At 40.7% G+C, this 144,179-nt stretch overlaps 2 protein-coding genes across 6 annotated transcripts; one reads left to right on the forward strand and one right to left on the reverse strand.

The window, feature by feature from the left end:
- Positions 1-437: 437 nt before the first annotated feature.
- Positions 438-99,662, reverse strand: LOC140477041 (probable C-mannosyltransferase DPY19L4). 5 transcript variants are annotated; one of them, XM_072570204.1, is made up of 19 exons: positions 99,616-99,662; positions 93,352-93,599; positions 87,978-88,099; positions 64,655-64,745; positions 64,001-64,122; positions 62,603-62,748; positions 59,475-59,598; positions 50,426-50,560; positions 49,211-49,342; positions 47,433-47,534; positions 40,932-41,005; positions 37,939-38,097; positions 31,013-31,132; positions 29,885-30,005; positions 29,735-29,791; positions 27,700-27,782; positions 21,509-21,641; positions 16,950-17,108; positions 438-2,256 (listed from the first exon to the last, which is right to left on the reverse strand). In XM_072570204.1, exons 1-19 carry the CDS (start codon positions 99,645-99,647, stop codon positions 2,083-2,085), a joined length of 2,334 nt encoding a protein of 777 aa, XP_072426305.1. In that variant the 5' UTR covers positions 99,648-99,662; the 3' UTR covers positions 438-2,082. The 5 variants fall into 5 exon arrangements, with proteins under 5 accessions (XP_072426305.1, XP_072426309.1, XP_072426306.1 ...); XM_072570208.1 differs by having other exon boundaries at positions 93,352-93,585; positions 99,616-99,643; XM_072570205.1 differs by lacking the exon at positions 99,616-99,662 and adding an exon at positions 99,384-99,412 and having other exon boundaries at positions 93,352-93,585.
- A 10,048-nt stretch (positions 99,663-109,710) lies between these two features.
- On the forward strand, positions 109,711-111,379 carry gbp (glycogen synthase kinase binding protein). The gene has a single exon (XM_072570210.1). It carries the CDS (start codon positions 109,934-109,936, stop codon positions 110,510-110,512), a length of 579 nt encoding a protein of 192 aa, XP_072426311.1. The 5' UTR covers positions 109,711-109,933; the 3' UTR covers positions 110,513-111,379.
- Positions 111,380-144,179: the final 32,800 nt, after the last annotated feature.

Raw genomic sequence — 144,179 nt, forward strand, 5'->3', positions numbered from 1 at the left:
TACAATCAGATGTTGTAAAATAGTGGAATAGGATCGAGAGGTGGAAAGGCCTTCATCTGCTCCTTACTTATATTTTTAAACTAGTTTTGAACAGTGCGCTTCAGAAATGATACACTGGTCTTGCAGAGAGTACACATAGAAAGCCACCAAAATTATACTAGGGCTTAGGGATTAAACTGTGAAATCAGGTTGCACAGACATGGCTTGTATTTAAGGTATTTGAATGGTAAACAGATAGAAAGGCACAAAGACATAGTATTTCCACTGACTTGGGAATCCAGAAAAAGAGAACAATTTTAAAAGTAATGAAATCATGAAGCATCTCTTCCCCACATCAAGGATTGTGGAAACCTTTGAACTCTATCTTCCATACAATACCGACGTTGTGACAACTGAAATTTTCAAGATATTTTATTAAATAAAGGAGTCACAACAGGTGCACCAAAAATGGATACCTTTAATTGGGTTACAAAAGAACCAAGATCTATTTGAACTGTAGAACATGGTGGAGAGGATGAATCATTTATTCCCACCCCAGATATTGTTGCATACACCTTGCTATTTCTTTAATGCATTATGTTTAACCTACTCACCATTATCAGCCAAATCCCCTTTCTAACTTCTTACCATCACATAAATTAACTATAAAACTACTGTATACAATAGTGCTCTTTGCTAAGTTCTTTGGCAGTTGAAATAAAAGCATGTTTGTTACAATCGAACAAATGGTTAACAAAGATTTATTTTCCTAACCCTTCTAATCTCAGCCCTAAATGTGTTCCAACACTAAAGTATCCTGCAAATTTCTGAGTAAGGCTGCTGATCTAACTGGTTTTATGTTGCACACCATGCCCATGTGGAACTGGTTTGAAACTGTTCAAACACATTTACCTGTTCAACCTGGACTAGATTTCAGCACATATCCTCGAGATTAATGTCTAACCTACAGCAATACCGCTTTTCACTTACAAATTATTATATTTTTTAAAAGTGAGTTTTTGACACATCCCATTTTATATCACTGGAATGGCTTAGGCAAGTCACTTCTTTCCCAATTTTGTAACTTCAATGGTAATCTTCCCAAAATGGGTCTAATAAATTGAGTCATATGTTAGACCATAAATAAGAATATGAACAGCAGCAAAATATATCACGAGCAGTATTTGAGTAATCTTGAAGTGCAGATGCCTTCTTTCAATTCTTCTCGGTTTCTTTCCTCAACTGATGTCCTGGAGCATGGCTCATGACACCAGGCATGTGGGCTCAAAACATACTTTTCCAAAATAAAGGGAATAGAGGATCAATCTTCAACTCTGTTTATCACTATTTAGAAATCAAGGTTTACTTACAACTTAAAACTAAAGGTTTAACTGTGCACCTGCTAACAATTCAATGACATGAAAACCATTCATATTTTACAAAGAAAAAAGTTAGTTTACTGTACATGTGCACTGCACGAATGTTAAACCAGATTCTACTGAAGGATGTTCCCTTTTCCACTTACCAAGCAAGTAATTTAAGAAAAACTAACATAACTTCTACCAATTTTCAGTAAGGCCTCAAAGACTTAACATTAAGGTCCTGTTTCTTTGTGTGCCTGTAACCAAAAATAGTAAAGTACCAACAGTAATACTTTCACAGAAATGTTTAAACTGGCATCTGAACAAAGCATGTATAATAAATGTACACTATGTCTGAGTGTGCTTAAGCTCCATCTAGAGTGCAGAGCTTTATAAGACAACGTGAACCTCAGGGTGGTCAGTTCCTTTTACTAACAAGTAAATACAATAACTTTCTGCAGCAAATTAACTGATATGGATGAATTTATTTCATCCTGCTGCAAGTTTTTGCTTTAGACCTCCATTCTGAACAACACCCATGGCTGAATACAAAACAAAAGCTTCGCCCTCTTGTCATTACAGAATAATTTGTAAAAATAAGTTAAAAAAAAAACCAAATGTATTTATATGCTTTTAAAAGTTCCATTTAAAAGGCTGTCTGTAAAATGGGACATTACTTAACATAAGCATTAAATATACACAACATTAACAAAGACAGTAATTGGAAAGGCGTTGAACCTCACTAGTATTGAAATGATATCAATGTGTTGACTCTGTATACACGATATGATCTATTCCAATAAACACGAGTGAAATAGTTGATATATGGGGAATAGTCCAGCTTAATTTCATGGCAAAATCGCCCGTACAGAGAAAATGCATAGTTTGTGTCAGTCTCTCCTTCATTATAAAGTATCTGGAAAAGAAAAAGAAACAAACTGAAGTTGCAATTGCTAACATTAAACTGTCATTTTAATAAACAAAGTATCTGCATTCTATTCCCATACTCCACTCAAAATTTTACAAAGTGAAATGTATCTATAACCTAGCTACAAATCCTGTGTATTATGGAATCTTTCTAACTTTAAATCTTACCAAATCATTGTCATCAGAAAAGGTTGACGCTGAGCATGCAATTCTTAAGTCTGAATGTTTGTGTATGTTGAGGGTAAGAGTGTTCCCATCAAAGACTACTGTGGAATATCACACATCACATTTTTCAATTCAAGAAACTTCCCATAACCTTTGTTTTCTGTTGTCCAAACAATTGCCCAAAACAAATAGAGCATCTTATAGCAAAATTCTTCATTTATGCAACATGTTCATGTCCTCAGAACATTGGCCTGAGCCTTTGGATTGCTGTCCAATGCTAATACCATTGCGCCACCCCCTTCCCCTGCTAAATGCTAGTGCTAAAAAAGCTTTAGAGGCATAATTGTCACGAGTATTTGGGCGACTGGGAGTTATCTACAGGCCCCCAAACAGTATTCTGGATGTCGGATGTAAGTTAAATCAGGAGCTGAAATTGGCCTGTCGCAAAGATGTTACTACAGTTGTTATGGGGGATTTCAACATGCAGGTAGACTGGGAGAATCAGGACGGTATTGGACCTCAAGAAAGAGACTTTGTGGAGTGCCTCAGAGATGGATTCTTGGAACAGCTGGTGCTGGAGCCGACCAGGGAGAAGGCAATTCTGGATCTGGTATTGTGCAACGAACCAGAATTGGTCAGGGACCTCGAAGTGAAGGAGCCATTGGGAAGTAGTGACCATAATACAATAAGCTTCAATCTGCAATTTGAGAGGGAGAGGGTACAATCGGAAGTGACAATATTTCAGTTGAATAAAGGGAACTATGGAGCTATGAGGGAGGAGCTGGCCAAAGTTCAAATGGTGCAATATCTTAGCAGGGATGACAGTGGAGGAACAATGGTGGATATTGCTGTGTATAATGCGGAAGTCGCAGGATCAGTTCATTCCAAAAAGGAAGAAAGATCCTAGGAGGAGGCATGGGTGGCCGTGGCTGACGAGGGAAGTTAAGAAACATATAAAGTTAAAAGAGAAAAAGTATAACATAGCAAAGATAAGTGGGAAAATGGAGGACTGGGAAGCTTTTCAAGAACAACAGAGGATTACTAAGAAGGAAATACGCAGAGAAAAAATGAGATACGAAGGTAAACTGGCCAATAATATAAAGGAGGATAGTAAAAGTTTTTTTAGGTATGTGAAAGGCAAAAAAATGGTTAAGACTAAAATTGAAGACAGAAACAGGGGAATATATTACAGGGAACAAAGAAATGGCAGAAGAATTAAATTGGTACTTCAGATCTGTGTTAACTGGGAAACACATAAGCAATCTCCCGGAGGTAAGTGGCTGAAGGACCTGAACTTAAGGGAATTTATATTTGCCAGGAATTGATGTTGGAGAGATTGTTAGGTCTGAAGGTTGATAAGTCCCCGGGGCCTGATGGTCTACATCCCAGGGTACTGAAGGAGGTGGCTCAAGAAATCATGGATGCGTTGGTGATTATTTTCCAGAGATCGATAGATTCGGGATCAGTTCCTGCGGATTGGAGGGTGGCTAATGTTGTACCACTTTTTGAGAAAGGTGGGAGAGAGAAAGCAGCAAATTATAGACCAGTTAGTCTGACCTCAGTGGTGGGAAAGATGCTGGAGTCTATTATAAAGGATGAAATTATGACACATCTGGATAATAGTAACAGGATAGGTCAGAGTCAGCATGGATTAATGAAGGGAAAATCATGCTGGACTAATCTTCTGGAAATTTTTTGAGGATGTAACTCTGAAGATGGACGAGGGAGATCCAGTAGATGTAGTGTACCTGGACTTTCAGAAAACTTTTGATAAAGTCCCACATAGGAGGTTAGTGAGCAAATTAGGGCGCATGGAATTGGGGGCAAAGTACTAACTTGGATTGAAAGTTGGTTGGCTGATAGGAAACAAAGAGTAGTGATAAACGGCTCCATTTCGGAATGGCAGGCAGTGACCAGTGGGGTATTGCAGGGATCAGTGCTGGGACCGCAGCTTTTTACAATATATGTTAATGATATAGAAGATGGTATTCGTAATAACATTAGCAAATTTTCTGATGATACTAAGCTGGGTGGCAGGGTGAAATGTGATGAGGATGTTAGGAGATTACAGGGTGACCTGGACAGGTTAGGCGAATGGTCAGATGCACGGCAGATGCAGTTTAATGTGGATAAATGTATGGTTATCCACTTTGGTGGCAAGAACAGGAAGGCAGATTACTACCTAAATGGAATCAATTTAGGTAAAGGGGCAGTACAGAGAGATCTGGGTGTTCTTGTACACCACTCAATGAAGGTAAGATTAGATTAGATTAGATTACTTACAGTGTGGAAACAGGCCCTTCGGCCCAACAAGTCCACACCGCCCCGCCGAAGCGCAACCCACCCATACCCCTACCTTTACCCCTTACCTAACACTACGGGCAATTTAGCATGGCCAATTCACCTGACCTGCACATCTTTGGACTGTGGGAGGAAACCGGAGCACCCGGAGGAAACCCACGCAGACACGGGGAGAACGTGCAAACTCCACACAGTTAGTCGCCTGAGGTGGGAATTGAACCCAGATCTCTGGCGCTGTGAGGCAGCAGTGCTAACCACTGTGCCACCGTGCCGCCCCATGCAGGTAAGCATGCAGGTATAGCAGGTAGTGAAGAAGGCTAATAGCATGCTGGCCTTCATAACAAGAGGGATTGAGTATAGAAGCAAAGAGGTTCTTCTGCAGCTGTACAGGGCCCTGATGAGACCACACCTGGAGTACTATGTGCAGTTCTGGTCTCCAAATTTGAGGAAAGACATTCTGGCTATTGAGGGAGTGCAGCGTAGGCTCACAAGGTCAATTCCAGGAATAGCGGGATTACCTTACACTGAAAGATTGGAGCGACTGGGCTTGTATGCCCTTGAGTTTAGGAGACTGAGAGGGGATCTGATTGAGACATGTAAGATTATTAAAGCATTGGACATTCTGGAGGCAGGAAACATGTTTCTGCTGACAGGTGAGTGCCGAACCAGAGGACACAGCTTAAAAATACGGGGTAGACCATTTAGGACAGAGATGAGGAGGAACTTCTTCACCCAGAGAGTGGTGGCTGTGTGGAATGCTCTGCCCCAGAGGGCAGTGGAGGCCCAGTTTCTGGGTTCATTTAAGAAAGAGTTGGATAGAGCTCTCAAGGATAGTGGAATCAAGGGTTATGGAGAGAAGGCAGGAACAGGATACTGATTAAGGATGATCAGCCATGATCATATTGAATGGTGGTGCAGGCTTGAAGGGCAGAATGGCCTACTCCTGCACCGATTGTCTATTATAGTATTTAAAGTTTTGTATTTAAAACAATAATTAATTAAAAATGCTAATAAAGCATTAGCATTTATTGCTAGCAACATAGAATTACAAAACAGACAAATTATGTTAAACTTGTACAGGACTCCAGTATGGCTTTGACTGGTATGCAGTCTATTATCAAAAAGACAGAGAAATGTTGGCACGAGGTCAGGAAGAATTTATGCTAATGGTATCAGATGATAACTACCAAAAATATTCAATAGCTTAGGGCTCTTTTCTTTACAATAAAGAGGATTCAGCAATGTAGAGAATGGGTGAAATTTCCTGGCCCACCTATAGCCTTCTGAAAAGTAGATAGGGTAAATTAATTGAGCAGGAGACAAAAAAAATCACTTTCCCAACATCAGGTTAAACATTTTCTGTTAAGTTCCAAGAACTTTTCAGGTGAGTTGGGTTATGACCTATTTTGCATTTATTAGCCAGTCATGAATATTCACCAACACCCCAGGCCACTGCCATTACATTCACAAGCACGATTTTGTTAGCCAAAAATTCGAAGTGTTTCTGTTACAAATCTAATTATATTTATGAGGTGTGAATCTCTATTGAGTAGAAACCTTTTTGGTTATTTGGATGCTTCATAAATCAAACCTATTCATTGTGCAAATACTTCTTGTTAGGAGTGAAATCTCTGCATGGTGCTTAGGTCATGAGAAGTCTCAGTCATACAGTCTGGCCTATTATCACTAAGTACTCACAGTATAATGGATGAAGTCTGACTGAGTCAGCAAGCCTGCTCAAGCAAGGCAGCCACATTAACAGATACCAGCAAACCTGACCAGGGCTGGCAAGTGAAGCTAAATGCTAAAGGGAGCTCAACTCAATTTGTCACTTTATGTGGTTGCTTCCTGTACTGCGCAAGGCTTTAGTGAAAACTGCACATTCTCTTAGTTGTAATGGAAATCAGTGAGCCGATTGTACAAGAGCTGCTGAGTGATATTGTTCTTTTTTAAGTGTAAATCCTGGCAAGTTTAAAGGGTCAGTACCATTGTGATGCCAGTAATGTGACATTGGTAGCTGCAAATGCAAAATGGACATTGATTGCATATGAGGCATCTGATGGACATACTGTCCTAAATGGTTTCGACTTTATGATGCTAATTCACAGGAGCATGAAGCATCGATAGTGGTACATACCAGGCAGAGTACAACAGGTCATTTCATCCTCTTGCAGCTCGGTGTCATAGAATCCCAACAGCGTGGAAAAAGGCCATTTGGGCTTGGCCAAACAAGTCCACACTGACCCTCCAAAGAGTAATCCCAACTAGACCCATTCCCCTACTCTATTACTTTACATTTACCCCTGACTAAAGCATCTAATCTACATATCCCTGAACAATACGGACAATTTAGCTTGGCCAATTCACCTAACCTGCATATCTTTGGACTGTGGAAAGAAACCAGAGTACCTAGAGGAAACCCACGCAGACACGGGGAAAATGTGCAAACTCCACACAGTCGCCCAAAACTGGAATTGAACCTGGGTCCCTGGAGCCAGTGCTAACCACCGAGCCACTGTGCTGTCAGGTTTTCTTGAATTGCCCACAGGCACTGACCTTCTTCCAGGCTTCCCTTGTCAGTCAGGATGACCTCTTGTGCCATTCAAAGGGGAAAAAGAAAAAAATCCTTTTCTTGCCTGAAGAGCCTTCATATAGGTAGGCATTACTAAAGTGAAGCATTGCTATTTGCCTGGTCTCGGACATCTCTGGAGTGGGTGAAAATTATGAGCAGAGATTGAGTGATGTTCCAAGATTGCAGAGTCTGGATGCCTTTTACATATGTCATAGAGTCATAGCGATGCACAGCATGGAAACAGACCCTTCGGTCCAACCCGTCCATGCCGACCAGATATCCTAACCCAATCTAGTCCAACCTGCCAGCACCCGACCCATATCCCTCCAAACCCTTCCTATTCATATACCCATCCAAATGCCTCTTAAATGTTGCAATTGTACCAGCCTCCACCACTTCCTCTGGCAGCTCATTCCATACACATACTACCCTCTGCGTCAAAATGTGCCCCTTAGGTCTCTTTTATATCTTTCCCCTCTCACCCTAAACCTATGCCCTCTAGTTCTGGACTCCCTGACCCCAGGGAAAAGACTTTGTCTATTTATTCTATCCATGCCCCTCAATTTTATAAACCTCTAAAAGGTCACCCTCAGCCTCCGATGCTCCAGGGAAAACAGCCCCAGCCTGTTCAGTCTCTCCCTATAGCTCAAATCCTCCAACCCTGGCAACATCCTTGTAAATCTTTTCTGAATCCTTTCAAGTTTCACAACATCTTTCCGATTGGAAAGAGACCAGAATTGCACGCAATATTCCAACACTGGCCTAACCAATGTCCTGTACAGCCGCAACATGACCTCCCAACTCCTGTACTCAATGTTCTGACATATAAAGGAAAGCATAGCAAATGCCTTCTTCACTATCCAATCTACCTGTGACTCCACTCTCAAGGAGCTATGAACCTGCACTCCAAGGTCTCTTTGTTCAGCAACACTCCCTGGGACCTTACCATTAAGTGTATAAGTCCTGCTAAGATTTGCTTTACCAAAATGCAGCAACTCGCATTTAATCTGAATTAAACTCCATCTGTCACTTCTCAGCCCATTGGCCCATCTAGTCCAGATCCTGTTGTAGACCCCCTAAAAGTCAGAGGGAAATTGAGAAACAAACTTGTAAGGAGATCTCAGCTATCTGTAAGAATAATAGGGTACTTATGGTCGGGGATTTTAACTTTCCAAACATAGACTGGGACTGCCATAGTATTAAAGGTTTATATGGAGAGGAATTTCTTAAGTGTGTAGAAGACAATTTTTTGATTCAGTATGTGGGTGTACCTACTAGAGAAGGTGCAAAGATTGACCTACTCTTGGGAAATAAGGCAGGGCAGGTGTCTGAGATGTCAGTGGGGGAGCCCTTTGGGGCCAGCGACCATAATTCTATTCGTATTAAAAGAGTGATGGAAAAGGATAGACCAGATGTAAAAGTTGAAGTTCTAAATTGGAGAAAGGCTAATTTTGACGGTATTAGGCAAGAATTTCGAAAGCTGATTGGAGGCAGATGTTCGCAGGTAAAGGGATGGCTGGAAAATGGGAAGCCTTCAGAAATGAGATAACGAGAATCCAGAGAAAGTATATTCCTGTCAGGGTGAAAGGGAAGGCTGGTAGGTATAGGGAATGCTGGATAACTTAAGAAATTGAGGGTTTGGTTCAGAAAAAGAAGGAAGCATATGTAAGGTATAGACAGGATAGATCGAGTGAATCCTAAGAAGAGTATAAAGGAAGTAGGAGTATGCTTAAGAGGGAAATCAGGAGGGCAAAAAGGGGACATGAGATAGCTTTGGCAAATAAAATTAAGGATAATCTAAAGGGTTTTTACAAATATGTTAAGGACAAAAGGATAACTGGGGAGAGAATAGGGCCCCTCAAAGATCAGCAAGGCGGCCTTTGTGTGGAGCCACAGAAAACGGGGGAGATACTAAATGAATATTTTGCATCAGTATTTACTGTTGCAGTTGTACTGACCTAACAGAGACGAAGTCATAGTGTGCAGATAACGATAATGCTTCAACAAGAGTTATGTGCTTGTATGGATATAGCTGGGATATAAAGAATATTTGAATCCTTTCTGATGTCCGTACTGAAATATCTTTCCAACAGTTTGAATTTGCTTAGTGTAATGTCAGTCGTTATTTTTCCTTTTAACAATTTTTTTTGTGCATTAAATGTGGATGGCCATCTCTTGTGACAAGTTTAGTAACTCCATGAAAATGTTAGGATCCAAGAAGCCAGATTTCCCTCTGGAATTGGATTTATCCACTATTAATATCGACTGGTATTGAAACAATGCCACACGGTGGCTCAGTCGTTAACACTGCTGCCTCACAACACCAGGGTCCCAGGTTCAATTCCAGCCTCGGGCGACTGTGTGGAGTTTGCACATTCTCCCTGTGTCTATGTCAGTTTCCTCCCACAGTTCAAAGATGTGCAGATCAGGTGAACTGGCCATGCTAAATTGCCCATAGTACCAGGTGCATTAGTCAGAGGGGGAATGGGTATGGATGGGTTGCTCTTCGGAAGGTCAATGTGGACTGGTTGGGCCAAAGGGCCTGTTTCCACACTGTAGGGAATCTAATCTAATGCATGTGTAATGTGTTGAGAAGAATGTAATTAGACAGGATTACCTGTCAAGCCCCTAAACAAAGGTCTCTCCTGGCATTGGACTCTTGGTCTCATAAGAGAAAATTCCACATGATGTTTCCACTTGTGAGGGGTATCCTAAACTTTGAGCCATAAATTGAAGGATAAATTACTAAGAAACCAAGAAGGATACAAAGAGAAATGTTTTTACTCACAGAGTGGTTAGAATGTGAAATGTGTTAACTGAAAATGTCTTGAGGCAAATTGTTCCAATGCTTTCAGCAGGAAACTAGAAGAAGGACTAGAAAGATCAGCTGAAATATGGTGGATAGTGCAGGAGGAAACTCATGTGGAGTATTAACAGCACAGTACAGGCTTGTTTGGTCAAATGGCCTTTTTTTTGTATTCACTTGTGAGATGTGGACATCGCTCGCTGGGCTAGCACTTATTTCCTGTGTTATGAATTTTACGCATGTATTAATAATGCAGATACATAAAAGACATAAGATTGAAGTGCCTCAAGGCAACATGGAAAAGCTTTTAATATCCATTACATAAATGTTAGCATTGTATTTACTTAATCTACAAAAGCTTTGATGTGATCTGATCTCATCTGCCCATGAACTGAAGACCGAAGAATGCCCAGTCACGAGATATTCTACCACCATATTGTCACAAAAACCAGAATGGTTCACTCACATCCTTTACAGGAGGAAAATTACTAAGGAAAATTACTGAGCTTACCCAGTCTCTAAAAGACCTGATTGACAGCAAAATGACTGACTCTTAACTTCCCTCTAGAATGTTTTGTGATCCACTGAGCTAAGGGTAATTAGTGACAGACAATTAATTCTAGTCGTTCCAATGATGCCCAGATCCCATAACTGCATAAATTTAAAAGAGTTAATATCAACAAACAATCTAAATTCAGTATGATACAATTAAAAAAAAATTGTACCCATCTGATTACATTCTTAGGCAATTGAAGTTGAAAGCACAATAAAGTTATTTTTACCACTTAACATCAGAACAATGGAAGTTCACCTGAAAGGTAAGCTGAGATATTATCTTGGTTTTTCTCCGTAGACGCTGCCTCATCTGTTGAGTATTCTTAGTATTTTTGGCTTTTATTTCCAGCATCTGCAGTATTTTGTTCTGTACTACTATTTTCCGCTATCCATACATTATAACATCTTGGCCTACTTACATTTTAAAAATATCTCCTGTATCATTAATGAGTGATGGTGATGACAATTCTCCAATCCAACAAGAATGATTTTAACTCAGTCATAAGCACCAGTACTTTGCAATATATAGTGGCTTACTATAATTTGGATTGGTTTGCTCACTTGGCTGTATGGCTGGTTTGTGATTCAGAGTGATGCTTGGACTCAATTCTCTCACCAGCTGAGATTACTATGACGGACTCTCCTTCTCAACTTCTCCCTTTACTTGAGGAATGGTGACCCTAAAGTTAAGCCACCACCAGTCTTCTCTCTCTAATGAGACAGCAGCCACATGGTTTGATCAGACTACAGCAACTTCACTTCAGGTTTACCAACCAGAGCTGAAAAATGTGTTGCTGGAAAAGTGCAGGTCAGGCAGCATCCAAGGAGCAGGAGAAGCGACGTTTCGGGCATAAACCCTTCTTCAGGAAGAAGGGTTTATGCCCGAAATGTCGATTCTCCTGCTCCTTGGATGCTGCCTGACCTGCTGCGCTTTTCCAGCAACACATGTTTCAGCTCTGATCTCCAGCATCTGCAGTCCTCACTTTCTCCAGAGTTACCAACCAGCCTAATTTTTTGGAATGTTGAGTTAATTATCTAACTCAAATGAGCGTTGAAATAAGGCCATGATGCTCACAGAATTTGTCAACTTCAGCCATATCTAAAAGTAATGGGCTCGGCTCACCCATCATCTATACACATCATTAAACAGTTTAACGAGTATTAAACTTTTCAAATCTGTACAAATGAAGAGAAAACATAAATTAGCCTGGCTGTTCAAGATTTATTATCTATTATGTCTCAAGCCAGTTGGGGAAGGAGAGGGCCAAATCTCCCTCCCAATCACTCCAACAAACTGGAACGTTTGTTTTAGATGATTAATCCTACACTATATCCACAGTATCGAGCTGTAGCAGAAGGAAATTGAGCAGCCAATAGCAAATGTGTTGACACATATTTTTGCATTTTGCAGAGGACACAAAACAAGGTGGAAATGAGATTTGTGAGGAAGGTGCAATGCAGTTTCAAGCAGATTTGGACAGGCAGTTAGTTTTTTAAAAAAATCACATGTGGGCATTGCTGGCTCGACCAGCATTTATTGCCCAACCCTAATTGTCCAGAGGGCAGTTAAGAATCAACTACATCGTTGTGGATCTGGAGTCACATTGAGGCCAGATCAGGTAAGGATGGTAGTTTCCTTTCCTAAAAGTGCACATTAGTGAACAGATGGGTTCTTCTTACAATCAACAGTGAGACTCTTAATTTCAGACCATTACTGAATTCAAATTCCACCATCTACCATGGATTCAAATTTGGGTCCCCAGTACCTGGGTTTCTGGATTAATTGTCTAGCGATAATATCACAAGGCCATTGGCTCCCCTGTCAGTCGGCAAGACCATAACAGGTGAAATATAATGTAGACACATGATAGAAGGAACAGAGGTATCTCTTAAATTGTGAGCAATTGGGACATGATGATGTACAAAGAGACATAGATGTTCAAACAGTCATAGAGATCAAATCTCTTTCGGGGTAGCAGTGACCTGTACAAGAAGGATGGATTGCACCTAAATCGGAAGGGGACTAATATACTGGCAGGGAAATTTGCTGGAGCTGCTCGGGAGGATTTAAACTAGTAAGGTGGTTGGGGGGGGGCAGGGAGATCGTGAGAAAAGAGATCAATCGGAGACTGATATAGTTGAGAACAGAAGCGAGTCAAACAAACAGTCAGGGCAGGCAGGGACAAGGTAGGACTAATAAATCAAACTGCTTTTATTTCAAAACAAAGGGCCTAACAGGGAAGGCAGATGAGCTCAGGGCATCGTTCGGAACATGGGACTGGGATATCATAGCAATTACAGAAACATTGCTCAGGGATGGGCAGGACTGGCAGCTTATTGTTCCAGGACACAAATGCTACAGAAAGGATAGAAAGGGAGGCAAGAGAGGATGGGGAATGGCGTTTTTTATAAGGGATAGCATTACAGCTGTGCTGAGGGAGGATATTCTTGGAAATACATCCAGGGAAGTTATTTCGGTGGAACTGAGAAATAAGAAAGGGATGATCACCTTATTGAGATTGTATTACAGACCTCCTAATAGTCAGAGGAAAATTGAGAAACAAATTTGTAAGGAGATCTCAGCTATCTTTAAGAATAATATGGTGATTATGGTAGGGGATTTTAAACTTTCCAAACATGGACTGGGGCTCCCATAGTGTTAAAGGTTTAGATGGAGAGGAATTTGTTAAGTGTGTACAAGAAAACTTTCTGATTCAGTATGTGGATGTACCTACTAGAGAAGGTGCAAACCTTGACCTACTCTTGGGAAATAAGGTAGGGCAGGTGACTGAGGTGTCAGTGGGAGAGCACTTTGGGGCCAGCGACCATAATTCTATTAGATTTAAAATAATGATGGAAAGGGATGGACCAGATGTAAAAGTTGAAGTTCTAAATTGGAGAAAGGCCAATTTTGACGGTATTAGGCAAGAACGTTCGAAAGTTGTTGATGTTCACAGGTAAAGTTACGGCTGGAAAATGGGAAGCCTTCAGAAATGAGATAACGAGAATTCAGAGAAAGTATATTCCTGTCAGGGTGAAAGGAAAGGCTGGTAGGTACAGGGAATGCTTGAAGACTGAAGAAATTGAGAGATTGGTTAAGATAAAGAAGGAAGTATATGTAAGGTATAGACAGGATAGATCGAGTGAATAGGAAGTAGGAGTATACTTAAGAGGGAAATCAGGAGGGCAAAAAGGGGACATGAGATAGCTTTGACAAATAGAATTAAGGAGAATCCAAAGGGTTTTTACAAATATGTTAAGGATAAAAGGGTAACTAGGGAGAAAATAGGGCCCCTCAAAGATCAGCAAGGCGGCCTTTGTGTGGAGCCGCAGAAAATGGGGGAGATACTAAACGTGTATTTTGCTTCAGTATTTACTGTGGAAAAGGATATGGAAGATATAGAATGTGGGGAAATAGATGGTGACATCTTACAAAATGTCTAAATTACAGAGGAGGAAGTGCTGGATGTCTTGAAATGTATAAAGGTGGATATATCCCCAGGACCTGATCAGGTGTACCTAGAACTCTGTGGGAATCTAGAGAAGTGATTGCTGCGCCTCTTGCTGAGATATTTGTATCATCAATAGTCACAGGTGAGGTGGCGGAAGACTGGAGGTTGGCTAATCTAGTGGCACTGTTTAAGAAGGGTGGTAAGGACAAGCCAGGGAACTACAGACCAGTGAGCCTGACATCGGTGGTGGGCAAGTTGTTGGAGGGAATCCTGAGGGACAGGATGCACATGTATTTGAAAAGGCAAGGACTGATTTGGGATAGTCAACATGGCTTTGTGTGTGAGAAATCATGTCTCACAAACTTGATTGAGTTTTTTGAGGAAGTAACAAAGAGGATTGATGAGGGCAAAGCAGTAGATGTGATCTATATGGATTTCAGTAAGGCGTTCGACAAGGTTCCCCACGGGATATTGATTAGCAAGGTTAGATCTCATGGAATACAGGGAGAATGAGCCATTTGGATGTAGAACTGGCTCAAAGGTAGAAGACAGAGGGTGGTAGTGGAGGGTAGATTTTCAGACTGGAGGCCTGTGACCAGTGGAGTGCCACAAGGATCGGTGCTGGGTCTTCTACTTTTTGTCATTTACGTAAATGATTTGGATGCGAGCATAAGAGGTGCAGGTAGTAAGTTTGCAGATGACACCAAAATTGGAGGTGTAGTGGACAGTGAAGAGGGTTACCTCAGATTACAACAGGATCTGGACCAGATTGGGCCAATGGGCTGAGAAGTGGCAGATGGAGTTTAATTCAGATAAATGTGAGGTGCTGCATTTTGGGAAAGCAAATCTTAGCAGGACTTATACATTTAATGGTAAGGTCCTCGGGAGTGTTGCTGAACAAAGAGACCTTGGAATGCAGGCTCATAGCTCCTTGAAAGTGGAGTCGCAGGTAGATAGGATAGTGAAGAAGGCGTTTAGTATGCTTTCCTTTATTGGTCAGAGTACTGAGTACAGGAGTTGGGAGGTCATGTTGCGGCTGTACAGGACATTGGTTAGGCCACTGTTGGAATATTGCGTGCAATTCTGGTCTCTTTCCAATCGGAAAGATGTTGTGAAACTTGAAAAGGGTTCAGAAAAGATTTACAAGGATGTTGCCAGGGTTGGAGGATCTGAGCTATAGGGAGAGGCTGAACAGGCTGGGGCTGTTTTCCCTGGAGCATCGGAGGCTGAGGGGTGACCTTATAGAGGTTTACAAAATTATGAGGGGCATGGATTGGATAAATAGACAAAGTCTTTTCCCTGGGGTCTGGGAGTCCAGAACTAGAGGGCATAGGTTTAGTGTGAGAGGGGAAAGATATAAAAGAGACGTAAGGGGCAACTTTTTCACGCAGAGGGCGGTACGTGTATGGAATGGGCTGCCAGACGATGTGGTGGAGGCTGGTACAATTGCAACATTTAAGAGGCATTTGGATGGGTATATGAATAGGAAGGGTTTGGAGGGATATGGGCCGGGTGCTGGCAGGTTAGACTAGATTGGGTTGGGATATCTGATCGGCATGGACGTGTTGGACCAAAGGTTCTGTTTCCATACTGTACATCTCTATGACTCCATGTACAGCATGGAAACAGACCCTTTGGTCCAACTCGTTCATGCCAACCAGATATCTTAACCTCATCTAAATCCCATCTGAAGCCATCCAGATGCCTTTTAAAATGTTCTAATTCTACCAGCTCCACCACTTCCTCTGGCAGCTCATTCCATACATGCACCATCATCTGCATGATGAAGTTGCCCCTGAAGTCCCTTTTATATCTTTCCCCTCTCATCCTAAACCTATGCCCTCTAGTTCTAGACTCCCCCACCCTAGGGAACAGACCTTCTCTATTTATCCTACCCATGCCCCTCATGATTTCATAAACCTCTATAAAAGGTCACCCATCAGCCTCTAATGCTCCAATGAAAACAGCCCCAGCCTATTCAGTCTCTACCTATTGCTCAGATCCTCCAATCCAGACAACATCATTGTAAATCTTTTTTGATCTCTTTCAACGTTTTACAACACCCTCCTTGTTCAGAGGTCACTAAAAGCTAATGTGCAGGTGCTGCAAGTAATTCAGAAGGTAAACAGTACTCTGGTCCTGATTACAAAAAGACTGGAGTACAAGACTCCAGATCTCTCGCTGATACTGCACCTGGAATGTTGCATGCAGTTTTGATCCTTTACCCAAGGAAGGATATATTTGCTATAGACTGAGTGCAGTGAAGGTTCACCAAACTGATTTGTAGAATGGCAGGATTGTCCTAGGAGGAGAGATTGTGGGCCTGTATTCCCTAGAGTTTAAGAGGGATGTGGAGGGATATCATTGAAACTTTAAAAATTCTAAAAGGGCTAGACAGGATAGTTGCAGGTAGGAGGTTTCCCTCTCATTGGGAAAGGTGTACAACCAGAGGACAGAGTCTCAGAATAAGGGGCAAACCATTTAGGGCTGAGATAAACAGGAATCCCAGTGTGTAATGCAACTTTGGAATTCTTTATCCCAGAAGGCTATGGAAATTCAGCCAACTGATAGATTTCTAGATATTAATTAGTTCAAAGGATATAGAGAGAGAGGATGGGAAAGTGACATTGAGGTGAATGATCATCTGTGATCTAGAGCAGCAGACTAAGCTCAATTAGCTAAATTGGCTGCTCCTGCTCCAATGTTCCTAAGAACAGGAACAATTACTGGCCTATACTTAGCATCTAGTCTTTCAGCCGAACCAATAACATGTCAGACCTCTTTCCAAACCAATACATGAATAATGTACAAGAGTTCCTAAATAAACTTACATGGCCATTTGCAACATCCAGCAAGTCCTTTACTCGGCAGCCTTTCACAGGTCCCATGTCGTTACAAATTCCCTCTTCAATTATGAAATAATCAGCTTTATACGACATCAGAATCATATAAATATCTTCTGCAGATCTTCTGGAATAGACTTGGTAGATCTGGTAACAAAACAACTGATTTCAGAAATTCAAGCTGTAATCTGGCATCTAAAGCCCTAAACCATGGATTTATAAAAATCTGTGCAATGAAACGAACATGCTTGCTTTTTAAAAAATTTCTTCATTTATGCGGAGCCATTCATCGCCCATCTCTAATTACCCTGAAGAAAGTGGTGACAAACTGCCTATTGGACTGCAGAAATCTGCGAGGGGTAAGAATTCCCACAGCGCTGAAGGAAATGAGTTCCACGATTTCAATCCAACGACTGAAAGAACAGCAGTACAGTTCCAAATCAAGGTGGCATGTGACTTGGAGAGAAGCTTGCAGGTGCTGGTTTTCCTTTGCATCTTCTGCCCTTATCCCTCACCCCCCCCCCCCACCCCCTGTCAAACGAGATTTGATTAGTTACTACATTTATCTTGCAGATGGTACTTGCTGCTGCCACTGTGCATCAGTGATGAAGGAAGTGAATATTCAAAGTGTGGGTGGGGTGCTAATCAACTGGGCTTTTAAAAAATTCCTTCATTTGTCCTGGAGGGAGTCATTGAAATCACACTCTTCCAGGTGACGGAGCATATTCCATCACATTTCTGGACAGGCTTTGAGGCTGCAGGTGGTGAGTTATTTGCCATAGAATTCTTAGCCTCTGACCTGCTCTTGTATCCAGCTTTTTTATCCGGCTGCTCCAGTTTAGTTTCTGGTCAATTGTAATCCGCCAACAGGATGTTGATAGCGGGGAATTCAGCAATGATTATGCCATTGAACATCAAAAGGTGGCAGTTAGATTCTCACTCGCTGAAGATGGTCATTGCCTGTAATTTGTGCGATGCTGAATGCTACACGCCATTTCTCAGACCAAGCTTTGGTGTTATTCCAATTTTACTGTATATGGACAAGGACAGCTTCAGTATGTAAGAAGTCTCAGATAGTGCAATATTCAGCAATCATCCCCATTTCTGATCTTAAGACGGAAGGTCATTGATCAAACAACTGAAGATGGATGGGCCAACACACTATCCTGAGGGAATGCTGGCAGAGATGATGGCCTTCTAATAACCACAAACATCTTCCTTTGTGTCAAAACAGCAACTTCAAACAGTGGAGAAATTTCCCCTATTCCAACTGATTCAGTTTTGCTAGGACTCCTCAATGCTACACTTAGTCAAATGTGGCCTTGCTGAAGTCATGGATTCGTTCATCAAGCTGGCGTGTTTTTCTGCAAATACACTGTCACCTCAGTAGGTGATGTCATCAGACCGTCTTTGATAAGGTGTTGGTGCTTTGTCCTTGTGTGTCTGTTTGTGGTAATTCTCCACTGCTTGCAGTTGCTGCTTTGGTTTGTATACAAAGTCCAGTTCAATTTGTCTATTGATTGACTTCCAATTGGAGTGCCAGACTTCAAGGAATCGCCTGGTGTGTCTCAGTTTTGCCTGTGCTAGGATGGTTACATCGTCCCAGTTGAATCTGTGTTCTCGTTGTTTGTGTGGTTGGAAATGAGAGAGTACTAGTCATGTCTGGTAGTGGTGAGCTCGTATGGTCAGTTTTCTTCCTGTTTATCCCATGTAATGTGTTTTTCACAGTCTTTGCAGGGTATCTTCTAGATGTAGGTATTGGGTCTTTAACCTTTGTGAGGAGCTGGTGGAAGGTGTTGACTGGTTTGTGGAGCCACTAAGATTCCCAGGGGTCCAAGTCATTAGGTAGTTATTACTGTTATGTCTTTGATGTATGGTATGGTCGTTATTGTGTCTGGTCATGTAGCGTTTTCTTCTTTGGGTTTGTCCTGTAAATACTAGAGGATAGTACTCTTGGGGTATCTGTTTCGTTTAAATCTTTTGAATAGGTGTTCCTGTTCTGCCTTGTGGAGTTCTGGATTGCTGCAGTGTGTCTTTGCATGTTTAAATGATGTCCTAAGGCAGCTCTGTTTGTGGGTGCTAGGGTGATTGCTGTTATCGTTCAGTATCTGGTCAGTATGAGTGTTCTTCCTGTACACACTGGTCTGGAGTTCTCCATTAGGTGAGCATTCCACTAATATGACCAGGAAGGGCTATCACTCTCATCTTATTTCAGGTGTTCAATTCTTTTGTCTATGTTTTGACTAAGACTGTAATGAAAACTGGAGCTGAATGCCTCTGGTGGACCCTAAACTGAGCAATTTAATCCATGCAATGGCTGTTTAATAACTAATGTTGTCAAACCTTTTCATTAATTTGCTAATGATCAGAAGTAGACTGATGGGGTAGTAATTGGTTGGATTTGATTCATTTAGTTTGCTGTAGACAGACATAGCTTAACAGTTTTGCATACTGCCAGATTAATACCAGTGTTTGCAACTGTATTGGAACAGCTTGGCTCACAGAATGGCTACTTCTAGAGCATAAGTGTCGTGTTAGCAAAGTCGTCAGTGTTGCTGCATTCAGTGCTTTCAGGCACTTCTTGATACCATGGGAAGTGACTCAAATGGTTGAAGACAGGCATGCCATGACATTAGGGCCCTCTGAAGGTGCAGGGATGAAGTATCCACTTGTGGTTGAAAATGGAAACAAATAATTCAAACTTGTCTTTTGTGCAAATTTCCTGGACACCCCCCTCAAATATCATTGGTGATAAGGATATTTTTGGCACTTCCTCCTCCTGTTTGTTACTTAATTGTCTGCCACCTTTCACAATTCAGTGCCAGGACCGCAGAGTTTGATCCATTGGTTGTTGAATCACATATCCCTGTCCGGTGCAAGCAGCAAACAATCTGTGTTGTAGCTTCAGCAGGTTGTCAACCAATTTTTAGGTATGCCAAGTACTGATCCTGGCATGCCCAACAACCCCCTTCACTAAACCTGGGTTGACCTCCCAGCTTAGTAAAGGTGGAGAGGGAGATACGCCAGTCCATAAAGTTACAGATTACGGTTGAATGTTTTCTTCCGCAAATGGCTCACATTGCCTGATTGATGAACAGTTTTCAGTTGCTAGATACAGTCATAAAGATGCATGGCACAGAAACAGACCCTTCGATCTATTTGAAGTCTGTCCTATTTAGCACAGTACTGATGCTACACTGCAGGATGGAGGAAATCCTTCATATGAAGTCAGGACTTTGTCCCCATAAGAATTTTAGATTAGATTAGATTACTTACAGTGTGGAAACAGGCCCTTCGGCCCAACAAGTCCACACCGCCCCGCCGAAGCGTACTCACCCATACCCCTACATCTAAATCAACCCCTTACCTAACACTACGGGCAATTTAGCATGGCCAATTCACCTGACCTGCACATCTTTGGACTGTGGGAGGAAACCGGAGCACCCGGAGGAAACCCACGCAGACACAGGGAGAACGTGCAAACTCCACACAGTCAGTCAATCGCCTGAGGCGGGAATTGAACCCGGGTCTCCGGCGCTGTGAGGCAGCAGTGCTAACCACTGTGTCACCGTGCCGCCCACAATGCTTACTGTTATCAATATTGTCATGGACAGAGACATCCACAACAATAGTCTGGAGAGGAAGAGATTCAGTAAGATTTTTCCTTATGCTGGTTCCCTCATCACCTGCTGCAGACCTAATCCATCAGGATCTGACAACACGGACAGTAGTAGTGCTGCTGAGCCACTCTTGGTAATAGACATTGAATCCCCTCACCAGAGTACATTCTGTGTCCTTACCACCCTCCATGTGCTATACAGCATTGAACAGTAATGATTCATCAGGCAAGGCAATAAGTGGAAATTAGGAGGTTCCTATGCCCATATTTCATTGGATGCCACCCAATAGGGTTCAAGTCAACTTTGAGGACTCCCAGTGCAACTCCCCTACACCGATAATTTCTTGTGGATATATCTAACTGGTGGGACAGAACATACCCAGGGATGGCAATAGTGGCATCTGGGACATTTTCTGCAATGTGCGATTCAGTGACTATGACTGTCAGGCTGTTGACACCATTGTTTGAAATTTGGCCGATGCCCCCAAATGCCAGTAAGGAGGACCTTGTAGGGTTGATCAGGTTGGGTTTACAGTTGTTGTTTCCAGTTCCTTTGTTCATACTGGATGTTAGAGCCAATTTCATTGATTTCTTTATGTTTTGTGTGACTGTATTCTTCTCTTCCACTAATGATGTACTTTCTAATTGTACCACTAGTCCTGTCTATATAGAGGCAAACACCTAAAACATGCTGATTCAAGTCAGTGGTTCAATATCAATATCAATAATGTCATTTCAGTATATCCAGCATATGACATTGTGTATGTCTTATTAAAGTCTATAAGAAGTATTCACCTCTTCTCAATAAAAAAACAACAAAGAACTGCAAATGTTGGAAATCAGAAACAAAAACAGAAATTACTGGAAAAACTCAGATCTGGCAGCATTAGACCTGCTCGGTTTTTTCAGCAATTCCTTTGATACTCACCTCTTCTGTCCGTTTTCGTAGGTCCCTATCTGAGTAGAGTGGGTGAGTGGTCACTGTTCGACCAGTACAGAGTTTCACAGTACCCATAAGCTGCATACTTCCTGCGAACACAGCAGCTGTTGGTGTTTGTCGTCTAGACAATAAAAGCAACAAAAAAAAATTGAAGTTAAAACAAAATGTTAAAAGTACATAAGTGATAGATGTGTCTAATACTAGAAGCGAAGGCACCAATAACCTGGATAACTGGTATAAAAAGATTTATACAAACTGTAAGGATCCAAACAATGAGTAAGCAAGCTTGCACTTAGAAGGCTCATCACTTCAGTCAGAATGTTCTAACGTGCTTCACATACAGTGTAGCGCAATATTGTAAAGCAGTCAATGCCTTGCACACTCTTTGAAGCTGCAAACTAATACATGATTCTAGTAAAAGTTGGAAAGAGGGCAACAGCATCCATTTAGAAGCATATCTTTTGAATGGTAGTTTCTCTCTTTGGTTGGAATCAGCACATAAATGATGGAAATTAACAACATTTTTGTTCAGAAACCAAAGCTTGCTGATGGATCCCAATTATTCAATATGATAACTTGGAAAGTATTAACAGGATTGGTCAAAGTCAGCATGGGTTTAAGAAAGGCAGACCATGCTTAATAAATTTATTATAAAACAGATAATGTTGAACCAGTGAATGTGGTGTATTTGGATCTTCAGGTATGGGGATGTGATAACCAATGGTATTATCACTGGACTTAATCCAGAGGCCCAGATAATGTTCTGGAGACCCAGATTCAAATCTGACAGTGGCAGAAGGTGGAATTTGAATTCAATAAAAATCTAGAATTAAGTATCTAACAATGACTGTGAAACCATTGCCGATTGTCAAAAAAAAACATTTAGTTAACTAATATCTTATAGTGAAGGAAATTGCTATCCTTAAGGGTCTGGCTAAATGTGACTCCAGACCCACATCAATGTGGTTGACTCTTAACTGCCCTCTGGGTAATTAGGGATGGGCAATAAATACCGGAGTAAACAGTGACACCCACATCCCGTAAATTAATACATTTTTAAAAATGGCTTTTGTTAAGGTCCTACTAAAGGAGCTAGTGGCCAAAATTAAAGCACGTGGGATTAGCAGTAATACATTGGCATTGATTGAATTAGTTATCAGACAGAGTAGGAATAATGGGTCTTTTTCCAGGTGGCAGCTATTAATTAGTGCAAGGACAGTGTTTGTGCCCCAGTTATACATAATATATTATCAATGATCTAGATGAAGGAACCAAATGAAACATTTCCAAGTTTGCTGTTGAAGCAAAACTGAGGGGGACTGAAAGTTGTGAAAAGAATGTAAGGAAGCTTCAAGGTGATTGAGACAAAGTTGAGTAAGTGGGCAAACACGTGGCAGATGCAGTACAATACGAATATATGTGAAGTTATACATTTTAGTGTGAAGAAACAGAAAGGCAGGCATTAATTAAATAGTGATAAATTGGGAAGTGTGGATGTACATAGGTAACTGGGTGTCTTGTACTTGAATAAATAAAAATAATTAGGCAGGTACAGCAAGCAATCAGGAAAGTAAAGGATCTATTGGCTTTCATTGCAAGAGGATCCGAGGTCAGATGCCTTACTGCAGTTATACAGGGTTTTGGTGAGATTACACCTGAGTATTGTGTGCAGTTTGGGTATCCCTACCTAAGAAAGGTTATACTTGTCATAGAGAGAGTGCAGAAGAATGTCACCAACTTAGAACATAGAAAAGTACAGCACAAAACAAGCCCTTTGGCCCACGATGTTGTGCCGAGGTTTAACCCTAATGTAAAATAAAGTAACTTAACCTATGCACCCCTCAACTCACTGCTACCCATGTCCAGCTGTCGCTTAAATGTCCCCAATGACTCTGCTTCCACCATCACACCTAGCAACGTATTCCATGCATTCACAACTCTTTGCGTAAAGAACCTACCTCTGACATCTCCTTTATACCTTCCTCCTAATGTCTTCAAACTATGACTCCTCATACCAGTCAATCCTGCCCTGGGGAAAAGTCTCTGGCTATTGACTATCTATTCCTATCATTATCTTGTAAACCTCGATCAGGTCTTCTCTCTTCCTCCTCTCCAGAGAGAAGAGTCAAAGCTTATTCAACCACTCTTCATAAGGCAAGCCCTCCAGTCTCGGCAGCATCCTGGTAAAGCTTCTTTGCACCCTCTCCAAAGCCTCTGAATCTTTCCTATAGTAGGGCAACCACAACTGGACACAATATTCCAAGTGTGATCTCACCAGGTACTTGCAGAGCTGCAGCAAAACCTCGCAGCTCTTAAATTCGATCTCCCTGTCAATGAAAGCCAAAACACCATATGCTTTCTTAACAACCCTCTCCACTTGGGTGGCAACTTTCAGGGATCTATGTACTTGAACAACCAGATCCCTCTGTTCCTCCACACTGCCAAGAATCCTGTCTTTAATCCTATATTCAGCATTCGAATTTGACCTTCCAAAATGCATCACTTCACATTTATCCAGGGTGAACTCCATCTATCATTTCTCAGACCAGCTCTGCATCCTGTCTATGTCGCACTGCAGCCTGCAGTAGCCCTCTATACGATTGACGATACCTCCCACCTTTGTGTCATCTGCAAATTTACTAACCCATCCCTCAACCTCGTCATCCAAGTCATTTATAAAAACTACAAAGAGCTGAGGCCCAAGAACATAGCCCTGAGGGACCCCACTCAACATTGACCTCTATGCAGAATATTTTCCATCGACAACCACTCTGTTTTCTGTCAGCCAGCCAATTCTGAATCCAGATAGCCAAATCTCCATGTATCCCATACTTCCCGACTTTATGAATGAGCCTACAATGGGGAACCTTATCAAATGCCTTGCTGAAGTCCATATACACCACATCCACTGCTGGACCATCGTCAACCAGTCTTAACACCTCCTCAAAGAACTCAATAACATTTGTGAGGCATGACCTGCCCCTCACAAAGCCACGCTGACTGCCTTTAATCACACTATGCTTTGCCAAATAGTCATAAATCCTATCCCTCAGAATTCCTTCCAAAGCTTTGCTGACCACAGACGTAAGACTGACTGGTCTGTAATTGCCAGGGATTTCCCTATCATCCTTCTTGAAAAGAGGAACAACATTTGCCTCCTTCCAATCCTCCGATACAACTCCTGTGGAGAGTGAGGAGGCAAATATGCTCGCCAGCGGCTTAGCAACCTCCTTTCTCGCTTCCTGGAGAAGCCTAGGATAAATCTGGTCTGGCCCTGGAGACTTATCAATCTTAATGTTTTCCAAAGTTTCTAGCACATCAACTTCATCAATCTTGATCTGGTCAAGACTTTGTCCCAGCTCCTCAAAGTTTTCATTTACAACAAGGTCCCTTTCCTTGGTGAAACCCAAAGCAAAAAACTCATTTAGGGTTTCCCCTATCTGCTCAGACTCCACACACAATTTCCCTCCGCTATCCCCGATCGGCCCTACCCTCTCCCTGATCATTCTCTGTTCAACCTAAGAGGAGAGACTAGAATTTAGAAGGATGAGAGGGGATCTGATTGAACCATATAAAATTCTGACAGGGTTGGATAGACTAGATTCCCTAGCTGGGGAGTCTAGAACCAGGGGACTCAGTCTCAAGGGACAGATTAGACCATTTAGAACTGAGATAACAAAATAATTCTTCACTAAAAAGGAGAGAGTGAACGTGTGCAATTCTCTACCAGAAAACAATGGAGGCCAAGTCATTGAATATATCCTAGAAAAAGACAGATTCATTTTTATAGATTAAAGGTATCAAGGGATATGGCACTGACAGAGGATCAGCCATGAGCATAACGAATGGACTGAAATGCCTTCTCCTGCCACAAGTTTTGTTGTTTTAAAGAAATTATGGCAAATGGCACAAACCAATTAAAAAAATCAAATTCAACATCAAAAATCCATTTTATTGCATGTGGAAAATGGGTCAGAGTAACAAAGACGATTGATGAGGGCAGAGCAGTAGATGTGATCTATATGGACTTCAGTTAGGCGTTCGACAAAGTTCCCCATGGGAGACTGATTAGCAAGGTTAGATCTCACGGAATACAGGGAGAACTAGCCATTTGGTTACAGAACTGGCTCAAAAGGTAGAAGACAGAGGGTGGTGGTGGAGGGTTGTTTTTCAGATTGGAGGCCCGTGACCAGTGGAGTGCCACAAGGATTGGTGCTGGGCCCTCTATTTTTTGTCATTTACATAAATGATTTGGATGCGAGCATAAGAGGTACAGTTAGTAAGTTTGCAGATTACACCAAAATTGGAGGTGTAGTGGACAGCGAAGAGGGTTACCTCAGATTACAACAGGATCTGGACCAGATGGGCCAATGGGCTGAGAAGTGGCAGATGGAGTTTAATTCAGATAAATGTGAGGTGCTGCATTTTGGGAAAGCAAATCTTAGCAGGACTTATACACTTAATGGTAAGGTCCTCGGGAGTGTTGCTGAACAAAGAGACCTTAGAATGCAGGCTCATAGCTCCTTGAAAGTAGAGTCGCAGGTAGATAGGATAGTGAAGCAGGCGTTTAGTATGCTTTCCTTTATTGGTCAGAGTACTGAGTACAGGAGTTGGGAGGTCATGTTGCGGCTGTACAGGACATTGGTTAGGCCACTGTTGGAATATTGTGTGCAATTCTAGTCTCTTTCCAATCGGAAAGATGTTGTGAAACTTGAAAGGGTTCAGAAAAGATTTACAAGGATGTTGCCAGGGTTGGAGGATCTAAGCAATAGGAGAGGCTGAACAGGCTGGGGCTGTTTTCCCTGGAGCATCGGAGGCTGAGGGGTGACCTTATAGAGGTTTATAAAATTATGAGGGGCATGGATTGGATAAATAGACAAAGTCTTTTCCCTGGGGTCTGGGAGTCCAGAACTAGAGGGCATAGGTTTAGGGTGAGAGGGGAAAGATATAAAAGAGATGTAAGGGCAACTTTTTCACGCAGAGGGCGGTACGTGTATGGAATGGGCTGCCAGAGGATGTGGTGGAGGCTAGTACAATTGCAACATTTAAGATGCATTTGGATGGGTATATGAATAGGAAGAGTTTGGAGGGATATGGGCCGGGTGCTGACAGGTGGGACTAGATTGGGTTGGGATATCTGGTCGGCGTGGATGGGTTGGACTGAAGGGTCTGTTTCCATGCTGTACATCTCTATGACTCTAATAGCTCTATATGATACCACCACCAATTGTACAGAACAAAGTATTTGAAACTAAATCAGAAACAGGAGGATAGAAGAGAATTTTGGGGATTGAAAATATTTTGAAATGAATGGCTTTCAATTTCCTCAGCAAATTACTTTAGCTATCTTCATTACCAGACAAGAGAAAAAAATATGCTGCAAACATTAAGAGAAACGACAGTGATTGGAGTTGAATACGTTTTCACTGCTGCTTCTGACCTATTAAGTTGTTACTAGGTTCACAGTATAAAATGTAAATTCTTTTGCTTCTAAGATATAGTTCTATGCAAGGTAATGTGTTTTGAAGGCTCACTGATGCATAATTTCTGTAACAAAATGCAATGTCAGGCATCAAATGAAAATGCGATTATGCATGAAGTTGGGAGTATTCAACTAAAGTTGTCTGGCTCAGCTGTATGCTGAGTAGGGTCTGTTGAAAAGGTTCAGTTGTGCAGACTGGTGATACTGCTTCCAGTAGGACACGTGCCACTCTGAACTAACAAATAATCTGGTTTCTGTCTCAACAAACTGCCGTTGCTTTACCCATACATGTTCAGCTTACCATCTAAATTTGATAACAAATGGAAGATTACATTCTGCCCTGAGAGAATTGGGCTAAAACCGAGAATCCTCAATTAAATTCAAGAGCTGGCAATTAAATATACATTAGCAGCAAAAGCTAGATCAATCAGCACTTTGACTGTGCCGAATTGACTGCATTTGGTTCACATATGTACCATGCAGAAAGTACCCCCATGTCAACGTTAGCTGAATTATTTAGGTCATCAACTGATGCACTGGATCAGGACACAGTGTGGTATCTGTAGACTGCCAGTGGTACGATGTGGATGAAATGCAAGGTCTTTGTTGTCAGGCCAGTTTTCATTTATTTCTAGCTACTGATTTTACTAAAGAATACATTCACACCTACAGACACATACACAAAATTTATACTTACTTAATCCAGCTCATCAGCTCTACAGTATCAGAATCATAAAATTCCTGAAGTTCAGAGAGTTCGGCCATTACATCTGGAAAGAACTGATGTGCAAAGTACTTTAAGTTAAATGCATGATGATCAGCAGAATTAACGCCAAGTAATATGCACTGTTATGACACAATTTGCTTTAGACATAATACATAGGATCAAAAGTAGACCATTCAGGGTAGTGAGTCTCTCTGTCATTCAGTATCGTTGTGGCTGATTTGATAATCCTCACTCAACTGTTCACCCTTTTCCCCATAACTTTGATTCCCTCACTGATTAAAAATCTGACCTTGCCCCTTTTCCTGAAGCTATAACATCCTACTGTACAGTTCCACAGTCGCCATCCATCCTTCAGAACCTCAACAAAAAATGACCATTTCTTTAGCACCACCCAAGATAGTTTGCTGCTAAATCCACCATGCAAGACATTATAGATAAGCAGCTTGGACTTTGAGACTGGTCTACAGAAGCATTACAAAGGCAGATTAGTCTGGGGGCTCCCTCAACTTGACTGCAGCTGACTCGAGATGAAACAATGCCAGAAATAGTAAGGTTTTATTCACTTAATACCCTGCATTTTTCTGTGGTTTCCCAGCCTCTCTTTTAAAGTTTCAGCCAACTTCAATATGATTCAGCTTGCTCCAGTCAAAGCCTCTGATAGAAATGGAAAACAAGAGAGATGCTTGGAACATAAAAGTTAGCCAATCACACTGAGCTGAAAAACACTCTACTAATTCCTATCCTTTGCTTTCAGCCCTAGCAGGTCGCTTCATCCATGTGGCTTTGATATTCGTGTTCGTTCATTTCTTGGCAATTTCCTATGCAGCATCTGATCAAGTACTTCTAAGTATCCAGATACAAAGAACATTCACTGCATTCTCTTTAGACAGATCTCCTGTGACTTCCTTAAAAGAAATAAATTAAGTTTGTCAACCATGACCTGTCCTTTATAAATCCATGACTAGGCTTTGCTTTACTATGTGTGGACTCATTTCCAGAAATTACCTCTGAACCAAGATTATTTAGTGACCTATGTTTCCTGGGAATCTAATTTCACATTTTTGAACAGTTGACCATATCAGGTTTTTCTTCATTTAATATAAATTTGTTTGAAAATGATGATGAGTGCCACTGCTTTCTTTTCTCAGTCTCCTTCAAAATTCTGGGTGCTTATTATCTGAATCTCATGGTTTTTTTAGATTCATTACCACTTTTAAAAACACTTCTGGAGCGCTGTGGTATATCTTTAGGTTGACCCCTAAAGAATTGACTAAACTTTAAAGATTCTTGAACTATGTAAGGGAACTCGAGGGGCAGGAAGATAAAGTATAGAACCGAGTTTGTAGGATTTGGCATTATAAAACTAGAATGTAATGGTAATACTGCTTGTTTTGCCTAATTTTTTTCTTAACAGTACAGTCTGTTTTTGTATAAAAGTAGAAAATGTTTTGGTGTAGTTCTGTAAGTTAACCACAGTGCAACCAAATTTCTCTTTGAACATTTATGGACGCTAACAGAATCATAACAAACATAAGGCAAATATTTAAACATTTTCACTCTCTTCATTTCCAAGCAAAGGATGCTTCCTTCCACTTTTAGTCCCACCCATTCTTTAACTATTATTTTACCCATTATATCCTTATAAGCACTTTTGCTTTTTTCTGCATTTTAACCACAATCTTTTAAACTTCCCCAGACCTTTCTTATCTCATTTTTACTTCTTTCTACATTTCTTATTCCTCAACCACAGGGCAATGTATTAACCAGTTCTCAATTATCTAACTTTAAAGCAAACGAAAATGAGTCCTATTTAAAGTGAATTAAGCAAACTATACCATTAGCTTAGCCAAGAACTAAAAACGGTCATCACGTGCCCAGAAATTGCCTTCCACCATCTTTGTATTACCTGAATTACTGTGCATTTTCATAAAGGATTTCAAGACATATCAGATATGACGTGTTAACATATCTCAGTAGTGAAACAGAAATGTGCACATGTACTCACATCCTTCCACATGCTGAACCCTATTATTGTTGGGACTGCAGTGCTTAACATAACTGCCTAAATTAAAAAAAGAATAAAAAATTACTTCTGTAAAAAAGAATTCTAAAAACTTTTGATCTTCAATTCTCTAAAGGAGTGTTCTAAATTCACCAGCAGCACTGGAGGCACTGTTCTTAGTCGCAACCACTTAAATACAGTCATCCACATCTCAGGAGAGCAAACACCAAAGGCAGTGAACATACAGGCATAAGGAGTCCATAAATACTTTAAGCTGTGAAAACACAATGCACAGCAACAGTTATTACAGGCAACCCTTCAAGCTTTTGCAATAAACACCATAAGCAAAAATTAGCCAGGTCAACCAGTCAGAATTGTGAGCGCTATTACATATAAGAAGCTCAACAGCACCACCTGCTGGTACTAACTAAGCTGACTATCTTAACACAAGAAGGATAAACAGTAGCAAGATCTAATGTACACCCTAACAGTAGAAAAGTGTATTTGATTTCCAGATACTAGCTACATCTTACTGGTACTTTTTTTCTGGTCCATCCCTTTTAAAAGTTAATTTAAAACTTGTGTGAAATAAGAGTTGCCACCCTACCACAAAAAGCAATACTTAATCTTTTGAACAGTAGTAATTTTATGTTCACTGGAAAAATCACTGGCTGTACAGACAATGAAGGACGTAGCTTCATACTGTGGTGACTCTAAGCTACTGGACAATGGATCTTAAAAAAAACAGGGTAGAAATGGGAATGCTAAACTCATCATCAGTAGATTGAACAAAGATAGAAAGTTATACATGGTTCCTGTACAGAGTATTATGCATTGGAAGGTGCCTATGTGAATGTCAGGTGATGATAGGATCAAATTGGTTGCATCTTTCTTTCTCACACACACAAAGTTTACTGTTATCTTTTACAAAAGTCACAAAATTAAGGCATCACAATTCTGAAATTAATCTGCATGGAAGCAAAGTTAATATTTTTATTCTTTTTAAAATCTATTGACAGATTTAGCATAATAGCAAATTAACTCCCTCACCCAACTTGACACTAATGATTTTTGAACTGAAACACAAATACGTGACTGAATCTTAATCAGCAATCAATTATCATTAGCAATTTTAAAACAAACTTCTGCAATGAGATTTGTGATGGATTACTAACATTCTTTCATTTACTGCATAATCCCGTGCAAGTTCCAAGAACTAGAGTTCTTATTTCTAGGTATCACTTTAAAAACAACCAATAGGATTTCCACCAGCACACTTACCCTTGGAACATCAGAGCCAATGAACCAAAAAGCACCATATGGAACATGTGGTAAACCACCTCTGGCCTCTCACCAATCACCATATTCTCTAGTGAACCATCACTTTTTTGAGGTATATCACTGAAGGAAAACAGAGAAGGCAAATAACTACACCAAACTCGACATGATTTCAGTGAAATGAGCTAAAAACAAAACACTGTGCACAATGAGGGTTCCAGTGTATCAAATCCGTAATGTTGATCCTGTCGAACCCACACTTTCTGGAATTTTGACAAGGACACCCTACTAATTGATATGGATACAAGTTCCTTGTCTACCTAAAGGCAGCAGGCAGCTCTTGAAGCTGGAGGGCCAGTCAGATATGGAGGAGTAATCAGTTCCACTTAAGGATAAAAAAAACTGGTCTCTCACCAATCTTTTTTAAATCTAAATAAACAGAAAAGAAATTGCCAGTCTACAACTGTGGGAGAGTAAAATCCCTTTACAGTGTGGCTGCATCCACTCTTAGGTGGGCCTTCAGATCTGTCTGGAGCTTTGGTATTTCCCTACACCCCCCCACCCACCCACATTCCTACCCCCAATAGTCTGCTGCTGGGTGCAAGCCTCCTGGAAGTGAAACTGCATCCCACCCACTGGGAAACTGAAACCTCCAGCTTCTCTTTCATAGGCTCATTAAGAAGTTTGATCGCCAAACTGGCTAACTGACTCATGGGGTGGTGGGTTATTCTGCCAGCCCGAAGATGTTTGACAAAAATGGCTGGTACAGGAAATGAGATATGAAAATGAAAATTGCAAGTTGGCCAGCGCAGATATTCCTGACCTGAACAAGGTCTGAGAATTCAGCACTGTGAAGCTACTAGATGGTTGGGAAATCCTGACTGTCACTGAGAATTCAGACATGTCATTTTTTAATACGTGTAAGCCTCTGACTCCAATCCAACACTGATCTGCTGAGCTCTTAAACACCCACTGAAATGGCTGAGGAAGCCATTCAATTACATTAAGTCACTACAAAGAATAAAATGAATAACATTGTGACAGCCCAATTAGCAGCTTTCTCATATCAGAGTCAGAAAGCTCTCTCTCTCCTGGACAGCACTGAGCCACTGGAGGTGCTGTCTTACAGGTGAGGTACTAAACTAAACCCCTGGTTTCCCTCTCAAATGAATATAATGATCCCATGGCTCTAATTTGAAGACAACTATGGGATCTATCAATATCATTTTAAAAAATAGATTATATGGTCATTACCATATTTCTACTTGAGGGAGCTTGCTATGTGCAAGACAATGGCTGCAGACACTGAATGGAATGAGCCCAGGTTCCTTTGAAGCATTAGCACTGAAGATCTGTGCTCCATAGTACACCTGTCTTCCAGCCAATTACAACACTAGCATCGATCTGACAAAGTGGAAAATTGCCCTGGCATGTCCTAATAAAGTCAGACCAATCTGATCTAGCCAATTACTAATTCATTAGGCTACTCAATACTGTCAGCAAAGTGAGGGACACATCATTGATATTCAGTAATAACTTGCTCACTGATCTCAGTTTTGGTTTCAACAGAGCCATCCTGATCTCATCTTGGTCCAAACAGGAACAAGAAAAGCCGAATTCCAAATATGAAAGTGATTGCCCTTGACATCAAAGCAGAATTTAATTGAATATGCCACCATGGAAGTTCAGCAAAAAAGTGAAGTCAACAGGAATCAGGTGGAAAATTCTCCATTCATCGCAGTCATACCCAGTACAAAAGGAAGAAGCTTGAGTTGTTGGAGGTCAATCATCTCAGACTCTGGTCATTGCTGCAAATATTCTTTGAAAGAGAGTCCTAGGCCTAAGCATCTTCAAATGCTTCATAAGTGACATGCCCCCTCAATACAAAGTCACAGTTATATATGTTCAATAATGATTGGATAGTGCATAACGCACTTCACAACTCGACAGGAACTGATGCAAGCAGTGTCCATATGCAACAAGATTTAAACAACTTCTCGGCATTGGCTGATAAGTAGCAAGTAAAATTCATGACACTGGCAACAACCAACAAGGGAGAATCACCACCTTTGATATTCAATGCTAATACTATCACTGAAGCCCATATCATCCATGTCCTGCAGGTTACCACTGATCCAGAAACAGAACTGAACTAGCCATCTAAATATTGTGGCTACAAGAACAAGCCAGAGGCTGGGCATTCACTGGTATGTAACTCACCTCCCAACTCCCTAAAGTCTGTCCACCATCTACAAGGGCATCCAATCAGGAACGTGTTGAAATCTTTCCCGCTTACCTGGATGCTCGTGGATCCAACAAAGATATTGGACAATATCCAGGATAAAGGAATCCGTTTACTCAGCACCACATTAAACATTCACTTCCACACCACTGAAGCACAACTCCAGCAATGTGCATCACATACACTGTGGCAATGTGGTGACATGAGGGGAAACTTTTTTAGGCAGTATATGAATAAGGTCTGGAATGCAACATTTCAGAGTATGGTAGAAACAGAATCAAAGCATTAAAGATGGAATTGGATTATTATCTCCACTACATTAGACTGTGCTCTGTGTTTGTTTCTCGATCACAGTGTCAATACAATTAGGGATGTGCAATACACACGGCCTGATCAGTAATGCCAAGGCCTGAGAATGAATTTAAAAATACAATATTGCATGTAGAATACTCTTCAGCTTACATTAGAAAAATTTGATCTTCTTCTAAAAAAATGAACGATTTAGCCCTCAAAGTTAGGAATAATAAGGCACATTTATGGGTAATGAAATTTGTGACTACCTATGTTAGTCATCAACAGGCTGTTACCATGTAGCTGATAAGACTATAAGACATGGGAACAGAATTAGGCCAATTGGCGCATCAAATCTATTCCACCATTCATTCATAGCTAACTCGATTCTCAACCCCATTTCCTGCCATCTCCCTGTAACCTTTGATTCCCTTACTAATCAAGAACCTATCTATCTATCTCTGTCTTAAATACACTCAATGACTTGGCCTCCACATCGTTCCGTGGCAAACAATTCCACAGATTCATCACTTCCTGGCTGGGTAAATTCCTCAAGTCAGCTCTAAAAGGGCCCCTTCAATCTGAGGCTGTGCCCTCAGTCTTAGTCTTGTGAAAATATCATCTTCACATCAACACTATCTAAGCTTATCAGTATTCTGCAAATATCAATCAAATCCATCCCTCATTCTTCTAAACTCCACTGAGTACAGACCCAGAGTCCTCAACTGCTCCTCATCTGATAAGCCCTTCAGCCCCATGATTATTTTTGTAAACCTCCTCTAACACCAGCACAATATCCCTCAGATGTGCACCCCAAAACTGCTCACAATATTCCAAATGTGGTCTGACCAGAGCTTCAGCAGTATGCCCCTGCTCTTGTAACCTATCTTTCTCAAAATGAATACCATCATTGCATTTGCCTTCCTAACTGTCAACCAAACCTGCATGAGAATCCTGATCTTGGACTCCCAGGTCTCTTTATGCTTGAGATTTCCAAAGCCTTTCCTAATTTAGAAAGTCTATACCTCTATTCTTGCTGCCAAGTGCATAATCTCACACACATTCCCACACCACCACCATCACAGACTTTATCAGCAAGTGTGTGGAGGACTGCACACCGAATGAGTCAATCCACGTGTTCCCCAACAGGAAACCCTGGACATACAGAACCTGCTAAAAACCAGGCGTGAGGCCTTCAGATCAGGCGACCCACTCAAATAAGGAATCCAAGTATGCCCTTCGCAAAGCCATTAAGAGAGCCAAGGACCAATACTGATCCAAACTAGCGACCCAGACAGACACCCGGCAACTATGGCAAGGACTAAATGACATCACAGGATCTAAGAAGAGACAGTGCAAGATAGCAGACAATAACATATATCTCTCCCAGATTGTCTTAATGCCTTCTGTGCTCACTTTGAGCAGAATTTTGGCGGAGAGGTAACACCTTTCCAACAAGTCCTGACAAACCCATCCCAACAGTCACTGCATCACAGGTCAGATCAGTTTTCCTTTGTGTGAATCCAAGGAAAGTGATGGGACCAGTCGGAGTACCAGGCCGTGAACTCAGAGCATGCACAGATCAACTGGCAGAGGTCTTCTCGGTCATCTTCAACCTTTCCCTGCAGCAGGCCACTGTCCCTGCCGGTTTCAAGAAGGCCAACATCATCCCTGTGCCTAAGAAGGCTCATACAGCATATCTCAATGACTACCGCCCAGGGCCCTAACTTTGGTGGTCATGAAGTGCTTTGAAAGGCTGGTTATGGCATTAATCAACTTCAGCCTCCCCGCGACTCTTGATTCACTCTAATTTGCCTATCGGACCAACCAATCCATGTCAGATACCATATCACTTGCCCTTCACTCCTCCCTCAAATATCTTGACACCAAGAATAGCTACGTAAGAATCCTATTCATTGAAGGCTGAACTGTAGTCAACACTATTATCCCGAAGAGACTGATTACTAAACTTAGTGATCTCGAACTAAGCCGCACTCTCTGCAATTGGAACCTCAGTTTCTTGACCCAGAGGCCGCAATCAGTGAAGATTAGGGACAATATTTCATCCTCACTAACACTCAACACTGCAGCCCCTAGGGATGCATACTCAGCCCCCTACTGTACTCACTGTATACCCATGACTGCATCACCAAATACCAGACTAGTGCCATTTACAAGTTCGCTGATGACACAACCATAGTCGGTCGAATCTCAGATGCTGACGAAACGACTACAGCCGGGAGATGGAAGACCTGAAAAAATGGTGCACTGAGAACAACCTAGCTCTCAATGCAGGCAAAACTAAGGAACACATTATTGACTTTTGGCGGGATGTTAGTCATACCCCCTCTACACATTAACAGCACAGGGGTGGAACGAGTGGAGAGTGTCAAGCTCCTGGGAGTGGTCATCCACAACAAGCTTTCTTGGCCTCTTCATGTGGACACACTGGTTACAAAGGTCCAACATCTCTTCTTCTTCAGGCAGCTGAGGAAATTTGGCACGATTGCAAATACCCTTGCCAACTTTCATAGGTGCGCCATCAAGAACACTCTGTCTGGATGTATCACTACCGGGTATGGTAACTACCATTTAAGATCGGAGACTGTTACAGAGTGGTGAATTCGGCCTGGATAATCACAAAGGCCAACCTCCCATCGATGGAATCCATCTACCAGGCCTGCTGTCAAGGAAAGGCTGCCAGCATTCTCAAAGATCCATCCCACCCTGGCAATGTTTTTCCACAACCTCTATCATCAGGTAAAAAAGGTACAGAAGTCTGAACACACGCACCAGCCGGTTTCGAAACAGTTTCTACCCTACTGTTGTTAGAAAACTGAAAGGACTCACAAACTCTTCACATTTGCCTGTACCTGTGATTTCGTTTTTGTTGCTGTTTACCTATTATTTACTTATCTATGCTACTTAACTCTGATCTGCCTGTATTGCTCAAAAGACGAAGCTTTTCACTGTGCCTCAGTACACGTGACGATAAATTCAATTCAATTCAGTTCCCTTCAATTCGCTGTATTCCATTTGCCTTTTCTTTGCCCACTTTCCCAATCTGTCCAAGTCTTTTTATGGTCTCCCTGCATCCTCGACACTACCTGTCCCACCACCTATTTTTGAGTCATTTATAAATATAAAGAACATAATATAAAGATAATTGTGAAGTATTTGTACAAGGATGATTTTATCTCATTTCAAAGGGATTTATTCCCTCTGGCTCAGCTTTCTAAATTCAAAAGTTATCTTCTTGCAGAATAGATGCTCTATTTTTATATCAGATTACAATTATAGATTAAATTAAATTTAGTTAGATCTAAAGATCAATACATTGCTATAATGAGTCATTCTGAGGTGATGAAATTTAACCTCATTCTTCCCTGCCTCAAATGGCTTGCTGTGTTGTCACAGTGACTGAATGCACCATTTAGAATATCTGGGTGCAATCATCTGAAATGGAATACTAATTCAGCACAGTTCTCGCAAATGGAAAGATCTCAAAGTTAGTGAACATATTGAAGCTTCTACACATCAACGGCTAAGGGCACAGTTTCATCCCAAAGATTAGTTAGTGACACAGTGACTCAGTGGTTAGCACTGCTGCCTCACAGGGCCAAGGACCCAGGTCGATTCCAGCCTCAGGCGACTGTATGTGTGGAGTTTGCACATTCTCCCCATCTCTGCGTCGTCCTTCGGGTGCTCCTGTTTCCTCCCACAATCTAAAGATGTGCAGGTTAGGTGAACTGGCCATGCTCAATTGCCCATAGTGTTCAGGGATGTGTAGGTTAGGGGTAAATGTAGGGTGGGTTACTCTTCAGAGTGTCTTGTTGGGCTGGACGGCCTATTTCCATGCTGCAAGGATTCTATAGTCTATGAAATAAAACTTGACTGGGCTTTGAGTTGTATTAAAAATTGCACACAGCTAAGGTTCTTTGGCTGTCTTGTACACTCTTGTTAGAACTTCCTACATGTTAGAACTTCCTACATGTTAAACAATTGCAAAAATAGATCTGGAATGAAATACCTGGGAATGTTTGACACAAACAAAATGACTGGAATACTAAATTCTCTTGCTCAGCCCCAGCAGCTCTCAAATTAATAAGCATAACATTCATCAAACAAATTATGAGGCATGTTGTCTTAGAATTAGTTGAATGCATCCAATATCGCTCACTCGTTCCTATCCACTGCACATTCAATTTAATAAATTAATCCTTCAGCCCCGTGATAAACATTTTAACATGATTTTATACATGTAAATCTTAATCGCAAGGTACTGGGAGACTATGATAATTATTCATTGTGGAATATTTCTTTGGCTACTGAGCTAAATCTTTTAGATACACACAAGCAATACTCCTAGATGATAATGTTTTACTTCCTTCCTTACCGAAACTTCCTGGAAACTACTTCCAATGTTGAGAAAAAGCAGATAAGCAACACAGACATACAAAATGGGAGTAGGCAGGTCTGGGTCAGTCGGATAAAGAATTCCTGTGATGGGGTCTGGAAGGTTTCCTGACAGAGCAGCAAGTTTGTATTGAAGTCTCTAAGTTAAAAGAGAGAGAAAAATACACATGACACACAGTAACAAGAGTGGGACATAGAGCCAATATTTCTACTCATCTTAATGATCTAAACATTCGCAACTTCAGAAAGTGAACTAATCACATGTTCCAATAAAATCGAATTTAAACATCAAAATGCAAAAATATTTGCTCAAGAAATAAGTTAACATTTATACAAGGAAAAAAGTTTTAAAACAAAAAATCCAAAGCACTCCGTGCAAAGCAATTAATACAACCTCAACATGATATATCTGTTAAGTTATACAAGAGTCCAATATTCTGCTGAAATGGATAAAGATGATTGTAGTTATTATTACATATGAAATACACATACACAAACTCAAATTATCCTGAATATTTTAGCTAAGGTTGTAATTCTTTCCTTGTTTCTGTTCAGATGCACTTAGAAAGAAAATGGGAATTTTGGGAGATAATTTCTGCTCTGTTCGCTTCTTGTGCTATCAAATATACTTAATTCTTATGTGAAGCATCACAAACTTTACAATGGAGAGTTTTCTTACATACCCAATGACAGCTCAGAAATTAATTCAAAAGCACCAATATTGGTATTACTTTCCTGAACTATAACATATCGGAGCAGAAGTAGGTCAATGAGCCCATTAAGACTGCTCTGCCATTCAATTAAATCATGAATAATCTGATAATGCTCAACCCCACTTTCCTGGCTTGTCCCCAAAATCTTTCATTCCCTAACTGATTAAAAATCTATTTCAGCCTTGAATACACTTATTACCCAACCCTGACAGCCTTCTGTGGTAAAGATTTCAATAGACTGACGAACCTCAAAAGAAAATCTTCTTCATCTCGGTTTTAAATGTGTGACCCTTTTTTCTGAGATTATGCCCTTGGTCCTAGACTCTCCCACAAGGAGAAACAGTCTTGCATTCTGTCAGGTTCCCCCAACAAGGTCTCCTCTTAGACTTCTAAACTCCAATGAGTACAAGCCCAAGTTCTTCAATCTCTCCTCATAAGACAGTCCCTCCATACATGAACTTTCTCTGGATTGCAACCTTCTCTGTACTTTCCAATGCCAGTATATCATTCCTTAGATAAGGGACCAAAGCTGCTCACAGTTGTGGTCTGAGCAGTGCCTTGTATAGATTTAGCATGACTTCTGTATTTTATACTCTATTTTCTTTGAAATAATAAAAAAAGTAGTTGTCTTCCTTATTCCCTATTGATCTTCGATGTTAGCTTTTTGTAATTCATGCACAAGGATACCCAAATCCTTCTGTATTGCAGCTTTCTACAGTCTTTGCCCATTTAAGCACATTCAGCTCTGCTATTTTCTCTACCAATGTACATAACCTCACATTTTATTCTATCTGCCAAGGCTTTTGCCCATTAACCTTTCTATATATCTGTGCAGACTCTATGTCATCGTCTGCCAAGCATTATCAACTGGGACGGCATACTGCCTGTTAAATACTAGGCAAATCAAAACCAAAATATAAAATACCCAAAAGGGAGAAACAACACTTATAGAAAGTATAACATCACATTGAGTGGGATTGGGAAAAGATGTTGGAGTGGAATCAGGCAAATCTTTTTGTCCTTTACCCACATAAATAACCTGGACACAAACACTCAAATTTGGTGATTTCACAAAATAAAATAGAAGAGGCACAGCCAGCAATCAAAGATTTTCAAAAGGCTCAGATTAGGTAGACATACAACAATTTAAATCTTAGCAATGTTAAATGTAAAATGTTATACATTGCTTGACACAAGATGAGGAGTATGCAAGCAATAAAGTAAATGAATTAGTGCAGGGGAAAAAGGAAAGTGATCAAAGATGAAAAATGTATGTTAAAGTCATAACCTGCTAACTTGCTTTGCAGTGTATCTAGTCAGGAAGGTAGACTACAAGCCCACAAAAGTTATGTTAATGCTTTACAGTGTACAGCAGAACCTACATGGAACACTGTGTTTAGCTTTAGGTTCAGTATGAATAGTCAATCCACAAAAATACTTGCTTGCATGAGAAAGAACACCAACAAGGACAAATAGACCTGATGAGTACAGCAGAAATGAGGAATGATCAGCCAAGACTAAGATTTACAGTCTAAACAGATGGTGGTTATGGGCAAAGCTTCATTGAAGCATATAAAATATTAAGAAATTCATCAAATTTGTTTTGATTGTTACTTCAGCATATCCAAAAATGTAAACCAAAGAGAATATAAAATGAAAATTAATGTTTTTTGAATTTAGAAAAGATATCATGAAAAATTCTTTATTAGTAAATCCTCAGAATAATTTCTTAAGCAAATTATGAGCGATAAAATATTAGGCATATTGGAAACAAAATTAAATAATGGTGAGACAGTTCATGCGTCAGAGGTACAAACATTAGTGATCCCTAAATTTACTAAAATTCAGTTCAAAACTGCTTTCTTTACCACATGCTGTTATCTCAATTGTGCAACAGACTTTAGCATTGTCAAAATTCACAATGAACATTAGCAGGCTGTTAGGGATAACAGAGCCATGCAGATACAAAGATACATATACATTTCCACATTTTCACAGCAGGATTCTGGTCAGTAGTGGGAGCTCTAAGCAACTTCACCCTTCATCCAGAACACAACAGTGAAGCCGATTGTGGCACCTTTACTAGCACATTAACCAAGACCATTACGTATTTTCTGATGTATTTCAAACAAAACTGATCACACCTCAAAGTTAAATTAGCATCAATACTCAACAGTTAAACTTCTATTCAAAACTTACAGAATCCATTAAAATATTGTTCCCAAAAAGACTTTAAAAAAAGTAAATAACTCAAATATACCTTGTTGTATTCAAATCAAATTTTGCTTCAAAAAACTTGAATATATGTTCATTTTCTTCTTGGGAGACCATTTTCTGTGAATATTTAAATAAACAGCAATTGTGAATTCACGGGTTGCAATCACAGCCAAAGTGGCAAAGACAAAACTACTAACAGCAGGCCAAAACGATAAGACAAAAAAACTGCAGATGTTGCAATCCAAGGTAGACAAGCATGAGGCTAGATGAGTCAACAAGTATGGTGCTGGAAAATCACAGCCGGTCAGGCAGCATCCAAGGAGCAGGAGAGTCAACATTTTTGAGCATAAGCCCCTTATCAGGAAATTGTGGGGAGGCCCAAGGGGGCTAAGAGATAAATGGGAAGGGGTGGGATGGGAAAGGTGGCTGGGAACGCAATAGGTAGATGAAGGTGGGGGTTGATGGTGATATGTCAGAGTGAAGGGTGGAGCAGAGAGGTGGGAAGGAAGATGGACAGGTACGACAGATCAAGAGGGCGGTGCCAAGTTTGCTTCAGGATGTAGCTGAAGACCTTCAGGGCAGAGGAGACAACCTGGGGGGTAGAGAGAGAGAGAGAGAGAGAGAGAGAGAGAGAGAGAGAGAGAGAGAGAGAGAGAGAGAGAGAGAGAGAGAGAGAGAGAGAGAGAGAGAAAGAAAGAGAGAGAGAAAAAAGAGAAACTGTACTTAAATCGTCTTCACTTACAGGATCCACATCTGAAACAGATTTTATGCTCATGTTTCACTATTCTAGCAATTCTTGCCAGAAATTACTCTGGGAAACATTTAAGTACTTAGCATAAACAGTTTTCTGGTGCACGAGACAATTTCTCTCTCTATACACACACACACACATGTATATACATACACATTATTGTTTTTGTTATCATACAGTGCAGAATATCACACTGTTTTAATTGAAATTGAAAAAAGTAAACAAACAGTCAGTGATTAAAATAAACCAAGTAGAACATTGCTTATTAAGCACTACACTGAAAAATATCGAGCCATATAGACAAGAAACCCAGGTTCAATCTCTTGCTTGTGTTTGAGTTAGCTGATCTTGGCTGCATATCATTTACGTTATAACTAGCTCTTGGACGATAGGAACTAAATTCAGACAGGGTTTCTGTTCAGGATCATGGCCAAATGACCTCCCACTGGAAAGAATGTAAATTTAAACATTGGATTAGCATGAGATTGGGCTTCGCTAAGATGCACTCAACAGTGCAAATACAAGCCAACAACTGCTTATTGTCCAGGCCTATCCAAAAGTAAGGGACAGATTATCCAAACACATGAAACCATATGGAAAGGTTCAAGAAAACCAAGATTGTAAGTAGGGTAGGAGCTGCTGGGTCATTACAATTGACCCTAGTGTCATACAATAGACAACACAAAGACAAACAACTGATATTCCTACTCCACACAATATATAAGTGATCCTTGTGAGAATCAAACACAGATCACCTGTTTAGTTTGTGGAGTTGATTAAACAAATTATTTTGTATACATCCATGCCCAGTGATTCAAGCAAACGTTTCTCATGCAGAACTTTTAAACTGACACGAAAGTTGCACTCAGATACTCTTAAAACACAAGAGGCAGAAACACATTAATATTCCACCAGAAAGAAAAATTTTCAGTCTCTAAGATGCAGCCATGAAGCTTTATAAGAGTGTTGCCTGTGAACATATATGAAAATAACAAAAAGAAAGGGAGACAATATGAGCCAATATAAGATTAGGGATGATACAATTAGTCTCCGTGCAATGCATCAAGAGGCCAAAACTACCACCCGACTACTGTGTAATGATACATACAGGAAGGCACAAAGAATCAGGCATTATGGGTCAATCCACAGCATGTGGACTGCAGCAGTTCAAGAAGGCAGATCACCACCACTTTCTCATGGGCAACTGGAGTGGGGCATTAAACGCTGGCCCAGTCGGTGACGCTCATATTCCATGAATCAATTCTTAAAAAAAGTTTTGTTGCTATCTATGGAGAACTGAATACCAACAACTTCCAATTATTGTACAGCCTCATAAATAAAGAATGGCTACTTCTTTGAAGGTCAATATGCACAGACATAAATTTCACGAGATGAGGGAAAAATGTGGGAAGGAAGGGGATGTTGAGACGTCCATATTCTGCCAATTAAGTTAAAACCACTTTTCATTCCACCACAACTTTCACAACAACCTCACTTTCAACGTCATTCTTTGCACACCACTTCTAACCAATGGCAACGACTCCTTTCCTTTGTGTCTTGCAGGTGCCAGGAGGATGTCCATAACCTCAGCGGAGAAAGAGGTTGCTCCCAGAAGGAACTTTCTTGTCCTCAGAGGACGAAAAGATCAAGGATTCATGAGGAAGCATCAGCAAAGCTCCTCCCACACTCATCCACTCACCAGCTCAAGTACTGACTGCTCAGTGGGAACATCAGCCTCAGAAATTTTGAGAGCACAAGCTGGTGCGTACCTCACTATGTTAACTCCTTAACTGGCTAAGGGAGAAATGCCCAGGTCACTGGAACACAGAGGACGGCCAGAGACCTAGCTCCTGTACAGGGGATGATCGCGTGATATTAGCAATCCAGCCATATGCCCTGGATGGAAGAGAAGCAGTAGACCAAGCTGACCATCATCTGGATACCTTCATGGATAGATTGTGGGCTGCAATGGAGAGGCAAGCTCAGCACCCCCAGAGTCCGCACTCCCATCAACCCTGGTATTGATCATCAACATGTGACACGTTGGAGGGAATCTGGCACACTTCAGGTGCTCCTTCCCCATAAGGCGGCAACAATGCCAGAAGGCATCCAGCCAGAGGAGGAACCACACACATCCCCTTCAGAAGTCTGCACTGAAGATACTCCCAGAGGTGATCAAGCCCTCCATCTCCACCCTGCCTGCCACTCCAACCTTTCGAATTTTAAGCTGAGGAAGGTCCACTTGCCTTTGGTAAGCAGGCCCTCAGCTGAACAATCTTCAAGGGCCAATGAACTCCACTGCTGAGCAGGCTCCTTCCATCTCAGACAACAGGTAGACAGAGAAAAACCTTTTGACAGCACTTTGGTGGCACAGGTGACAATGCATTCTAAATAAAGTTTCATTTTGGATAAATTTAATTGTTCTCACGCTACATCATTTGTGTCGCTCTGAACGTTACTGACATCATGATGCCTAACTTCATGTCCATGTAGGGTGTGGCAAGGATGTAAATCTGTAAGGCCTCTCCTGTTCAAACATCCCTATTCTTTCCATGGCTTCCTTGTCCAAAAGTGATGGTGTGAATGAAAAGTCAGCATTTCCGATGGTTGAGAAGTGTGCACCACACAGGAAGCCAATGCCTTAGGATCGCAAGGGATTAGAGCAGGGACCCTGCAGACCTGCGCCCTGTACAGTGCATGGATTTGTATGTAATGTTCTTTCTCTTTAAGACTGCCTTTAGACTCCATTTTTAAGGATGAGATTGCAGAGTACTTGGAATTACTTCGTAAAATGGGGCTGAGTCAGCATGGCTTCATCAAGGGAAGGTCATGCTTGACAAATCTGTTAGAATTCTTTGAATAGATAACAAGTAAATTAGTCAAAGGAGAGTCAGTGCATATTATCTAACTGGATTTCCAGAAAGCCTTTGATAAAGTGCTGCAAAGGAGGCTGCGAAATAAGGGCCAATTATGTTCGGGGAAAGGTATTAGCATAGATAGAGGCTTGGCTGACTGGCAGAAAGCAGAGAGAATTGAAGGGATCTCTGAAAGGATGGCAGCTAGTGACTAGTGGAATTCCGCAGGGATCAATGTTGGGACCAGAATTGTTCACATTATACATTAACAATCTGGAAGGAGGAACGAAGGGCATTGTTGCTATGTCTGCAGTTGACACAAAGATAGGTGGAGAGATAGGTAGTGTTCATGAAGCAGCAGACTGTGGAAGGACTTGGACAGGCTAGAAGAGTGAGCAAAGAAGTGACAGATGGAATACAATATGGGAAAGTGTGAGATTATGCACTTTGTTAGGAAAAATAGAGGTGTAGACTATTTTCTAAACAGGGAAAGACTTTGGAAATCTGAAACACAAGGGATTTAGGATTCCTGGCTCACAATTCTCTTAAGGTTAACATGCAAGTTCAGTTGGCAGTCAGGAAAGCAAATATAATGTTAGCGTTAATTTCAAGATGGTGAGAATACAAGAGCAGAGATATACTGCTGAGTTTGCAAGGCTCTGGTCAGATTGCATTTGGACTATCATGAGCAGTTTGAGTAGTACCCACGTTAGGATGTGCTGGCAATGGATGGGGTCCAGAGGAGGTTTACAAGAATGATCCTGGAGATGAAAGGCTTTTCATATGAGGAGCGGTTAAAGACTTTGGGTCTGTAAAAGATAGAGTTTAGAATGATTTGGGGAGGGGGGGGGGGGGGGGGGGGGGGGGTCTGATTGAAACTTAGAGAATACCGGGAAGCCTGGACAGAGGGGATGTGGAAAAGATGTTTCTACTAGTGGTAGAGACCAGGACCCAAGGGCATAGCCTCAGAGTGAAGAGGTAACCCTTCAGAACTAATATGAGGAGGAATTTTTTCGGGCAGGGGGTTGAATCAGCAGAAGGTTGTATAGGACAAGTCATTGAGTGTGTTTAAGATAGAGATAGTTTCTTGATTGGTAAGGAGATCAAGGGTTATAGGGAAAAGGCACAAAATTGGGGTTGAGAAATTTATGAGCCTTGATTGAATGGTGGAGCAGATATGATGGCCAAATATAGTCTAATTCTGCTCCTATGTCTTATGGTCTCACATTGGTGTTTCTTGCAGCCCTCTCCCTCAAATTGAGGAACGTACCCTCCCTACTCATGTTACAATCATCTTCTTTCCCAACTTGCACTTTCAAATGACAGCGAACGCTCAGCCAGTGGCTTCCAGCCTCTTCTTTTGTGTCATCGAGGGCCCAAACATTCAGATTGACTTCCTGATAGCCTTGAAAGTGACTCATCAGCTTCACACCTCCCCAAGTCACTACTCAACCTGCTACTTGAGTTGGCACTTAACCTTACTCACACCCAAACCAGCTCATGGTACAAAAGGTGACCATTCCAGGGGTAGTCATACACTATCCTTGCCCATCTCACTCACCTGCTTCTGAAGCCAGGGCGCTCCTGATCACGGATGACCCCACTCCTCTCAATACACAGTTCCCACCATATTCTACATATAAATATGTTACAAATCCAGTTGCCCCCTTTACAACTGGCAGCCTCTATTCCCAAGCCTGTGGCCCTAAGTCCCCACAGCAGTAGTATATCCTGCCTCCTCCGCCATTCCCCAGACGAGTAGTGCCCAGACTCCTGACTGATGTCTGTACATCACCCTGTGTTAGCCTTACCCCTGACTGGCTGCTAGGAGGCCACAGAACTCACCTTGACTCATTCACAGACTTCAGAGGCATGGATATCCTGACCAAGAACCTAACTGTTGCCAATCCCTTGGAATGGTATTGGTGTCTGCCTTTCAACTTACTGTAGCAGGATCCTCTGACTGACAGGTGCCTCCAAGGACTTTGGTAAGGACTACACTGCTAGACTTTGAGGCACGGCTGTTTGGTTGCTGTATATGCAGTGTGTTTGCTTGGTACATGGTACAGGTATGACATAGTGCACTGCCATAAAGCAAAGGGTGAGTTCTGTTGGCCAGCATGACAAGGTGGCTGGTTGTATGACTGTGTTAATTGACACAGAAAGGCAAGGAAGGCTTGCTGTGACTATGCAGGTTGGTGCTAAGTAAGTGAGCACTGAGGAAGCAAGCAGCCGTGAGATGCAGCTTGGTCCAATCCATGAGCTAGGTCCATCCTTGCATCCAAGATATTCGTGCAGCAGTATTTCAACACTAGTTGCCAGAAAGCCCTGTAATGTACATCTGTGTTTCCTAATTGTCCTGCAATTACATAAGAGAGGTGTCATGAGGATTGTCAAAGGTTGGTAAGTATCAAATGCTAATGTCCGTGAACGGAGGGATACTTGCAGTTACTCCACATGCATTGTGCCCGGAGATGCTGTCTGTTACTGAGGAACATGGCAGTAACTGGTCCAATTTCCACATCAAGAATTCTCAACACCTAGTTTCTTCACTGGATGTGGTTAAACAGGAAGTTGAATATTAAGTGAAGTGAGTTGTACCATTGCTAAGGAAACTAACCATCAATAATTCCCCATAATTGGCAACTCGCCACTGCCGAGCGAGAAACTTTCCTCACCACTTGGCAGCTGTATAAAGCATACAGCAAGTTGGTCCCAATGTTGAGGTAGGTCTCGCCAGACTTCTCAGGTGATTCTGCCACAGACTTCAACATTGCCCATGTTATTCAGGCCCCTCTAAAATTCCACTCGTGGTCCTTCTTTGAATACCATGTTCCCATTGAAGTTATTGAAATAAGATATAAATGGTCTTCCACAAATGCAATGCAAGATAATAATGTCAAAAAATACATACCAATCTGCTGTATCTCATACTTACTTTTATTACAAGATTTAAAGTGACTGAAACTGTGAAAACCAAATAGAAATGAAGCAGCAATTTCATCAGTCTTGCCACAAAATGACCTTTCTTTAGATTTTGCTGTTAAAGAAAAGGGGAAAATTAGTCATTAATAAAACTCACCTCATGCTCAGAAAGTTTTAAACTAACTCTACTTCATAAAGAAAACTTGACCATATTGTTTCCAACACAGATAGATTTTCATTCCTCTGTTGTGTTGGAACTAAAGGGGAGGGATGGGATATAAAAATGTTAAGTAGAACTCAATTGCAGAATTTTGGGCTCCACTCCCATTTTGTAGCAATTTTTGAAGAGCAGGATAAGAGAACAAATAGGAAGCCTGCTTGCAGCAATCGTGTCCTTACCTGCTCCATTCTAGAAGTGGAAATTTTAGACCCCTTGCTATTTTTAAGAGTCTGCCTTGTCTTGGAAGAAAATATGGTTCATTGCCTAACACGTGTCATATATCATGGGGAATTCTGAGACTAGAACAGGAAACGTTTTGAAGCCAAATTCAAAAGATGTTGATACCTTCACATGTCACAATTAGATGTTTTATGATAAGTATTTTTAAAATACAGAGATTAAATAATAGGTTTGTTCAGAAAACGTAAACAGCTATTAAATTGACAAGTATTGTGAAAGTGAAAATGTCTTCAGAAGCAGGTGGGTGAGCTGGACGAGAACAGTGTATAACCACATCTGGAATACCATGAGCTGGTTGCGGTGTGGATAAGGTTGTTAAGTGGTCTTCTGCATTCAACATGCAGAAAATTCAAGATTCAAATTTTAATGTGTCAATTGCCTCATGCTTTGATCTTTGCAGTGATTGACTACACTGCATTTGAAGCAATGGTTCGGATGACTAACTTCTTGGTTGATAACCCAACTGTTCCTCTATTTTAATGTATTCAGCCACAGACAGGTGTGCAATGGAATTTCAGTTTGAATGCTTGATTGAACTGTACACCTCACTAATGAATGCAGCTCAGCAGTAGTTGTTGATACAACTGTCAATGGATTTGATTGAGAGTTTTAGGAGCTCCTAAAAAGATTGCAAATGGCTATTGCTTGACAGTTCTTTGACCCTAAATAGGATCTTTCTCAAATGAACTACGAATGATTGTTTGTTTGATTGACACTTTCAGACTTTCCAATATTCTAATAAGGCTACTAGGTGCACACATATGCTAAGACAAGCAGGGAATACCAAATGCAGAGTGGGTGGGAGAGAAGGATGAAGGGGGGCGAAGATTAGGAAAACCAGTACTAATGTACAGGCTGAGCTAACATTCCAGTGAATGAATTATCTCACCACTCCCTCAGCTCACAGTCTCATTCCTGCTTAAGGGTTTTTGCCTGAAATATCAATTCTCCTGGTCTTCAGATGCTGCCTGACCTGCTGTGCTTTTCTAGCACACCACACTCTACTCATTCCAGTGAATGAAGGCAGGCGGCTACTATAATGCCTTCTGTCCAGCATCGCACTACTTCCATTCCTGCTATGACTCCAACAAGTCGCCATATTGTGGATGGGCACTGACGGGAGACAGCACGATGATGATGATGTTGGGAAATGGCCAATTACATAATTATTGATCACGTAAAGATGAAAATCTAGGCCAATGCTTTGAGCAAAAAACCTTTTTTTTTCTATAATTGGTTGTATTAAATGGGACAAAATGAAGTTGGTATTAATATACTTAATCAAAATCTTAAAACACTAAGTTATTAGGCTTAAAAGCCCACTTTATTACCTGAATGTATTTTGCAAGGTGAGAACCACAAATGAAGCTTAGCAATGGGGAAGCCAGCAAAGCAGAATTTCTGAACTGTATAAAATAGCCCAGTGCAAGGCACACTAAATACATCCTGTACACGTCAGCCACCTGCAAAAGAAATATGAGGATAATCTTTAACAATTTCACAACAGAAATAGCAAAGCTACAGAAAAATAACTTGCTATTATGTTCAGTATGTTTCTTTATTTGTGTTCAGGCAGATGACAAAATAATTATGATGCACTATGGTTCTATATAATTTGACAAAAAGTGAATGTTGTTTTCTTCCACCTGCTTTACAAAGTCATCAAGAATCAAAAGATAACTTTATGACTTTGAGCAATTAGTTTTCAAAGACTTGCATTAATAATCCAGACTTATTGCTGAGAAATAATAACTTTAGCATTTTGTTTCATAGTCATAGATAAAATTATTCATCAATAGTCACAGCCACTGCACCATTACAAATAAAATAATATCCAGCTATATGCTTCAGGCTATCACTATTTTCCAGGAAGTCACTGACTGAATTTATTCAGTCTAGTGTTTGCATTAGATCTACCCAAACAGCCAAGAACCACTAATAATTGGTTGAATGCCATCTGTTAAAAGTCAGCTATTGCATAAAGCCAAGTATGCACACTATCATATACACTATATACACATTTTCTGTGCCTGTGATGCACAACAATTGAACAGTCTCAGATGAAACAGAGAGCCCTTTATTTCATACCGTGATATAAGTATTAAACATGCTTGCTAGCAAAAGTCTACCTGCTTGGGTCAGGTGTACACCATTAATTAAAAGCACTTCTAATACAAACAACATGCTGTGAATTCTGAAGCAATCACTGTGCTGGATCCAGCAATATTAATACTTCTTGGGGTGGAGTTCTGAATCAATGTAGCTCAAGATCAGTATGAGTCAGCCATACTATCAATCTCTATGTGAGCTACAGGAATATCATGATACAAAATCAGAGTGTATGTATGTTATCATGAAAACACACTCCACAAACACAAGATTTTCCTTCAAAAAATTAAGTTGCAATGATTTAAACTTGGCCACCACCATTACCAAAATGTGCATGATCAATATGTTGTGGTCAGCTCTAGTTAACTTCACTGTTTCCTTCCTTTTGTCCACTCTTTCTCTTCCTAACAAGAATTTATACTCTATTTTGCACATACCCTGCGGCTTTGAATTAGATCCAGGCAATCCAACAGGAAAACACTGAAGGCTTGTACAAACAGTACATAGTGACTAATCTCCCACATCATTATAAAGGCAAAGGTAGAGGCACACATCAGGAGATATGAAAATATCTAGGTGGGAGGAAATAACAACATTAGCTTTGTTACCCAATATCCTATACACAAATCTCAATTTATGATCTACTTGACTACACAACTTACATTGGGAAGATATGTATAATGGCTACTCTTTTCAGTAGCCAATTTTCTATCCTTGCTGATGTGTTACCCCCATATCATGAGCTGTTATTTTCTGCAATTATCTTTGATTTGGCACCTTATCAAATGCTTTTTGGAAGTCTGAAAACAAAACCACACATTCTACTTCCTTTTTTTCCCCACAGCTCACGTCACTTCCTCAGAGAACTCCAATAAATTGGTAAAAGGTGATCCCCTTTATATAAAACCATGTTAACTCTTGAATATTTATCTTGAAATTTTTCAAGTGCCCTGCTATAATGTCTTTGATAATAACTTTGAAACCTTCCCTATATCATCTATTAAACTAACTGGTTTGTAATTTTCTACTTTTTGTCTTCCTCCCTTTTTGACATACTCACTACTTTTTAATCTAATGGAGCCTTCTTTGAATCTAGCGAGTTTTGAAAATAAAAACCATCATGTCGACTACCTCACGAGGCATTTCTTTTAGGTCCACAAAGACCCAGGCACAGGTCAGGCTTCAGCTCCAATATTTTGCTCAGTACCACTTGGTAATTTTTTCCTCTCCCATTTCCTGTTTTACAATTATTTCTAGAATGTCATTTGTATCATCTACATGAAAACCAATGCAAAATACCTGTTTAATTTGTCTGCTATCTCCTTATTTTACACTATTAATTCCTTAGACCCGCTATCCAAAGGACCAAAGCTTGCTCACTAAATCTTTGGTAAAATGACCATTCCCTTGTTTGAGGAGTCTAGAATGAGGGGTCACAGTTGCAAAGTAAGTGGGGAGGGACATAGGACAAAGATGAAGATATTTTTAAATTCAGAGGCTTGTGAATCTTTGGAACTTTCTACTCAACATGGGTTACAGAAATTCACTCATTGAGTATGGTTAAAATACAGATTGACAGATTTCTAAATACCAGTGAAAGAAAGCAATGCTTTCCACACTTTTTGCACTGTGATCCCATTCTGATGGAAACACTTACTGCTTTTGTATTTCTAGTTAGCTTTCCCTCATACTCCCAACTAGCTAGCATTCTCTCGTGTCTGAATGTTTCTCTCCTTTTAATAGTTTTGTCATTCTTTTCTGCTTTTTATATTCGGTCCAATGTTCTGACCTGCTACTTACACAATTGTATGCTTTTTCTAGTTAATCACTGAAATTAATTGATTTTGTACATTCTGAAATATCTCTTAAAACGTCAACCATTGTCACTCTTGACTTATCCCTAAACCTAACTGGTCAGCACAATTTAACTAGCTCTGCTTTTATGCCCTTTTTTAGAACACATCAAAAGGTGACCAAAAAAGTGACAATGAGAGAATTCAATACAGGTGGTTCTATAACGCACGTTTTGTCAATGCGAATTCACAATAACACAATTGACGAACTGAGGACACTGTTTCTATAGTGCAAACTTTTATAGCATATATTGATTATAATGCAATTCTGACCCAATTAGTTTAGTGCTGCTATTACGCAATTTTCTCATAACATGGGGTTGAACGAGAATGGAACTACCATGTTATAGCAGAACCAACTGTAGATATAAACTAGCAAAAATACCCGCTAAAAAGCACTCTATAAGTACATAAAAAGTCAAATGTGGGTCCATTTCAGGCAGAATCAGAAGAATTTACAATGGGGAATGGAGAAATGGCAGAGAATTTAAACAATTACTTGGTACCTGGCTCCACTGAGGAAAACACAAGAAATTTCCTAGAATTACTGATCTAAGGGAAAATGAATGATAGAAGGAAATCTGTGTTGGCAAGTTGGCTGTATTGGAGAAATGAATGAGACCTTAGGTTAATAAATTTACACAACCTGATATTATGTGTCCTGGAGTATTAAAAGAGGTGTCTTTGGAGATAGGGGATGATGCATTAGTGATGATCTTCCAAAGTTATATGGATTCTAGAATCATTCCCACAGACTAGAAAATAGCAAAGCCACCTCAGTATTTAGGAAGAGTGGGAAAAGGAAAATAGTGAGCTCCAAATCTGTTAGCCTTATATCAATAGTCGGGAAAATAATAGCATCTACTATCCAGGAATTGATAAATGAACACTTGGGTAATAATAATCTGAATGAGAATAATCAGCATGGATTTGAGAGTGAGAAATTGAGTCTGGGTTTGTTGAGGATGTTACTAATAGAATTGATAAGAGAGAGTCAGAAGGCTTTTGATAAAGTCACCCACATGAGGTTAGATAACAATGTTAAAATACATGAGATTGGAGGTAATGTACGAGCATGGTTTAAGTATTGGCTTACAGGCAGAAAACAGACTAGTGATACACAGGTCATTCTCACATTGGTAGGCTGTGACTACTGGGATACTGCAAGGCTCAGTACTTGGACCACACTTGTTCACAGTATATGAATGTGGAAATCAAATGCCATATCTCCAACTTATTTGGGAGTGTGTTGCAATAAGATTCAAAGCAGCTTCATGGGAATTTGGTCAAATTTAAATGAGTGGAAAATAAAATGGCAGATGAAATATAATGTGGAAAAAAAGTTGAGGGTATCCATTTTGGTAGGAGGGAGAGTGGTGCAGAAGATTTCATAAAGAGATTAGAAGGTGCAGACATATAAAGAGAACTGGATACTGTATTCAGTCACTGAAGACTAACTTATTGGTGCAGGAATAAATTAGGAAGGCTCTTGTTATGTTGACCTTTATCACAACAGGATTTGACTACAGAAGTTGCAAAGTCTTTAATTGTATAGAACCTTAGTTAGAGTGTATTTGGAGTAGTGTGCACTCTTTTGGTCTTCTTTATCTTCAGAACTCCATTATGGTCATAAACAGGGTGCAATGTAGGTTCACCAGAATTATTCCAGGGATGGTGGGACTGGCTTTTGAAAAGAGACAGGGAAAACTAGACCTGTACGTTCAAGAATTTTGAAGAATGAGAGGAGATCTCACTGAAACCAAAAAGAAACTTAATAAAGTAGATGCAAGTACGCCATATCCCTTGTTTGAGAAACCTAGAATGAGGGGGTCACAGTTTCAATTGGGGGCAGGGGGGGGAATATAGGACAAAAATGATGTGTTTTTTTTCTAATGCAGAGGCTTGTGAATCTTTGGAAGTTTCTAACCCACATGGGCTATGGAAGGTCAATTAATGAGTATGTTTAAAATAGAGATTGACAGATATCTAAATACTAATGACAGGAGACAGTGCCTTCCACACTTTTCCCACAGTGATCCCATTCTGAGACTTGAAAATTGTGGCAACTTCTCAGTGAGAGTACAAGGTGGGCGCTATGAGAGCAGAGATCTAATCTGTTGGAAGGGGCAGTGCATCTGTTATGACTTGGGCAGAGATTCATGCTAGTCACACTACATCAAAATTTCAGTCTCAACTCCACTTGGGTTCCGGACTCCCATTTTGGGAAGCCCTGATGTAAAGGAATACGGAGATAGGATGGCAAAAAGGGACCAATGTGGATGGTTTGCCAGAATTGTAGCAAATGGTAATGTAGACTCAAAGGGCTGAGCAGTCTATTCCTACTCATGAGGAGAGACAATACGGTAGGGGTAATGTCATTGGGCTAGGACTCTAAAGTCCGAGATTCATGTTCTGGTTTTGAGCCCCACCATGGTCGATGGTAAACTTGAATGCAATAAAATCTGGAATTAAAAGCTGGTCAAACAGCAATCCTGTAATCATTCTCAATTGGCATAGAAACCCATTTGGTTTACCAGAGAAAGAAATTTGCTGTCCTTTCTTGATTTAACCTACATATGACTCCCGACATACAACTGCTCTCTGAAATGGCCTAAAAGGTTAAACAGTTCAATGAGCAATGGGCAACAAATGCTGGTCTTGCCAATGACACCCACATCCAATTAAAGAACAAAAAATAAAAGTCCCTAGTTAAGTTTAAAATACTAGTCTTGGAACCATTCTTCTCTGCCTCAAACTGAATATAAAATTCAGTTATTCCGCCTACCTAGGCATGCCTTATTTATGAGGACAAAGTGAGAACTGCAGATGCTGGAGATCAGAACTGAAAATGTGTTGCTGGAAAAGCGCAGCAGATTATGCCCGAAACGTCGATTCTCCTGTTCCTTGGATGTTGCCTGACCTGCTGCACTTTTCCAGCAACACATTTTCATGCCTTATTTATGAGGTGATTAATTAATTCTATCTTGTTGCATAAAACCAAGCTTATTCCCTGGTTGGCTCCAGAATGTTCTGTTTTAAGAAACTATACCAAAAGAAATTCTACCTTTCACACATCTTGATCTTGTAACAAAGTATATCATAACGGGACAAGGACTAAAGCAGACAAGTCACCAGGACCCGATGACATACATCCAAGGGTTTGAAAGGAAATGGTTGCCGAGATGGTGGTTGAAATGACTGAAATATTCCATTACACACACCCTTGTTCAAGAAAGGAGGGAGTCAGAAAACAGAAGCTATAGGTCATGTGACCTAGCATCTGACATTGGGAAAATGACAATTGTTAAATGAATTATTAAAGAAGAAATAGCGGGACATTTAGAAACACTTAACACAATCAAAGTGAGTTAACGTTTTTTATTAAAGGGAAATCATGTTTGACAAAATTTTCTCGAGTTCTTTCAGGATATAACAACCAGAGTTGTTCAGGAGGAACCAGTAAATGTAGTGTATATGGATTACAGAAGGTTTTCATTAAAAAAGTGATTGCATAAGGTAGAAGCTAACAGAATTGGGGGCAATGTGTTAGCATGGATTGATTAACACACAGAACAGAACATTGTTATCAATGAGCCTTTTTTCAAAACGTACAACTGATTGTCAGCTGCAGAGATCAGTCCTAGGGCCTCAATAATTTACAATCTATATTAAAGTCTTGGAGGAGGGTCAAAGTGTAATGCATCCAAAATTGCTGACAATACAAACATAAGTGGGAGGCTATGTTGTGATTAGTCTGCAAAGGGATACAGATAGGTTGAGTGAGCAGGCAAAAACTTGACAAATAGAGCTTAATGTGAGGAAATTGGAGGTCAAGCACTTTGATAGGAAGAATCAAAAAGGCAATCTGTTAGTAAAATGGAGACAGATTCCAAAAATGTGCAGCCCAGAGGGATCTTGTGTTCTTGTACATGATAGACAAAATGGTAGCAAGTAATTAAGGTAACAAATGGAATTTTGGCTTTTATTGTTCAAGGGTTGGAATTTAATAATACGAAATTCTTGTTGCAGCTGCAAGGATGTTGGTGAAGCTACACCTAGAGTACTCTGTACAGTTTTGGTCCCCATGTTAAGAAAGAATACACAGACAATGGAAGCAGTTCAAAAGAGATTCACTCAGCTGCTCGCTGGGATGAAAGAGTTGATTATCAAGAATGGCCAAACAGGTTAGGTCTTTATTCATTAGCGTTTAGAAGAATGAAGGTGATCTTATTGCAACTAACAAGATTCTGAGGGAGGTTGATAGAGTAGTTGTTGAGAAAATGTGTGCACTAGTGGGGGAATCTCAAACTTGGAGATATAGTGACAGAGAAAAGGACAATTCACTTACAACTGAAATGCAAAGGAATTTCTTCTCTCAGAAGGCAGTGAATGTCTGAACCTGTCTATCTCAGGGAGTTACGGAAGCTAGATGACTAAAGGTATTTAAAGAGGAGCTAGACAGATTTTTGAAATATCAGAGTTCTGAGGGATAGGAGGGCACAGAAAAGGAGTTGAAGCCTGAAGCAGATCACAATGATCCTGATGAATAGTGGGGATGACTTGAGGAGCTGAATTGCCTACTCGTGCTCCTACTTCTTACATTCATCAGTTTTTCTTTCTAAATCAATTATGTATATTAAAATCACCCACGATAATCATCATAGCTTTCTGACAAGATCTTGCTCTTTCTTCCTTTATCCTACTATCTGGTTATTGGTAGAGGGTCTGTCAATCATTCTCAGGAGTGACCTCTTGCATTTATCATTTCTCACCATTACTCAAAAGACTTCTACCTCCTGGTTTCATTAACTTAGATAATCTTCTTCTATTGTACTAAGACCACCATAACTAAGAGCCACCCCTCTAACAAACTTTGAGCTGAAGTTACTGAAGCAGCAAATATTTCTCAAATGTGTTTCATCACACTCGTATCTAGGAGCTCCTCCATTCTGCAACTGCAACACATCACACATCACTTGTCCTGCCATCTTTGTTGTATCTTAACTAATTAATTAATCATACAGTTAATTATTTAATAAACAAGTGTCACTTCTTACTACTGCTAACCGTAGTAATATAGGCATTAAAATCCAATGAACTTTACCACTTAAGAATAAGATAAACAATTAAATCATCAGTTTTTACTTTGTTTCTCCTAGAGCCTTGGTATCCTTTAGGTGCTGCTGATAGATTGTCCCAGAGTCCTGTACTAGCCTCGATGTTTTAACAGGATGTTACCAGGAATGAGGGACTTCAGTTCTTGGAGATGTTTGAAAAAGTGAGATCTGTTGCTCTTGGAACAGATAAGTAAACAGAGTCCCACATAAAACTTTTCAAGGCGAAGAGAGTTATTGATTTGGAGATGCTTGGTGTTGGACTGAGGTGTACAAAGTTAAAAAACACAACACCAGGTTATAGTCCAACAGGTTTAATTGGAAACACGAGCTTTCAGTGCACCGCTCCTTCATCAGGTGGTTTCAATCACCGGATGAACGAGCAGCACTCCAAAAGATAGTGTTTCCAATTAAACCTGTTTGACTATAGCCTGATGTTGTGTGATTTTTAACTTTAGAGACGTTGATGGAATGGATATGGTTAAAAAAGAACAACTGTTTGGCAGCTAAGTCAATAACAAGAGCTCATGAACTCAAAATTAGGAGAAATTCCAGTGGGGCGATGATGAGAGTTCCAACCATCTGAGTTGTCAGGACCTGGAATGCCCTACCTGATAAGGTGGTGGAAGTTGATCCCATAAGCAATTTTAAAAAGGGAATTGTATGAGTTGTTGAAAATGAGAAACGTACAAGGTTCAAAAGGGATGGATTTTACCTGAACTGGAGGGAGACTACATCCTGGTGGGGAGATTTGTTACTCCAGTAGAAAGGCTACTGGAGAGCCTTTAAACTAGCATGACGTGGGGGGGCGGGGGTAGGGGAATCCTAAACAGTTGTGAGGATAGAGAGAGACAAATGAAGATGGCTCGGAAGTTAAAGGGAGCAAGTTAATTCATTTGGCAGCAAGGGCGCGTTAGAGAATAAGCACATTCTGAAGGACTAAACTGCGTTTATTTCAATACTAGCGGCCTCACAGGTAAGGTGGAACATATGACCAGGATAATCAAAACTATTGCAAAAACATGGCTGAGGGAGGGATCAGACTGGCAGCTCAATGTTCCAGGGTTTAGACATGATAGGAAGGATAGAAAGGAAGGGAGACAAGACAGGACGGACAGTGACGTTTTTGACTAGGGAAAACGTTACTTTTACTGCTGTACTTGTAGAGGACATTCCTGGGGAATCATCCATGAAGCTATCTGGGTGGAAAGCAGAAATAAGAAGGGGATGATCACCTTGATGGAATTGTTAGATCACATGGGATTCAGGGAGAACTTGCCAATTGGATACAAAATTGGCTTGACAGTGAGAGACAGACGGTGGTGGTGTGGAGAGTTGTTTTTCAGACTGAAGGCTTATTACCAGCAGTGTTCCACAGGGATCGGTGCAGGATCAACTGTTGTTTGTCATTTATATAAAATACTTGGATAAGAATTTTGGAAGCATAGTTTGTAAGTTTGCAGATGACACCAAAATTGGTGGTATAGCGGATAGTGAAAGAGGTTATCTAAAATTACAAAGGGATCTTGATCAATTGAATCAATGGGCTGAGGAGTGGAAGATACAGCTTAATTTGGAAAGATGCAAGACGTTTCACTTTGGTAAGACAAAGAAAGGCAGGACTTAGAGTTAACAGTAGGGTCCTAGAGTATTATTGGACAGAGAGACCTAGGGGTGCAGGTACATAGTTCTTTGAAAGTTACGTCATAGATACACAAAGTGGTAAAGAGGCATTTGGCATACTTGCCTTAATTGCTCAGACCATTGTGTATAAGAGTTAGAACATCACGTTGCAGATGTACAGGATGTTGATGCGGTCACTTTTGGAATACTGTGTACAGTTCTAGTCATCCAGCAATAGGAAGGATATTATTAAATTAGAGAGAGTGCAGAAAAGATTTACAAGGATATTACCAGGACTAGAGAATTTGAACTGTACAGAGAGGCTGGACAGGCTAGGATCTTTGTCACTGGAACATTGGAGGCTGAGGGGTGATCTTAGAGATTTAGAAAATCATCAGGGGCACAGATAAGGTGAATAGCAATGGTCTTTTCCCTAGGGTAGGGCAGTTCAAAACTAGAGAGCAGAGGTTTAAGGTGAAAGGAGAAAGATTTAAAAGGAACTGGAGGAGCAACTTTTATCACACAGAGTGGTTCTTATATGGAATGCACTGCCAGAGTTAATAGTAGACTCAGGTACAGTCACAATATTTAAAAGACACTTGGATAGGTACATGAATAGCAAAGATTTAGAGGGTAATGGGCAAAGCGCAGGCAAAGGGACTAGTTTAATTTGGGAAACTTGGTCGGCATGGATGACTTGAACCAAAAGGTCGGTTTCCCTGCTGTATGACTATGACTCTACATGAAGGACCTAACATATAATTATGTGTGTTACTATTGGAGGCAACAGTTAAAAGTTAAAACAGGAGTTAAAAATATAGGTTGTATAAATATGCAAACTTTCTATTTAGAAACAAAATATCACAAAAAGGGTCAACTAAATTCAACACACTCACCTCCATAGTAGAATTAACATTGGTCTTCATATAGCCTGTGAGTGCTCCAACCTGTAATGCAAAATATGGTAATGCCCAATTTTCTCTTAAAGGAATGGTATATTCCACTCTGGTTGTATCGATCCTAAAATAAATAACAAAATCAGAAGAACATTAGATATGGCAATTCAATTCTCAATTCTAAGTCTAGGTGTCAGCCTTGGCTCACTGTTAGTCAGCAAGTTGTAGATTCAAGGCCCAGTGCAAAAACGGAAGCATCTTATCAGATACAACACCTAAGTACTGAGGACGTGTCACATGATTGGAGGGACTGTCTTTGGATGAAATGTTAAATTGAATGGATATTAAACATTCCTGTATGAAGCAGGCTGGACAAGATAAAAATGGCTACTCCTGTTCCTATTTCTTATGATGATTTCTTCTTGCCGATGATACGAAGTTCGGTGGACAGGCAGGTAGTACTGAGGAAGTGGGGAGGCTACAGAAGGATCTAGACAGGTTGGGAGAGTGGTCCAGGAAATGGCTGATGGAATTTAACGTGAGCAAGTGCGAGGTCTTGCACTTTGGCAAAAAGAATAAAAGCATGGACTACTTTCTAAATGGTGAGAAAATTAATAAAGCCAAAGCACAAAGGGATCTGGGAGTGCTAGTCGAGGATTCTCTAAAGGTAAACATGCAGGTTGAGTCCGTGATTAAGAAAGCGAATGCAATGTTGTCTCTTATCTCAAGAGGGTTGGAATATAAAAGCAGAGATGTACTACTAAGACTTTATAAAGCTCTGGTTAGGCCCCATTTGGAGTACTGTGTCCAGTTTTGGTCCCCACACCTCAGGAAGGACATACTGGCACTGGAACATGTCCAGCGGAGATTCACACGGATGATCCCTGGAATGACAGGTCTAGCAAATGAGGAACGGCTGAGGATACTGGGATTGTATTCGTTGGAGTTTAGAAGATTAAGGGGAGACTTAATAGAGACGTACAAAATAAATCATGGCTTGGAAAAGGTGGATGCTAGGAAATTGTTTCCGTTAGACGAGGAGACTAGGACCAGTGGACACAGCCTTAGAATTAGAGGGGGTCATTTCAGAACAGAAATGCGGAGACATTTCTTCAGCCAGAGAGTGGTGGGCCTGTGGAATTCATTGCCACAGAGTGCAGTGGAAGCCGGGACGCTAAATGTCTTCAAGGCCGAGATTGATAGATTCTTGTTGTCTAGAGGAATTAAGGGCTACGGGGAGAACGCTGGTAAGTGGAGCTGAAATGCGCATCAGCCATGATTGAATGGCGGAGTGGACTCGATGGGCCGAATGGCCTTACTTCCACTCCCATGTCTTATGGTCTTATGATTTACTGTAAAGCAAGGAAGTTCCCAGCAGGATTTTTTTTCTGAATCAACATTACTGGGAATATTTTATCTCTCATGGACTTTGGATAATATTGCAGCTAATTTGCTCATCAGTGACTATTCACTTTGGCAGCAAAACCAGGAAGACAGATTGTTATTTGAATGGCAATAGATTGAGAAAGGGGGAGGAGCAACAAGACTGATATACTGGTAGCTGAAAGTAAACATGCACATGCTGCAAGCAATGAAGAAGGCAAGTGGTATGTTGGCCTTCATAGTGAGAAGATTCAAGTACAGGAGCAGGGATGGCTTGGTGCAATTGTATGTGGCCTTGGTGAGACCCCCATACCTGGTGCAGTTTTGGTCTTCTTTTCTGAAGAATGATGTTCTGGCTATGGACAAAGTGTAACAAAGTTGAATAGACCAATTCCTGGAATGGCAAGGCTGACATATGATGCTAAGATTGGATCAGTCAGGATCATATCCACTGGAGTTTAGAAGAAAGGGAGAGGCCTCACAGAAACCAAAACCAAGGACCACAGTCTAAGGATATGGCCTGAGATGGAGAGAAATTTATTCACCCAGAGAGTGGTGAGCCTGTGGAATTCTCTGCCACACTAAGCGGTTGAGGCCAAAACATTGAATATTTTTGAGGAGGAGTTAGGTATAGTTCTTAGGGCTAAGAGATGAAAGGGTGTGGGGAGAATGTGGGAACAGGACACTGAGTTGGATTGATCATAATCATACTGAATGAAGCAATAGGCTCGAAGGGCCAAATGTCCTATTCCTGCTCCTATATTTTAAATGATTCCATGTTTACATTTCCAAAATACTTCAGTGGCTGTAAAAATTTGGGATGTCCCAAGGTCATGTAAAATATGCGTGAAAGATTTTGCAATAAACTAGTCGGATTAATTCAAAATCTGGAATGACAATTTTGATTAAGCTACTTGAACATGCATTAGCCAAAGAAAAAGCTTATGAATATATTAAAACCGTGAATTCCTGCACAATCCATATTATAAAAGGAAACTCTACATCATCTTGAAGAGACTGCTCAGGCATGACCACTCATACTATGAAATACTTATTGCAATTTGGCATCTAGATTCTAGCATGATCCCAGCAGGTTATAAATTAGGAAATATAACGCAACTATTTAAGAATGGAAAGAGAGAGAGAACAGGCCAGTGAGCCTGTCATCAGTTATCAGGAAAATATTAAAATCAATTGTTAAATGAATCTTAGCAATGAACTTAGAAAATCACAGTAAAATCAGACAAAGTCAGTATGGTTTTACCAAGGTTTAACTACCTTCTAGTTATATCCTCAAAAAGATGCAAATCAATTTGCCAAATAGAAATTAAGTAATTTTATCAAAGAGAAGTTATGAAGGAGAAATAGTGTTTATGACAAATCTAGTAGAGTGTTTTGAGGAAATAATGAGCAGAAACAGTGGATGTAACATGCTTGAATTTCCAAAAGACACTAATAAGGTGCCACACAAAATACAAAATGTCACAAGCTTTAAAAAAAATGATGGGCAATAGTAAGAAATTCGTGGGCAAATGTTTGAAGGAGATCTTCAACAACCATCTCACATTTCAGTATAAAATGGCAGAAAAAGGAAATTCAATATTAATTAGGATAAGGTGATTAAAAATTAATTATGAATGCTCTAAGCTACAATTTAATACAGATCAAGAGTACTCTACCAGGTTCAATTAGATGCCTTATTTGTGAAGGTACAAATAATGACTTCCAGACTAAGCCAGGCTTACCTGTTGATAATATACCACACTACTGTAAGCATGCCTGCCATCCATGTCCCACTGAGTATCCAACTTGTGACATACAGTGCTGTCACATAAACTGCTTGTAATCCAAATATTATGCCAATGTAAAAATACACTGGCTCAATTGCTTCCTATGGGGACAAAAAAAACTTAATAATGCCAGTTCCTGCAAAACAAGTTCACACAGAATAGACATGTGTATGAAGTAGAGTCTCTAAAACACTGCCTTCAGATAATTAGATGACACTGCGGTCCTGACTTCAAACAATATTCACTGAAAGTTGAACTTCCCTCTGGGTGCCAGGGAATCAACATGCACAAAGGAATTTGATTTACTCTAATTAGAAGTTATTAAGAATAGTATTATTAATGTTGCAGACCAGAAACCCACAACCATTATACTGATCTTCTGAAGGAATGCTCTAGAATAAGAACATATCACCTTAATAAACATTCATTAAAATGTTTGTTTTCCAGAATCCATTTTTCACAAAACAATTAACTCACTTTTGTGACAGGCATCTGTTGTTTCATTACCTTTGTACTGAAATCCAATCTTCCCCATTGCTATTACTGTGGAGGTAACTAGTATTGCAAATAGAGCCGAGAAGAGAACTGTGTATGTTACGGGTTTAAAGCTTAGTGTTCGAGTACAAGTTTCCATTGTTTTGACCAAATTTTGTGTAACTGTGTTTCTTTCTCCCCAGCTATGATAGTTATTTTATTTGGGCCATATTCAAAAATGGAACTTGGTAATAGAACATGAAATCCACATGGCTCATATTGGGTTTATTTTTAAATTTAAAAAATGTTAAAAGGCAAAACTTCTTGCCCCCAATATTTTGAAGATATGGCCACTGCTGGATCCTCATTCTGTTCTGATGGAAATTACATTTTAATAGCCAAGTTCAGTATTGAATTTCAAGTCAACAACTTCAGTGAGGTCAATGCTTTCGGTGAGGTTGTTGATAGGAACATTTAATATTCTGTAGCTGGTGGCTGACAAAATGACAGTGCTTTTCTCAAGTCTCTAAGTGGGTTATGGGATAATGGTAAGATACTGAATACTTAACAAATATTACCAACAGGAATACTGAGCAGGAACTGAGTTCTGTAGTAGTGGACACATGCAGTTGAAAGGGGAGAGACAGAACAATCAGTAACGAGGAAGCTATAAGGGCAGTTACTCCACCATGAAAGATGATCAAGGTTCTCCACATTAGTGATGCTTTAAAGCTTTGAAAGATATACTCTTCCTACACCAGATAACATTAATAATAATTCTCTTAATGCCATTATTGTCAGAATAAAAAAGTTAAGTGAAATATCATCCAAATTAAGCATCTAAAGATGCACCATAATTGGCTACCTGAAGATACATACTTGACTACCAGTAATACGGTACAATATACCAGCAAAGACTTCTGGATACAGATTGATTTGCTGCACTGAATTAAGGGTCCTCAATGATAATGTCTTGTTGTCATGTGTCAATTCAAAAAGACCTAATGGTAAAACAAAATATTTTTCATTAAACAGGAATATTGAAATAGTGTGACATACAGAATGAAAAAAATTACAGGTCTAAACTGGTTTAAACGTACTGAGCAAATCACTTTGATACAACATTAAGTTCCTTGGCTACTACACTTTGTCCATGAAAGGTAAACATGGCTATGCATGAGCAACCATAACTGTTCAGAAGTCATTAGCAATGAAGCACAGCAAATGTAAAATATCAGAGCTCCAAAAGAACGATGGGTTGCAAAGACATAAAACACTAAACCATATGCACAAAAGTAAACTAATGGAGGTTACAATTTAGAACATCCAGACAAAATAATTACACTTCAGATACAAACTTTAAAAAAAAACTCAAGACAATAATGGAGTAAAGGTCTGGCCAGAGAGAAAATGCAAAAAGGCACCTACAATAAAACAAAGAAGATCTACTAAAGGTTATGACTGACTTCAAATTATTGTGGCTTGTGACAAAAAAAAACGATCAAAAATACACTCAGTTTTAAAAAAAAATACCTTCTTGGATTGATGTTGCCTGCAACATCTTTTTATAATAGTAGTAGTATAAACCACTGTCCTCTTGAAAGGAGATTTCTCGTTCGAGATCCTAAAAGGTACAGAAACAATCAATGCTGGTGAGAGCCTCCAACCTTATTCCAAGCAACAATTAAGGTAATAGTGAGAAACCAAATATGCATGTTTCAAGGTGTTTGGTGTGTTAAAGTATCATGTACCAACAAACAAAAATAAAGAATTCACAAAAATGCAAATCTTTGCAGATAATGTACAGTCACTGGTTGCAAATGGGATGGAGGCAATACGTATACTCTTGATTTTGTTACTTGTGAAATGTATTGGGAAGGATATACCATGGATGTGATTATCAGAGTTAGTGACTATTGGGAAATCAAGATGTTGCACATAACCACAAAGAACTTACCTGATTCCCCTGAATTTATATGCTCCTCACTACACATATACAGAGGAACCTTGATTACCTGAATGTCGATTATCTGAATTTCAGATAATCCGAACAAGATCGCAAGGTCCCGATGCTTGGTTTAACTGTGTTATTCGTACATTTGATTATCTGAACAAAATACTCCCCCCGCCCATTTCATTTGGATAATCAAGGTTTCTCTGCAAAACCCAAGGAAAGTCTCCCCCATATTCTTATATTTCTTGTCAAAGTAGCAAAACATTCATTCAATTAAAAAAGTCTACAAATGATAGAAACATTTAAAAAATCTGTCAATGTCAGCAAAAATACTGGCAGAAACTACACTTTCAGTCGAAGTAAATTTTAGCAGGATTGGGGATACCATCCGCAGATGCAGAGGCTCCAAATGAAAATAACAAATTATTAGAGACAGTAAATGAATTCTTACCAATCAACAAAGGGGTAAAGTAAAATGCCTTCAACAAAGAATATTGCTAGAACTTTGTACTTTTCAGGTGATGTGTACACTGAAATGTCAATTTATAAAATGTCTTGGCTGGACAAAACCTTATCCTCCCATAATCATAAAGCAAGGAACCCTAGTTCAATTAGAAGTTCAAAGAATATGCCTAGAATAATACCACACATACTAAAAGTAAAGTGACAAAATGGTGAAGTTACAGCAAAGGATTACATCCATGCTAAATGGAGAAGTAAGTATGCTACACATTAAACAAAGCAAATCTATAGACAACAAACTAGGTCAAAGTCCCACAGTCCTGCCAAATTCCATCATAATTGGGCACGAACAATCAAACAACTAACTGGAACACAAGGGTCCACATATATCCCCATTATCAATGGCAAGGCCACTAAACTTTATATCTCATTATAACCTTTGTCACCACGGACGAAAGAGTTGAACTCCAGAGGAGAGGGGAGTCTGACTGTCCTCGACATCAAGAAGCATTTATCTAACATAAGAATGGCATCAAGGAGTCCGAGCAAAACTAAAGTCAATAGGAATCAGGGAAAAATCTTAGCGCTGGTTCAAGTCAAACGTAGCACAAAGGGCAAATGATTATGGTTATTGGAGTTCAGTTATCTCAGCCAGAGGACACCTCTGCAGGAGTTCCTCATGATAGGATCCTAGGTCCCACCACCTTCAGACGCTTCATAAATGACCAATAAGATCACCAATAACATTATATGTGGACTGCACAATCTGAGCACCATTTACGACACCTCAGGCACTAAAGCAGCCCATATCCACATGCAACAAGATCTGAACAATATCCTAGCTTGGAAAGATAAGTGTCAGTTAACGTTCAAGTAACACAACTGCTGGGTCAGTAAATTTGCAGACGATACGAAGATTGGTGAAGTTGTGGATAGTGAGGAAAGCTGTTGTTGGCTGCAAAGGGACTTAGATAGGATATGGGCTGAGGAGTGGCAGATGGAGTTCAACCCTGTCAAGTGTGAGGTTGTCCATTTTGGAAGGACAAATAAGAATGCGGAATACAGGGTTAACGGTAGGGGTCTTAGTAAGGTGGAGGAGCAGAGGGATCTTCGGGTCTATGTTCATAGATCTTTGAAAGTTGCCACTCAGGTGGATAGAGTTTGTAAGAAGGCCTATGGTGTATTAGCGTTCATTAGCAGAGGGATTGAATTCAAGAGTCGTGAGGTGATGTTGCAGCTGTGTAGGACCTTGGTAAGGCCACATTTGGAGTACTGTGTGCAGTTCTGGTCGCCTCATTTTAAGAAAGATGTGGAAGCTTTGGAGAGGGTGCAGAGGAGATTTACCAGGATGTTGCCTGGATTGGAGAATAGGTCATATGAGGATAGGTTGACAGTGCTAGGCCTTTTCTCATTGGAATGGAGAAGGATGAGGAGTGACTTGATAGAGGTTTATAAGATGATCAGGGGAATAGATAGAGTAGACAGTCAGAGACTTTTTCCCCAGGTACAACAGCGTGTTACAAGGGGACATAAATTTAAGGTGAAGGGTGGAAGGTATAGGGGGGATGTCAGGGGTAGGTTCTTTACCCAGAGAGTGGTGGGGGTATGGAATGTGCTGCCTGTGGGAGTGGCAGAGTCAGAATCATTGGTGACCTTTAAGTGGCAATTGGATAGGTGCTTAAGCTAGGACAAATGTTTGGCACAACATCGCAGGCCGAAGAGCCTGTTCTGTGCTGTATTGTTCTATGTTCTCCAACAAGACAGCATCTAACCTTCATGCCTTGATATCCTTGATAATATTACTATTGCTAAATTGTCAACAATCAACACCCTGTGGGATACTATTAACCAGAAACTGAACTAGATTAGCTATATAAATACTTTGGCTACAAGAGTAAGTTACGGGCTAGGAAACCTGCAACAAGTAACTCACCTCCACTCTCCCCAATGCTGATCTACCATCTGCAAGGCAAAGATCAGGAGTGTGATAAAATACTCACCATTTTCCTGGATGACCACAGCTCCAACAACACTCATGAAGCTCGACACCATTCAGGACTAAACACAGGACTGACACTCCATTCATCCCCTTCAACGTTCACTCCCTTTACCACCAATATACAGTGGCAGCAATGTGTACTATATACATAACGCATTGCAGTAATTGACTCTAAAAATCCTCCATCAGGAACTTCCAATCTAATGATTTCCACTACTTAAGAACAAGGGTAGCAGATGCATTGGAATACCATGTCTTGCAAGTTCCATTCTAAACTACTCACCATTCTAGTTTGAAATTACATTGCTGTTTCTTCACTGTCGTTGGTTCAAAATCTTAGAATTCCCTTTCTAATAGCCCTGTGGTTGAACCAGCAATCCAGGGACTGCAACACTTCAAGAAGGCAGCTCACCACCAGCTTCTCCAGGGAAATTAGGGGTTAACAATAGACACTGGCCTAGCCAGCAAAATCCACATCCCAAGATAACATTATTTAAAATGCTACACCAGCAGCCTAAGAATTGAGAGACAATGGTAAAGTCAAAAACAGGCAGCCAGTGTTGACAATGAACAAATGGAAACTGACTACACTATGTTCTCAGATGATGTTATCTGGAATGGTCAAAACTGATGTTTCTAAATAGAGCACTCGTGTTGAAAAATCATAGTTCTGATGATGACGACAAAAAGATTTACTTAAAGGGAGACATGAAAGGTGTCACCAGGACAACACACAAGTTTCAATTGTACCTTTTTCTTTGTAGGATAAGCAGAACACTGCACTGCAGACTTCGCAAATGCTACTCTCTACTTCCTCTTGATCATATGAATTACATCAATTATACTTTGAATTCTTTACAGTTACACGATCCATCTCTGACTCATCCCTTGCTGGATTCTTTTTCATATTAGAACAGCAGTGACAGCTTAAATTTATTTAATTTCAGTTGAAATATGCAGAATTGATCATGTGATACCAAATGAAGGTTGTGGCTTGGACTGGATGGTTTGAGTTTTAGGGAGAGGCTACTTTCCCTGGGGCATCAGAGGTGAAGGGTGACCTCATAGAAATTTATAAAAACATGAGGGGCATGGATAGAGTGAATACCCAAGGCTTTCTTCCTAGCATGGTGAAGTCAAAACTAGGGGCATAGGTTTAAGGTGAGAGGGGAAATCACTGAATCCTAGAATCCTTACAATGTGGAAGCAGGTCATTCGACCCAAAGATTGAAAAGGGACCTGAGGGATAACTTTTTCATACAGACTGTGGTGTGTGTATGGAACAAAGTGGTGGAGGCAGGTACAATTACAACATTTAAAAGGCATCTGGATGGGTACATGAATAGGAAGGGCTGAAAGGGATATGGGCCAAATGGGACTGTGTCACATTGGGATGCCCGATTGGCATGGATGAGTTGGATGGAAGGACGCTGTATGACTCAATGACTCTAAATGAAGCAGAACAGTAGTAAGTGAAAAAAAACAAACCATCTCATAATGCAAGAAACAAAAATAAATGTTTTAAATAAATGTTTCTGTAAATTAGTTAACGTCTTCAAATTTGTTGTAACTAAACTGTGAAAATCAACCTACGTAGCTATTGGTGTTATTTCCATTACAATGAATCTGGAGGACTCTTTACTAACACTATGAAAGAGATACTTAAATACTTCATTCAAAGATCAATGCTTGGAACACTCTCAAATCATGCTTTATTACAAGAAATGCGAGAACATAGCTAATCTTGTATCTTTTCAGTACTTTAATCACTTACGTCTGAACAACTACACATTTTGCTCCAAAACAAGAAAAAGCTTTTTAAACGCTTTGAACTGAAAAACTAACATCTTGAGGTTTAAATAGTTGTTATGAAGTCAGCATATTAAAAGATTATACAAATGTGCACTTTGTTTTTATGCAGGTTGTGGTGGAAACTAAGTACAAATTTCAAGGTGATTCATCAAAAGGTGAGGTTTCATTATCTGCCTCACTAAGTGCAGAGAACAAGTACTTCCTGCAAGAAGGTGGTTCTGAAAAACAAATACAGCTCAGTGAGTAAGTTATTCCAGCTCCTGGAAATGAAGTTATCTACAACAGTCCTGCCTGGCTGCCCATGTTCTGCTTAACTTATCAGCCATTAGGCAATAAAGCTGTCATAGATTCATAAATGCCTAGATCATATAAGAAAAATTGGCTTTATTAAAATTAAGTAGTTTTCCAATTCAATCATTAACCTTGGTGACTGCAGTTAAATAATACAATGCTGACTAATGGCTGGGCACTGAATATTCCTCACAGACGATCAAAAGCAACAGTTTGCAAGAATGGTTCCAGAGAATGACACAGCTAGGAGGGAAGTTTGGAGAAGATGAGACTGTTCTCCTTGGACAACACGCAGGGCTATGAGGAAAATTCATGTGATTGGCACAAAATGAAAATATTCAGAGAGCCAATGCTAACACAATAGGACGGATGGCCTCCCTCTGCATCATAACAATTCTGCGATTCCACGGCTCTATGAATGTGAAGAATGTGAAAGTGCGGATTCTTGTGGAATAGCTTTGCAGATACTTGTCATCTCCAAGCTTTACAGAAGAACCCACTCTGCCTTTGAGAGACTTGAAATGGAATGGCAGTAGCATCAATGTGGGACATTGAACGCAATTCCAACTCTGAACTTGCACTTTCTCGCAGAGAGTTCAGGAGTCAGAATCTTGGTTGATACTGGGGCGGCACGGTGGCTCAGTGGTTAGCACTGCTGCCTCACAGCACCAGGGGCCAGGGATGGATTTTACCCTCAGGCAACTGTTTGCTTGGGATTCCTCCAGGTGCTCTGGTTTCCCCCCCACTGTGGAAAGACGTGCAGTTTAGGTAGATTGGCCATTCTAAATTGCCCTTAATGTCCAGAAATTTGTAGGCCAGGCGTGCAGCATTCAAGACAGACGACCCAGGCCTATACACAAAATCCAGAAATGACCTCCACAAAGACATCAGGAATGCCAAGAGGCAGTACCGGACCAATTCAAAGGCCCAAACCAACCATACACACTCCTGCTACCTGTGGCAAGACCTAAACAACATTCCGGAGATACAAAATGAAGCAGAGAAAGATAATGAACAAAGACACATCCTACCTGATGTGCTCAATGCCTTCTATGCTTGGTTCAAGCAGAATGCCAGCGACGAGGTGTCACCTGCCCCGTTAGTCCTAGACACACCTGTGCCCACTGTCACAGCTGCAAACATCAGATCAGTCTTCCTAGGAGTCAACCCAAGGTCCCAGACGGAGACTCCAGCTGAATACTTAGATCCTGTGTGGATCAGCTGGCAGAAAAATTCACTGACATCTTCAACCATCCCTCCTACATGACGTAGTCCCTACCTGCTTTAAGACCACCATCATCCCAGTACCAAAGAACCAAATGCAACATGCCTTAATGACTACCACCCAGTGACTCTGACCTTCATAATCATGAAGTGCTTCAACAGACTGATCATGGCCCACATCAACTCTAGTCTCTGAGCCTGCCTCGATCCTCTACAATTTACCTACTGGCAAAACAGGTCGACAGTGAACAACATTTCCCCAGCCCTGCACTCATCTGTAGAGCATCTGGACAACAAGGACGCCTATCTCCGACTCCTGCTCACCGATTATAGCTCCGCTTTCAACACCATTATCTCTTCCAGATTGATCTCAAAACTCTGAAAACTAGATCTCGGCTCCACCCCGTGCAACTGGATCCTCAGCTTTCTGACCTACAAACCACAATCAATGAAGATAGACAAGGATACTTATTCAGCCCCCTACTGTACTCCCTGTATATAACTGTATTGCCAAATGCCAAATGAATACCAACTGCACGTTTACTGACAACACTACCATGGAACGATGAATATTAAACAATGACAAGGCAGAATACAAAGTAGATAGATGGCTTGATGATGTGGTTCAATGATAAAAACAGAAGACAACCTCTCATCTATGGACTCAATTTACACAACTTGTTGCCAAGGAAAAGCTGCCAGCATCATCAAATATCCATCCCACCCTGGTAATACTTTCCTACAACCTCTTCCGTCTGGCAGAAGTTACATAAACATGCTGGTGCATATATTCAAGCTTAAGAACAACTCCCCAGCCATTATTAGACTGATGAACGGACTCTCTAACTTCAAGTATTGCTGATCTTGTTAATATTGATCTGGCCTAGCGCACACCCTGTGTGATGCAACCAGTATGCCTCTGTCCAAGGTTTTTTTTCACCCAATGATCTGTACATCCTAACTTACTATGATCTGCCTATACTGCTCGTAAACAAAGTTTTTCACTGTACTTAGGTGTACGTGACAATAAATCAAATCAAATCAAAGTGAAGAGTGGATCTGGGTGGGATGCTCTTTGGACAGTCGGTGTGAACTCAATGGGCCAAATGACCTGCTTCCACACTATATGAAATAGATTCTATGAAATCTATGAAATTTACACTCCTCTTTTCTCAGGTTATGCCAACTCTTGTCCTTTGGTGCACAGCATCACAGATGCCAGTCTTTAACCAATTCAATTCACTTCTCAGCATTTCAATAAAATGGCTAAAAACATTGCATGTTGAGAAGAGGAAGGTTTGAGGAAGTGTCACTGGACCCGAAACTTTAACTCTGATTTCGGTCCACAGATGCTGCCAGATCTGCTGAGCTTTTCCAGCAATTTCTGTTTGTGGATACTAAGACGACCATGGGCCCAGTCATCATTCTGACAACAGTACTTAAAATGAGTGCTCCACAACTTGCCGCATCCTTAGCCAAGCTGTTCCAGTGCAGTTACAACAGTAGCATTTATATGACAATGTGGAAAACTGGCCAGGGTGTCCTGGTATTAAAAAAAATGGAAGATCCAATTCAGCAATGACAGTCTAATTATAGAGTCACAGAGTCATACCGCACAGAAACAAACCCTTCAGTCCAACCTGTCCATGACGAACATAATCCCAAACTAAACTAGTCCCACCTGCCTGGTCCTGGCCAATATCCCTCCAAACCTTTCCCAAATATCTTTTAAACGTTTTAATTGCTCCCACATTCACCACTTCTTCAAGAGGTTCTTTCCACACGCGAACCATCTTTTGTGTAAAACATTTGCCCTTCATGCCTCTCCCCTCTCACCTTGAACATGACCCCTATTCGTGAAATCCTCCATCCTCGGGAAAAGACAACTACTATTTACTCTATTCATACCCCTCACTATTTTATAAATTTCTATAAAAGGTCACCTCTCAACCTCGTACACTCTAGGTGGAAAAAGAAATCCCAGCTTTTCTTTATAACTCAAACCTTCCATATCCGACAACATCCTGGTAAATCTCTCCTGAACCCTCTCCAGCTTAATAATATCCTTCCTATAACTGGGTGACCAGAACTGGACACTGTATTCCAGAAGAGGCCTCAACAATGTTCTGTATAATGTCAGCATGACTTCCCAATTCCTATACACAAAGAACTGAGCAATGAAAGCAAGTGTGGTAAATGCCTTTTTAAAAACCCTGTCCAAATGTGAGACAAACTTCAAAGGATTATATAGCTGAACCCCTAGCTCACTCTGTTCTACAACACTACCTAAGGCCCTACCATTAATTATATAAACCTTATCATTATTTGTTCTACCAAAATGCAATACCTCACATTCATCCAGATTGAATTCCATCCGCCATTTTTCAGCTCATTGACCCGTTTGATTAAGATCCTTTTGTAATCTTAGAAACCATTCTTCACTGTCTACTATGTGACCAATTTTAGGGTCGGCTGCAAACTTACCAATCATGTCTACTGTATTCTCATCCAAATCATTTATATAAGTGCCAAACAAAAAAAAAAGAAGAGGACCCACAGTGCTGTTGGTGACAGGTCTCCAGTCTGAAAAGCAACCCTCCACTGCCACTCTTGTCTCCTGCTGTTAAGGCAATCATTTATCCAATTAGCAAGTACACCTTGAATCTCATGTGACCTAACTTACTAATGAGTCTATCATGCAGAACCTTGGAGAAGGCTTTACTAAAGTCAGTTTACTTTTCATCATTAGCAAAGAGATAGGAGGGGTTGTTGGCAGTGCTATTAAGTGGGGCTTGCAAAAGTATAAGGTAAAAACAATGACTGCAGATGCTGGAAACCAAATACTGGATTAGTGGTGCTGGAAGAGCACAGCAGTTCAGGTAGCATCCAACGAGCAGCGAAATCGACGTTTCGGGCAAAAGCCCTTCATCAGGAATAAAGGCAGTGAGCCTGAAGCGTGGAGAGATAAGCTAGAGGAGGGTGGGGGTGGGGAGAGAGTAGCATAGAGTACAATGGGTGAGTGGGGGAGGAGATGAAGGTGATAGGTCAAGGAGGAGAGGGTGGAGTGGATAGGTGGAAAAGAAGATAGGCAGGTCGGACAAGTCAAGGAGACAGTAACTGAGCTGCAAGTTTGAAACTAGGATGAGGTGGGGGAAGGGGAAATGAGGAAGCTGTTGAAGTCCACATTGATGCCCTGGGGTTGAAGTGGTCCGAGGCGGAAGATGAGGCGTTCTTCCTCCAGGCGTCTGGTGGTGAGGGAGCGGCGGTGAAGGAGGCCCAGGACCTCCATGTCCTCGGCAGAGTGGGAGGGGGAGTTGAAATGTTGGGCCACGGGGCGGTTTGGTTGATTGGTGCGGGTGTCTCGGAGATGTTCCCTAAAGCGCTCTGCTAGGAGGCGCCCAGTCTCCCCAATGCAGAGGAGACCACATCGGGAGCAACGGATACAATAAATGATATTGGTGGATGTGCAGGTGAAACTTTGATGGATGTGGAAGGCTCCTTTAGGGCCTTGGATAGAGGTGAGGGAGGAGGTGTGGGCACAGGTTTTACAGTTCCTGCGGTGGCAGGGGAAAGTGCCAGAATGGGAGGGTGGGTCGTAGGGGGGTGTGGACCTGATCAGGTAGTCACGGAGGGAACGGTCTTTGCGGAAGGCGGAAAGGGGTGGGGAGGGAAATATATCCCTGGTGGTGGGGTCTTTTTGGAGGTGGCGGAAATGTCGGTGGATGATTTGGTTGATGCGAAGGTTTGTAGGGTGGAAGGTGAGCACCAGGGGCGTTCTGTCCTTGTTACGGTTGGAGGGGTGGGGTCTGAGGGCGGAGGTGCGGGATGTGGACGAGATGCGTTGGAGGGCATCTTTAACCACGTGGGAAGGGAAATTGCGGTCTCTAAAGAAGGAGGCCATCTGGTGTGTCCTATGGTGGAACTGGTCCTCCTGGGAGCAGATACGGTGGAGGCGGAGAAATTGGGAATACGGGATGGCATTTTTGCAAGAGATAGGGTGGGAAGAGGTATAATCCAGGTAGCTATGGGAGTCAGTGGGTTTGTAAAAAATGTCAGTGTCAAGTCGGTCGTCACTAATGGAGATGGAGAGGTCCAGGAAGGGGAGCGAGGTGTCAGAGATAGTCCAGGTAAATTTAAGGTCAGGGTGGAATGTGTTGGTGAAGTTGATGAATTGCTCAACCTACTCGCGGGAGCACGAGGTGGCGCCAATGCAGTCATCAATGTAGCGGAGGAAGAGGTGGGGAGTGGTGCCGGTGTAATTACGGAAGATCAACTGTTCTACATAGCCAACAAAGAGACAGGCATAGCTGGGGCCCATACGTGTGCCCATGGCTACGCCTTTGGTCTGGAGGAAGTGGGAGGATTCAAAGGAGAAATTGTTAAGGGTGAGGACCAGTTCGGCCAAACGAATGAGAGTGTCAGTGGAAGGGTACTGTTGGGGATGTCTGGAGAGGAAAAAACGGAGGGCTTGGAGGCCCTGGTCATGGCGAATGGAGGTGTAGAGGGATTGGATATCCATGGTGAAGATAAGGCGTTGGGGGCCGGGGAAATGGAAGTCTTGGAGGAGGTGGAGGGCGTGGGTGGTGTCTCGAACGTATGTGGGGAGTTCCTGGACTAGGGGGGAATCGGACAGTGTCAAGGTAGGTAGAGATGAGTTCAGTGGGGCAGGAGCATACTGAGACAATGGGTCGGCCAGGGTGGTCAGGCTTGTGGATCTTGGGAAGGAGGTAGAACCGGGCAGTGCGGGGCTCCCGGACTATGAGGTTGGAAGCTGTGGGTGGGAGATCTCCTGAGGTGATGAGGTTCTGTATGGTCTGGGAGATGATGGTTTGGTGATGGGGCAAAAGTATAACCTGCTCACCTGATGCTCAGTCTGGCTTGCACCAAGGCCACAAGAATCCTGACTTTATTACAGCCATAGACAGAACATGGACATAAGAGTTGAATTTCAACAGTGAGAGGAGAGTGACTGCCCTTGATATTAAGGAAGTATTTGACCCAGTATATCATCAAGGAGCTCCAACAAAAGGAGTCAATGAAAATCGGGGGGAAATATACTCCACTGGTTGGAGATTAGAGTTGAAAAGTGTGGAGCTGAAAAAGCACAGCAGGTCAGGCAGCAAACGACAAGCAGGAGAATTGACATTTCAGGTATAAGCCCTTCATTAGGAATGGGGGTGGGGGCACTGAGAGATAAATAGGACGGTGGGGGTGAGGGAGAAGGTAGCTGGGAAGGCGATACATAAGTGGGGAGGTGACGGTGACAGGTCAGAGGGGAGGATAGGTGGGAAGGAAGATGGACAGGTAGGACAGTTCAAAAGGGCAGTGCTGAGTTGGAGGGTTGGATCTGGGATGAGATGGGGGAAGGGAGATGAGGAAACTGGTGAAGTCAAAGTTAATGCCGTGTGGTTGGTGGGTCCCAAGGCGGAAGATAAGGCATTCTTCCTCCAGGCGTCGGGTGGCGAGGATTTGGCAGTGAAGGTGGCTTAGGACCTACATGTCTTTGGCGGAGTGGGAGGGGGAGTTGAAGATACCAGCCACAGAGCGGTGGAATTGTTTGGTCCGTGTTTCAAGAGATATTCCTTGTAACGTTCCATGAGTTAGCGTCCTGGCTCCCCAATGTAGAGCGCAACAGACACAGTAGATGAGGTTCTGGATGTAGGTTTGCTCACTGAGCTAGGTTAGTTTTCAGACAGTTCATCACCCTACAAGGAAACATCATCAGTGAGCCTCCAGATGAAACACTGGTGGCATGGCCTGCTTTCTATTTGTGTTTAGGTTTCCATTGGTTGGTGATCTCATTTCCTGTGGTGATGTCATTTCCCATTCTTTTTCTCAGGGGATGGTAAATGTGGTCCAAGTCAACGTGTTTGTTGATAAGAGTTCCGGTTGGAATGCCAGCCTTTTAGGAATTCTCATGCATGTCTCTGTTTGGCTTGTCCTAGGTTGGATGTGTTGTCCCAGTCGAAGTGGTGTCCTTCCTCATCTGTATGCAAAGATACTAGTGAGAGTGGGTCATGCCTTTTTGTGGCTAGTTGATGTTCATGTATCCTGGTGGCTAGTTTTCTGCCTGTTTGTCCAATGTAGTGTTTGTTACAGTTCTTGCAAGGTATTTTGTAAATGACATTAGTTTTGCTTGTTGTCTGTATTGGGTCTTTCAAGTTCATTAGCTGCTGTTTTAGTGTGTTGGTGGGCTACCATGTTGCCAAGAGGTCTGAATAGTCTGGCAGTCATTTCCGAGATGTTGAAATATTAGAGCGGGTAGGGTTTCTAGACGTGTTTTGTCTGCTTGATGAGGTGCTTGGATGTGCAAGAAAACCTCTGCCAGATGTGGAAGAATCTTTTGGGGCCCTGGACAGAGGTGAGGGAGGGAGGGAGGTGTGGATGGCAGGGGAAAGTGCCAGGTGTAGAGGGTGGGTTGGTGGGGGACACGAACCAAACAAGGGAGTCACAGATGGAATGGTCTCTGCGAAATGCTGATAGAGATGGGGAGGGAAATATATCTCTGGTGGTGGGGTCTGATTGTAGGTGGCAGAGGATAATGCGCTGTATCCAGAGATTACTAAAGTGGGTGATGAGGACCACAGGGGTTCTATTCTTGTTGTGGTTGGAGGGGTGGGGTTCAAGGAAGTGGAGGAGATGCGCTGCAGAGCATTGTTGATCATGTGGATGGGGAAATTGCAGTCCTTGAAATAGGAAGCTATCCAGGATGTCCTGGAGTGGAATTGCTCCTCCTGGGAGCACATATGGCAAAGACGGAAGAATTGGAAGTAAGGGACAGCATTTTTACAGAAGGGGGTGTGGGAGGAGGTGTAGTTCAGGTAGCTATGGGAGTCAGTGGGTTCGAAACAGAAATGTGTGTTGAGTAATAGCCAGAGATGGAGAAGTCCAAGAAGGGGAGAGAGGGGTCCAAGATGGTCCAGTTGAAGTTGAGGTCAGAATGGAAGGTGTTTGTAAACTTGATGAACTATTCGAACAGTACATCAACTCTCCCCTCCAACCTATCACCATCACCCTTCCACCTGCATCGACCTATCACCTCCCCAGCGACCTTGGCCCTCACATTTATCTGAGCCCCCATCCTCCCCCCACATTCCTGAAGGACTTATGCTCAAAACATCAATCATCCTGCTCCTCAGATGCTGCCTGACCGGCTGTGCTTTTCCAGCACCACACTTTTCAACTCTGATGCCTGCATCTGCTGTCCTCACTTTCTCCTAGTCCACTGGTTAGAGTCATATCTAGTATAATTAAAGTTCCTATGTGTAGTGTGCTAGGTCCCACGATCTTCAGCTGGTTCACTAATAACATTCTCTTGATCATACATTCAGAAATGGAGATATTTGCTGATTATTGCACAATATTCAGCAGCAGCAACACCTCAGATAGCAGTTTGGATCCATATGCAACAACACTTGGACAATATCCATGGTGGAGTTGATAAATGGTAAGTAACATTTGTGCCACAATGTGACAGGCAATGGGAGTCTCCAATAGGAGAGAATTTAACCATCACCCTTTGCTCAATCCCCTATCAATATATTGGGGATTGCAACTGACCAAAATTGAACTGGACAAGCAATATAAATGCAGGTTAGAGGCAAGGAATTTTGCAACAAGTAAGTTCGCTCCATTCTCCCCAAATCCTATCCACTATTTACAAGAGACATGTCCAAAATGTAATGGAATATTCTCCACTTGATCCAGTAGTACTCAAAAAGTTTAAGACTACCACGCATAAGCAACCCACTAAACTGGCACCTTATTCATCATCTTCAACATTTACTCCCTTCAGAGGCTCAATGACAGTACTGTGTACCATCTACAAGATACACTGCAATGACTCACCAAAGCTCCTTTAAAAACACCTTTCTAAGCCATGGCTTCGACTACATAAAGGGATCAGTGCAGCAGATACAGAGGAACACCACCAGCTGCAAGTACTCGTACCAGCCTGATGTGGGATTATATCATCGTTCTTTCATGGTCTTTAAATCAAGTGTTGCAACTCCCTTCCCAAGAGCACTTGGATGGTCCTATGCTCCAAGCGTTGCATTAATTCAAGAAAGCAGCTAACCACTGCCTTCTCCAAAGGCAATTATGGATCAGCAATATATGCTAAGCTAGCAAGCGGCAAATGTAGCCACTGAACAAATTAAAGAGGTTCAGTGTACACTACATTCTGAGTAGTGTTCTAATTTTATCCATGGCTGCTTCTTTAATTTCTATACTCAGCGATATAGATGTACAGAAACTGACCCTTCAATCCAACTCGCCCATGCCGACCAGATATTCCAACCCAATCTAGTCCCACCTGCCAGCACCTGGCCCATATCCCTCCAAACCCTTCCTATTCATATACCCATCCAAATGCCTCTTAAATATTGCAATTGTACCAGCCTCCACCACTTCCTCTGGCAGCTAATTCCATACACGTACCGCCCTCTGCGTGAAAAAGTTGCCCCTTAGGTCTCTTTTATATCTTTCCCCTCTCACCCTAAACCTATGCCCTCTAGTTCTGGGCTCCCCCACCCCAGGGAAAACACTTGGTCTATTTACCCTATCCATGCCCCTCATGATTTTATAAACCTCTATAAGGTCACCCCCTCAGCCTCTGACACTCCAAGGAAAACAGCCCCAGCCTATTCAACCTCTCCTGATAGCTCAAATCCTCCAACCCTGGCAACATCATTGTAAATCTTTTCTGAACCTTGTCAAGTTTCACAACATCCTTCTGATCAGAGCAAGACCAGAATTGCACGCAATATTCCAACAGTGGCCTATCCAATGTCCTGTACAGCCGCAACATGATCTCCCAATTCCTGTACTCCATACTCTGACCAACAAAGGAAAGCATTCTAAATGCCTTCTTCACTATCCTATCTACCTGCGACTCCACTTTCAAGGAGCTATAAACCTGCACTCCAAGGTCTCTTTGTTCAGCAACACTCCCTCGGACCTTACCATTAAGTGTCTAAGTCCTGTTAAAATTTGCTTTCGCAAAATGCAGCACCTCATATTTATCTAAATTAAACTCCATCTGCCACTTCTCAGCCCATTGGCCCATCTGGTCCAGATCCCATTGTACTCGGAGGTAAACGTTTATCGCTGTCCACTACACCTCCAATTTTGGTGTAATCTGCAGACTTACTAACTGTACCTCTTATGCTCACATCCAAATCATTTATATAAAATGATGAAACGTAGTGGACCCAGCACCGATCCATGTGGCGCTCCACTGGTCACAGATCTTCAGTCTCCACCACCACCCTCTAAACTTTCCACTTTTGAGCCAGTTCTGTATCCAAATGACTAGTTCTCCCTGTATTCCATGAGATCCAGCCTTGCTAACCAGTCTCCCATGGGAACCTTGTCGAACACCTTACTGAAGTCCATGTAGATCACATCTACCGCTCGGCCCTCATCAATCCTCTTTGTCACTCCTTCAAAAAACTCAATCAAGTTTGATTTCCCACGCACAAACCCATGTTGACTATCCTGAATCAGTCCTTGCCTTTCCAAAGACATGTACATCCTGTCCCTCAGGATTCCCTCCAACAACTTGCCCAACACCGACATCAGGCTCACTGGTCTATCCTAGCTTATCCTTACCACCTTCATTAAACAGTGGCACCTCGTTAGGCAACCTCTACTCTTCTGGCACCTCATCTGTGACTATCGATGATACAAATATCTCAGTAAGTGGCCCAACAATCACTTCTCTAGCTTCCCACAGAGTTCTAGGGGACACCTGATCAGGTCCTGGGGATTTATCCACTTCTATGCATTTCAAGACATCTAGCACTTCCTCCTTGTAACATGGACATTTTTCAAGATGTCACCATCTACTTCACTACATTCTATATCTTCCATGTCCTCTTCCACAGTAAATGCTGATGCAAAATACTTGTTTAGTATCTCCCCCAACTCCTGTGGCTTGACACAAAGGCCGCCTTGCTGATCTTTGACGGGCACCATTCTCTCCCTAGTTACCCTTATATCCTTAATATATTTGTAAAATCCCTTTGGATTCTCCTTAATTCTATTTGCCCAAACTATCTAATTTCTCCTTTTTGCCCTCCTGATTTCCCTCTTAAGTATACTCCTACTGCCTTTATACTCTAAGGATTCACTCGATCTATCCTGTCTATACCTGAGATAGGCTTCCTTCTTTTTCTTAACCAAAACCTCAATTTCTTTAGTCATCTAGCATTCCCTATACCTACCAGCCTTTCCCTTTCACCCTAACAGGAATAGTGTCTCTGGATTCTCGTTATCTCATTTCTGAAGGCTTCCCATTTTCCAGCCGTCCCTTTACCTGCGAACATCTGCCTCCAATCAGCTTTTGAAAGTTCTTGCCTAATACCATCAAAATTGGCCTTTCTCCAATTTAGAACTTCAACTTTTAGATCTGGTCTATCCTTTTCCATCACTATTTAAAATATAGAATTATGGTCGCTAGCCCCAAAGTGCTCCCCCAATGACACCTCAGTCACCTGCCCTGCCTTATTTCCCAAGATTAGGTCAAGTTTTGCACCTTCTCTAGTAGGTACATCCACATACTGAATCAGAAAATGTTCTTGTACACACTTAACAAATTTCTTTCCATCTAAATCTTTAACACTATGGCAGTCCCAGTCTATGTTTGGAAAGTTAAAAATCCTCTACCATAACCACCCTATTATTCTTACAGATAACTGAGATCTCCTTACAAATTTGTTTCTCAATTTCCCTCTGACTATTAGGGGGTCTGTAATACAATCTCAATAAGGTGATCATCCCTTTCTTATTTCTCAGCTCCACCCAAATAACTTTCCTGGATGTATTTCCAGGAATATCCTCCCTCAGTACAGGCGTAATGCTATCTCTTAACAAAAATGCCACTCCCCTCCTCTCTTGCCTTCCTTTCTGTCCTTCCTGTAGCATTTGTATCCTGGAACATTAAGCTGCCAGTCTTGGTCATCCCTGATCCACGTTTCTGTAATTGCTATGACAACCAGGACCCATGTTCCTAACCATGCCCGGAGTTCATCTGCCTACCCTGTTAGGCCTCTTGCATTGAAATTAATGCAGTTTAATTTATCAGTCCGACCTTGTTCTCTGCTTTGTCCCTGCTTGCCCTGACTGATGACTTGCTTTATGTTCTCAACTGTACCAGTCTCAGATTGATCTCTTTCCCCACTATTTCCCTAGGATGCACCCCCCCCCCCCCCAACTTACTGGTTTAAATCCTCCCGAGCAGCTCTAGCAAATCTCCCTGCCACTATATTAGTCCTCTTCCAATTTCAGTGCAATCCGTCCTTCTTGTACAGGTCACTTCTACCCCATAAGAGCATCCAAAGATCCAAAAATGTGAATCCTTCCCCCATACACTAGCTCCTCAGCCATGCATTCATCTGCTCTATCCTCCTATTCCTGCCCTCACTAGCTCATAGCACCAGGAGTAATCCAGATATTACTAGTCTTGAGGACTTCCTTTTTAAATTCCTGCCTAACTCTGTAATCTCCCTTCAGAATCTCAACCCTTTCCCTTCCTATGTCATTGGTTCCAATGTGTACTATGACCTCTTGCTGGCCCCTCTCCCTTGTGAGAACATTATGCACCCTCTCTGAGACATCCTTGATCCTGGCACCAGGAAAGCACACACCATTCTGATTTTTTGCTGCTGGCCACAGAAACGTCCGTCTGTACCTCGGACAAGAGACGCCCCAAACACAATTGATCGCTTGGAACCCGACATAACCCTGGCTGCATTAGAGCCAGTCTCAATAGCAGAAACTTGGCTGTTCGTGCTAAGTTCCCCTGAGAATCCATCACCCCCTACATTTTCCAAAACAGCATACCTGTTTGAAATGGGGACAGCCACCGAAGACTCCTGCACTAACTGCCTACTCTTTTACCTTTCCTGGAGTTAACCCATCTATGTGACTGTATCTGCAACTTTTCCCCCTTCCTATAACTGCCATCTATCACATCCCCTTGCTCTTGCAAATTCCTCATTGCCTTTAACTATCTCTACACCTTGAAAATAAATGTGTTAGTTTAAAACTCTCTTGATTCGGACTACAACAGATCTCCAAATAGCATGCAGGTCATGCACCTGAACACTGAATGTATTATCTAAAGTTGTAAATATTTCCTGTCATGATAGAAAAGGGAATGTTTTCACACCATTCACAACCAAGCACTTCTTCTCAAAACAAGTCGACACCAGGCATAATGGCATATACTTACGCACAGCAACAACTTTAGGCTTAAGGTGTAGTAAAGTTTGACAAACATGCTAGCAGGTTGCCAGACTCTCCAATGCTACCCAAGTCCGTAACCAATATGGCAAGATTATTTTAAAGTGCAGTAATATAGTCTCTGGACATCTTGTAGTGCAATGTGTAGTATCCCTGCATCTGAGCACAAGGCTCCAAGTTCAATCCCCGACCCAAGACCCAACCAAGGACATTGTCACAAAAACTTGGACACTGAGGGAACCATAAATACCATCGGCACAGACTCTAGATTAGCCATTATACATTCTGGATGATGATCCAAACCATAAGCATAACACTTGGATCACTGAAGATTCTTTGCATCACTGTTTCATTGTCAATTTCAGAGCTATGCAATTATAAAGAAAACTAATATACAAGATTTATATCAAAATATTTCAACAACATGCACATTCATTTAAGAAAAGGCTCGAGAGAGGGAAAAAGGGGTCGGTTGGAAAAATTTTTAACAATGCTTTATCAATCACAGTACTTGTTTTAAAAAATCAACTTTATTTTAAATTGCAGATACGATTCTGCACTTTGCTGGACAAATATTTGATGTCCACTTCTCACTGCTAAAATTGATACAAACCAACGGACAGAAAATCTCAATTAAAATGTAGAATTTAGCTTGCAAAAATTTACTGAAATGTTAATCTTAACTGCTCACAGTAGGGATTTACCAGCCACTGCACACAATAAATAAAGTCACATTAATATCAAGTGATGAGCACTGCACTTTCCTCTTTTCATGCTCTCCATTATGCATTAATTCTTTTCTTAAAGGCAGTAGCTTTTACAGTTATGACTTTAACAATACTTAATTAGCTGTGAAGCATTTTGAGTTGTCCTGGAGGTTATGAACTGGACATGAAGTGATGAGATGGAGTTATTTAATGAAAAAGTTCATAGTAAAAGGATCCTCCAGCAAAGAGTGACTTTGGCATGCCAGAATTTCAAATTCAACTTGAGGACAAGAAATGTGAGCCCTATACACGTGCTCTGGTAGTAAACAAAGGTAATTATAGAGACACGAGTACATATAATAGCCCTCGGGACAGAAAAGTAGAACAGTTGATGAACAGTGACAGACATTTGATGAGACATTCAATTCCTCCCAACTAAAATAAATTCCAGAGGAGGAAAAATTATAAATGGGTGGGAAAAACATCCATAGCTAAGCAAACAAGTTAAATATAACATAAGAGCAAAAGCTAAGGCATATTATATTGCAAAGGTCAGTGGCAAGTGAAAGGATTCGGAAACTTTTAAATGCTAACAAGGTGTTACTAAAAAAGTAGTAAAAAGGTCAAAGGTTCAGTATAAAAATGGATAGCAATAGCATCTATAATATGAAAAAAAGGAAGAGATTAGCTAGAAAGAATGTTGGTTCCTTAGCGGATGTGATTAGGGATTTAATACTGGAGAACACAAAAATGACAGAAACACTAAATCAATATCTTGCCTTGGTTTTCACAGTGAGGACAATGAAACAATGCAAATAGTAACAGGTAATGCAGAGATTATTGAAAAAGAGGAACTTTACACAACTGGCACCAGTAGTGAAAATGAACTGAGCAAACTATTTGGATTAAAGGCAGATAAGTCCTGAGGGCCTAATAGCCTACATCTGAAGGTGTTAAAGGAAGTGTCAGCAGAGATAGTAGATTGGTTTGAATACTCCCAAAATTCCTTGGATTCTGTAAAGATTCCAGTAAATTTAATGCTCTTAAATCGAAAAGGGAAGCAGAAATTAAGAAACGTTAGACTAGTCTATTTAACATCTGTGGGAAATATTGGAATCCATTATTAAGGAATTGGTAATGCGAAATTCAGAAAAGTTAGCCATTTTGGTCAGAAGATTAAAAATGCAGCTTACAGTGTTATCTAAATGGAGAAAAACGTTAAAGTACAGAGGGATCTGGGTGCATGAGTCACAGCAAGTTAAAATACAGGTACAGCAGGCAAAAAGGAGGGCAAGTGGACAAGGCAGACGCAGAGCAGCTGTTGCCTCTTGTAGAACAATCTAGGTCAGGAGCTCATAGTTTTACGCTAAAAAGTGGCAAATTTTAGACAGAGGTGAGGAATTATCTCTCTTCAAGTGTCATGAATCTCTGGTGCAGAAGACACTAATAAATGTTTTAAGGAGGAACTAAACAGATATTTAATTAGTGGTGGATTGAGGAGTTATGGAGAATGGGCAAGAAAATTGAGTTGAGACTAAGACAAGATCGGCCATGATTATATTAGATGGCAGAGCAGGATCGAACTCTTAGTTCTGCTCTTAGTTCTTATGTAAATCAGCATTTTCTCCAGGTTTAGATATTGCATTTATATACCCTATGACATTTTGATACAGATCCTGGTTTTATTAACTGCACTCTCAACATGCCCTGCCTGCCAGAAGGTCTTGTTAACAGTTGTGTCCAGAATCTCACCATTATACTTTAAATTGGTGCGACCAGATCATTAAAAATGCTTAATGACCTGACTGTTTGAAATATTCACAGCCTATTAGATAAATAAATGCAAAACCAGGGAATTACAAGGTGTGAATGATGGATGGAAACTGCCTGTAAATCTCAATGTGCCAGAACGAGCACACCCTTTTAAACTGGTAAATTTCTATGCTTGCTGAACTGGCTGAAATATTCACAATGCTACTTTATAAACAGCTCCTTATCTGAGTAAAGAATGCAAATATTAGCACTATTTGTCTTGTGCAGTATATGCTTTTGTTCATCCACATGACAAAGTGTGTTGTGGGATAGTTAGTGTCAGTATGCAACTTCAGAAAGATACATATCAAAAGCAAGCAAAAGTACTGAGATGATTGCCTGGAAGGACTGTATTAGAATATTTATCACCTATTCAATTAAATCTCAATAGGCTGGAGAAATCTTTGCAAAGAGTAGATTCTTTTTTGCTTCTTTGCAGAGCAGTTATTCAAATTTGACTCTTCCACCTCACACTTGGCCCCCAACCTGCCAAAAATATGTCAATTTGGGAATACAGTCTGTTCATATGTTGGCACCATGTCTAGACCAGACAGAAATCTTGCCACTCAATCCTCTACATTTTAACAAATAAAAAAGGGTCAGAAGAAGTGTGATTTAAAAAAAAACTGTTAAGTGATAGGAAACAAAGTAACTGTTAATTTTTTTGGACAGGAGGTGTTTTAGATGTAAGGTTCCCCAGGAATCAGTCCTTGCTTTTCCTCACGTATTAATAATCTAGGCCTTTGTGTATGCAGGACAATTTCCAAGGTAGAAAATTTGGAAGCACTGCAAATCATAGGGAGGATAGTGTAAACTTCTAAAGGACATTGACAAGTTAGTGGAGTGACACCAATTGATAGATGGCAGATAAAGTTGAGATATCATCTTGTTGAACATTGATGCAAAGTTGAAGGGCTGAATGGCCTACTTCTGCTTCTCATTTGGACACACACTTGACTTCAACAGGAGTATTACATACAGTTTTAGGTCACACTCTTCAGGAAGGATATTATGCTTTGGAGAGTGCAACAAAGGCTTACAAGCATGGTTCCAGGGATGAGAAATTTCAGTTATGAAGGTAGATTGGAAAGTGAGATGGTTTCCTTGAGGAGGAAAAGGCAAAGAGGAGGTGTGATAGAAGTTAACAAAATCATGAAAAAGTCATGAAAAATGTTTTTAATTCATCCATGCGAATAAGGCATTCCCTGGCTAGGCCAGCATTTATTGCCCATCTTGCCCAGTTAAGCGTCAACAATATTGCTGTGGGTCTAGAGTCACACATAGGCAAGAATGGCAATTTCCTTTCCTAAACGACATTAGTGAACCAGATGGGTTTTCCTGAGCACAATTTGTCCACACTGACCAGATATCCTAGATAAATCCAGTACCGTTTGCCAGCATTTATCCCACCAAACCCTTCTTACTCATAAGCCCATCCAGATGCCTTTTATGTGTTGTAATTGTACCAGTCTCCACCACTTCCTCTGGCAGCTCATTCCATGCACTCCTCGCCCTCCGCCTCCGACACTCCAGTGAAAATAGCCTCAGCCTATTCAGCCTCTCCCTATAGCTCAAACTCTCCAAATCTGGCAACATCCTTGTAAATGTTTTTTCTGAACCCTTTAAAGTTTCACAACATCCTTTCTCCAGCCTCTCTATCCTCTCTTGCACAAAGTACTCTGAAAACAGCCTAGCCAGTGTCTTGTACAGCTGCAACATAACTTCGCAATTCCTATACTCAATGCACTGACCAATAAAGGCAGGCATACAAAATGCTGCCTTCACTATCCTATCTACCTGCAACTCTACTTTAAAGGAACTATGAGCCTACACTCCAAGGTCACTTTGTTCAGCAACACTCTCCAGAACCTCACTAATTGAATGTATAAGTTCTGTCCAGATGTACCTTTCCAAAATGCAGCACATCACATTTACCTAAATTAAATTCCATCTGCCACACCTCAGCCCACTGGCCCATCTAATCAAGATTCCATTGTACTCTGATGTCACCTCCTTCACTGTTCAATACACCTCCAATTTTGGTGTCAGCTGCAATTTTACTAACTATACCTCCTATGTTCACAGTCAAAAAGTGTGGTGCTAGAAAAGCACAGCAGGTCAGACAGCATCCAAGGAGCAAATAATTGACATTTCGGACATAAGGCATTCATCAGGAATGTTGAGGGGGAAAAGAGCTGACATGAGGAGGGTAAAATACTATTGACATTATAATCAACAGTAAATTGAGATAAATCTCAAACTCAAAGTACTCAGACTTGCTGAGTATTTCCAATACTATTATGTTTTTATTTCAGATGCCCAATACTTTAATTTAAACCTGAAACTCACCTGTCTGCTGGAAAACCAGAATTTTCTTTCATGAAAGGTGGAAAGGTACACAGCATATAACATTCCACTTGCAATTGCTGCCCAGCTGCCAAAGAAAATCTTTACCCATTGATGAACTGCAGCTGCAAGACATTAAAAAAACTTGCAAACAAATAGAAAACAAAGAAGCTTCAGACGTAGTCTTTTAAGTTATTAAATACAGACTAAAACACAAAATAATTTGTGTGTATATATAAAGACAACTACTTGGAATTGTTGAAAACAACAGTATAAATTAATATGGTTAACTTTTACAATTAATGTCTCATTTCCCCCTTAAGGTCAAGGCCAAAATAGTTGCAATTTAGCTCAGTGCAACAGATTCACTCATTGTTTCTGAGTTAATTTTATTTAACCTTTAAGTTATAAATTAAAGTTATTGTCTAGTCCTACTTGACTGCTTATTTATAAAACCATTCTGTTCCATCAATGACTTGTGCATAGAAGGACAATTAAATGTAATTATAATTTTAAATTATTGATAATTGTTCAAATAAAATCACAACTAAGTTTGTACAGCCCCGATATGCAGTAAGGGATAATTGTTCTTCCAACATGCATTGATTTTGTCTTTTTCTTATATCAAAAGCTGGATTCCCAGAATTATTCTAAACATCAAACATAAATTGTTTCATTCTGAAAACAATGTCAATTTTAAATTGTTCAAATTTAAAACAGCAGAAACTCAAAGTTGTCGTGCAGCAGGGAGAGATTTAAATAATCAAACAGAGCTGGTTCACATGGTGGAAAAAAGGTATATGGCCACTGTGAAACTGATAATGCACTTCAGTTTCCAGTCATTTTATATGTATCCCAAACTTACAAAATGACAAAAATCAATTCAGCAATACTTTTAATATGAGATATTTGCAAGCACTTTTGGGAAAATTTAATTCTGTGACATACATACGTTTATGAAAATTGGGAACACTATGAATACTGATAAAACAGCAGAGGGATGTAGGAAGAATGCAGCATTACATTAAAGTATACTACTCCTATCTTTGGTCAGAGCTGTGTCAATTTTCTGAGAGAAGGTTTTCAGCTAAACCTAAGTGAGCAGTTAGATAACATGGTGCTGAAAGTGGTACCACATTTATTTCTATTTGTTTTGGAAAAATAATCGAAACCAATGTGGCTTGGAATTATATCTTTTGAGAAATTTTGGAAATCACATGCACTCAAGTGAAGAAGTGACTCTTGTTTGAGACCGGTCAGTTTGAGAAATTATACAGGGAGAAAGCGAGGACTGCAGGTCAGAGTCGAGAGTGGTGCTGGAAAAGTACAGCAGGTCAGGCAGCATCCGAGGAGCAGGACAATTGATGTTTCGGGCATAAGCCCTTCTTGGTTCGTCGATTCTCCTGCTCCTCAGATGCTGCCTGACCTGCTGTGCTTTTCCAGCACCACACTCTGGACTGAGAAATTACACAGGCAATCACATTCAACAGTAAAAGTAACAACTGCATCTTTTATGTCCTTAGCACCTTTGGGCTAATAAACACTTACAACAGCAGGAAATTACAAGCTTGGTCCAAAGGTTAGGTTTTTATGGAGGGTCTTAACGGAAAGTGAGGAGGAAGCGAAGTTTTAGTGTAATGTCTGAAAGCAAGGCCAGAAATGGTGCAGGGATTAAAGTTGGGCATGCTCAAAAAAAAACGAAAGGAACACAAACATCTTGGAGGGTTGTATGGCTATTTAGTTGGAGTTGTGAAATGTCATTGAGAAGGTAAGAGTGAACTGGCTTCTTGAATACAACCAAGTGACTTTGCTAGATCATATCAGAGTCAACCACATTGATTAGAGTCTGGGGATGTATGTAGGATATACTGTGTCAGGGTGATGTAGCATAGGAAAGGATATCTATGACTGAATCTCCAGAGAAGATAATTGCATGAGATGAAATAAGTGGAGAACAGTGGAGGCAATCACATCCAACAGTAAAAGAAAATCATCTTGTGCTTTAGAGCACCTTTGGGATAATAAAACTTCAAGGTACAGATTATTTTTTAAAAAGCCCAACAGGTCCAACATATTCCCTCTGGGGTGAAATGAAGCAGCAACAAACCCAGAGAACCCTGCACATCTTGGAAATATTCAGGACTGGATAAGACAGAACAGAGAGGCTTTTGAGCAAATCAACTGAGGCCTTAATGGAGTAAACAAAGTGCAAAGTGCAGAGGTGAACTTAAGAAAGCAATTAGGAGTGCAAAGAGAGATATTAAAGAAATCTAGGCAGGTAAGATTAGGGAGAAAACCAAGATATTTTATAAGTATATCAAAGGGGAGGCAATGACCTAGACGTACTGTCACTGGACCACTAATCAATGTTTAAGTCCCTATGGCAGAATTTAAATTCAATGAATATCTGGAATTAAGATTCTAATAATGACAATGAAATCATTGCCAATTGTTGGAAAAACCCAACTGGTTCACTTCAGTCCTTCAGAGAAGTAAATCTGCTTTGTTTACTTGGTCTGGCCTATATGTGACTCCAGACCCAAATTAATGTGGTTGACTGTCAATTGCACCCTTAAAAAGCAAGCCGCTTAGTTCTAACAATCACTATAAAAATATCTAAACAAAGAAACAAAACCAGATGGAACACCTGGGGAATTATAGACCAGATACTCTGATGGAAGGGAAAACGGAGAGAAAATGCTGAAGAATTAATTTCCACTTGGACAGGCATAGCTTTGTCAGAGGAAGAACATGCCAAACGGATTTGATTGTTTTTTTTTGAGAAGGTTACCAGGTGTGTAGATGAGGTTAATGCAGTTGATGTACTTTATATGGATTTCAGCAAAGCCTTTGACACAGTCCCAATGGGAGACTGGTAAAGAAGGTAAAGGCATATGGTATTCAGCGTGAGAAAGAGGATGGTGGGAGAAGGTGGCTTGCATGACTGGAGACAGGTGTCAAGTAATGCACCACAAGGATCATTACTGGGTGCCTTATTGTTCGTGATATATATATATAAGAAAATGTGGAGGGGATGAACTGCAAATTTGCAGATGACACAAACATTGGCCAGGTAGTTGACAATGAGGATGAAGGTCTTAGGTTGGATTGGTCAGATTAATAGCAGATGGATTTTAACACTAATAAGTGTGAGGTGTTGCATTTTGGGAGAAGTAACAAGACAATGGATTATTCAATAAATGATGGGACACTGGGAAGTTCAGAGGAACAGATGAATCTTGGAGTGCTTGCTCATAAATCCCTGAAGGTGATAGGTCATGTTAATAGGGTAGTTAAGAAAGCAACTGAAAATGTATTGCTGGAAAAGCGCAGCAGGTCAGGCAACATCCAAGGAGCAGGAGAATCAATGTTTCGGGCATGAGCCCTTCTACAGGAACCTGAGGAAGGGCTCATGCCCGAAACATCGATTCTCCTGCTCCTTGGATGCTGCCTGACCTGCTGCACTTTTCCAGCAACACATTTTCAGCTCTGATCTCCGGCATCTGCAGTCCTCACTTTCTCCTCCTTAATTAAGAAAGCGTACAGAATATTTACCTTTTTTAAGTTGTGGCATTAGTTATAAGAGCAGGGAGGTTATGTTGGAACAGTACAGAAGTTAGGTTAATCCACAGCTGGAGTACTGTGCTGTTCTGGTCACCATGCTATAGTAAAGGATATAAGTGCACTGGAGATTCACTGGGATGTTGTCTGGAATTGAGCAGTTTAACTATAAAGAAAGGCTGGATAAGGTCAGATTGTTATTGTTACAGTAGAGAAGGTGGAAAGGTTGAGAGATATGGACAAGGTGGATAGAAATCAGATGTTCCCCTTGGTTGAAGGATCAATAAGGAGGGAATAATTTTAAAGTGAAAGAGCAGGAGGTTTAGGAAGGGATTTGAGGAAGCACTTGGGTGGGTGGGAATCTAGAATACACAGCCTAGGAGGGTCATTGAGTCAGAAAACCCCAATCTTTTAAAAGTACTTGGATGAGCTCTTGAAATACCACAACATTCAAGGCAATGGAAAGTGGGCTAATGTAGATTTAACTAATAGTTTTGTCAGTATAGACTCAACATGCCGAATGGCTTTTTCTGTACCATATGATTCTATGAAGACTATGGAGAAGTGATGCTATGAAAGGCATTTGGGATGCTTACCTTTATTCAAGGAGGTATGTAGCTTAAAAGCAGAGACATTATATTGGAGCTGTATAAAACGTGGGTTAAGCCACTGCTTGAGTATTGTATGCAGATCTAGAACCTACATTTTGGAAGGGATTTGATTGCATTGAGAAGGTGCAAAGGAGATTCCCCAGGATTTTGCCTGGGGTTGAGAGTTTCTGTTACAAAGAGAGATTGGATAGAGTGGGATTATTGGGTGTGCTAAGTCTTTTCTTAAACACTTAACTGGTTTCTTGTGATGACAATTCAGTTCTATTCTTCCCAATTATTTCTCATTCAATGCAATAACATCTGCATTGTTTACACCGGTGTCTAAGTGGAATAAAACTGAGAATAAATTACTTGGAGCAATTGTTACTGACAACAATTGTTAACTATTAACTATGGCAATCTTTAGGCAGAATTTTTTAAAAGGTTGCATGTAAAAGTTAGAATACAGAATCACATGGAATAGTGATTATGCTTCTAAACTTTTGAAATCTCACCGTAACTCAAAAGTAAATAATTTAACCTTTTTTGAAATTAACTAGAAAGTTAGTATTGGTGATGATGATTATGAAACTCTTACTGGCATAAAAACTGATCCAATACATTGTCCTTTCTAGAAATGTGCTATTCCTACTTGGACTAACCTATATGTGTTTCCAGACCCACAGCAATTTGGTTGACTCTCAATGGCCTCTGAAATAGTCCAGCAAGCAACTTATTAGCATTAATAAGCCAGTACTACTTTCTCAAGGGCAGTTAGTGAAGTGCAATAAATGAATCATACAATCTACCTAGATATTGGTGATCCTATCAATGTTGTTTCTTCAGCATCTGAAAATGTGTTACTGGAAAAGCGCAGCAGGTCAGGCAACATCCAAGGAGCAGGAGAATCGACTTTTGGGCATGAGAACTTCTTCAGGAACCTGAAGAAGCATTCATGCCTGAAACGTTGATTCTCCTGTTCCTTGGATGCTGCCTGACCTGCTGCGCTTTTCCAGCAATACATTTTCAGCTCTGATTTCCAGCATCTGTAGTCCTCACTTTCTCCTCAAAGGTTTCTTCAGCATCCCCAAGGTTAAACTTTCCACCATTTTTGGCTATGCCTTTAGCTATTACACTCATTAAATAAACTTGGTTTGAATGCTGATCTTGTCAGTAACGGACGCAGCCTACAAATGAAAAATTATTTTAAAATTTCAAATGCTCACATTTGCTCTTTGCATCCTTGCTTCCTACGCCGACTATTCTGTCTTTCAATGTTGTTTCTTCTGTGTGTGCCTCCTCTTTTTCTTCCTCCGTGGAAATGATTTCATCGGAACAGATTTGTTCACCCTCATCCTTTGGAATAGACTCTGCATCTGCTCCTTCTGTCTTGGTGTCCTCTTGAATGGTAGGTCCTTCTAAACATTTCTGTGTTCTCTTTCTCAATTCTGTCATTTCACCTACAGAGTAAAATCTTCAATGATATTGAAAACCTCATTGGAACAGTAGAACACTCTAAATTCACTTAGCAAAAAACTAAAAATTACCATTATTCACCACTGGCAACTCAGGCATAAAATTGACTGAACAAAGCAATTCCTCTTCAACAGGTACACAGTCAAACATTTTCATCAGACAAACAAATGTAGTTTTTAAAAATACTAGATATTGTCGATTCCATCCTGCAATATCTGCCAGATGTAATTTTTAACTTCTGGAATGAATTTGCACTAAAATTTAAACAATATTACCACTACTCCCTCAGAATATTTACTGCCCCAATAAAATGGGTTAGTACAGCACAGCAAATATAAAGTTTAATATTAAAGCAATAATTCATATTTTACAACTGATACACATTTTGTTGAGGCATAAAAGCCTCACAGGAAATATAGTCCAACTGATCCAAATAAGACATCATAGCTAGTAAGGGATGTTAAAGACTTCATGAGTCAGGAATGTTTGCAGTCAAAGTCACTTCTGGATTTTGGGTTTTTTTCTGATTATAGACTGATTTAAGGTATATAAGCTAGAGGCAGGTATATGGAGTTAAATCACAGAACAGGCATGATCCCACTGAATGGCAGAACAGGCTCAAGAGCCTGAATGGCATACTCCTGGTTTTATGTTCCTAATCCTTTGATTCCATGTTCCTTTGTTAGAATACTGAAGCTCAAATGTGTGAACCAGAAGTCAGTGTAGAAATACATAAATTTGGAGAGTTCAAAGAATACTATGCACAGTGCATACAAGCTCCTTTAACAATTACTATAAGTATTTGTGATTTGGAGTGCTTCCAATTAAACTTGTTGGACTATAACCTGGTAGTGTGATTTTTAACTATATAAGTATTTCGTAAGTATGAAACTGAAAAACTGTTCTATCAAATTGCATTGCTTCATTATCCTTAACAACCTTCTGGTCTTGGTAGCCACTCATAGGTATAAGTAGTGTCACTCAGGCACGTTTTATCTTGTTAAAAATTTGACATTCTTTGACCTGTTTGCAGGTTAACTACATCTTTAACATTGTGCTCTGGGCAGACAGAATACACCAGTGTTTCTGCTGCAGTAGCTTTATCATGTGGGCATCAGTTTTGTTGTGTTAGCACCACTAAAACTCAGCCTACTGATCAGTCATTGAGAGGCATGCTGCCACTGTGAAAGTCAATTTCTACTGTAATGCCAAGAATAGTCAGTTTGCTGTTTGTTTGGTAGCTATTGGTGCTGCTGGGTGGGCTGCCAGTCTTAGGCTCAAACTGCTTGCACCATTTAAATAATTGGTGAGTCTGTAGGTCTTTGTGTTTTCAGACTTCAGATGTCCAGACTGGAGAGCTTCTAGTGAATGAGATTTAAGGAAAACACATTTTAATGTTAACGCAAAAAGCAATAAGCCTGATGATGGAAAGGATATAAGGCTTTGCTAGAGAATGACTAAGGAATTGATGAAAAAGTAATTAGCAAGAAAGATTGTAAAAGCTGATATATGGATGTATGAAAGAAAGAGATTGGAAAAATTCAACAAGTCCCTTACAGGCATAGAAAAGAAAAATTAAAGTAGGAAATAGCAGAGACATTAAACAACAACATTTTAATCTGTCTTCATGACAATTAATGGACAAGAAGGAGACTCCGTAGAAATATAGTGCCTTCTAAATCCAAGGGCACAGCGAATGATCCAAGGGATCATTGAAAATTTAATCTAATTACTAAACCAATCTTGCTCAGTACAGAAGACAAAAATTAAATACAAGCATACTTATTATTAAACTGCAATGCACACCAGAAATATGTAATACATGTAATTTACACTTAACTGCACAGATTTACTTCTCTAACTGACAGACAAGAAGTAAAACTAAATCAATTTATTTAAGGTGGCATTGTGGCTCAGTGGTTAGCACTGCTGTCTCAGTGCCAGGGGCCTGAGTTTAAGTCCACACTTGGGCAACTATGTGTGGGTTACCTCCAGTTTCCTCCCACATTCCAAAGTTGCGCAGGTTAAGTGGACTGGCCAAACTAAACAACCCACAGTGTCAAGGGATGGGCAGACCATGTGGCTTAACCATCAGAAATGCAGAGTAACAGGGACAGAGTAAGGGGTTGGGCTTGGATGGGTGCTCTGCTGAGGATCAGTGTGGGTTTGACAGGCCAAATGGCCTGCTTCCACGCTGTAGGAATTCTACTTCTCTATTCAGTGCTTTATGTGCTTAGAATACTTCTATAGAATAAAAAGATCTACTCAGACAAGTAAATCTAAAATCAATGCAAATGTACCTCTGAAATTGTTTCCAGTCAAAATTTCAGAATCCAAGATCGCAAGAAAGATAATGTGATGCATCAGGGTGCAAAAGAGAGTTCTGGATCAAATGCTTCAGATTGTAGTCGGCGAAGAAGTAAATTGTGAAAGTATAAAAACGTACATTGGTCATGGAAAGAAAGAAGGATTCCCAGACAAAGAAATTATTTTCTCTAACAAGCTTGAAGTAGAGGCCTCCAAAATAAATGATTGTATATTTTTGTGACAATGAATGATGCATTTGGAAGAATGAATCAAGTAATCTAAATGTTACAATCCTAAAGAAGCTGCAGGAATAGAGACACCAAGAACTCTTGAAAAAAGGCAGTTCAAGCCAATAAGAAAACACAGCTTAAGGTAATCAGCAAAATAATTGGTGGGGGGTGGAATCCGATTTTCTTTTAATTACAATAATTCATTATGATCTAGAATGAGCGCCTGCAAGGTTCATAGAAACAAATTCAATACTTACTTTTAAAACTGGATAAATATCTAAACAATGTAAAGCTGCAATATTATGGTGAATGAACAGCAGAATGGATCAAAGCCTTTCAAATAGCCAACACAATATGGCTGGGCTAAAAGATCTCCTTTAAAGCTGCATTCTACCATTACTCGGAGTACTCAAAGTACAACAAGCAAATCATTGGCTCAAGGGTGGATGGACCAAATGAGCAATATGAGGCCCAACAGTTAGAATAATGTACTCTATGTTGTGGTTCTGTTCGCCGAGCTGTAAATTTGTGTTGCAGACGTTTCGTCCCCTGTCTAGGTGACATCCTCAGTGCTTGGGAGCCTCCTGTGAAGCGCTTCTGTGATCTTTACTCTGGCATTTGTAGTGGTTTGAATCTGCCGCTTCCGGTTGTCAGTTCCAGCTGTCCATTGCAGTGGTCGGTATATTGGGTCCAGGTCGATGTGCTTACTGATTGAATCTGTGGATGAGTGCCATGTCTCTAGGAATTCCCTGGTTGTTCTCTGTTTGGCTTGTCCTATAATAGTAGTGTTGTCCCAGTCGAATTCATGTTGTTTGTCATCTGCGTGTGTGGCTACTAAGGATAGCTGGTCGTATCGATTCGTGGCTAGTTGGTGTTCATGGATGCGGATCGTTAGCTGTCTTCCTGTTTGTCCGATGTAGTGTTTTGTGCAGTCCTTGCATGGACATACAGGACAGACAACAGGACGTTGAACCTATCAACAAAGAAGGCATACTCAAACTACTGGACCTGTGGTGGCTGTTGGTTTGTGTGCCGTTATGAGTCCTAGTGGTAGCAGTAGTCTGGCTGTCAGTTCGGAAATGCTCTTGATGTATGGTAGTGTGGCTAGTCCTTTGGGTTGTGGCATGTCCTCGTTCCGTTGTCTCTCCCTTAGGCATCTTTTGATGAAATTGCACTGGTATCCGTTTTTGGCGAATACATTGTATAGGTGTTCTTTTTCCTCTTTTTGCAGTTCTGGTGACTGCAGTGTGTTGTGGCTCTTTTGAACAGTGTCTTGATGCAACTGCTTTTGTGTGTGTTCGGGTGGTTGCTTTCATAGTTCAGGAGTTGGTCTGTGTGTGTGGCTTTCCTGTTTACCTTTGTGGTGAATTCTCCGTTCGGTGTTCCCTGTACCATCATGTCTAGGAATGGGAGTTGGTTGTCCTTTTCTTCCTCTCTAGTGAATCTGATTCCTGTGAGCGTGGCGTTGATGATCCGGTGTGTGTTCTCTACTTCTGTGTTTTTAATGATTACAAAGGTGTCATCCACATATCTGACCCAGAGTTTGGGTTGAATTTGCGATAAGACTGTTTGTTCTAATCTTTGCATTACCGCTTCTGCTATGAGCCCAGAGATGGGTGAGCCCATGGGTGTGCCGTTGATTTGTTCATATATTTGGTTGTTGAATGTGAAGTGTGTTGTGAGGCACAGGTCCAGTAGTTTGAGTATGCCGTCTTTGTTGATAGGTTCAACGTCCTGTTGTCTGTTCTGTATGTCCATGCAAGGACTGCACAAAACACTACATAGGACAAACTGGAAAACCGCGAATGATCCGCATCCATGAACACCAACTAGCCACGAATCGATACGACCAGCTATCCTTAGTAGCCACACACGCAGATGACAAGCAACATGAATTCGACTGGGACAGCACTACTATTATAGGACAAGCCAAACAGAGAACAGCCAGGGAATTCCTAGAGGCATGGCACTCAGCCACAGATTCAATCAATAAGCACATTGACCTGGACCCAATATACCGGCCACTGCAATGGACAGCTGGAACTGACAACTGGAAGCGGCAGATTCAAACCACTACAAATGCCAGAGTAAAGATCACATAAGCGCTTCACAGGAGGCTCCCAAGCACTGAGGATGTCACCTAGACAGGGGACGAAACGTCTGCAACACAAATTTACAGCTCGACGAACAGAACTACAACAACGAGCACCCGAGCTACAAATCTTTTCACAAACTTTGAATGTACTCTATCTTCACAATTCAGACGAAGTATTTGAGAACAACCAAATTATTTAAATTCTAAGACTTTCTGGGAAGACTAAAAAAGATGCAACAAATGAATGGGCCATTATTTTGGCTAATTTTGGAGCTACAGGTTTAGGATTGGAAAAATTTTGTAAAATCAGATTAAGAAGCAGGAATTCGTGTATAATAATCTGGTTAATTATCTCCCACCCAAGTACTGGAAAAAAGCAAGGAAAGGAAGATTATCTGAAACTGAATTGGAAGAATTTCAACCTGATTAACAGATCTTAGGATTCCAGAAGTGAACTAAACTAATTGGTTCTATGTCAAAAGTTCGTACAGTACTTATTTTTAATTTATTCATGGGGTGTGGGTATTGCTGGTTTGGCCAACTTTATTGCATATCCTTAACATACATTTTCTAATCAGTAGATAGAAGAAGCTTTTGTCACAGGGACTGAAGGCAACAGCTTCTCTCACCCCAGCCTTTCCAAGGTACTGTCAGCAACTGATTTGACTAGAAGATGTTACAACCGAGCTCAATAACGGTCCTATCTGCAGTATACTCCTATACTTTCCAGCAAGTGTCACTCAGTGATAACCAGAAGTGAAAGCCATTGCTGACCATCCCCCTCTAGCTCAGCGGTACTGAGGCCGATTACAAAGTCCCAGATTTGATCAGATAACTCAAATTTCTGCAAAGCTAATATTATAATGGTACAGTCCTTTCCTATTTGCACTGGATGATCCCATCCAAAATGTGAATTTTTTTTCAATCGTGATTGACCTTTTGACCATTTTTTTTAAAAATCACCTTTTTTGTTTCAACTGATCCCTGTAATTTGTGTTTTTTCGCCTATCAGCAAAACATCCATGAACCTACCCACATGTCAATCGTGGAGTTCAAACCAAAAAGAGCCACTGCTAATTTTGATCTATAATGTTCTGAATTTTAACTAATCCTCACATAATACATTTAATCAGTCGATCGCACAACGCACTTCCACAATCCATGCTTCCAGAGCTCAGATGTATTTAGACCAAGGCAGGAAGAGAAATGTCTGTCTTCCTGTTTAAAAGCTCCTGGTTCAGTTTGCGGATGTAATTTGCAACTATGGAAACCCGACCGCGAGTGTAACCAATTCGGCAATGAAAAAGAGAATAAAATGCATTTCAAATCTTATTTCGGTCATTCAGTTTTTGCGAGTTACATTCATGAAGATAGATACAAACCTGATACATTCATAGCCCGAGCCAGCGAGCATGCGCGGGACGCCTGTGTGTGTGTGTGTGTGTGTGTGCGCGCGCGCTGCTTGGACAATTGCAGATAAACAACAAAGCAGCAGTGGCTGCAAAAAAGCAACACCAAGCATTTGTAGTCATACAACCATTTGCAATCTTATGATGCTAACATTACTGATAATCAAAGGACCTATGAACCCGTCTCCCCAGCCAGAATTCCCCGCGCGGGTGCTGCAAGTAATTGTGTCCGATGTGTTTAAAACATGGTTCCCATGCATCAACAAATGGCTCTTTTCACTTGGAAGTTTCAGTCTTGTTATAATCTTTTACTTTCCTCTTTTGAATTCATTGATAGATTCACTGAAACGTGCGATCGCAGTCTGTTCACCTACCGTAGTTGATAGTGAAGGCCAATGAAACGAAGAAAAACATGTTAGAAGCGTGCAGGGCTTGAGAATTCAGGTCAGTTTGTTATGATCTGAGTTTGAGAGTTGTGAAAAAGTCAGACCCCAGACTGAAATCTGTTTGATAGTTTTTTTTTAAATTCTCCTTGACAACATTGTCTTTTTCCTGTGTGAATACTGACGAAAAATATTCATTTAGCACTTCCTACCTCCTTGGACTCCAGGCACAACTTCCCACTACTGTACATGACCAGCCCTAATCTTAGCTGAAAAATGTGTTGCTGGAAAAGCGCAGCAGGTCAGGCAGTGTCCAAGGAGCAGGAGAAATGACATGCAGGTCCTTGGCCTCCTCCATTGCAAGACCATGGCAACATGACGCCTGGAGGCGTCTGCCTCATCTTCTGCCTAGGAACCCTCCAACCACAAGGGATGAATGCAGATTTCTCTAGTTTCCTTATTTCCCCTCCCCCCACCTTATCTCAGTCCCAACGCTCGGACTCAGCACCGCCTTCTTGACCTGCAATCTTCTTCCTGACCTCACCGCCCCCTCCCCCTCTCCGGCCTATTACCCTCACCTTAAGCTCCTTCCACCTATCGCATTCCCAACGCCCTTTCCCCCAAGTCCCTTCTTCCTACACTTAATCTTAGCCTGCTTGGCACACCGTCCTCATTCCTGAAGAAGGGCTTATGCCCGAAACGTCGATTCTCCTGTTTCTTGGATGCTGCCTGACCTGCTGCGCTTTTCCAGCAACACATTTTTCAGCTCTGATCTGCAGTCCTCACTTTCTCCCAGCCCTAATCTTACTATAGTCATTCTTTTATTCCTGACATCCCGATAGAAAGTGTTTAGGGTTTTTTTGAAGTCTTTGGCAGATAGGATCATGTCTCCTCCTGGCTCTTAGTTCTCTCTTTAGGTCCTTCCTAGCTAACTTGTAACTTTCAAGTGCCCTAAAATCAATGCATTACTCAACTGGGAGTCAATTTAGGGCCACTAATATAACCTATCACCATTTGTTAAAGGAATCATGCAAGTTAAGGCATGGACAGCAGAGTTTTGTTTGAGGTTAGGTTAGGGTGGAAGGTAGGACGCCATTCAGTTTGTTGTAATATTGGGTGTGATCTTCCAGCGTCAGTCAGTGTAGGCAATGGCCAGTCAGTGGGGAAAACGTGTTGAAAATAAAAAATAGGTTATTATCAATTAGGTTGCTGGACAACAAAGGCATGGAGAAATTGAGAGGGAAGATTTACTTCAGTAAACAGGACCAGCAGCAAACTCTAGCGGTTGCCAATTAGTTTCCACGTGAAGAAATTGCAGCAGAAGGTCCCCTCAATTTGCAGAGGAAATACAGGAAGCACAGCATCTACCAATGCCAATACCATGTTGCTCCAGATGAGCAAGGCACATTGCTGCTATGGACTATGGATGTCCAAGGACACCATTACAGAACTTTGTTGTCACTAGAACAGGCCACATGACCTGAAACAATAGGTGGTCATTCTATCTCAGTGGCCTTCAAGATAACAGTGATGCTAAATTTGTATGCAACTGGCAGCTTCCAAGGATCCACTGGGGGGTCCTGTATGGGATCTGTCAATTTGAATCAAGTCTGTTATTGATGCAATTTGTGACAGACCAAACCACTTCGTCTCATTTCCTCATGGTGAGGACGGACGGTGCTGCAGTACTGACCCAGGCAGTAGGTTTTGCCAACATAGCTGGCTTCCCCTAAGTAAATAGTGCTACAGACCCTACACACATTGAGAGTACCATGTCATAACAGACCGACTTCAGTAATAGAAAAGGATTCCCTCAATGTACAAGAAGAAAGTGAGGACTGCAGATGCTGGAGACCAGAGTTGAAAATGTGGTGCTGGAAAAACACAGCAGGCCAGGCAGCATCCAAGAAGCAGGAGAATCGACGTTTCGGGCATTAGCCCTTCTTTCAGGAATGAGGCTGGTGTGCCAAGTGGGCTGAGATAAAGGGTGGGGGTGGGGGGGGGGGGGGTTGCTGGGAGCACCTCATCTTCCACCTAGGAACCCTCCAACCACATGGGATGAATGTAGATTTCTCCAGCTTCCTCATTTCCCCTCCCCCCACCTTATCTCAGTCCTAACCCCCAAATTCAGCACCACCCTCTTGACCTGCAATCTTCTTCCCAACCTCTCCACCCCCACCACCTCTCCGGCCTATCACCCGCACGCACACTTCCTCCCACCTATCGCATTCCCAGCGCCCCTCCCCCAAATTCCCTCCCCCCTACCCTTTATCTCAGCCTGCTTGTCACACCTCCCTCAATGTACAAGTCAACTATGGTCATCAGTGCTACATCTTAGAAGTATGTGCCTGATACCCTGGAAGTTGGTATGATGCCCATATCTTTGAGAACTCTCATGATTCTGCCCCATTTCAAAGGACAGATGTCAAGCAATACAACAGCTTGTCCCTGTAACCCATGGCCAATGACTCCATTATATAATCCCTGACTGTAGCCAAGCATCGATATGATACAGCCCATTCTTCCACCAGGGCCAATGTGGAGCAAACACCTTTTGAAATTCCATTGCTTTAATCAATGTTGGGGGTGTGGGTTGGGGGTGGGGGGGAGGTGGGGGATTGTCCAGACAGTGTATGTTACAGAATCCATGCATGCCGTGCTCTATACCATTTGATCAGCAGAGTGGGGAAATCAATGGATGTTGAAAAACCAGCACAGCTCAGCAATTCTCTGAGGAAGAAGATGAAGAACAGCAGGGGGTACATCACCTTTAATATGATAAAGTAGTGCAGTATCAGGTGTACTGGGCCATTCAGAGTCTAATTGGAAACCCATTTCCAATTGATCTGAATTAGATGAGGTGATCATTCACTGACTGTAGTTTGTTGTTGCTCAAGAGGCAAGGAAAACCCTTTATTAGCCCAAGAAGAAAATGCAGCTTTTTGTTTCATTTGCCCTATCTTGCTTCTTGCTGTTGTTTATAAAGGTTAATGTTTTCAACTGTCTGGAGGCTTTCCAACATGTGATGTTCCTATATTAAACAATGACAACATGATATGCTGCAGTGGGTGTGACAGAAGGAAAGGCAAGCCTTCAGACATGATTCTAATATGATAGGGTGCAAAGAACAGAAAGCCTGTGTTGCTTGATTCTTATACTTGCTGTCACAATGACAGTTGATCGGACAGATGGCAATGTAAAGTAGAAATACACTTACAAATACGAGCTGCTACTTGCAACGAAATGTCATCCAGGCCACCTCAGAAGCTGTTGTTTGTTTGTTTCTCTCCTATTGCAGGTACAATGAAGGGTCATTCAATGTTGGCAGCGTTTGACTTGCTATTGGGTATTAAATATGGCATTGGCAGTGGGAATCCCTGAAGATCCAGGCAGTGATGAGTGCTACTGCTGATGAGACCAGAGAGAGAGAGAGAGACACATAATAGAGACGTGGTGCTTACATTATGATAGCAAGCAGCAGAGAATTGTGTGAAGTAACTCCCTAAAGCTCACAGAGAGAAACTCTCCATGAAACTCCCTGAAATTGATACTTAACCAATTCTTGGTGAAATTCAGCACATTAAGTCTAAAAGTAGCAAAAACATAGATTAGTGTCGTAGCAACATATGAGTTGATGCAAAGGTGCAGTGCACATTGAGGAAGTAGAAGTCGTCAGTCTAATTAACTTCAGGAATTTAATTGGAAATTTGGTAACTAGAGTACGGATGGTTTAGTTCTTGCTCATGAGAGCCAGAATGGTATGGAATAAATTTCACAACATCAGCTTCCTGGCTTGATTCTCTAAAGCTGATTTTATAACTTTTTTGTCAGTAAACTCTTCTTTGTTGAAACTGTGCAGTCAAAATAAATGTGTACCATTTATATTTAATATTAAATGATTAAATTTTCAATTTTTTTCTCTTTTTTTCTAAAATTACTATCCTGACTCACATTCTGCTGCCACAATTTTAAATTGAAATGAAAATAAATCTTAAAATGTTACTTTTTGCAATGAGTTATGAACTCTCAAATGCTGAACATTTTAGTGATAATCTCTGCACAATTCCAGATTATTCACACAATTTGCATTAACTGTAATAGCCATTCACAGAAATCCATTTCATATTTCAATAATAAAACATTTGTCAATTAATCCAAATCATTTTAAGTCAAAACATAAAACAACAAGTTTCTGCTAAATTTATTAATATCCAAGATCATGTGTCCAGCAGCAAAACATTTGCATATTCAAATATGCTTTCAATTACCAAAAACATATTTGAGTAGTCACTTCATTTTTAAAAGAATATGGAAAATGCTGAAAACATTTATCCTATTTCTTTCTCAAAGTACTTTTTAAAAATTATTCCACGGGCTTTTTACTTTTCTCTTTCTCCTAATGCTTTTGTTTTGATTTTAAGTCCAAATAATCCAGAGTTTCTTTTTAAAAATATAGCTCAGTTTCACAATGTTGTTTTGAAAGGTCAGATATTATTTGTTCGCTGATAGACATTAGTGTCACTGGCTAGGCCAGCATTTATTGTCCATAGCGAAATGCCTTTCAGAATGTGTCGGTGAGCTATCTTCTTGCATTGATGCAAGTAAGTACATTCAAGAGTGCTCTTTGGAAGAGATCTTCAAAATTTTGACTGATCAACAGTCAAAGAATGGCAATGTAATTCCAAGGCTGAAAAGTGTTAACTCAGCAGTTTCCTAAACAATTTATTTTTGTTTTTAAAAATTGTCAGATGCAGGATCAACAACAGACTAAGCCTGACCCAGTCCAGTCTATCACAAGTTAACACCCACAGTCATTCATTTCCCAATGACAATTTTCTAACATATAACCACATCATTTGTAGTTTTCTCTGCAGTGAAGGAAGCAATATGTTGAAGGGTTTTCACATCATCCTGATAAAGAACTTTTTATTCTTTGTTTTAAACAACTCTTCTATTTTACAAGAACAAGAGTTTCCCAATCCTTTGAATCATGTACAAAAATTTCTGGATTTCTTCTTTTTAATACCAATTCTTTTTCCTTAGGTCTGTGCAAAATTATGTTAATATTATCAATTTACGGGATGCCTTGAACATTTTTCTGTTTTAGCTTCTACATAGATGCATGGTGTTGTCAATGCTATATGAAGTAAATAAGTAGCCTGAGGTTGCTAAACTGCTTTACAATTTGGAATTTTCTGGTTGTGTAATACAGTGTTTGTTTATATAGCATTAATGTTTACTTGCTGTAAATAAAATTCACCAGTGTAGCTCAAGTTATGCTGTAGCATTATACATAGGTATTTCCAAAACTCTACATCTTGTCTTGTTAAAATTTCATATTATTTTGCTTGTCTTTACAGACTTTCTCTGTGTACATAATCTCAGATATTTGCTGCTCCTCAGTGTATGGATTAGCATTAGTATTCTTGCTAAACCATGTTGATTCTACTGAATGTTTTCTTCATTGCTGAACCAGTCTTGTTTGAAGGTTGCACATTTTGAAAGGCATCAATCAGGCTCTACTCCTGGAGTTGTTCTGGCTAGATCCTGTGTGGCAAGGAGAAGTATCATCACCAAGGACGCTCCAACAAGTGATCTGAAGTTCCTTTTGTAATAAGGATATAAAACTCATTACTTTTTCATTTTCTATATTTGTATCCATGGAATCTCCAGATCATGAATAAAATCTGTTCTATGTCCAAATCCACCCTGAGTTTAGTCATTTAATCTAACTACTTATAACCAAAACTTTTTTACATCCAGTTTTCATAACTTTCTAAATGTATATCCAGTCATTTTCCAATTCACAATCTCTTAACCATTCTGAATTTATACAAATCTGGCTGGAAAAATATTATTGCCTGTTCTGAAGAAAGATCCTTTCACTGAAACATTAACTGTTTTTCTCTCCACAGGTGCTACCAGATCTGCTAATTTCCAGCATTTCTCTTGTTTATTTCATATTTTCATCATCTTCAATATTTTCCTGTTATATTTCTTAGTTGTTGGCCTGACTCTCACTTATTGGCCTTTTTTCTTAAATGTTGAGGCAGAATTAAATAAAGAATTAAATACCCAACTCAACATATTAGGAAACAGTGACAGTGATTCTAAAAGAACAGACATCTGGCAAAAGAAACTTAACAAAGTGAAATGTGAAGCAGTGGATTTTGGAAGAACAAAATAAGAGAAAATCTAAATTTAAATAATAAAATGTGAAGGGAATGTAAGGAGAACCTGAGGATGCACATTCACACATCAGATGTAAGGACAAAGTGATGAACCTATATTTTTAAAAAAACACATGAAATTCCTGGCTCCATGAAGGGGAAGTGGACACAAAAACAAGCGTGTTGCGTTAAAATTGTTTTAATCACTAGTTAGAACTCAACTGCAATGATGTACACAATGGGTATTGTACTTTAGGGATGATGTCAAGGCTTCAATGTTATCTCATCAATGACTGTATAATGAAAGCATACTCTTGCATTCAATTCCCCTTACGATAAATGTAAATGTTCTATTATCTTTCCTGATTTACTTCCTATACTTGCATACTAACCTTCTGTGATTCATTCACTACAACACCCATATCTCTCTTCATCTTCGAGTTCTGCAACCTTTCACCATTTAGATAATATGCTTCTTTGTTATTTTTTCCGTCAAAATAGACAATTTCACATTTGTCAACATTGTACTCCATTTGCCAGATCTTTGCTTACTTGTTTAACCTACCTATATCACCTTGTAGGCTTCTTATGTCATCTTCACAACTCACTTTCCCACCTACCTTTATGACATCAGCATCCAAATTATTCATATAAATTGTAAAAAGTTGAGATCTCTGCACTGACCCCTGTGGTACACTACTTGTGAAATCCTACCAGTCTGATAAAAGCCCAACTTATTCCTATTCTCTGGTTCCTGTTAGCAAACTAATTTTCAATCCATGCCAAAATGTTACTCTCTATACCACGTGCTTTAATTTTCCACAATAACCTTTGATGTGTCACCTTTTCAAAAGACTTTTGGCAATCTAAATATAATGCATAAGTTACTACTTCAAAGAAGTCCAAAAAATTACTTAAACATGACTTCCCTTTGACAAAATCAAGTTGGCTTTACCTCGAACTTACTGAGTGCCTTGTTATAACACTTATAATTAGCTTCTATCATTGTCCCTGTGACAGATGTTAAACTAACAGGCCTGTAGTTTCCTGCTTTCTGCCTACAGCCATTTTATTAATGAAGAAGTTACATTAGCTATTTTCGAATATAAAGAAATCCTTCCTGAATCTGATGTGTTTTGGAAAATTATAACCAGCACATCATTATTTTACTTGCTACTTCTTTGAAGTCTCAAGGATTAAATCCACCAGGACCTGAGGACATGTCACTTCACAGTTCCAATAGTTTACTCAACATCACTCCTCTGGTAATTTAATTTTCTTGAGTTTGTCCCTCCTTTTCAATTTCTGCTTTCAATTTTTCCTTATCAATCTTTTATTAAAACTTTATCTTTTTTCATATTCTGTCCAAACTTCTTTGCATACATCAGAAAGGAAGCAAGAATGATCTCTTGACAGTAGCTTCTGGGGAAATTGAATAAAAGTATGAGAGGTTTTAGATTATGTCGGGAAAAGCTGTTTCCACTTGCAGAAGGGCTTGTGAGCAAGGAACAATAAATTAAAACAATTGGTAAAGAGACAAAAAGGAGAGAAGATTCTTTTTCAAAATCAGCAACTGTTAAGATCTGTAATGTACTGCCTGAAAGGAAAATACAACTGTAATAGTAACTTTGAAAAATTAATTGGATGAATGATTAAAAGTAAAAACAAACTGTAAAGAATAGGGTCATGTCTAATTGAATAGGGTTTTCAGTCAGAACTTTCTCTGGGCTGTACGATAGATTTTTTTTGGACAAGGAAATTAAAAAAGGAAAACCTTGGGTTTATATACATAAATCCTAAAATTTAACACTAAACACCCATAGGAGACGATAGAACAAATAATGAAAGGCTTTGTCAAAGAATTAGGTTTAGTGCCATATCTTATGGAGGACAAATAAATAATTAGATTAATTGTTGGTCATGGCCGTGAAAATGTCACAAACAAGTGCAAAGAGAGGACAAATTGTAAGAGTCCAGAGATCATAGAGGTGTAGGATTGGAGGCAGTCACAGAGATGGGCAGTAATAGGGGGATTTGTCAAAACTTAAGAACTGAAGTTTTGTTCAGCCATAGATACATTGGCTCAGTAATCACAGAACAACGAATAAATGTAATTTGAGTATAAGTCGGAATACAGCTGGTAGTTATGGATGAGTAGAAATCTAAATACGGAGCTTACAAAGTGAGTTTTGTGGGAGCATCATGTCTCCTGGGAAAAATGTGAGCAATGAAGCATGGAGGATATGTATCTTTTGTTGGTACCTTTTACCACATTCATTTCCAACATAAGGCAAATAATTGTTGTATGTATGACTACTTTAAAAGTAATATTTTCTTGGCGTTTCCTAGTTTTCTTATTTTGTTAAAATTTTGACTGATAATTAGCCTACACCCCAACACGTTCTCATGTAAGGTAAATTTACGCGGACCAGTAATTGTTTGTCTTCAGATGCTGCCAGATCTGCTGAGTACTTTTAGAATATTCCACTTTCATTTCAAATTCAGATGATCTCAGTCCCTTGTTTGAGTCTGTTGCAGTTTATAATGGAGAAATAAAACGATAAAGCAATTAGCTTAAATCTGAAACAAAAATCAGATTTTGTATTTTGTAAACATTAATAAAATATTGTTGATAAATATATGGACTTTGATGTGATTCTTTATTATTCATTAGAAAAAACTGAGTCATACGCAGAAATTCTTTATGATTAAGAACCTCTGACTTGTTTATTTAGTTCGGTTACTTTAATGATAATTACCAATCTCTAGTTTCGAGTTGAGTTATTTATCGAACCACATAGGCCATTTACGAGAAGGAACAATAAAAAGAACCTTTGACCGATCGCTGTCTGTTCTGACTAAGACACAGTTCCGGCAAATAACCGTAAATACTGTACTGAGTAGCAGCACAAATAAATAATCTAGTGTTTATGTTTTGTATCAGAGAGAGTGCGGGTACAAAGCAAACGCCTACAAATTTTTTTTAAATTCCACTGTTACACATGTTTATGCATTTCTTAAACGTCAGGATAAATCAATGGTGTTGTGCACATGTACGTGGACCGCAACGGTCCAAGTCTTTAAATAAACACAATCGCAGCCCATTCGTTGCTGATCCCCAATGAAGCGAGAGCTGTGTCAGTGTGTGAGTGATGAGCTCAGTCTCAAACACCTCCCTGCGATCCAGCTCCACATGGGCCACAAATTGTTTCAAAAACCACTGACGTAGGCTGCCATTCATTCCCTTCCACATGGGCGAACCCATTCTCATGGAGGCGGGGAGGGGGGTGATGAGGAAACACAGAAATGTAATCTCTCGGCTACGATAAATCTCAGCAGCTCATTCACGTCCTGGGACGCCTGAAAACTGGTGACATGAAGCAAAACACTCCAGTTTCAACCAACTGTACCGAATGAACTGTCCGGAGGGGCGGGCGATGTCTTGTTGTCCACCCCTCTCCTTGGCTCGAAGGATGGTTGTTTCCGAGTTGACGTCATCCTTTGTTTACACCTGAAAGCCCGCGGCTCCGGGATCGGGACTCGGACCGAACTCTGCAACGCTGCTGCCTCAACATTAACACCTCCCTACACCCCCCCCCCCTCTTCTTTAAACACAGCCCCGGGGACCGCCGTTACAATCCATTCATTCTTCAGATTGGCACTTTTGTTTCCCACACACCCCTCCCGTCAACAAAAGAAAAAAAAATAACACACCACCATGTTAGCAGGTACAAGCTAATGTGTTCAACCGAAAGAGAAACGAGACAGAAAGAAAGAGCATTATCCACCACCGGCAGCACAGAGACCACGGGCAAGATCAAGATGCCGAGGCGCAGGGAGAGCTTCCTCCTGCTCGAACAGGCCGTCACGGCCGACTCGAAGGAGATCGACGCTTTAGTGGCTAAAATCGGGGAGACGTTGCAGTTCCAGCGGATGCCCCACGGTACGAAACAGCAGCAGCAGCAGCAACAACAGCAGCAGAGTCAGCAACTCCAGTACCAGCAGCGGCTGTACCCCCAACACCAGCAGGAGCCCCACGTCTCCGCCAAGTGCGGCCTGTGTTGTATCGAGCGCTGGAAGGTGCCCAGTCGCAACAAGCCGTACAGCGTGCCGCACCGGCTCCGGGAGGCGGCGGCCAACACAGCCAAGAGCAGCCAGGACACCATGCGCCCGTCCCCGGAGTGCGGTCCGCGGCAGCCCGCTCACCAGAAACTCGAGCAGCTCTTGTCCTCCGGCAATCTGATCAAAGAGGCGGTGAGGCGCCTCCACAGCCGGCACCACTATGCACACATCTACTCCGAAAAGCTCACGCTGTAGCGGAGAAGACATTGGCAACAGTGACCCACTCCCACCCCGGGCTTGTGGGGGTGGGGATGGTGCAGAATACAACCGGAGGAGACAGAAAGGGTGAAGAGAGACATAAATCTACAATTTAAAACCCCGATCATTTCTTTATTAGCAACCGTGGCTGACTGTAAAATAGAACACTTCGAAACGATCACAACTCGAATTGATGCAGGACTACGGTGTGAAATTTGAAAGCTTATTTTTTATATATAAAATGTTTTGTCTTAAAGCACTGTATGATATTCTTAGGGAGGTTAATAAAACCCTTGGGATCCACTTTTGCACCAGTCCTCTGACTACAGAGTTTTTTTTAAACAAACGATCCAAAACACAAAAGGTGGATATTGACTTTTTTTTGAACGGGTATTCCTGAGGTTACACAATATATGTTTACAGCAGAGAATCGCACTGGTGTCTGGTGCTTGTTTCTTTGAAGTCAAGGCACCACAAGGTCGTTATCATGCCGACCTGGATTTGTTTTTTTTTGTTTCTCTTTGGACTCCGTGTTTTGATTGACCGTTTCCACAAACGTTTGAATTCCCCAAACCGTTTTATCAGCGTTGAACTGAATAACACATGGCAGCTGAGACGAGACAACCCCTCATTCCAACTGTAGACACAGTACACCAGGAATTCCGCGAACTGTTTACAGTACGTGTCGTACCCCACGGGCTTTGGGACCTGGTTTAATGGACAAGTAGGGTTAAGTTCGCTGTTATTTAATAGTCATTTAATTTTAGCCACAATCAATACGTGTATACTTCGTAACGGAGTATTTTGTTGTTCCTGTTATTCAGGAATTGATGTGTTGAATAAAATAATGCAGTTAAACCACAATTTTTATTCGTATTCTTCAAATATATTTTGCCTCTTAATTTGCAGAGGTTTATTCGGTTTGAAAGGAAATAAGTGGTTTGTGTATGATACCATAGTAAAAGAGTTTCTAATGTTGCTTGTACTAATTAGGAAATCGTGCAGAAATTGTGTGTATAGTGTATTATATGTGGAAGGGCAGCACTATTCAGCCATTTGTATTTAGATCAGGCCTACAGCTGCAGTGAATATTTACATCAAGAGGAGCTGATCACTTGGGGGAAACTTCAGAATTTCAAAAAAATGCATGTTGTTTTAATGAACCACATATGCCTGTATTGAAATGTTTTACCATTTCTTGAAGCTTTGTAGATGTTATATAACTATAAATTTCCAGTGGTTGCTCTTGAAGTGTAGAATTAGTGCTGGGATAACTGAACTATCCTGCTCAAGGTGGATAGATCTGCAACGTAATGTAGATTAACAGAATTTACTAAACCAGCAAACTGCAATGCTCTTGATGTAGTTTAAACACCATAATTTGTATAAAAGTTTTCATACCAATTAGTTGTAAATTAGGTACTGGAATTACAAACATGGTGTAAATGGCCTGTTGAATAAATGTCCCATCAAATAATCAATGGGTTAGGTTATAGATGTTATTTTGCTTGAATCTGAATAAATCCACAATTTGGTTATTCTGAATAATTCATGCAAATTAGTAACCTGTATATCAAGAAAAAATGAGTATTTAATGAATCATTTTTATTTGTGGTGAAGATTACTTTTGAAGATTTTTAAATAAGTTAACTCAAATGAAATCTTGGAGTTAATAATTGGAAAGGAAAACATAGGCCATAACTTGAATTACCTTCCTTTCAGTGCCACTTAAATGCTGTATTTTGATGGAACAATATGGATTACCACTTTTTCAAAACTCGATACCACTCCTACTTTGAAATTGGTGATGTATAAGCAGAATTGTTTAGTCCATTGTCCAATTTCTGGAAGCTGGTTTAGAGAAATTAAGCCATCAATATAAGGAAAGGAAAGAACAGAATTACTGTTGAGACCGTGAAAACAGCTAGTTTCAGATATACCATGCAGCTATTTTTAGTAACTGAAAACAAAAACAAATAGTAGAAAGCATAGATAAGTCATGGTTAGACAAAAGTATATGATAGAACAGCCTGGGAGAGTCTTATGAAATCAGGAGAAAATAAAGACACAACTAAGTGAAAATAAATCGTAAGAGTGTCTTCAAGATTTGGACAGTATCAACAAACTCAGTTGGAGAGAACCAGGAGAAAATACAGGGGAAACAGGAGAAAATAAAGCAAAAGTAAACTTTATTCTAATTTTCCTATATTTTTGCCCAACTGCTTTATTGAAAATACCTCAAGATTGCACAATGGCTATGGATCAATTGCTTCTACGTTAGAGCCTGGAATTTAAGGCGCTTAGGAAATTTGTTGCCCCAAACATGTTCACATCTGTCAGTGTTTATATATCTCTATTGCATAAACTATATTACATTGATTAGATGTTTAATGTGTTCCAGGAAATAGGTTATTAATATATTGCAGGTTTTTGCATGCTGAATAATAAGAGTGCTCCTGTTTTATCCCACAGATTTGTGGGACTAAACAACAAGATTTATTCAAATAACCACTTATTTAAGTCAAATTTACAAAATGTGAACACATAAAAAGAAACAGTATAAATTCTCAAGGGAACAAATAAACAAGAAGCAAAGCCTTCATCTATTTGTACAATTTTCCAACCCAAGGGTGTAACAGGAAAACACCCATTACCTGGACTGGAGCTTTGGTGTGTTTTGCACATTTTTTTTTAATCTCAATATAGTCAGACTGAATAAACAGTAACGCAAACCTTAGTTTGAATCATTAACCCACTTCATTCCATGCCACCACAATTTAAACAGGTCATCTGACAGAATGTCTTCTAAATGTCCTCTAGTATTTTAAATTCCTTCCTGAAGTGAAGGCTTTCACAATACGTGCCTTAGCCAAAGAAAATTTGACTACCTTTTCAGCAATCCTTTTTCAAAACTCTCCTTTACACTCACATCTTTATTCTCACTCAATGAAACAAAGATCAAAGTGTGAGCGAGAGATGTACTTTGAATTGCCCAGCTGAAGAATCCAATCATATTTTTATAACTTCCAATGAGCATTTTAATCAAATTCTGTCTGACATACATCTGATATGGACTGTCCTGAGAAAAACCTTGAAACCAAACATCAATCTAAAAGCATTTTCTCCAAGTGAATCATGTCTGGAGCCTTTCTATTGAAACAAATAGTCAGGAAGTCCATGTTAGTGCATAATAGTGTGCACTAGGTCCAATACACAGCTAGATCAGCACTGGGGAGTTCATGTAGAGAAATTCTGTGGAAGAGAGAAATGTGTCTTGGGAATTGTAGCTTTCCATTGCTAAATGACAACACCCAGGAATTTGTTAAACACCAGATACATAAATAACAGCGGAAAAATAGGATTAATGTATTTCTGTGTTTTTAAGAATTAGATGGTTTAAATAAAAATCTTGTGCTTACATGGGATGAGATTTATACTTATAAGGAGAATCGGTGTGTTGAAAAGTGAATATGCTGAAAAGTGTTTACTAAGTGATTTGGTGATATTGAAGAAAGTCAGTGAGTCTCAGTCTATGGCAAATTACTGCCTGTTCAAATGCCAGTCATTGGAGACTCAGCTATGGAAAATTGCCCCTTACTTTACTGTTTTACCAATAAAAGCTTTTTTAAAAATCTAGAAATCCTCCATGGGACTTATAGCAGCAGTATAAAAATTTGTAATGTAAATAGTTGATATTAAGTGATTTTAGGGAGAAGAAAACAAAGTTCCTATCATCTTAATGTTTGGCCTGACTGTCAGGAGTATGCTTTCACATCAAGCCAGTGATGTGATATATGTTGTAAAGTTATTCTATTACAATGATGGGAATACAGCTGTCACTTTTAGTCTGCAGCAAGACATGATAAAGGTCACAATCCACACTCCAGGTCCCAGACTATTTGTAAGCAGTGTCATGGGAATAGTGTTGCTAACTCTGGATGTACTCCAAGGTTGCTTCCCATGGCATTCTGTATGCAACTATCCAACCCAGTCAAACAACCTTTTTCCAAAAGTACTCATGCTTTCAAAACCAGTAGGGTGAAAATGTTTAAAGAAAACGAAAAGAAATGGTTTTCAAATTCTGTGATTTTTCCACCCGAGCTGTTTACAGTGGCCTGGGGACTAATCATTAGTATTTTACTAGTGCTACTCAGCATGGACCAAGTGGCTTTCTTCTAGGTTGTAAATGTCAGACTCCTGGAAATTCCAAGACATATGTAGTAAATTGATAACTCCCCATGGGAATTCAGGGGTAGGCCAGGCAGTAAGTGACATGGTAGTAATGTCACTGGGTTAATAATATCAAGAACATCAGGTTCAATTGTTCATGGGTTCGAATTCCTCTGTGGCAGATGGTGAAATATGAATTCAATAAAACATCTGGAATGAAAAGTTGTCCTTATGGCAACCACCTAACCATCAACAATTGTTGTAAAAATCCATCTGATTCACTAATGTCCTTTAGGGAAGGGAAATCTGCCACCCTTACCTAGTCTGGTAATTTGACTCCAGACACACAGCAATTTGGTTGACTCTTAACTGCCCGCTGTTCAGTTAGGGATGAACAAAATATACAGGCCTACCCAGTTATGCTGACATCCCATGTTGAATGATAAAACAAAAAAAAAGATATTAAATATTGATTACACATTTTAAAATTACCATTTCTTTTAATTATCTGAACTATTTACTGTGTTTTTCTTATTTCTGATGCAGCTATTAAATTGAAGGAAATATGTATGTTATTGAAAGGAAGGTTCTTATTCAGACCGAAAACAATAATGCAGAGCAATTTGTATGTCTTCATGACACTCTTTTCATTGATATCACCTTTGCTGCTTTCTGGACTAGTTAACATAATGAAACTATGATGTTTATATGCAATATAAATGTAATATTTCTATGAATTAGCTAAACGTTGCATCGATCTCTACATGGCATGGCACAATTTGAACAGTTTGATCATCTGGTAATCCTGTGTGACAGAATTAATTTGTACACAGAAATTATGGAAAAGCATCTGGGCTAATGCTTTTATTGTTTTCCTAATAATAATCATCTTTCCAGTCTTTATGTTTGTGAGCACTCTAGACAGGGTGATTTTTTTCTGAAGAATACTATGTAAACCATGGATAGAATGATTTATTGCAGCTAACAAAAAATCAGTGATAAGTAAAATGATTTTGTACGCTCATTGTCTTTATAGGAACATGTAACTAGTTAATTTAACTAGTAATTTAATTTAAATTAACCTGTGCTCATTACAACTCCAACACAGCATGGTGTTATTAATTATGGCAGTAACAGATTAATAAAGCTGTCATTCTATAAATTTATGGCACAACAAATAAAAGTACCATCAGTTACAAAAGCAATACATTTGAATGTATAACAAAGTCAGTTTTATATTCCATGTGGAATCATTAAAAAGTTAAGACTTCAGGTGAAATGGAGACACACGGGATTCTCTTGGTAAAACTACATAAAACAGTACTAAATAAATTATGAGCAAATAAGACACAACAGTTTCAGGGATCGAAGGAAAGGTTGCACAAAATCTTGAAATCAGCACTCCAAGACAAATGGAGTGGGTCCGGAGAAGGAACAATGTCCTGTATCTGCAGGCGTGGGAAGCAGCTTTCTTGCCTACACGGTTCCCTTTTCTACAGCGGCTGATTTTTTTTCTTGTTCAGCCCCATCTCCTCCTACAACACCTGCAGATGATGGGGGACCCAGTAGAGAGGGGCTGTGACCCTTTCTCCTGGTGATTTGTGTCAGGTGTCCAATAACATGGAGTAGTACAGCACTCATATGTTTAGATGAAATCTGAAGAGAATTTTCATAATATATATAGAACATATTGATAGACTTTTGCTGAAGTCTTACCCAAGTATCCCATAACATTTCCATATGTATTTCAAAGGTTCTCTGCAAATTTCCAGCGGTAACTGAATGGGAAAGGGAGAATATACCTTTAGCAATTGAAAATCATTGTCATGACTTATTTACTGCTGTTCAGCTGGTCACTGTGTGGTGAAGTTGTTAAACATTACCTAAAACAATGGTGTATCACTGCTTTAATGGATGCTAGCAGGCAACCTGCCTGTCAATCATCCCACATCTCCTTTACTAAGATGGCATCTTACACTAAATATAGGCTAAACCTATGTTACAGCTTAAGAATATAGTTTTGGTCACATCTTTAACGCTTTAGCACTTGAGATATTCTACTGAAATAATCCCCACATTCTTTTCATTTATACTGTGAATCAATCCACATTGCAAATAAAGTCAATTTGAATACCTGAACTGCAATCTGGTCTGAAATCAGTTGCACCCAGTATGAGCCCAAAACAAAATCTGGACTTTCCATTCCATGCAATGGTGTAAAATATTGCCTATACTGGAAGTTCCATCAGGGAAATATGGTTTATACAATAAAACAATATTGAAGACAGGACTGCAGACCAAGAATTAATTAAATAATGGCTAGATTTAACCTCCATGCATTTAATTCTGTTCCTGATTTGCACAGACATGATGTATATATTTCGTGACTCTCCACTCCTCAGGATGCTGTCATGTGTTGGAGTGATGGTTGATTATCCTGGCTAAAATACTTGTATTATTTATATTCTGCATAGTGAGTGTTGCATCTATTTGAAGGTGAGTGTCTCATAGCTGAACCCAATACCCCCTTACATAACCTCTATTCTGCCCAGGTAGGAACTACTGTGGGAGTAGGAAGTCAGATCTTATTTCCCTTCAATAATGCTGGGACAAATGTTAACAGCCATATGGCAGCCAGCTGAGACTAGATAATTCATCACAGAATTGAACTTCAAAAAAAAAGAAGCAAATATAATGGTGGTATCAGTTGTACAGCAGATAGCTCTTAGATTTCCTGTTACTCACCAATGATTAAAAATATCTGACAAACAACATGATGCAGACTGATATTAATTCAAGGTCATGTTACTGGAAAGATAAGAGCTGCTATTAATTCATGTTTACTCTTCATACATTGTTTTTGTTTATATCAGAAGTATAACTATACAATATCATAAACTAATAATTAAAAAGGAAAAAGAACATAATTGCAAATTAACACAAGTCTAACTGTGTATATCACCTTTGTTCTTTGCTTTGATTTAATGAGGTAGAATATTTAAAAACTCATTCATGCATATTGTAACTACAAAGGTTTATTTACAACACATACTAACACTAAAAATGTTAATAACCGGTTTGTGCAAAACCTTCCTTTTTAAAAAGTAGATCATCCAGGTAGAACCAGGTGAACAGACTTTAGAATTTTACCTTCAGCTGACTCAGTCTGCTTCTGAGAAGATAAGAGTTCTTGGGACAAATGCCTGTTGTATAGCTTACTGATAATTTACTAAACCATATATGTCAACTTGATTCCAGGTTTAATCTTCGATCTATGCTGTTATTTGATTTTAAATGGGAAGGGGTGGGACAAGTAGTGCCTACTGCGATTGGGTTTAGTTTGTCTGGATACTGAGAAATCTAGTTAACTATAGTTACCACTAAAGATCATAGATCTCTGATGACATATGTGAACATATATAGGCTCATCTAGGACGTTGGACAGGTTCCAAATCTGTTAGAAATTCAGGTTTGACATAGATACCATCTTGGGTTCAGTGGCCTCAGTTGCTCCTGTAAATGCTCCTGTACCCTTATAGAAATTGACTCATTCAGTCCTGTATATACTTGCACCATAACGTAACCTTGGCTATAGCAATAATACTCTCATGTTACCTAAGCTCAGTATTCATGGCTTATACACTTCATAGCTTTTATCTTTTGAAAGTGAACCAAGCAAACCCAATACAAATCAATATCACTTGATTTCCTAGGAAGATAGAAAATGACAGTTAATGACTCACTTATCTCAAACAGTATAACTGCTGATTGAGTAATTTAAAAAAAGAAAGATTGCAACACGTTTTCCCACATCATGCTTGGCAATGCAAAATGATTTCTAACAATTGGTCAGCATTTCTGAAGCACTCCTGCCTCTGGGAGTTATCCTTGGGTGGGTGGGAAGTGGTTGGATGGCTATTCCACTGAGGCTGGCCAACTAGTTTGCATTGTTAAAGCCATGTTAAAATAGGTCATAGCTTCCCTCAACCTCGGCATCAAGAAGCTCATTAAAAGTAGGCATGTCTGAAGCCAACACTTAGGCTGTTTGATGGATTGCGCATTTACAGAATTAGAATGTAGCAGGATTCCATTGTTGTTATTATCAAAATTGATAAAAGAGAGTCAATAGATATGGTATATAGGTAGCTCACCTATAACACCACAGTTATGTTCCAGCGAAATCTTGCTTAATAGAAATAATGGGGCTGATGGGAAAAGTGGGGTTAAGGGCAGACCAGCAAAACAGAATCACTCAACAATCACCCAAAAGGCTACACAAAGTATAGCACAGTCAGAATGAAAATTTAAATTATACTTATTAAAGAAACAAAAGCAAATTTAACACATTACATCGAAAGCTCACCAATGGAGGCAGGATGGCTTGGTGTACTATCCAGGATGAGGAGAGCTTTGAAATCCAAATTTTTTTGCCTGCAATACTGTCTAAAAACATCTTCCAAAACATCAACAACAAGGTCAGAAAAAAATTGCCCTGCCATCCAACGTTTTTTTGCTTGAACTAAAGTAGGCACTGAGAGCGGACTAAAGGTAACTCTTCAAGGCTCGCGGATTGGCAGATTGATACACCACCACAGACTTAAGCTTTAAGTCTCCATTGTGACTGGCACCCAGCAGCACAGTCATACAATGCTAAGCCACCTTAAAGCATGAATAATATGCTTCATTCTTAGAAATGTAGGCTCTTGCTAGCATTCACTTCCAGTATAAACCTGTCTTATACAAATTGAAGATTTGATCTAAGATGTAGCCTCCTTTGTTTTTTTTAACTCTGGGAGGAAATGCCAGCACATGCTCTTTGTCTCATTCCTGTTAAGTGAGCCATATCTCATGTTCTCTCCTTTTGCTAAAAAACGCTTTATAACATTTAGCTTCTCTTCCAGTGTCATAGCCTTTCTTTTACATTCACCACCCAGAATTTTATCACCAGGACACCTTTTGCTAGCATTCTTGTCTCTATGATTAAAGTCAAAGCATGTAGGATAGGAGGTAATGTACTGGATTAATGAGTGGCTAACAGACAGAAAACATTGAGTAGGATTAAATGAGTTATTCTCACTTTGGCAGCCAGTGCCTGGTGAGGTACTACAAGAATCAGTACTTGGGACCCAGTTGTTCACAATATATTTCAATGTTTTGAAGGCGGGCACCAAATGTAACATTTCCAAATTTGTGAATACTACAAAGCTAAATGGGAATGTGTGTGGTGAGAAAGATGAAATGTGGCTTCAGGAAGATTTGAACAGATTTAGTGAATGGGCAGTAACATGGCAGATGGAGTATAATGTGGGAAAATGTTAGGTTATCCATTTGGGAGGAAGAACTGATTTCTTAAATTGTAAGGAGTTAAAAAGTGTAGATATACAAATGTACCTAGGTGTCTTGTCAATGAGTCAAGGAACGCTGACATTCAGCTGCAGAAAACTATTAGGAAGGCTATTGGAATGTTAGCCTTTATTGCAAGAGGATTTGAGTGCATGGGTAATGAAGTCTAACTTCAATTAAGTAAGAGCTAGGCAAGACCGCACCTGGAGTATTGTGTGCAGGTTTGGTCACCTTATCTCAGGAAACATGGAGACAGACAGAAAAATGTGGAGACAGAGCATCTGCAGTAGAGAATTCTAAAGGTTTGCATCCCTCTGAGAAAATTAGTTTCTCCCCATCTTGGACCTTAGTGTCACTCCCCCTAACTTTTAAATTGTGCTCCAGTTCTAGACTTCCCAACTAAGGAAAATGAATCTTGGTTCTTTCTCAGCCAGCAATGTTTCTGTTCCTATATCAAGCATTAATTTGATGAGAGTTAAGCCAGAATTTAAAAGGCCTCTGGCTTCCTATGGCATATTAATAACTATTCAGATAATGGGAAGGCCGCATATATTTTTTCTGTAAGTTCTCGAGGATGTTGCACGAGTGACTGTGATTGCGGCGAATGAGAAAATGACAGACATGAGTTAATCGGTTGATTCATACAATATTCAGAACTCCAACTTTCTACAGAACTGGGCAGTCAGTCGACCCAACATATTAATTCTGCTTTCTATCCACAGATTTTGCCAGATCTACTGAGTTTCTCCAGCAATTTTTGTTTTTGTTTCAGATTTCCAGTATCTGCAGTTAGAGTCATAGAGATGTAAAGCGTGGCAACAGACTCTTTGATCCAACTGATCCATGCTGACCAGATCTCTGAAATTAATCTAGTCCCACTTGGCCACCATTGTTTCCTCTAAAGCCTTCCTATTCATGTACCCATCCTTTTAAACGTTGTAATTGTACCAGTCTCCATTATCTACTCTGGCAGTTCATTCCATACATGCACCACTCTCTGTGTGAAAACGTTGCTCCTTAGACCCCATTTAAATCTTTCCTGTCTCACCTTAAACCTATGCTTTCTAGTCTGGACTCCCCTAACCTGGGAAAATTCCATCTGCCACTCCTCAGCCCATTTAGTATCTTGCCCATCTCTTGCAGTTCCAAATAGCCTTGTTGATCTTTAGGTGGCCCTATTCGCTCCCTAGTTTCTCTTTTGCCCTTAATGTATTTGTAGACTCCCTTTGGATTGTCCTTAACCCTGTTTGCCAAAGCTATCTCATGTCCCGTTTTTGCCCTTCTGGTTTCCTTCTAGTATACTCCTACAGAAGCCTTTATACTCTTCTAGGGATTCACTTGATCCCAGCTGTGTATACCTGACATATACCTCCTTTTTATTGACTAGAGCCTCAATTTCCCTAGTTAGCCAGCATTCCCTACACCTGCCAGGAGAAACTGAGGACTGTAGATGCTGGAGGTCAGAATTGAAAAGTGTGGAGCTGGAAAAGCACAGCAGGTCAGGCAGCATGTGAGGAGCAAGAGAATCGACATTTCAGGCCTAATTCCATCATCAGGAATGTGGCGAGAGTAGGGAGAGAAGGAGGCTGAGAGATAAATAGGAGGGTGGGGGTGGGCTGGGAGAAAGGTAGCTGGGAAGGCGATAAGTAGATGCAGGTGGGGGTGTGATGGTGACAGATTGGAGGGGAGGGTGGAGTGGATAGGTGGGAAGGGAGATGGACAGATAGGATAGGTCAAGAGGGCAGTGCCAAGTTGGAGGATTGGATTTGGGATGAGGTGGGGGAGGGAGAGATGAGGAAACTGGTTAAATCGATGTTGATGCCGTGTGGTTGAAGGGACCCAACAGGGAAGATGAGATGTTCTTCCTCGAGACATTGGGTGGGTTGGATTTGGCAGTTGTGGAGGCCCAGGACTTCCTGCCCTTGGCAGAGTGAGAGGGGGAGTTGAAGTGGTCGGCCATGGTGAGTGGGGGGGGGGGGGGGGGGGGCGGGGTATGTTTGATGTGCGTGTCCCAGAGATATTCCATGAAACAATTGGCCAGTTGGCATCCTGTTTTCCTAATGTAGAGGAGAGCACATCAAAAGCAATGGACACAGTAGATGAGGTGTTTGGATGAGCAGGAAAATCTCTGCCAGATGTGGAAGGATCCTTTGGGACCTTGGATGGAGGTGAGGGGGTAGTGTGGGTGCAGGTTTTACACCTCTTGCAGCAGCAAGTGAAGGTGCAGGTGTGGAGGGTGGGTTGGACCTAACGAGGGAGTCTTGGAGTGAATGATCACTGTGGAATGCTGATAGGGGTAGGAAGGGAAATATATCTCTGGTGGTGGGGAGTGATTTTTGGTGGCAGAAATGGCTGAGGATAATGCGCAGTATCAGGAAATTAGTAGGGTGGAAGGTGAGGACCAGGGTTTCTATCTTTGTTGTGGTTGAAGGGGTGGGGTTCAAGGGCAGAGGTACAGGAAGTGGAGGAGATGTGCTGGAGGGCATTGTTAATCACGTGGAAGGGGGAATTACAGTCCTTGAAATAGGAAGCCATCTGGGATGTCCTGGTGTGGAATTGCTCCTCCTGGGAGCACATATGGCAGAGGCGGAGGAATTGGGAGTAAGGGATAGCATTTTTACAGGTGGGGGATGGGGCGGGTGGTGGGAGGAGGTGTAGTCCGGGTAGCTGTGAGAGTCAGTGGGTTTGAACTAGATGTCCGTGTTGAGTCAGTCACTAGAGATGGAGATGGAGAGGTCCAGGAAGGGGAGGGAGGTGTCTGCGATGGTCCAGGTGAACTTGAGGTCAAGCTGGAAGGTGTTTGTGAAGTTGATGAACTATTCAACCTCCTCATGGGAGCACAAGATCATCAATGTAGCAGAGGAAAAGTTGGGGAATGGTGCCAATGTAAGTACAGAAGATGCTTTTCACACCATCAGGAACATACTGTCTCTGAACTCTTGTTATCGCATTTTTAAAAGCCTTCCACTTTCCACCCATTCCTTTACCTGTGAATAGCCTCCTCCAATCAATTTTTGAAAGTCTTGCCTAATATAATCAAAAATGGTCTTCCTCAAATTTAGACCTTTAACTTTTAGATCAGATCTATCATTTTCCATAAATATTTAAAAACTACTAGAATTATTATCACTGGACTCAAAGTGCTCCCCTACTGACACCTCAGTCACTTGTATGCTTTATTTCCCAAGAAAAGGTCAAGTTTTGCACCTTCCATAGTAGGAACATATACATACTGAATAAGAAAATGTTCTTGTCCACACTTAACAAATTACCCTCTATCTAAGCCCTTAAGAATATGACAGCACTAGTTTAGTTTGGAAAGTTAAAATCCCCTACCACTAGAACCCTACTATTCTTACAGATAGTCTTCACTTTGTTTTACTCCAGGTTCCCAATTTGACAGTGTGCATTATCTTAGAATCTCAGCTCAATTCTTGATTATAGATGACATCATATGTGCAGGAGCATACTGGCAACTGAATTTCCTATGACAGACTTCAATGTCATGGACCTCTCTATATGTGCTACAACACCATCTGTATAATTTATCTTCAGAACCTTATACTTTACTTAAAATATTAACTCTGTTTTTCGCTCCACAGATGCTGCCAGACCATTTGAGTTTCTCTGTTTTTATTTCAGTGAGTTAAGGTAACTGTTTTGTACTTACTGGTTGTACCTAACTGTTGATTAATAGATGCCTGCACTCAAGAAAAAGAAAATGTATCATTCCTTTTGTTTGAATAAATACTAGAATTTAAATTTCAAATGTATTCAGGGGTTTTTGCAAAGATGTTGGAAAATGTAGTATAGTTAATGCAATCACCTTTGCGAAATTTAAATATTAAATACATTGAGTGATCATAATGCAATATCATCTCTGTTGGCATGCTGGAAGTAATTACACACTGATTTCCTGCAAGCCAATGCTACCCAATTTAAACTGAGCCACAGATAATTCAATTCTGAAACCCAGAGTAAATTCCAGTTTTTGAAACCATAAGTGTGAAAAGAGGGAAATGAAGGTCAGCACAGTCAGATTATTATCCATTGGGAATTCATATACAAATATAGAAAGAAGAATCAAACAGTCATACATTTAAATAAAATCACACTGAGAGATCCAAATGACGGGTATGATAAAATATAGGAGAGGCACAGGAACCTCTGTGTATCCTTTAATGCTCCAAGTCATCATAAAATTCAACACCAGCTATGTAAACTGTCATGTAGCTGCTCTTACCTGGAACTCTCATTTGTCCTTGCTGGTTGTTTCATTTCTGCTCCCAAGTTCTCAGACCAGTGTTTGCCAGTCAGCACAAGGTATGCCAGGCATTTTAACAAAAGGTACACCATTAGTAGAATGTGGATTTTTTTTTCTCAACATGCACCTCAGCGAAAGTACACGGTGGACGGCACGGTGGCACAGTGGTTAGCACTGCTGCCTCATAGCGCCAGAGACCTGGGTTCAATTCCCGCCTCAGGCGGCTGACTGTGTGGAGTTTGCACGTTCCCCCCGTGTCTGCGTGGGTTTCCTCCAGGTGCTCCGGTTTCCTCCCTCAGTCCAAAGATGTGCAGGTCAGGTGAATTGGTCATGCTAAATTGCCCGTAGTGTTAGGTAAGGGGTAGATGTAGATGTATGGGTGGGTTACACTTCGGCGGGGCGTTGTGGACTTGTTGGGCTGAAGGGCCTGTTTCCACACTGTAAGTAATCTAATCTAATCTACACAGCACTATCCCTGATAATGCAGATTTGTTGCTAACGTTGAACTCTCTATCACTGAATATTTTAAAAACAATCATTGAAAATTATTTAAAAATCTTTGTGAGTGGGAAATCATGTCTCACGAACTTGATTGAGTTTTTTGAAGAAGTAACAAAGAGGATTGATGAGGGCATATGATGGTGGACATATATAGACTTCAGTAAGGCATTGGACAAAGTTCCCCATGGGAGATTGGTTCACCAGGTTAGATCTCTTGGAATACAGGGAGAACTAGCCATTTGGATACAGAACTGGCTAGAAGGTAGAAGACAGAGGGTGGTGGTGGAGGGTTGCTTTTCAGACTGGAGGCCTGTGACCAGTGGTGTGCCACAAGGATCGGTGCTGGGTCCACTACTTTTTGTCACTTATATAATTGATTTGGATGTGAACATATGAGGTGTAGTCAGTAAGTTTGCAGATGACACCAAAATTGGAGATGTAGTGGACAGCGAAGAAGGTTACTTCAGATTACAACGGAATCTTGATCAGATGGGCCAATGGGCTGAGGAGTGACAGATGGAGTTTATGCAGTGAGGTGCTGCATTTTGGAAAAGCAAATCAGAGCAGGACTTATACACTAAATGGTAAAGTCTTGGGGAGTGTTGCTGAACAAAAAAACCTTGGAGTGCAGGTTCATAGTTCCTTGAAAATAGAGTCATAGGTAGATAAGATAGGGAAGAAGATGTTTGGTGTGCTTTCCTTTATTGGTCAGAGCATTGAATATAAGAGGTGGGAGGTCATGTTGCGGCTGTACAGGACATTGGTTAGGCCACTTTTGGAATATTGCGTGCAATTCTGGTCTCCTTCCTATCGGAAGGATATTGTGAAACTTGAAAGGTGTTCAGAAAGAATTTACAAGGATGTTGCCATGGTTGGAGGATTTGAGCTATAGGGAGAGGCTGTATAGGCTGGGGTGTTTTCCCTGGTGTGTCAGAGGCTGAGGGGTAAGCTTAGAGAGGTTTATCATGAGGAGCATGGATAGGATAAATATTCAAGGTGGAGGAGTTCAGAACTAGAAGGCAGAGGTTCAGGGTGAGAGGGAAAAGATATAAAAAGGACCTAAGAAGCAACTTTTTCATGCAGAGGAGGGTACAAGTATGGCATGAGCTACCAGGGGAAGTGGTGGAGACTAGTACAATTAAGCATTTAAAAGGCATCTGGATGGGTATATGAATAGGAAGAGTTTAGAGGGATATGGGCCAAGTGCTGGCAAATGGGACTAGATTAGATCAGGATATCTGGTTGGCATGGATGAGTTGGACTGAAGGATCTGTTTCTGTGCTGTACATCTCTATAACTCTATGACCACATTATAATCCAACAAATTTGTTTGGAAGTACTAGCTTTCAGACTGCTGCTCCTTCATCAGGTAGCTGTGGAGCAGGATCATCAGACACAGAATTTACCACAAAAGTCTCAGTGTCATGAATCTGAAACGATATATTGAGAAAACTTAAATTGCTGTTAAGTCTTTCATCTTTTAGAATGGGTTTCAGGTTTTGGTTCATTAATAAGTAAATCCCAGAACTTCTTTCCAGACACATTTTTGAGATAACCTTTTATAATCTTTTTAGCAAGGTGACCTCTCCGCTCAAGTAATGCATTAAATGTGTGAGGGTAAGGTGTGTCTGTATCCCAGTCTTGATTCCTAAAGCAGGAATACTTGGTAGAGTGTGTGCATCAGTGTGACGCAGTATAAGTCTGTGAGAGGGTGTGTCCAGTCCTATAGAGTTCCTGATGCACCCACATCCCACATACTTCTCATGTAGGGGACTTCTACTGCCTTCTGAAGATACACAAAGCCAACACACCAGCATGTCCCATCATATCAGACATGTCACTCTGTGTGAGAACCTCTCTGACTGTGCCGAATGCATTTTGAAACCCATTGTACAGGGTGCCCCCAGCATCTGTCGCGACATTACAGATTTCTTACAGAAACTCAGGACTGATGGACTAGTCGAACCAAGAACATGCCTCATCACAATGGATGTTTTGCCCTCTACACCAGCATCCCCCACAATGATGGCATTGCTGCAACAACCTCAGTACTCAATACCAACAACTGCCAATCTCTGAGCACCATATCACAACTCATCTGCTTCATCCTTGACTGAAACGACTACTTAGTGAAATTAACAAGTTTCATCCCACCATCAGACTTAGCATAGACTACTCTTTAGTGTCTGTTTCATTCTTGGACACACACCTCCATCAAGATGGGCGCCTGAGTACCTTAATCTACCGCAAACCCACGGATAACCTCACGATGCTGCATTTCTCTAACTTCTACCCTAAACATATTAAAATGGCCATCCCCTATGGACAAACACTATGCATACACAGGATCTGTTCAGATGAGGAGGAATGCGACAGACACCTGAAGGTGCTGAAGGACATCCTCATAAGAACAAGATACGATGCTCAACTCATTGATCAGTTTGGACATGCCACAGTGAGAAATCGTAGTGACCACCTCAGGAGACAGACACGGGGTGGGACCGATAGGATACCCTTCATTGTCCAGTTCTTCCAGGGAGTGGAGAAACTATGTCATGTTATTTGCAGCCTTCAACACATTATCGTTGAGAATGAGCACCTCGCCAAGACCTTTCCTTCGTCTCCACTTCTCACCTTTAAACAACCACCAAACCTTGAACAGACCACTGTTCGCATCAAACTGCCCAGCCTTCAGACAACATCAACCACAACACCATACGTCCCTTTCATGGCAACCACTGCAAGTCATGTCAGAATGTCGACATGGATATCACCATTACATGTGGGGACACCACCCAGCATGTACGCGGCAGGTACTCATGTGACTCGGCCAATGTTGTCTATTACATATGCTGTAGGCAAGGGTGCACCAAGGCATGGTACATTGGGGAGACCAAGCAGACATTGCGACACTGTGCGACAATTGCCAGTCAGGGAACACTTCAGCTGTCAGAGACATTCTGATGTTTTTAAACTGAAACACCATCTGTCTCAGAGCTCCCTTGTCACTATTTTGGAAATATTCCTCATGTCCTTCAATCAGTTTGTCATGATGTTGATTACCTGGCCATTATCACTGTAATGTGCACTTTACCTCCATTACAACACTTTAAAGTAATAGGTCAGTGGTTGCAAAGTGTTTGGACACGTCGGGTGATCATGAAAAGTGCGAGGTAAGTACCAGTCTCTTTTTGAACAGTTTCTTACAAAAGAAGGCTTGCAATGCACATCTCCAGAACAAAACTCCAAGCATTCCTGAAGACTGTCTGTTCCCACGTCGAGCACGTGGTTGTGTTTCAACTACTGGTGTTTAGTTTCTTTTTACAAATGATACCTGCAGCATTTACCCGCAATCCCCATTGCTTTAAACTAAAGCAAATAACTGCGAATGCTGGAGATTTGAAACAACCAAAACCAGAAATTGCTGGAGAAACTCAGCAGGCCTGGCACCACCTGTGGAGAGAGAAACAGAGTTAACATTCAGAAGGGTCACTGAACTCGAAATGCCAACTCTGTTTTTTTCTCTACAGATGCCGCCAGAGCCAATGCGTTTCTGCAGCGATTTCTGTTTTTCTTTGTTCCCCACTTCTTTAAACTTGTGCAACATTTGTTTTGAAAATGTAAGGCTTTCTGAAGTCAAGATTTGGAGATGCCGGTGTTGGACTGGGGTGTACAAAGTTAGAAATCACACAACACTAGATTATAGTCCTATTGTCGTGTGATTTTTAATTCTGAAGTCAATGTACACTCCACCACAGGAACTTTTGAAACTCACTTTAGAATGACAACTGCTTAAAATTAAGTTTTCAGTTGTGAAGTCAAGTATGAATTTGTTTCTTTTTTCTGATTTATTGAGACCTCCTCTGTACTTTTATCAAACAGTCAGCACTTTCTAAATTTAATTCCAGCCAGCTGACTCTAAAAGATTGCTATTAACGTGTTTAAAAACAGCTCGATTCTTCCAGTTCTCTGCCTGAAGGCAAGTATGACCCATAGTACCACAGCCACCATTGTGTGTGGTGCAAGAAAACAGATGTTGAATCCATTGCAATGAAATTGAAACCTGAAGTGTTGACACCAATTTGATATAAAACAGTCAACATCCAGCCAACAGAGACTCCAATTTGCTTTCCATCCCACAGCTGACCTGGAATCTCTCTCACTCTAGCTGCCTGCCATTGGTGGGTGTTACATGGATTTACAAGTTGGCCATCTTTAATGCTGTTGCACATTGGTACCACCAAGTCCATTAAGATAAACAGTTTCTAAGCAGGCACAGGATTAAGGAATATGAGAGAATCAAAAACAGTCAGAACTGATAGAGTGAGTTGGAGTAATTTAATGAAAAAATAACAAAGGTATAAGGCAAAATGAAGTGATAATGCAACAGATAGGTAAGGGAATTATCCAAGGTCAGTCTTCTACTCCCAGTGCTTTTAATACAGGGTGCAGCCATTATATACTCTATGCTATCAGAGAAAAAATTGGAGCAGAGGTTAAGATCTAAAATTGTTAAATTTAGTCTAAAGATTGGAAGCTGTTGACATGTCTAGTCAAAAGCTGAGCACCATTTGTCAAATTTCAAATTTCAGGAGGTCAAGCACAGGGGTAGACAATGGGATGAAACTTTAAGTGACCTGTGGCTGGGTGTTCAGGATCACACTCATTGGTGGAAAGAGCGTGTTCTGGCAAATGTTCACCCAGTCCCTAGTTGTCTCACCACATCATGATTAGCAAATATTGTACACTAAGTCTGAAGATTCACAAATAAATCAACCATATTCCCAGGTAAGTGTCAGGGACTCTTGTACAGTAGGAAGGGAAAAACTAAAAAGTGAACTGCTCTAGAAAAGGATCACTGGAGCTGACATGCTAACTCCACAGATGCTGCCAGTCCTGCTAAGGTTTTTCAGCAATTCCTGTTTTTGTTTCTGATTTCCAGCAGGTTTTTTTTGGAAAAGAGATGTTGCATCTGCTGTGCTTGCATGTTAAGGTGCTGTTGCATTAGTATTAGAATTAGAATTATGTTTATTGTCACGTGTTCTCAAATACAGAAGTCCAGGAGCACAGTGAAAGGTGTACAAAATCGCCATTCTCCACTGCTATCTTAGCTACAAAAACCCAAATTTAACAAGTTAAAAATCACACAACACCAGGTTATAGTCCAACAGGTTTAATTGGAAGCACTAGCTTTCGGAGCATCGCTCCTTCATCAGGAAAGGAACATTCCAAAAGCTAGTGTGCTTCCAATTAAACCTGTTGGACTATAACCTGGTGTTGTGTGATTTTTAACTTTGTACACCCCAGTCCAACAGTGGCAGCTCCAAACCCAAATTTAAAAGAAAACCATCTTAGGTACAAAAACCAAACAGCCATTAAAAAAAAAGCTGAAATACAAAAAATAAAGAGTCAAGAAGAAAGGGGGAAGCATCCAGATCTCAAAGTCTTATCTCCATAAAGTAATCTTACCTCCCTGAGGTAAGTGGGCCTCTTCCCCCCTCCCTCCCCTTTTGCCTTGAGTTTCAGTGCCACTGCCACCTCAGGGCCTCAGAACTTAATCCTGTTGCCGCTTCATGCCCTCAGAACCCAGTCCTGTTGCCGCCTCATGCCCTTGGGACTGGCTCCTTGCATTTGTTGTTGCTGTTGCCGAATATTGGAACATGTCGCTCCTGACTCTGCTGCAATTCTGCTCTTGCTTTCGCCAAAGCCCCACCAAAGAGGCTGAAAAGTGTAAAAAGATAAAGATGCAGAACAAAAGTAAAAGAGTAAAGAAAAAGAAAGAAAGGAAAAGGTTGATGGAAGCAGATGAACCCGGGCTCAGCTGCTCGAATGCTACATTGCTACTTCACTGCTATCTTGATCACATTAAAAAAGCAACAGTTGTCTAGGGTGATGGAAGATTGTGGACAGATGATGCTTTTGAAGGCAGAAAGCAGAGGATGGGGGCAGACGTATTCGGTAGAGGCATTTCCTTAGACTTGGTGGAAATAGCAGAGAATTATCCCTTTTGAGTTTTAATGAGAAAATATATTACAGTGTATTCTGTTCTTAATTGTAAGGATTCATTACAATGCAGTTAGGTTTCATGAAAATGTTAAAACTCCAACATCAGGCCCACACTGAGCTCACTCTTTGTTAGTAAAGTATCCATCTTGTACAAAGTTTTCAATTCAGGAAGTTTGTTATTGGTATTGTTGACTTGCAACAGAAAACTGGTCCAGTCTGTCCAATCATAATCAGCAATGTACCTCCTCCTCCAACACTCATATAATCTCCCGAGAGAGGGAAAATGCAGCTTGTGACAGTTTGCTAAACTGTTTTCAGTAGCACCACTCACTAGTAAAATTCTGTTCGAACAAAGACTGCAGAAGTTAATCTAAAGGAAGTAATGTTGTTGAATGGAGAGATTATGCGTAATTTACAGTTGGTTCCATCGGACATAATAACACGACGGGTACCGTGGTTTGATTGGACCATAAACCTTTAACTTGTGAGGGAGCAATCTAAGAGATGTTCAGTTGGAATGTTTCTAGAACATAGCCTGAATTAAAAACGTCATCAGTTGTAAGGCTGATGCATTTAGTAAAAATATTAAAGAACCAATAAATGGCACTTTCAAGTGTGGCTGCTAAATTTTGTTCTACTTCCCACCATATTCCTTTCCTCTTTACCAGCATGACTTCTTTGTGGGTTCAGTCCATGTGTTTACCGACAGGATGTGGAGATGGTCCAAACATGACCATGTTCCTGCCCTCACCCAAACTACAGGCATAGGTGTTCAAGCATCATCAGGGTCCATTGAGGTGTAGAAGACAATACCTTCCTTGTCATAGGGCCTTGAATTTGATTTTAATACAGTAACTACACATCTGCCAGTAACTGTCTCACTCAATAAAGAACAAGGACTACAACTGGAATTTCTTCAATCTGCACAGTTTGCCTTCAAAGGGGAAGGTCCACCAAGTGTTATTTTATAAGGTATGTTAAGTTCTTAAAGTGAAATCAAATGACATTGAGCACATGACGTTCTCGGACTGTTTCTTTCTCAGCTACAGGGTTTTTTCTAATTTAGTTTCCTTGTATGTTGAATTTTTGTAGTAGGATGGAATGGCTCGCAATTTAAACCAAAATATAATACGAAAACTTAAAGTCGGGACAAAAAATGTCTTGAATTTTCAAGACAATTTTTTATTATCTTCTATTTATGCCATGTTTTGATAAAACCTATTTTAACATTAACTGCAGTTTGGGGCATGTCTTGAGAATGTTTTCAGGCCTTCCTCAAAACTTACCAGACATGTTTTTGATAGGTTTTCATACCAACATTAAGAGCTTTGATGTCACTGGAACTGTATTTAAGGCTGAGCTGTGCACATTTCAAATGCTGCAAGGCAAGAATAGTCCTTCACAGTTACAGAGCGTAAAAGTATCCAAAAGAGATTGTCGATATGGTCCAGCTCATGGTGAATGAGGTGGTTGAAAGGAGGACTACTCTCTTTCCCCTTGAAGAGGAGACCATGGCGTCGGACCCACTAGCTTGATTGCTCCTTGGGTCAATGTGGTATCATCAATCCAGAAGAATGCCCAGCAGTTCCCATTTTCTCTCTGCTACCTCATACTCACTCTATCCATGTTACGGCATCCACCTACCATCAAGGATCATGATGTATTGCACTCACTATTGCATGTCGTATTTTCACTCGTTGTCTCTTAACAAACCCATCATACCCTCTGTGCTTCCTGTTCACTCATTCAGGCTGCTTCACCACCTTTCCTCCACTTGCATCAACATTAATACCTTACTCAATCCCTTCATCTCATTGCAGGAGAAAAACAACACTCTGTAGACCTGAAAGGACCAAACTATGTTGTGGGGTGGCCAAAATTTGTCTCATCAACCTCTGTAAGGACAGAATTCTTGAATTTTCTGGAGACGATCCAGGTCAAAATCGACTTCAACACCCCAGTAACCAAGAAAGGCATATCGTATACTTGCCTTTATTTATTGAGGCATTGAATACAAGAGCAGGGTTAAGATGGAGTTGTATATAATAGGCAGGTCACAGATGGAATACAGCATGCAGTACTTGTCAACATTATATAGTGATTTCTTCAGTGAAGACATGGAGGAGATTCACCAGGAAGTTGCTATCAAGAGGAAATAAATATGGTGGGATTAATTTCTTCCCCATATGTTCTCATTTGAAGAATTATTTCAGATATTATCCATCCTTATTGCAGTGGTTGACTCTTAATTAACATTGCTAACATTCTGAGGTTTGGTGAGACTAACATTCCATTTCCCTTCTTAATAGTTTGCTGTACCTGCCTGTTAACTTTCAGTGGCTTATTGACAAGGACACTCAGATTCCTTGCCACTTTCTAACCTTTCACAATTTAAGAAATACTCTGGTTATCTGTTCCTTTTACAAAAGTGGCTAGCATCATACTTTCTGACATTATACCCATCTACCGCGTTCTTGCCCAATCATTAAACCTATCCAAATCATCCTTAAGGGTTTTGCATCTTCCTCATAACATACTTCCCTGCTTAGCTTTGTATCATCTGCAAATATGGTCCAAACTCCAAATTGTTGATATTTATTGTGAACAGCTGGGGCCCAAATACTGAATCCCTGTGGTATTCTACTAGTCACTGTCTGCCAACATGAGAATGACCTATTTATTCCTTCTTCTTTTTGTCTTCTGTCTGTCTGACAATCCTAATCCATGCCAGTATATTACCTCTTATGCCATCTGCTTTAATTTTGATAAATGACCTATTTGGAGGATCATTTCAAATACCTTTAGAAAACCAAATTAACTGTATCCACGCTTTGTCAATTTTGTTAGTAACAGCCTCGAAAAACCTGTAGTATATTTGTCAAACACAAGATCCCATTTGCAAATCCATGCGGACAATGTCCAATCAGAGAAGTAGTATTTGTATTCATTTATCATATCCTTTATGGTTGATACCAGCATTTCTCCTACTACTGATGTAATGCTAACAGGCCTATATTTCTTTATTGTTTCCGTGTTCCTTTCTTAAATAGTGGGATGAAATTTGTAAGGTTCCAATCTACAGGAATCATTCCATAATCTGTGGAATTTTGATAGATAATCACTCTTCTCTATTGCCCCTCCATCTCTACATCACCACACTGGCATGTAGACTATCACGTTTCAAGGACTTATCAACTTTTTGCCATTGATAATTCCTCCAGTACAACCAGTGAGATTTGTTTGCCATGTAGCGTGCCGCAAGATGTTGGGGAATGCTGGTCAGATAGAGGGCTGGCAAAGGTGGCAGTGACTTTGATCTTGGTAACTGGCATCTTCTGGTTTCCCTCAGTAACCTGGGAAAACAGCAATGTGCAGACAAACAAGGTGAGATTAGGTAATGTTGAGATGCTCATACAGGCATATATGCTAATATCCCTTGTGCTCACTAGCCAGATTCTCATTTGGCTGTTAAAACCTGATGCAGAAAATCTGACCTTTTTCTTTCAAAGTATAGAACTCCAATTTTCCATTCTTTACATATTTTCTCAACTGTCTCACCACTGCCCGCAACTTTCAGAAGCTGGGAAAGTCCACCCCAAATATTGCAGGCAAGAGTGTGAAGCAAGTGCATCATCACAAATGCCATCACTCTTTCCAAACACATGGAGTTTATTGTGAATGCACAAAAATAATTTAGATGTCTACTGCAATTCTGTTTGGGTATTTTTCAAAGGGACACATCCGTCCAAATGAAAACTTGAAGTCATCAGTTTCAAAGAAGACACCACTTTAACCACATTCATTACGTCATTTTCACACCTCTGTTTTAATTAGAATCAAAGAAAAAAGACTTTGTTCTTACACTGCAGTTTAAATTTGGAACAAAAGTTGGAGTTAGTGATCACTAACATTTTTTTGATTTTAAATTCTTATCATCCAAATGCCCGATACATAATGCAGATGGTAATTAGTGGGGAATCCATGTTTGTATCTGTGTCAACCAAAAACTGGAATAAGATAACTAAAAACTCATTTTCATTTAAAAAAGTTTCAGCAGCAAGTAATAAATGATTTCATCATGCAGGATGGATATGAAACCAGATCAGAGTCAGCACATGCATTATCTCCAGATCTGCACTATCAAGCATTCTCCTTGTTGACATTTTATCTTCCAAATCTCTTACACTCCAACTTGGTGATATTGAGCAGTACACATCTTGTTCCACGTTAGCTCCCATTCAGAGGCGCTTGCAGTTTACTGGTAGCAACCTACCTGTGGGCCAGAAGGTTTGATTTCAGATCCTACCTACCCTGGAAGTGAGTCTGATTATTAATGTAATGGCCAATTGATCCACTTCTACCTGTTTTCCTATATCTTATGTTCTTATGTAGATTTCAATCACGAAAAGAATCAAAAGTTATGGTGAAAAGGTGGAAAAGTGGAGTTGAGGATTATCATGAGCTCATCGAAAAGCAGAGCAGAGAACTGGGCTGAATGGCCTACTTTTCTGTACCTATTTTTGTGGTTAATTTGCCCTTCATACATATTGAAATTTCAGCTTACCATTCAATAAAGATGATGGCTACCCACTTAAAAGAGATAATCGACACATCTAGCTTGAGGATCAGTTAGTAGTTATTCAACTGCGGAGCATCATAGCTGACCATTACCCTGTCACCACTCAAAGTTCACTTATTTGCATACTTTTTCACACAAAGCCATTTATCAAAAACTAGAAGCAGAATCTTTAGTTGTAATTTCAAATTTAACTTAAAATACAGCAGACATTTGTGGGACCTCTATTACAGTAGGAACCAGATTACTTAACAAAGATCAGAGCATGACCCAGTATTTGGTCGTTTTGGCTCAATAGTTCATGAACTATTGAATTTCCTTGCTCAACCTACAGAGAGATCAAAAACTATATTTGCTTAATTACTAACTCGCCGACAGTAAATTTACAGCAAGACTGATTTTATCACAATGCTAGTTTATTTAAAAACAGGGTAAAGAAGTATATGGCCCAACCTTTTAAATGAATTGAAAAAAAATAGGTTGGCAAACATGTGTGATTAAACTGTGCAAAGTAAACTCTGGAGTTTGGACTTGTGTGTCAATGACCTTATCAACTGGAAATGTGTTGGTTCACAGCTTGGTACAAATCATATTGATGTGTTACTTAATTTCCAGTCTCAGAAATAGGAGACATTTCTTTCCTGAACATAGAAAGGAAGCTAATGGAAAATATTGGGGAATTCCATCAAAAACATTAAAGAAGCCTCTAATGAAGTTCCCTCTCAAGTCTGTATGAATCGATCCACCTTATCTAATATGATAGGCCAAAGACCCTCTCCCAGCAAATGTTTGTGGAAATTTTGACCTTCTATCTTGAAATACTATCCACAATATCATGACCTTCAGCAGTTAGGGAATTTTTGGTCTCCCATATCTGTTACTAACAGTATCACGATGCATTCATTCATGATATTGGCAATGACTCCTGCTGTATACATTTCTTTATTTAACACCATTTCTGTTCTGAAATCAAATCACACATTATGATTTTCTATTTCAGTCAAGCACAGAAGCAAGAAATTATATAATGAGTTTCCCAGAATAGCCTGCAGTCTTAATGAATAATAAATCATGCAGTTAAGACAACAAATGAAGCCAACTACATTCTCTTGGAATTGTGGTCTCAGAAGATTAAAGCAAAATACATTGTTTGAAATGTTCAACTCACCATCATTTTACAGACACAGCCACATGGCTTAGAGCTTTGCCTTGCTGTGTGGCTTCATGCACATATTAATCATGTGCTGAGTAGAGGTGGTACATGATGCCAATCATTCATCAATGTTGACAGCAGAATAGTTTATAACAGGTTACTCATAAATATGTACAAGATGCTATTGCTGTTCCATATTCCAACCAAAAGAAAAAAGAAATCCTATGTACACTGAATTGGAGCAGTTGGAATATGCCCTGGCCATTCTAGAGGTTAGCCATAGTGATCAGAAATGTCCTGGGTTTAGTTTATTCCATTATCTGTAGATATTGTGACAGGAGCACAGAAAACTATAGTTGGAATATAACCTCGTGTTGTGTGATTTTTAGCTTTGTATACCCCAGTCTAACACTGGCATCTCCAAATTATAGACATAAAATGCTTTTTAATAGTGAAAATCAGCAAGTTGACCATTGATGATTTCTGACCAAATAACTCCTGCTAAGAACATGTGAACCTGGGGATTATGTGACGACTAGAATGATATGCTACCTTTGTACTGCACACCGTTCATCAGCAGCCTATAGACATAAAGTCAAAAATCACACAACACCAGGTTATAGTCCAACAGGTTTATTTGGAAGCACTAGCTTTTGGAGTACAGCTCCTTCATTAGGAGCGTCGCTCCGAAAGCCAGTGCTTCCAAATAAACCTGTTGGACTATAACTTGGTGTTGTGTGATTTTTAGCTTTGTTTACCCCAGTCCTACACCAGCATCTCCAAATTATAGACATAAAGTGCTTTGATGCTAATGGAAAGTTTATTTGGGGCCAGACATTAATTGGATGGCTGAAACAATCACATTAGTTTCCTGACACCTGATTGAGGTTAAAATCGCTCCCTAATTATTAATTGTTGAGAATATGTGATTGCTTCACAACGGATACTGGATGATATCAATTTAAACCTGTGCTAGGTTGTGTTTCCTTACTGTCAGAATTATATATGGGTGTTTGCTAACTTGGGCCAGTCACAGCTGGACTGGTTCAAGGCTGAAACAGGACCAAATATGTGCAGAGATGTGTCTTAATGATGACAGTTCTTCCAGCAGCCATCTGCTAATGTCTTCTGGGATGCTATATTTTTGTGTGAGGTCAGGCATGCCTAATGCTGGACATTGAGCTGAGCCATTTTTGTTCTGCAGCAGACTAGTCTCTGAGACCTGAGACTGAAAAATGATTTGTGCCTGATCATATGTACCTTGCTAAACAGGTATCGTGGTGGTAGACAATTTGGGAAGCTCTGTGTTACCAAGGACTAATCCAATGAGTTTATTTGCGTTGGATTTTGCATGGTTGTGTCTAGTTTCATTTCACTGAATGGCACCACAGTTTGAATACTGCCATATCAGGGAATGGTAATGTTACATCAGTACCTGTATTGTAGCATCCCCTCACTGAATATTATTGCTATCTGCATAATTCCCCTTTATTGAAAATTATAACACTCTGAACAAACTCATAACTTTAACAAAGCTATTTTGCTAAATTGAATATCAATTGAATATCAGAATAATTATACTTGCCGAATGTTTTACAGTTTGCTTAACATGATATCAGTTCCTTTAATGCCACTTCATAAAATCTTACCATTATTTTAGATTATGCCATAACTTTGTATGCTTTGCCATCTGGATAGGCCATTTTTCTGAAAGTCATTGAAGCTTGTTTAGGACATTTTTACTACTTTATAAATTGTTGCATTGGGGATTATAATGCCACATTTTGGAAGATTAATTGAGTAAAGGGACAATCATTTTAGTTTTCATGCAACCACTGTATTTTACCTTTGCCCTCTAACTTGTATCCCACCAAAACTTTCCACTCTATACCATGTATTATACCAGGACACGGTACCACATTGTGACCGTACTGGAATGGAGATGTGTTACAGAACCTAGAACATCATTGAACATAGAAAAATACAGCACAGAACAGGCCCTTCGTCCCACGATGTTGTGCCGAGGGTTAATCCTAATGTAAAATAAAATAATATAACCTGGGCACCCCTCAATTCACTGCTGTCCAAGTGCATGTCCAGCAGTCGCTTAAATGTCCCAAATCACTCTGCTTCCACCACCTCCACTGGCAACACATTCCATGCATTCACAACTCTCTGCATAAAAAATCTACCTCTGACTTCCCCTCTATAACTTTCTCCTAATATCTTAAAACTATGATTCCTCGTGCTAGTCAATCCTGCCCTGGGGAAAAGTCTCTGATTATTGACTCTACCCATGCCTCTCATTACCTTATCTACCTTGATCATGTCACCTCTCTTCCACCTTCTCTGGCATTATAACATCAATATAACAGTTTAACATAACAAAATATGTTTATAAAAATGTAACATGTAGTGTGGGTAAATATAAACACATCTAAAACCATGCAATAGAGGCTGACTTATCAGCATTCATGTTGTTTTAACCAGATTCCTTCTGAGTTTGGGGCAGATGGAAGCCATCTTTTCGTTGGCCCATTTTCCTCCTTCCACCTCATTCAGTTGTTCTACATCAACAATTTACCCTAGTCACTGGTAAATACATGCTACATTGTTTATCTGTCATCAGCTAAATACCATCTCAACACCTATCTAAGGCCCAGTGCCCACTGGAAACCTGCAGCTTGTCATTGTCCACGTGGGAAACATCACATACAGGCAAGCAATCAGATAATTTCAAACACAAGCTTCTTCTTATGGACAGATGAGACCAGACCAACAACACAAACTACATTTGAGCATTATGATGGAATGACTACAGTCCTCGATGGTCTTCAGCACCAAAGCCCCAAATCCAACTCTATTCCTGAGTTAGCCCGAACCCTAGTCCTAACCCAAACCCAACCCTAAACCTAACCCTAACTCTATTCTTAACCTTAACTCTAACCCTAACCCAAACACTAACCCATCTATTGGAAGCCAATGTCTGGTTTGTTGTGCCTGATTCAGCATAGCTCTGCCATAGACAATGCCTTCATCTGCCTCCGTGAAAGACTGTTACCTTTCTCCAAGTTCCTCTGCATTCAGGAAATTGCCATGTTGCCTACTGCAATTGTGCAGATGACAGTACGCTCTAATGTAGAGTACTCTGGCAAGACTGTACTGGACCACCTTCCCCCTCAACCTTCCTCTACCCCTGAGCCTATTCCAAGCGGTTGAACTACATCTTCAGCAGTCCTACTGTTACTCCATTATAACTTTGGTCGAGATGTTGAAACTGCTGTGTGCGTCAGTCAGAAGTTGTCAAGGTACATGAGAGTGCTCCAGGATGAGGAGTGGCTTTGGTTGCCAGCATAGCGGGCGTGAGCCTCCAGGAAGTGGTAACAGTGATTACTGATCGCCTGAACATTAATGGAAAACACATCCTTCCTGTTGATGAATTCCGCTGTGTTGTGGTACAGTCCTCTTAGTGCCATATGTATGGTCGATGGTACACTGCACCATCCCAGCTATATTCCTAATCCTACTGCCCACACTGTAGCACTGACCTCTTCATGTGCGAATGAAATGAAATGTTATGACCCTGCACAAATGGCATTAGTTACTGCCCTGATTTATTTGTGAGGGACATGCACACGGGCTGTTCAGCACTCTCTGGAAGGGGCCTGTCACATAGAGGTTCAGCTCCTCAGTGGTCTTCACAGCCATGGGAGAGGATGACCTCCCACTCCAGGAGCCCTCTGGTTGCAGTCCAGCATCTGGCACAGCTTGTCATAGTGTCTGAGGACAGACTGAGTCTGCATCAACACTTATCCTCACTTAGACCCAGGAAATGGATTCAAGGCTGAAAGCTCTGTACCTCATTCTCAACTCAGGCATCCTGAGGGGCCTACAGCAGCAACCTCTCCCTGAGCTTTATGTTCCTTGTCCTCCACATTGAACTATTGCAGCTCCTGTGCTTGCTGTTGGCCCTATCTGCCTCTGTCTTCACCTTCTTAGAATGTCAGCCACAGCAACCCACATCCCACCAGCTGCGGTGCCCAGGAATCTTGATGGAAATGGCATAAAATGAGAAGAATGAGCGAAAGAGGTTCTTGAATCCCAGAACGGTTCTCAGAAGCATACCCTGCAGATGAAGACTGAGCACTCTACTCTATGCAGTGAAACATGTTGCACTGGATAATGAGGGCAACGTACATTCACATTCAGGTTCAGCATATGCAGCAACTCAGTGAAGGCACCACATGGCTGAGGGGACCACCCAATACCATCCAGAAGGAACTTCTACAGTGCACCAACACCTTTTACATCCTGGACCCAACAGCAAAGGCTCAACTACTCACTACAATCCGTTTAGAATCATTGGAACACTAACATGGTAACTGAGGATCAGTGTGTTACTTACACAGGATCCTTAGAAATTTTGATTCCCCTATGGCCAACATTAGCCTTTTGTAACACCATTGTTACTAACTTTACTTTCATCGAGATGCCTGAGTTCAATTGGCAAGCATCAATGGCAAATCCCATTCAACCAGCATCTGACCCCTAAACACCTTCATTCTACATGCTTAGTAAATGGGTGATGAAATGATTGCAAATTGAATAAATTGGTCTTTGTAAAGGACTTCTTCATGCATTTATGGCTACAGTGTCCTAACGGCCAGCAATCATGGATCCCATGCTTCTGCCCATCAAACTGACTCTGCCTATACAGTCCATTGGCTCAGCCATTTTCCAGGTGCATTTCAAATCTAGAGAATTCAAAGTGATGGTAAGAAATGTGACTCACAGTGGACACTATCAGCACCAGCTCTACCTGATTGCCAGGTAACTCACAAGGCCTCTGTGTTCTCTTTTACCTCACACTAGCCTGAGGGCCATTTTCAACCCATTCCACCCCCATGTAGAGACCGGCCACAATGAACATTGGCCTCCAACTGTCTTCCTGAAACCTGGAATTGCATCTTCTTGATGCCCAGCTGCCTCCATACACCCCCAGACCATAGTCTCTGTCATGACTATTCATCAAGATGAACCCCCACCCTTGCCTGGTCAGATTTCTACTGACAAAAATGACAAGCAACCTGTCTGCATGATAGCGAACCTTAACTGTGGCCGAGCTGAAAATTGTGTTGATGGAAAAGTGCAGCAGGTCAGGCAACATCCAAGGAGCAGGAGAATCGAAAGGAGCTGAAGAAGGGCTTATGCCCGAAATGTCGATTCTCCTGTTCCTTGGATGCTGCCTGACCTGCTGCGCTTTTCCAGCAACACATTTTTCAGCTCTGATCTCCAGCATCTGCAGACCTCACTTTTTTCCTATTCATCTCAAGACCCAGGTTTGAATCCCAGATGGTGAAGGTTGGATTCACTAAATATCAGGAATTATGTGTCTAATGATGAGCATGAAATTGTTAATTGTAGAAAATCTCCTGTGGTTCACTTAACAACCTTTAAGGAAGGAAACTTCTGTCCTGAAGAGGAATTAGACTTGAAATGTTAACGCTGCTTTCTCCCGACAGACGCTGCATTTTCTAGCAATTTCTGTTTCTGTTGCTGTCCTTACCTGGTCTGGCCTACATCTGACTCCAGACCTACAGCAAAGTGGTTGACTCTTAACTGGGATTAGGGATTGGATAATAACTGCTGGCATAGACAACAATGCACAGATCCCATGAAATCATTAAAAAAAGGCTCAAGGCTCATCCTTTGGCTCTGGCTGAAGCACCAATACACTAATTGGCATGGTGAGGCATGGTTGCTGTGAATATGCAGGTAGACACTAATTGGGCAAGCACTAAGAGAGCAAGCAAACAGACCTGAGATGCTGCCTAGTCTGATCCTTGAGGTTTGGTGGCTGTCCATACACACATGCTGCAGCCTTTCCATGCTAGTTATTGATGGGCACTGCAATGCAAGACTGTGCATTCTCAGTGGCATGCTAGTGTATTGGAGATGTGCCATGATGGTTGTGAGGCGTTGGCAGATGCAAGATGCCAATGTCCATGTATCAGGGGTGTGCGCAGCTGGTGCCTGTGAATCATGCCCTGAGCAAGAGTTTGATGATAGACAACATGGAGGTTGCTCAGAGTATATAACAAATTGAATCTTCCAGGTGTACACTGTTTTCTTGAATAGAGTGTGCTGGAAAAGCACAGCAGTTCAGGCAGCATCCGAGGAGCAGGAAAATCGATGTTTCGGGCAAAAGCCCTTCATCAGGAATACAGACAGAGTGCCTGAAAAGTGGAGAGATCAATGAGAGGAGGGTGGGGGTGGGGAGAAAGTAGCATAGAGTACAATAGGTGAATGGGGGTGGGGATGAAGGTGATAGGTCAGGGAGGAGGGTGAGGGAAGGTAGCAAAGAGTACAATGGGTGAATGGGGGTGGAATGAAGGTGATAGGTCAGAGAGGAGGGTGGAGTGGATAGGTGGAAAAGAAGATAGGCAAGTAGGACAAGTCCGGACAAGTCATGGGGACGGTGCTGAGCTGGAAGTTTGGAACTGGGGTGAGGTGGGGGAAGGGGAAATGATGAAACTGGTGAAGTCCACACTGATGCCCTGGGGTTGAAGTGTTCCGAGGCGGTAGATGAGGCGTTCTTCCTCCAGGCATCAGGTGGCGAGGGAGCGGCGGTGAAGGAGGCACAGGACCTCCATGTCCTTGGCTGAGTGGGAGGGAGAGTTGAAATGTTGGGCCGCAGGGAGGTGTGGTTGATTGGTGCAGGTGTCCTGGAGATGTTCCCTAAAGCGCTCTACTAGGAGGCACCCTGTCTCCCCAATGTAGAGGAGACAGCATCGAGAGCAACGGATACAATAAATGATATTGGTGGATGTGCAGGTGAAACTTTGATGGATGTGGAAGGCTTCTTTGGGGCCATGGATGGAGGTGAGGGAGGAGGTGTGGGTGCAAGTTTTGCAATTCCTGCGGTGGCAGGGGAAGATGCCAGGACGGGAGGGTGGGTTGTAGGGTGGCGTGGACCTGACCAGGTAGTCACGGAGGGAACGGTCTTTGTGGAAGGTGGAAAGGGGTGGGGAGGGAAATATATCCCTGGTGGTGGGGTCCATTTGGAGATGTTTGTTTTCCCAACATCAAGCTTGTTTGGCAAGTTTAGTAAAACGCTGGAATAGTAATGAGGTGAGTCGGGTCACCAACAAAGCTTAACAAGCAATAATTACCATCAATTGGCAGCTCATTGTTATCTCATGAGAATCTCACCACACTGCTTTGTGAACATCATAAAAGATGGAGAGAGATGCTCCTGACGTCAAGTTGGACCTTGCTGCAGTTTTTATTTGATTCTCCCAGACATCTCACCATAACTCACACTGCTCAGACGCGATAAGATTCCTCCCAGTATGTCAATACCAACAATGCATGTCTCCTGTGAACCTTCTCCAAAACCCTAAACTGAAATAATCTCAAACCAGCTCTTACAAGAATTATTCTTTGAAAAGAGAGATTTCTGACAAATGCAATCGAGAAGTTGTCAATTAAACTACAAGATAATTTACAGCTTTCACTTCTACCACAGAAACAAAAATCCACCTCTTAACGAAGGGGGTCAACTGAAAACTAGAACTGTGTTATCCAGCTGGTATTGAGCATCTGGGTCGAGGGTATGGTGCTGGAAAAGCATAGCAGGTCTGGCAGCATC

This window comes from Chiloscyllium punctatum, chromosome 5 (assembly GCF_047496795.1).
Source record: "Chiloscyllium punctatum isolate Juve2018m chromosome 5, sChiPun1.3, whole genome shotgun sequence".
NCBI lineage: Eukaryota > Metazoa > Chordata > Chondrichthyes > Orectolobiformes > Hemiscylliidae > Chiloscyllium > Chiloscyllium punctatum.

Coding starts and splice junctions, on each gene's coding strand:
- LOC140477041 (XM_072570204.1), bottom strand. CDS start 99,647: ATGCTCGCTGGCTCGGGCTATGAATGTATCAG. Junction 31,133..37,938: donor GTAGTTTCCAGGAAGTTTCG/GTAAGGAAGGAA, acceptor GTTTTCCTTCAG/TGATATACCTCAAAAAAGTG. Junction 30,006..31,012: donor TTGGCTCTGATGTTCCAAGG/GTAAGTGTGCTG, acceptor GTGTTTTCACAG/CTTAAAGTATTTATGGACTC.
- gbp (XM_072570210.1), top strand. CDS start 109,934: ATGTGTTCAACCGAAAGAGAAACGAGACAGAAAGAAAGAGCATTATCC.